Below are 144,179 nucleotides of genomic sequence, written 5' to 3'. Positions count from 1 at the left end.
GTTTTGCTGATGTCATGTTTTCCTGTGTTGTTCTGATTACGTTAGTTTTGTTCAAATCCTCGTCGTTTCTGAACCAGTCGCGGTTGTGTTCTATGTTTTCCGTAGTTTTCATTGTATTTCTAGTTAAGTCTTCTAATATTCCATCCACTATTTCTTGTGCAGCGTCATATTCTTCTCTCATCCAGTAGTCCGTTAATAGTTTCTCAAGGTCGTTGTTTAGCTTGCCTGCCTTATCCAAGGCTCTTTTTAATGTCTCTAGTTGTAGTTTCTTTTTCATCCCTACTGTCCTTATAGGGGAACCTCCATAAAAGTTTTATTGTGTTTATTTAAATATATATAATCGTACCTGAAAGTCTTCAGGTACCTTTTTATAATATGAAATAACTATCACAGTTATATATTGTGTTTTCTTCTTTTTATTTTTCCTTTATATATTCTTCTTCTTTTGTTGTTTTTTTCTTTTTTCCCAAAATATATTCTTCTTTTCCAAAATATGATGTATGAATCATATTTACAGTATCATATCAAAAATTTATTTTTTATATTTAATAAATTTTCATAAAACTGTTATTTACTTAACTTTATCTTTTTAGCCTTTGGAATTATACTTGTAAATTAAACTTATAGTTCATAATAAAAATGTTTCTATAAATTATGTTAACAGAACAAAAGGCTGTAAAAATGATTATATGAGTTATTTTTGACGATGAAAAATAAAAATTTATACAAGTCTTAAATTATTCATCTTCAAAATAAAAATGAATATATTATAGAAATTACTTAGATATAATATATAAGACTCTCTTATAATGACTAGACATAATTTTATACTGTTTTTTTTTATTTTTTTAAAAGTTACAAACGTTTTATTTCTTTTAAAAATAGTTACTTTTTTTAAAAATTATTTAAATTGTCATAAATTTTTTTTAAAATAATGATCTTTAATACAATTTGTTAATATTTACGAAATATTCTTATATTCCAAGTAATTATTAAATTTTATGAAGCATTTAAAACAATATTTCAAAACATAATACAATTACATTTTAAAAATATAATATTTATTTGATAAACATAAAATTGTTGTAATTAGACAAATTCTTTAATCAGGAAGAAAAATATTTTTTATTTTGATAACTTTGTTTTAAAAATATATCGTGAAATAACCTGTAATATAAACATTCATTTTTTAATTATTTTTTGATTTAAATTGCTAAGTTAATAATTAAAATTAACCATACATATAAAATAATTAATTATAATTTGGTTTTTTAAAAAATTTCAAATTTTTTGCATTAACTTTTTTAAAAATCTCTTTATATCAATTACCTAATTTATTATATTTTTTCATTAATTTAATATTTTTGTTGATTAAATGCATTAAAAATTTAATTTTTAATAAGTCATAAATTAACTAAATGTAATAAAATATATTTTTTTATATTATGTTAAATATAAATAAATTGGTAAATCATAAAAGTAAATAATTAATATTTATCGAAATCAAAAAACTTTTATTAATATTATCAGAATTTACATAACATATATTTGTCACTAAAAATAATTTTTTTGTTTTGAAAAAAATTTTGCTTAAAATATTATCTTCATGCAATTTTTTATAATAATTTGTATTATAGTTAAATATATGAGAATTATTTCATGCATAATATTAAAGATATAATTTTAGAAATAAATAAACATGTATAAAAATAAAAACTTAATTTTTTAAAACATACTTTTTCATTATGTTTCTAAAAAAGAATTATTCAAAATACCTGTTAGAAATATCTTTAAAACTTTTCTTTTGTTCAAAAAATTTGAAGATATGTATTATTAGAAGCACAACATTTAATAATATTTTAAAACATAATATTCTGTTTAAATTGATTTTTTAAAAGATGTTAAAAAATATAATAATATTGCAAGAATAATTTATATTTATTTTAAAAAATATGATTTTTCATAAAAAAAATTAGCAAAATATGGTTTATCTAAATATTAAAATTATATTTTTTTTTTCAAAAACGTTTACATATTTTTTGATATAGTTAAAAAATGATAAACATTTACTGATATCGTAATGTCACACTTTCGCTACCATTGAAAAGAAGGAAAATAGGAGAAAACGGAAACGTAGATCATGATTTGAAAAAAACAGATTTAAAAAAGATGGTCTTAAAATAAAAGCCGTCAACACTTTATATTATCTAAGAAAGTATTTATTATTAATTGTAATATTGAATTTCAAATAAATTTTTATTTGTGATATTTATTTGTATTATAATATGAATTTAAATCAGCAGAAAAGAAATAAGATAATAGAGCCCATATGTTAAGATAATTATTGGGAGTTATGAAACAATTTACGATACGAATGAAAATGAATAAATTACTAAAAATTTTAATTTTATACTAATATGAAATCAAAATATAATTTCAATTGTTTTATCAAATGAATTAAAAAAACACTATGATTAATTTTATTTTATTATTAGAAACCAATTTATTTTATAAGGTTATTTTGTATTTTCAAGAATCATATAAATTACAAATTTTTTAAAATAGCATAACTTTTAAAAATTATTTAAAGTATGATGATATAATTATTATTGATAATGTATACAACTAATTCATACTTAATTATATTTTAAAAAAGATTAATTAATTATGTTTTATGAAAAAAAAAAAATACTTGTTAGATGTCAACTAGAAAAATTATTTATAAAATATAATATTTGTTGAGAAAAATACTCTTTAACTTTATTTGAAGTTGATTAAAAACTATTACTTAAAAATAAAAAAAAAACCTATTAATAAAATTTTAATATGATTTTAATTTATCAAAAAGTTTAAAATTTTTTTTATTTTTATACTACAAATGTTTTCTTGTATAATATTAGTTGTTATATTGTATTTTAAATTAAAATAATTTTTTAAAAGAAATATATTTAAATAATGTTTAAAAAAAGTTTAAAAAAAATTTAATATTTACTATGTTTGAATATTAAAAAACATTCAAATATAAATTTATTATGTTGGCTATTAATATATAATACTTTTTATAATTGTTTTACTATAAAAAATTGTTATAAAAGTACTCTTATGTTTATTGTATCTGCTCTTTATATTTGTCTTTTAATAAATAATTGATTATTATTAAAGTTTTAAAAATTTGAAACAATGTAACTTTTTAAATCTTTAAAGTATAAATTTATAAAATTAAAAATCATATTTTTTTAATGTTTTTTTAGAAGCAATAAATACTATCGATGCTAAAGATTTCGACAAGAACGATCAAGCTAAATTTGTATAGATACTTACAATAAGAATTTATATGTTAATAAAAAAAATGTTAAAATATTTTGTATACAAACTAATTCAACTTATAATAAAATCTTAAATAGTACTGTAACGACAACCTATGTAAGGCATTAAAAGAAAGTACAAAAAAAAGAATTAAATAAATTTAAAATTTTCTTAAAATAAAAATTATTTTTTTATAATTAGAACAGAGCCTTTTGTTAATATTTGTTTCTATTTTGTTTTAAAACTATATTTAACAAATCTTTGTTAATAGAATATTGATGAATTATTGAAAATTTATATCTAATTTCATAAGTATGACATTTTTATTAATAATTTAATTTTAAAAATATTTCTGCTTATAATTGGTATAATATCATTTTATATAAATAAAATTTAATATAAAATTTCTTATCATTATTCTTTATTTTTTAAAATATTTTTTTACATTAATTAAACAACAGAATAATAGACATATAATAAGGTAATTGTCTAAAATAATTAATATTTTTTCCATTTGAATAAAGGTATTTTATAAAAATGGTCTTTAATATTTATGTTTTTTCCAAAATATGTTTTATAAACTACAACAAATGAAAAATTTTTTTTTCATTTAAAATTTTCAAAAAAAAAATTTTTGTAATTTTAGAAGAAATAATTCGTTTTTTAAATTTCAGCAATGTAAACTTCGTATTTTTTAACCAATTTTGATAAACTAATTTGGTATGTAAAAAAAATTCAAAATGCTTATTATTAAATTTACAATCAAAAATATTAATTAATTATTTGAACAAAAAAAATTTGTTTAATAAAAACTAAAAAAATATTTAATTAATTTTTTTTATTTAATTATTATCCATAATTATCAAATATACAAATGATTTTTTATTTTTATTAAACACTTTAAATTGAGTATAAAAGATATAGATGGAGTGAGTTTTATCAAAATTCAAAATGCGTTTTATATTATATTCTTTTCTTTTCTTTATCTTTGCTTTCAAATACTGCAATTCCCAATTTCGTAAGTTTATATTTTTAAAACTTTTTTATATTATCTAAAATAATAATAACTTTTTTTAGATGGACAAGCTGGTTCAATGAGACGTGGTTCAATGAGACGTGGTTCACTAAATGGTCCAAACCGTGGTTGGGGGTTTAATGGCTTTATCAGAGGTCATAATATGAAACTTCAAGCTCAAAGCATGGTATGTTATATCTTTAATTAATTTATAATCTTCAATTTAGCAAAGAAGGGGTAGTCTATTGAATCAACAAACTGCACAATTTAAACGAATGGGTAGACGTAAAAAGAGAGATGTATATGAAACTTTCGAGAAGGTGTAAGTAAATCTTTTATTTATTAACTTTATTTTGCAGTCCTGGAAGAGACTAATATTATAATTAAAATACGATGATGTCAAAAAAAGTATTAATATATATGAAACAGAAAAATAACAAAAAATTTAAATGCCTTAGTTTAATGAAATCTAAAATTGCTAATTTAAATTTATATCATTTTTTTTTTACAATAATATTTATATCAAAACGTTAATTAAAATAAGTTTTAAATATAAGAAAACATCATATCATTTAAATATAATATTATTGTGTTGATGTAAATTTTTATGTTATCATTTTTAAATAAAACAATAAAATTATTATTTTGTAAAATACAATATAAATTATTTTAATATAACAAAATATTGCTACATTTTTTATCTAATGTAAAACATCTAAAATAGCAAAAATGTAGAATGACCATTATTTTGAAAAATAATTACAATGCAATTTTGTAGCGTAATAAAACAATTTTTATTGTTTTTACTATTTAATTTACTTTGAAATAAATTAAACGATGTTATCAATAAGTCTCTGTAAAATATTAATGTTTAAAATTAAAAAAAAATTAATTTTTTTTAAAAAACTTCAACAAAAAGAATTTCTAACGAAGATAAAGAAAAAAACGTTGTAATACTAGCGTGAAATTTTTATTTTGCAACAAACAAACAATATTTTGCATAAATAATTAAAAAACATAGACTGACTGACTTCTCAGCAGTGTAAGAGGCTTTTTATATGCCTGGGGAAAGGCGGTGCTTTTACACTAGTAATAAATAATTATATCATAAAATTTCACTAATTTATTTTTAAAAAATAAAAAAGTGATAAAATAGATGTCAAAAAACTATTATTTTGATAATATAATCAGAGATGTTAGTTTACCTGTTAGTATATTTATTAAATTTTAAATACTTTTTTGTAAATTTATATTAAAAGTTAGGTTAGATTGAAATTTGTAATACTAATTTATAAGGGCATTAGTATGAAGTACAAAAAAAATAGATACAAATGAAGAAGCTAAATATTGCTATTTTATAATTAAGGCACACAATGAAAACTATAAAAGTACAACTTTTTATTATGTCAAATTATGTTTTATTAAAATTTTAATTTTCACTGATACAAAATATAATTTTAAAAAAAGATTTAATAAATTCAATAATTGTGGAAATTAATTATAATAGTTTATTATTTATATTGAATTAATCAAATTTAAATTTGTTTAAAAAAGTTATTTTATAATAAAATTTATATTTATCAGTAAAAAATAGAAATGATTAATTTTTCTTAAGTACATATGAAACTATTTATCGTTTTCTTTTTAATTAAAATAAAATTTTTTAATTTTTTCTTTTTCAAATTGTTCCTAATGGCGCCCATGGTTTTCATCTCTGTTGAGAGATGATGTAGCAGTTTTGGGCTTCAAAGGGGAATAAATAGAACAGATAGATTAATATATATATATATACGTTTATTAATGTAATAACAACAGAAAAATATAAATAATAAATAAATAAAGAATAAGCAGAGCTGAACTGGTACTTGAGCAGACCAACTTCCTGGACAACAACTAACTTTGTCTTCTATTTCTTCTCCTTTTTATACTCTCTGAATCCGCCTACATAATGCCGTCTACTGACTGGCATTACTTGTTAAAATGTTTTGTTCATCTTTAAAACTTTATTTTTAAATAAATTTTGTTATTCTATTTTTTTCATATGTTTTAAAAAAGAATAAATAGAAAATTTAATTGGTGAAAAAAAACATTAGAAAAGAAATTGAATATAATTTAGTAAACTTTTTATATGATTATACAGAAATTCATATTTTATAAGAAATTTAAGCATAACAAAACACTTTTATGCAAAAAACTATTTAAAACCGACTTAAGAATACAAAATAATTTATATTTATAATTCAAAATACAATACTAAAATTATAAAACAAGAAAACAATGTTTCTATCTAAAAATCTTGTACTTTATATTTCATCAAATACATATATTAAATAATAATTTTGTTTGAGTAATTAATTTTGACGAATTGATTAATATGATAAAAAAATGGTTATATAAAATGATATAATATATTTTTTAAATTACATTTGTTAAGAACATATATTTCTTAATTTTACAATTTAAAAAAATACAAATTAACATTTATAGCAATTAAAATACCTCTTTATTGATATTATGTTGTAAACGTAATATTTCACTGTTTATATTATGCATATTAAATAGTCTTATAAAAATAAACAATTGATTATAATGTAACTATAATTTGTTATATTTTATATAAATAATATTACTATAAAAATCTTCAAATTTATAATTTTTCTTTGACTTATATTATAATGTAAAAATTAATTGTAGTAGTCGTGGCTTAATTTATTTTTATTTAATAAATTTTTTTTTAATAAAAAATTTTTTAAAAAAAAAGTATATATATAAACTTTCTTGTTATTAATAAATAAAATTTTCTAATTTGATAAGATATTTTGTTATGCTATTGTCAAGAAATAACATTTATATGAAATTTTAATTAAAGTAGTCTATGTGGTTAATTTACATTTCAATTTAATTTATCTAATATTATTTACTTAAAAAGCAAAAAACACATTTTAATTTTATTAAGTAAAATAATTATATATTTTTTTTAATATAATTTATTAATAAAAGTTATAAAGTAATGTATGTTTTAAATATATTTATAATAAAAATAATTATTCTAAACGATTTTTTTAGTTGAAGTATTTTTTAAATTAGATTAATAATTTCTTCTAAGTATTTGTTTTAGATTACTTAAGATTTTTTATAACTTTTAATTATTAAAATTAAAAAAATTATATATAAAAAGTATTCAATAAATAAAAACATTAATTTATACTAATAAATAAAATGTAATAATTTTAATTAAATAGAAATTTATATTTTAATAAAGTATTAATAAAAAAATTATTTAACAATGATTAAATAAGTAAATCAAATTTTTTTAAATTTTTTATTACTATAATTAGTAAAATAATATTTGTGTAGCCAGTAGTCTTGATTTTGTTAAAAATCCTTTTCTATCTCCAACGATAATAAACAACTCCTTTTTAAGATATCTTCTTATTAAAAAAAATTACTTTTCAACAATAATATATATTTTCAATAATAAGAATTAAGGCCGTCTTTAGAATCCGTGATAAAAAAAATTCCTGTGCTAGAAAAACATACTGTTACTAATCAATATATATAACTTAGTTACTTGGACTAATATAAAATAAACTCTTAAATTGGTATTCAATTTTTACCTCTAAATATAAACAATAATTAAAATATTATAGTAAAACCTAGAAATAACGGATTAAAGACAATAATAATATTACAAACATAATAAAATGTTATCATTATACTTTCTCAAATTTTTTTAAGTTTATATACAAATTTAAGAAGGAAAAAAGTTCAAAAACTCTATTATTAGGTCATAGAAACTATTTATTTAACAGTGAAATATTGAGACGTTAATTTATAATATAACAATGCTATTTTACTATTTTAAAAAAAAAATATTTTCTCTATATTTAATACTTATTACTATTCAAAAAACTATAAAACTTAAATATTAAAATTATATACAAATATAACTATTTCTAATACTTAAATTTTTTAATAAACTAAAAAAAACAATAATCATAAATTATTAGCAAAAAAACCAATTTTTTGATATTTGGATAATCATAACATCTTTTGTATAATGTTAATCGAAAATTTTTTTTAAAAATATATACATATGATTTTTTATATTTTATTTTGTTTTAAAAAATATTATTTAATCTTAATATAAAGCATTACACTAACGTTTTATGTACAAAATAAATCAAGAAGTCAAAAAAAACAATAAAATATATAAATAAATATATTATTTTTTCCCTGAATGATATAAAAAATTAAATATTATAAAATATATTTATTAATATATATAAGCTGTTTACTATTGTAAAATACTTTAAACCATTATTTGTCCTAATTTATAGCTTAAATATATAATACTTCTGCATCAATTACTATTTATATCTTTTTTTTTAAATTTAGTTTAATTATTCTAATGAAATTGATATTTCACATAATTTTTTTATATCTTCATGTTTAAAAATTTTGTGCCTTCCAATAGAAAATGAAAAAAATGTGGTTTTTGCTACACAATTACATTGCTTTTTTTCTTTCTTTTGAGAACTTATATGAATAGAATCTTTTAGTATCTCTAAGAAAAAATTTTAAATTCAAACTATTATAACTTCTTTTTACTATTTTTTATCCATTGTTTCTTGATTTTAAAAAATTTCACTATTACAAGGTTAAGTAGAATTTAACCAAACTAAACTATTTTTTTTAAATTGTAACATTAGTATACTGTTATTTTTTATCTTTATATTAACATTATTTTTACCAACAAAACATCTATCAATATCTTCGTCATATAAATTTTCACTTTCTTCTGTATTTCAATTTTAAATAGAGAAAAAAATCTAATATGACAATAAGAGTCAAAAAAAATTTCTTTCATGTTGTATGTTAAAAATTTAAAATAAAATAATTTTAACTATTTTATAATTTAAAATATATGAAGTAAATTATGGAATCTTCCTTTTATAATTTTAAATTATTTATGATAATATAGTAAAATAAAATAATTTTAATTAATCATTGTTATATTAATCAATTTTTTTATAAATAAATATAACTTTTTTACAATATATAAACATTTTCAAACAATTAATATGGTAATGTTCTTAGTATAAGCAATTTATATGATATTGAATATTTAATTACAATAAATCTTATATACAAAGTAATAATTATTGATTTTTCAGATAGATAATTTAAAAAAAAATTGTTTTTTTACATATTAACTATATAAATAAAATAAAAAAAAGTGTCAATTAATTTTTGATCAAATTTAAAAAATTAAATAAAAAAAATTAATTAAAACGTATTGGGTAAACAACTTTAACAAAATACTTTAATAAGGCTTTTTTTTCTAAAAAAATTAATTTATTTGTTTTTATTTACTTTCCTTATTATTAAAAATACAATTTTTATGTTATTTTAATATTTTGATGCATTTAAAAATCATGTTTGTTTAGAAATTAAAAAAGAATAAACCTTATGATGTCAAACATTATAATTTTATGATATTTTTTAATTATATAGTTTGATTAAAATTATTGAACATATTTCACAGATAATATTAGTAGTTTAAAAATTAATATTTATAACAATTATTTAATTCAATATTAAGCAATATCTTACTCGTAACAATCATAATAAGATTGCCTATTAAAATAAATAAAAAATTACTAATAGTATGATAAATTTTAATTAGTCAAGAATATTTCAAAAATTTTTTTTTAACTTAATGTCTAAATAATTAACTAACTCTTTGGATTTAAACAATTTATACTATTTCTAACATTTAAAGTGTTAAAATATTACATATGTTAAAGATAATTTTTTTTTCTTTTTGAATAACAATTATTTACCATAACAAATTTTTTATTATGTATAGTTTTATTAAATTTATCATTTTTATCAAAACATTAAAAATAAAGTTTTAAATTGTTATACATATTATTTAACATTTTGAATTGAATTTTTTTTGGTATTTATATACTATTAATTTTTCCATTGTAAAATAATATTCCTTGAAAATTATCTATTTTATACTTATATAAAAGATAATTTAAAGGTAAGAATTAGTAATGCTATCAGAATTATTGCATTAGATAGAAAAGACGGATAGAATTATGGGTACTATTTGGTTATATCCTCTTTAAACTTAAAATCATAGAAAGTATTTGTTTTTTGATAAAAATTTTCCATATAAAATTTTTCCTACATAAACGAAATAGAATGAACTCAATATAAACTACAAAGCATAAAATAAACTTTGTTACATAGTAACTAATTAAAATGTGAAACATGATGGGAATTAATATTTGCGTCATTTTTTTTGATTTTATGATAAAAATTAACGACAAATTTTAATTTTTTGATAAAAATAATGATAAATTTAATTTTTTTATTTATCTTGTAGAAATAAAGAAGGTGAATCTGATAGGCTTATTTATTTTTCAAAAAAAAATTTTTAAGATACATTTCTATCACTTTAATTTTAAAGAGGATATAACTGAATAGTATCAAATAATGCAGTATAAATACAGAAGGAAAAGTAAGACAAGGCTGTCTTATTTCTATCTCTATTCTTAAGATGACAACTTAAAAACATATTAATTAACATACCAGGAAAAGCATAATTGTATTAAATATTGTATTATATGATTCTTGCACTAAAAAAAAAATTATTTATGTTATCAATGTTATTATAGTTATGGTAAGATGATGAAATTCTAAATACCGCTACATCATCATTTAACCAGAATGAAAACTATGAACACCATTAGGAATTTAACAACTTTAATAAAATAAATTATCTTTATTTACATTACTTCAATTTTTAACATTTTAAATTTTTTGTTAATTAGATTACAAATATATTTATTATTGTATCATATCAAAACTTATTTTTTTATATTTAATAAATTTATTCTAAAACTATTATTCACTTAACTTTATCTTTTTAGCCTTTGGAATTATTCTTGAAAAAAAAAACTTATAGTTTACAATAAAAAAATTTCTATAAATTATGTTAACAGAACAAAAAGGCTGTGAAAAGGATTATACGAGCTATTTTTGACGTTGAAAAATAGAAATTTATACAAGTCTAAAATTATTCATCTTCAAGATAAAAATGAATATATCATAAAAATTACTTAGATATCATATTTACAGTTCTCTTTGAATTATTAGATATAATTTTATACTCTCTTTTTTATTTTTTTTAAAGTCATCAACGTTTATTTCTTTTAAAAGAAAAAGTTACTTTTTAAAAATTATTAAAATTATTATAAAGTTTATTAAAATAATGATTTTTAATACAATTTGCTAATATTTACGCAATATCCGTATATTCCAAATAATTATTAAATTTTATGAAGCATTTAAAACAATATTTTAAAAAGTATAATATAAATTTGATATGCATAAAATAACTATATTTAGATAAATTCTATTATCAGCAAGAAATATATAATTTTTATTTTAATAACTTAGTTTTTAAAAATATGGTAAATTAATCTTTAATACAAAAATTTATTTTTCTAATTTTATTTAGATTAAAGTTTTTAAGCTATTAATTAAAGTTACTGTATATAATAAAAAAATAATTATTATTTGGTTTTTAAATTTTTTACATTTAATTTAATAAAAATCTTTTTATATCAATTACCTACTTTATTTAATTTTTCTACTAATTTAATGCTTTGTTGATTAAATGCATTAAAAATTTAACTTTTAATAAGTCATAAAGTAACTAAATGTAATTAAATAAATTTTTTAATATTATGTTAAATTTAAACAAAGTGGTTAATCATAAAACTGAACAATTAATATTAACCAAAATCAAAAAACTTTTTTTTACTAATATTATCAGAATTTACGTAACATATATTTGTCACTACAAATAATTGTCATGTTTTAAAAGAAAATTATGCTTAAAATATTATCTTCATGTAATTTCCTACTTTTTTTATAATAATTTGTATTATAATAAGAATTTGAGAATTGTTTCATATTTAATATTAATGATATGATTTTAGAAAAACATAAACATGTATAAAAATTAAAACTTAATTTTTTAAAAACATACTTTTTTTCTTTATATATCTAAAAAAGAGTTATTTAAAATACCCGTTAGAAATATTTTTAGAACTTTTCTTTTGTTCAAAAAATCTAAAGATAAGTATTTTTAGCAACACAAAATTTAATAATATTTCAAACATAATATTCTATTTAAATTGATTTTTAAAAAAATGTTAAAAAATAATATAATATTGCAAGAAAAATTTATATTTATTTTAAAATAATATGATTTTTCATAAAAAAACTAGCAAAATATAGTTTACTTATATATTAAAATTATATATTTTTTAATATAGTTTAAAAATGATAAACATTTACTCATATCGTAATGCCATACTTTTGCTAGAATTGAAAAGAAGAAGAATAGGAGAATACGGAAACGTAGATTATGATTGAAAAAAGCAGATTTGAAAAAGATGGTTTTAAAATAAGAGACTTCAACACTTTATATTAGGTTGTCCCACATAAAATGTTGTTTTTTTTGTTAAATGTTTAAATGCGCGTAGCTTAGTGGAAAATTAATATTTTTTCTTCTAATTACAATCATTAGATTCACCACATTGTCTTCTAATAGATAGTTGGCTTTTTAAACGTTTAGAATAAAAACTTGAAAAACTATAAGCAATAGAAGCTTCAAAAGCAGATTCTAAGTGTCTATCGTTTTTGAAGAATTTCCTCTTTAAGAATGATTCAAATTTTTAAAAAAAATAAGGGTATGTGAGGGCAAGGTTAGGGAATATTTTGGATAAAAGAGGAATTTTTATATTTTGAATCCTTCAGTTTTTGGAGCATGATTTCCGAAATTAATGAGTGAGAATTTTTTGTAAAAACTAATTAGCTGTTTATTTTTGCTAAAAAGATTTTTCCTGGATCTATTTTTTATTAAAAATTTAATAATTGTGCACAATTGGATTCATTTTTCAGAGTTTCAACAGGTTTTACTAGATTTCATAGATCTCCGAAGCACAATGTTTTTAAAAAACTACCAAAATACTATCATATTCTTGTTATGGGATTTATTGTAGTTTTTAAGACACAATTTTTATGAAACTTTTATGAAAAGTGGATAATATTGCTGCATAGAATTCATTTCTTATCATAGATTATGTTTCATTTAAAAAATGAATCATTTTTACCCTCAAAAGTTAAAAAAAAACAAACATCAATATGATGAATTGTTTGCTTTATGTTCAACTTTGGCGATAACCTTTGATCTTCTTTTTTTGAATATCTATTTAGCTACAAATGGTTAGAAACTTTAGATTTTAAAACATCTGAAGCTTCAGACGTCCTTCTGACAATTTGTAAAAAAATATGCTTTAAAATTGTTCTTCAAGACGCTTTTATCGAAGAATGAAATTTTTCTCCACGCTGCGCATTCTCAAGCTTCTCATTTTCGACCCTGAATTTTTAAAAAATTTTTTTTTCAGTAGAAGCATTGACAAGATTCACTTCAAAAATAATATTAAAAATTTTTTCTATTTTTTCTTCATTTGTCTTTTTTTTGATTTCAAAAAAGAAAATGTTGGGAAATCAAAGCTTAGAAGGCATTATAAAAAATTAAAAATAAAAGATAATTAAACTTTTTATTTTGGCAAAATTTTTATATCATTATGTAAGGAAAATTCATGAGAATCTAGCAAATATTTTAGAACTTTTTAAACATAGCTAGTTATTAATTAAAACTAGCTGCAAGCGTTGCGCATTAAAAAAGCAACATTTCATATTGGAAAACCTAATATTATTTAAGATAGTTATTAATTATTAATTTAATCTTGAATTTCAAATAATAAATTTTATTTGTGATAATTATTTACATTATAATATGAATTAAAAGCAGCAGAAAAGAAATAAGATAATAAAGCCCTTATGTTAAAATATTTATACGAGTTATAAAGCAATTAACAATACGAATGAAAATGGATAAATTACTAAAAATTTAAATTTTATACTAATAGGAAAGCAAAGTATAATTTTAATTGTTTTATCAAATGAATTAAAAAAACACTATGATTAATTTGATTTTATTGTATGGAACCAATTTATTTTATAAAGTTATTTTGTATTTCCAAGAATCATATAATTTACGAATATTTTGAAAATAGTATAACTTTTAAAAATAATTTAAACTATGATGATAAAATCACTATTAATATTGTATACAACTAATTCATATATAATAATTTTTAAAAAGATTAATTAATTATGCTTCATGAAATAAAAAAAAATACTTCTTAGCTGTCAAGTAGAAAAATGTTTTATAAAATATAACATTTGTTGAAAAAAATACTCTTTAACTTTATTTGAAGTTGATTAAAAACTATTACTTAAAAATATAAAAAAAATCTATTAATAAAATTTTAATATGATTATAATTTATCAAAAAGTTTAAAATTTTTTTTTTTATTTTTTTACTACAAATGTTTTATTGTATAATTTTAGTTGTTATATTGTATTTTAAATTAAAATAATTTTTTAAAAGAAATATATTTAAATAATGTTTAAAAAAAGTTTTAAAAAAATTTAATATTTACTATGTTTAAATATTAAAAAAACATTCAAATAGAAATTTACCATGTTGACAATTATTAATTAATACTTTTTTTATAATTGTACTACTATAAAAAATTGTTAAAATGGTACTCTTATGTTAATTGCATTTGCTTTCTATATTTTTTTTTTAAATAGTTGGTTATTATTAAAGTTTGAAAAGTTTGAAACAATATTACTTTTTAAATCTTTAAAGTATAAATATATAAAATTAAAAATCTTATTTATTTTATTTTTTTACTTGCAATAAGTACTATCAATGCCGATGTTTTCAACAAGAACGATCAAGCTAAATTTTATAGATACTTACAATAAAAAATTATATGTTTATAAAAAAAGTAAAAAGTATTTGTTTATTATTTAAATAATTATTTTTTTTTTGAAAAAGTACAAAATGTTATGGCAATATTTAAAAAACAAAAAAAATGTTAAAATATTTTGTATACAAACCAATTCAACTTATAATAAAATCTTAAATAGTACTGTAACGACAACCTATGTAAGGCATTAAAAGAAAGTACAAAAAAAAGAATTAAATAAATTTAAAATTTTCTTAAAATAAAAATTATTTTTTTATAATTAGAACAGAGCCTTTTGTTAATATTTGTTTCTATTTTGTTTTAAAACTATATTTAACAAATCTTTGTTAATAGAATATTGATGAATTATTGAAAATTTATATCTAATTTCATAAGTATGACATTTTTATTAATAATTTAATTTTAAAAATATTTCTGCTTATAATTGGTATAATATCATTTTATATAAATAAAATTTAATATAAAATTTCTTATCATTATTCTTTATTTTTTAAAATATTTTTTTACATTAATTAAACAACAGAATAATAGACATATAATAAGGTAATTGTCTAAAATAATTAATATTTTTTCCATTTGAATAAAGGTATTTTATAAAAATGGTCTTTAATATTTATGTTTTTTCCAAAATATGTTTTATAAACTACAACAAATGAAAAATTTTTTTTTCATTTAAAATTTTCAAAAAAAAAATTTTTGTAATTTTAGAAGAAATAATTCGTTTTTTAAATTTCAGCAATGTAAACTTCGTATTTTTTAACCAATTTTGATAAACTAATTTGGTATGTAAAAAAAATTCAAAATGCTTATTATTAAATTTACAATCAAAAATATTAATTAATTATTTGAACAAAAAAAATTTGTTTAATAAAAACTAAAAAAATATTTAATTAATTTTTTTTATTTAATTATTATCCATAATTATCAAATATACAAATGATTTTTTATTTTTATTAAACACTTTAAATTGAGTATAAAAGATATAGATGGAGTGAGTTTTATCAAAATTCAAAATGCGTTTTATATTATATTCTTTTCTTTTCTTTATCTTTGCTTTCAAATACTGCAATTCCCAATTTCGTAAGTTTATATTTTTAAAACTTTTTTATATTATCTAAAATAATAATAACTTTTTTTAGATGGACAAGCTGGTTCAATGAGACGTGGTTCAATGAGACGTGGTTCACTAAATGGTCCAAACCGTGGTTGGGGGTTTAATAGCTTTATCAGAGGTCATAATATGAAACTTCAAGCTCAAAGCATGGTATGTTATATCTTTAATTAATTTATAATCTTCAATTTAGCAAAGAAGGGGTAGTCTATTGAATCAACAAACTGCACAATTTAAACGAATGGGTAGACGTAAAAAGAGAGATGTATATGAAACTTTCGAGAAGGTGTAAGTAAATCTTTTATTTATTAACTTTATTTTGCAGTCCTGGAAGAGACTAATATTATAATTAAAATACGATGATGTCAAAAAAAGTATTAATATATATGAAACAGAAAAATAACAAAAAATTTAAATGCCTTAGTTTAATGAAATCTAAAATTGCTAATTTAAATTTATATCATTTTTTTTTTACAATAATATTTATATCAAAACGTTAATTAAAATAAGTTTTAAATATAAGAAAACATCATATCATTTAAATATAATATTATTGTGTTGATGTAAATTTTTATGTTATCATTTTTAAATAAAACAATAAAATTATTATTTTGTAAAATACAATATAAATTATTTTAATATAACAAAATATTGCTACATTTTTTATCTAATGTAAAACATCTAAAATAGCAAAAATGTAGAATGACCATTATTTTGAAAAATAATTACAATGCAATTTTGTAGCGTAATAAAACAATTTTTATTGTTTTTACTATTTAATTTACTTTGAAATAAATTAAACGATGTTATCAATAAGTCTCTGTAAAATATTAATGTTTAAAATTAAAAAAAAATTAATTTTTTTTAAAAAACTTCAACAAAAAGAATTTCTAACGAAGATAAAGAAAAAAACGTTGTAATACTATTAATAAATAATTATATCATAAAATTTTACTAATTTATTTTTAAAAAATAAAAAAGTGATAAAATAGACGTCAAAACATCAAATTATTTTGATAAAATAATCAGAGATGTTAGTTTACCTGAGTATATATTAGGTTGTCCCATTTTAAATGCAGTTTTTTTAATGCACGACGCTTGCAGCTAGTTTTAATTAATAACTAGCTATGTTTAAAAAATTCTAAATCATTTACTAGATTCATATGAATCTCCTCTACATAATTACATAAAAATTATGCCAAAATAGAAAGTTTAATTATTTTTTATTTTAATTTTTTGCAATGCCTTCTAAGCGTCGATTTTCCAACATTTTCCTTTTTGAAGTCAAAAATAAGACAAATGAAGCAAAAATAGAAAAAATTTTTGATAATATTTTTGAGGTGAATCTTATCAATTCTTCTACTAAAAAAAATTTTTTAAAAGATTCAGGGTGGGAAATGAGAAGCTTGAGAATGCGCAGCGTAAAGAAAAATTTCATTCTTATATACAAGTGTCTTGAAACACGATTTTAAAGCCTATTTTTTGCAAATGGTCAGAAAGACATCTAGAACTGAAGGAGTTTCAAAATCTAGAGTTTTTAACCATTTGTAGCTAAATAAATACTCAAAAAAGAAAGATCAAAGGATATCGCCAAAATTGAACATAAAGCAAACAATTCATCGTATTGATGTCTGTATTTTTTCAACTTTTGAAGGCAAAAATGACTAATTTTTTAAATGAAACATAACCTATGATAAGAATTGGATTCTAAGCAGCAATAGTATACACTTTTCATAATAGTTTCATAAAAATTATGCCTTGAAACTACAATAAATTTCAAAACAAGAATATGGTAGTATTTTGCTAGTTTATTGAGAAAATTGTGCACTAAGGATCTATGAAACCTAGTAAAACCTGTTGAAACTATGAATACTGAATCCAATTGTGCACAATTAAAAAAGTTTTAATAAAAAAAGCTTTAGGGAAAATCTTTTTAGCAAAAAAAACAGCTAATTGATTTTTACAAAAATTTCTCACTTATAGATTTTGGAAACCATACTCCAAAAACTGAAGGATTCAAAATAAAAAATTTCTCTTTTACTCAAAATATACCCCCAACCTTAATCTCACATGCCCTTATTTTTTTAAAAATTTGAATCATTCTTAAAGAAGAAATTCTTCAAAAACAATAGACCCTTAGAATCTGCCCTTGAAGCTTCTATCGCTTCTAGTTTTTCAAGTTTTTATTCTAAACGCTTGAAAAGGTAGTTATACGATAGAAAACAATTTGGTGAATCTAATGACTGTTATTAGAAGAAAAAATATTAATTTTCCACTGAGCTACACGCATTTAAAGATTTAACAAAAAAAACTGCATTTAAAATGGGACAACCTAATATATTAAATTTTAAATCGTTTTCTGTAAATTTATATTAAAAGTTAGGTTAGATTGTAATTTGTAATACCAATTTATAAGGCATTGGTATGAAGTACAAAAAAATAGATACAAGTGAAGAATCTAAATATTGCTATATCATTGAAAAAGACACACAATGAAAACCATAAAAGTACAACTTTTTATTATGTCAAATTATGTTTTATTAAAATTTTAATTTTCACTGATACAAAATAAAATTTTAAAAAAAGATTTAATAAATTCAATAATCGTGGAAATTAATGATAATATTAGGTCATTTAAAAAGTTTTGAGCCTAAGGCAATAGTCATTAAAAAATAAAACCAATATATAGCCTATCTTAAAGAGAAACTTTTTTTATCACTATGGAAAAAAACCCTAACTGATAAGACAATTTTTTTTATCAGTTATTAATATTTAAAACCATTCGATTTTTAAATATTTTTTACCATGGAAAAATTTGAAAAAAGTCCGTTAAAAAAAGCTTTGTAAAAAAGAGCTTAAAAGCCACAGAAATCTTCAAAAACATGCTAAACGTATCAGGAGAAGATTCTTTTTCTAATGGCACTATTAGGATATGGATATCTGAATTCAATCATGAAAAAACAAGCTTAGAAGATGATCCACGCAGTTTCGCCTTAAAAATGCAACGACCAAAGAAATCATTAAAAAAGTCTCCGAAATGGTAATGAATCATAAAAAATTATTAGTCAAGGAGATAGCTGAAAAGATGGAGATTTCTGTGGAATACAAATATTATATAAAAATTGAAGAATTAAGTATGAAAATAATGTCCGCAATATGAGTGCCGCATTCACTAAAAATCAATAAAAAAAGCACCAGAGTTCAAATTTCAAAGGAAATTTTGGAGCTTTTTTTGAAAGATAAAAGAGATTTCATTAAAAAATTTTTAATTAAAGATAAAATGTGGATTCTCTACAACAATCCTGAGACAAAAAAAATAGTCAAAAGAATGGAAAAACTCTAATTTTCCACCTTCGAAAGAGGTTAAGTCAACGTTTTGAAGCAAAAAAATTATGGCTTCAATTTTTGAGATTCTAAAGAGATTCTGCTAATGGATTTTTTTTCCAAATGGTCAAACTATAACTAGAGAATATTATTCTAATCTTTTAGACCAGTTGGATCAAAAGATTCGTGAAAAAAGACCTAGATTGAACAAAAAAAAATAATTTTCATCAGGACAATGCACATGCTCATACGTGCTTGACTTTTTTATCAAAAATTTCAAGTTTGAGATGTGAATTATTGCCAAATCCACCTAATTTTTAAAATTTAGCTCCATCTGCCTTTTATTTGTTCTCTAGATTAAAAAAATTTCTAAGTTGAAAGCGATTTCCATCACTTGAAGAGCTTCAAAAGACCGTAGATGACTATTTTGAAGGCTTTGAAGAAAATTGCTTCAAAAAGGGTAAAGAAGCTATGGAATCTAGATGGAAAAAAAGCATTAAGCTTAAGGGGGATAACGTCAAATAATGGCGGTATTATTAGGGAAAAATATTAACTCCATCATAGTGAGGCTCAAAACTTTTCAAATGACCTAATAGTTTATTATTTATATTAAATTAATCAAATTTTAATTTGTTTAAAAAAGTTATTTTATAATAAATATTTTATTTATCATTAAAAAATAAAAATGATTAATTTTTCTTAAATACTTATGAAACTATTTATTGTTTTTTTTTAATTAAAATAAAATTTTTTAATTTTTTATTTTTCAAATTGTTTTGTTTATCTTTAAAACTTTATTTTTAAATAAGTTTTGTTATTCTATTTTTTTTATATGTTTCATAAAAAAAATAAATAGAAAATTTAATTGGTGAATAAAAAAATTAGAAAAGAAATTGAATATAATTTAGTAAAATTTTTATATGATTATACAGAAGTTAATATTTTATCATAGATATAGTTGTAATACAAAAATATATTTACAGAGTTAAATTGGCATTGATTAAGAATTAAATAACACAAAAAATAAAACAAAAAACAATTAAAAAGTGATTTAAAAATACAAAAATATTTATATTTATAAATCAAAATATAATACTAAAATTACAAAATAAGACAACAATGTTTCTATCTAAAAATTTTATACTTTATATTTTTATAAATTTGTTTATCAAATAAAACTTTTGTTGGAATGATTAATTTTAATGAAAGAATTTATATAAAAAAAAAATATTTTTTTAAAATTATTAATACCATTAGAAGGACGGCATTAAATAGAGGTGACGGATAAGAGAAAATAGTATAAATACAGAAGAATAAGAAAGGCAAGCAGTTTTTTTTCATTTTGTTTTTTGAAGACCATACCAAAAAATATGCCATGGAAGACATAATTGTGCTAAATATTTACATATTGTATTGTATAATTGTACTAAATAAAAGTAATTATTTATGAATCAATTTTGTTATTACTATCTTCAAATGGTGAAATTCTAGTACCGCTACATCGGTTCTTAACCGGGATGAAAACCATAAACACCATTTGGAATTAATAACGACATATTTTTTAAAAAACATTTGTTAAGAACATTTATTTCTTAATTTTAAAATGCTAAAAAAATATACAAATTGACATTTATAGAAATTGGAATAACTCTTTATAGATATTATGTTGTAAATGTAATGTTCCAACTGTTTATATGATACATATTAAATAGTCTTTTAAAAATAAAACAATTGATTCTAATGTAACTAAAATTTGTTATCTTTTATACAAATAATATTACTATAAGAATCTTTAAATTTATAACTTTTTTTTGATTTATATTATAATGTAAAAACAAGCGCGTGCTTCGCACACGCTTGCCTGCAGGGCAGGTCTTTTGTGTAAGCTATAGATTTTTTCATTTTATAGGTGATTTAAAGCATGTATTTCAGACGCTCAAATTTTAAAAATTTTTTAAATAATGTGATCTATTGTATCATAAAAAAATATTTTTTGATTATTTCCTTATTTTTCAACATTTTTTTATTTTTTTAAAATTTTTCTATATGCAAATTGATAAAATAGTTATAAGAATAAATAATTAAATCTTTAAATTTATACATTGACATTTTTCCTTTACAGCTATAGCTATAAAAAACAATTAGTGTAAAAAATCATTTATTTTTTTAATTTATTATTATTATAAATATAAAATTATAAAATATATAAAAGTTAAAAAAAATTAACGTAAATTGTTACATTATCATTATAAATTGGTATATATCTTTTTTTTATGCTGATATTTGTGCTGAATAACACTTTTTAAAACTTTGATTATCCTAAGAGGAAAAAATTGTTAGAAATTTTTTACACGTTTTCGCGCATAACTCAAGAACGAAAAATGATAAAAATGTGATCTAGTGGCCAAAATGTAGAGAATAAAAATCCCCCGAGGTGTTTTTTTCATTTTTTTTTAAAAATTCATTTTTTCAAGAATTATAACGTTTTGAAAATTTTTAAAAATTTTTGAATTTTTTAAATGGAAGATGATTTTTAGTTAATATCTCAAGAACAAATGATTTGTTTGAGACCGTACTTATGCCATTCGAAAGAGCACAAATTAATAAATAATTTTTGTTACTATCACCATTTCTTAAAATTAAGTTTTTAAAAAGTTATGACTGAAAAAAGTTAAAAAAAAATTTTTGATTTGAAATTTTTTTTTTTTTAAACCGGCATAACTCAAGAACGAAAAATGATAAAAATATGATCTAGTAGCCAAAATGTAGAGAATAAAAATCCCCCGAGGTGTTTTTTTTCATTTTTTTCAAAAATTCATTTTTTCAAGAATTATAGCGTTTTGAAAATTTTTTAAAAATTTTGAATTTTTTACCTACCTTAAACCATCATATCTTACTTAAAAATTCATCTTTTCGAAAAAATAAGGTCGGATACGTTTTCTACGACCTTTTTTTACCTTTATGTCAAATTTTGCTAAAATAACTCTTGAAACTTAAGCGTTGCAGCAAATGAAACATTTGCAGCTTTTGCTGCAATATCTATATGAAGACGCAATTTTTTTTAAAAATTATTGAACTTTTTGTGATCAGCGCATTTTTTTACCCTAGGATAAATTAAAAAATATTAAAAATTCTAAAAAAATTTTTCCTACTTAATTCTCGCCTATATATATTTAGGATAGGATTACCTGTATAAACTGTAGCTTGATTTATTTTTATTCATTAAATTTTATTTTAATAAAAAATTTAAAAAAAAAGTATAAATATATAAACTTTCTTGTTAATAATTAATAAAATATTCTAATTTTATAAAATATTTAAATATGTTATTGTCAATAAATTACACTTCTATAAAATTTTAATTAAAGTCGTATTTATGGTATAATTTATCATATCAATTAATTTTATCTTATATTATTTACTCTAAAAATAAATAAAAACAACAACATTGTATAGCTAAAAAATAAAATAACTATTTATTAATTTTTTTAAACATGATTTATTTAAAAAAAACCATTAAATAATGTACCTTTCAAATATATTTATAGTAAAATTAATTAATGTAAACAATTTTATTAGCCTAAAATATTTTTTAAATTAGATTAATGATTTCTTTTAAGTACATGTTTTAAATTACACATGATTTGCTTTACTCATATTTTTTTATGCTTTTGGTTGTGAAAATTTAAAAAAATGTATGAAAAAGTAATTTATAAATAAAATCAATAATTCATACTAATTAATTGTATATCATAAACTTTTTTTTTAAAGTCTATTATGCTATGTAGCTTCCATGATTCAATTCTTGTTGTAAGTGTAATCATTTTTTAAATTTTTTTTTCTACTATTTATATTTATAATATGAATAATAAAATATCTTTTTTAAGAATTAACGTTTATAAAGTAAAGCAATATTATAGCTGATAATAAGAGCAATTTTCATTAAACAAATTACATTCAAAAGAAAAAGTTTGTGTTAAACAGACATTCTAAAATAACTGTTACTTTAATCGTATTTTTTTATTGTCTTTTTTTTATTAAGAAACCAAAAATAGTCACAATTTTAGTTTAACAGTATTCTAATTTTTTTGTGGAGTAATATAAATCAAAGTTTTTAATTTGACTTGTAATTTTATTTTTAATAATTTCTCCAAATAATTTACGTATATAAATAGACATCTCAGTAAATATAAATAATTAGAATGCATTTATTAATAAGAAATTATTCGAATACTGGTTTTTTTGCTCTACCTAAAAAAAACCTTTTACATTTTTACCTTTTTTTTTATTTACAATAATTTTTAAAATTAATTTTAATACATTTTTGTTGTTTATTTATTTCTTTGAACAATAAATAACTAATAACTATAAGAAAACATTCTTTAAAATAAAATTTAAAAAATAGAAAAAAATGTCATTATATAAATAAAAAGAATTAATTAATTAATTTTTATTTTTTACAAACAAATAATACAACAGTTGTAGTTATTTTTAATTTAGCTACTATTAATATACCTTAATGATTTCTTATATAATTGTAATGAAACTTCAATTAATTATGATAATTTAAAGTTATTATTTTTTACAAGCATAAATATTTTCATGTTATCTTAACCTTTTTATCTATACAAAAAAATGTTTTTTTTTATTTATAATCATATATTACTAAATCAAAAATTTATTAACTAAGTATCTTAATAACAAATATAATTTTTATGTTTTTGAAAATTTAAATTATAAAAGATTTAATAGAATAAAATAACATATTTTACTAAATTTAATTATCAAAAATTTATATAACTGTTATCACAAATATAATATTGGTAGTTTTAACACTTATAAACCAACCAGTTTTTTTTGTATATTATACTAGACAATTTTTGTAATCAAAATTATTCATTATTCTATATTGTTCTTTTATTAATTGATTTTTTCTTTATAAAATTATATACTTTATTTTTCGACCTATGTATAATTAAATTTAGTATAAATTAAATATATAAAAAATATCTTAAATTCTAAAATTTTTAAAATATTAATAAAAATAATGTTTTTAATAATTAAATATAAAATATAAATACTTGTTGTCATTAAGTAATATTAAAATTATAATAGAATATATTTAAACAATATATTACAGTAAGATATTGAGATCTAACATTTTTATTTTACTGACAATTATCTCCAGTACAGCTTTTAGGTTAAATTAAATCATTATTAGTTCGATGTTCTTAAATAATCTGTTGATCTAAATCATTTTTTAGGCTTTTTTTCAAATTAAGTTATACATTTTGTTTATTAATGATAAAGAAATATATTTTACTTTCTTTTTATTGTTATTTTTTGTCACTGTTATAATAAAATTGACAATTGTCCAAAAGATATGTTCTACAACCTTTAGAGAAATTTCTTAGTTTATAAAATATTATTACTTATTTAACATATTATTAGGCATTTTTCATTGTACTTCTATTTTCCCACATTCGTCACTGTTAGTTTAACTACTATTAAAGACATATTTAAATCAGTATAAGTATCTACTACTAATCTATAAAATGTAAAATCAACATCTTTTCATTGACTGTTATCACAAGTAACTTTATATTAATAGTAAATTATTTATCTTTTATTATTTACACATTTTACTTTTTTTTCAAAATTTAAAATAACAAAAAAAAGAAACTGTTATTAAACCACTTAAACATGACATCTTTTGCAAAGTATGTTAATATTTTAAAATAAAAAACAATTTTAATTTCTCTTGAGTTTAAAAATGTTTGATATATAATTTTTGATTGTTGCACTTTTTAAATCTATTATTATTTATTAAAATAAAAGTGCATATAAATAATTTAATTAACTATATGCTCTATTAACCAATATTATCAGAAAAAATCATATTTTTTGTTTAGCATATAAAAATTTCTGAAACAATTAAAAAAATAATGTTGGTGAAGTTAAACAATTATGGCAATATTAAGTCATTAATTTTAATAAAAATGATACAACAGTTAATATTAATATTTCTAGTTTTTTGATTTAACAAATTTAAAAAAATTGTCACTTTTATTATGCGTGCATAAAATAAGATCAAAAAATATTGACAAATTTAAAATTACATTAAAAAAAATTTGAGAAACAAAAATTAAAAATCAAAATGTTTTATGTGAAACATTATGAAAAGATACAAAATAATTTTATAAATTTTTTTTCCAAGAATATTAATTTAATTGATTCATTATATTTTTCTTTTAAAATAAATATTTATATAATTATTAAAATATATTAAATTTAAAACATTAGAAAAAGTATTACTTTTAACAATTATAAAAAAAAGAATTATTTGTAGTTTATAAAAAAATTATTTTTTTAAGAAGTTATATTAGCTTGTATAAAATATTTATATCAATTGTAACATATTCAAGTTTTATCTAGAGAATAAATAATAAAAAATTAATAAATTAATTTGAAATATAAAAAAAAGTAAAGAAAGAGTTTGTTTGAAATATTTATAACTTAGATTGTCAAATATATAGAAAAAATTATGCCAATAAAGATTAATTGATATTTTCTTACTAAAATTCTTTTTTAAATGTACATTAATTTACTATGTTAAATTGTTAAATATTATAAAACAAAGTCAAAAATAAATATTGTAATATTACCTTTCTGGTAGCATTAGAAAGGAGGAAAAAAAGACATTAAAGAAGATTTAGATTAAGAAAAATCAGTAAGAAAAATAGTTTCTGCATGAAAGCGATAACCTTGATATTTTCATACATTATTAATAATTATTTTTTGTTTATTATAATTTTTACTTGATAAATAAAATTTTAATTCAATTATATTAGTATCTAAATTGAAAGTAACAGAAAGGGAATAACTCAATTGCTTCAACCAAAACAAAAACCAAGAAAGTCATTAAGATGTCAATAAATTTGATAAACATTATATAATTAATGTAATAAAACAGATTAAAATATTTTTTTTTGTTTTTTTTAAAAAACTTAATAATTTATAAAAAAACTCACATTTATTTTCTTAGTTAAAAAATTACTATTATTATATTTTCAATGTATTTTTATATCAACAATTGTAATACATTAAATATGTAAAAAAAATTGTTTATTAGTTGTATTTCAAAAAATATATAACATTTTTTATCAATATACTAAACATCACTTTTTATCAATTTTCAACTTTATCTTTTTTTACTATAAATTTTATAATTTGGTTGATTTTATTTATTTAATAATTGCTATTTGCATTAATTAAAAACTTTAAAATCATATTTTAAATAATTTTAATTGTGTATTTTAGTAATTAAATTATTATTTTAACTATTTTGATGAAAAAATGATTTTTATTGTTATGAACGTTTTAAATTAAAGTAAGTAATACTAGAAACATAAGATTTGTTTATGTGATGAAAACTTAAAACACCTATTAACACTTTAAAATTAATTATAATACTTTTTAATATTATTAATGCTAGAAGTCAATTAAAACCTAATTTTAGAATTACGAAACTCAATGAAATACAATTCAAAATTCAATAAATACATCAAAATTAATTTTAAAGATAGATCTTATTTTTTTTATTTTTATTTATTTGTCAAGTTTTTACATGCTACTTTAAAATATTTAAAATACGCGTATGTTAAATGTTGTTTCCTAATCTCATTAACATGTAATTGAAGCGTATTAAGAAAATGAACAGAATGTTTAACAATAATGGGTACTTTTCAGTTTCGGTAGGGACAAATTTTGTTTAAAAAAAAGAGTACGAAAAAATTGAAAAATTAAAAATTTTATTTTTTTTTTGAGTAGAGGAGATTCTTTTGCATATATAATAATTAAAAAATTTTTAAATTTTGTTAATTTTCTCTTTTTTTTACGTGTTTTCTTTCGACGACCAGAAGGTTGCTATATCTCGCACAATTTAGATGAAAGGATTTTCTTGCTCATTTCTCTACTTCTACACGAATTCAGCGAAGTAACTGTCTGGCATATTTCTAAAAGTACCTCTCTGCTTCTTGTTTCTTCATTTGGCACTTTCCCACATTCTTTCAATAGTCTGGGTATGAGCTTCAGACTCAGGATTCACAAAAAAGGAGTACTTGTGATCAACCTTGAAGTGAGTGAATCTCTAGTTTCTTCTTACATAATTTGACCAAAACTAGTTCTTCGCTTTATAAAATAAACAACGGCTTTTTTTTTGGTCGCTAGTAAACTAAAATTTCTATTTCTGCAAAAAAACACTTAATTTGGAAAAAAAATTTTGTGAAAAAATGACTGTTAGAAAAAGTTAAATTTCTTGATGATTTTTTTATCAATTGATCTAATTCTTCCATTATTGTTTTCCTGACAAGTCAATTATCAAACACCAATTACCTTTGAATTAAATTTATCACTTTTTTTGATAAGAATTATCATTTAAAATTTGTACCTACCGAAACTGAAAAGTACCCAATAATGTTTTCCTTAGATAAATATACATACATATTTATCATATATTATTAGCCCTAATCTTATTTGTAGAAGTGTTATATAAATTATTAAACGGTTATTAATTTGAAAAAAATTAACCAGAATTTATTCATATGTTATAAAAACATTTTTTTTATCACTTAATCATTTAAAAATAGTACAGTGCATTGTATCATTTAAAAAATGAAAGCATTTTTTTTATGTTAATCAATTACCTTTATTTTAAAAGTTAATTATATATTCATTTTTTAAATTTTAATTTTTTTATCAACTTGATTTATGTAGCTAAGCATAATAAGTTAAAAATATCTTACTTTATTATTTACCAATAATTTCTAGCAATGGCACTTTTTTATACAATGGGTTAAAAAAGAAATACACCAATTTTTTTCAAACATTATTATCAATCAGAAGGTTTATTAATTTATATTAATTTTTAAAATTGAATAAATTTAGCTATAAATTTTAAATTAGCAGAAAAGTGAAGTTTTTTAAATATATAATACAACATCTAAGATTATATATTTCTTAAAAAGATAAAAATTAGCAAACCTTAACAAGATTCAATATTCTTTGTCTTGCTTCTTACAAATAATTATTGTATTTAAAAATACACTTTTTTTCAATTTTTTTATAGCACTAACCTTTCTTGATACATTAATTTTATATTGTTTTAATATACGAGTTTTAAATTTTAACATATTTAAACACAAATTATCTTTTCTAAAATACATAAATATGAAAAAAATTTGTATAAAGATAACTTTAAGGTAAAAAAAAATAATATGAATCTTTATTGTTCTAATTATGAAGGAAATATTGGAAAAATAGCAAATCTTATTAACTACAATATTATTCTTTATTATATCTTATTAATTTTCTTCACCTTCTTGACTTGTTGAATCTGAAGATAAATTATCCGATTGATGTGGAATTGAAAAACCTTCTTCATCATGTCTTTCATTAAGATTCTCCATTTCAGACGTCATTTGTGAAATCTTCTCATCCATATCCATCTTCTTATCAAAACTATTGACATGAGTAGTTGGTGTTGATGAAGCTACATCAGTTTTACCTTTTCCATCAGAAGTAACCTTTGATGAAACAGCATCAGAAGTACTACCATGAATTGGTGATTTTGATAAAACTGTATCATTCTTAAGTTCACCCTTCCCATTAGAAATAATATCATTAACCGATGATTTTGATAAAACCGTATCATTCTTAAATTCTCCTTTTCCATTAGAAGTAATCTTTGATGAAACAACATCAGAAGTACTACCATGAATTGGTGATTTTGGTAAAATCGTATCATTCTTTGACTCTACCTTTCCATCACAAGTAACCTTTGGTGAAACAGCGTCAGTAGTACTACCATGAATTGGTAATTTTGATAAAACTGTATCATTCTTAAGTTCACCTTTTCCATCAGAAGTAACTTTAGACGAAGCCACATCAATATTACTATCATGAATTGGTGATTTTAATAAAACCATATCATTCTTTGACTCTCCCTTTCCATCAGAAGTAACCTTTGATGAAACAGCATCAGTATTATTTTCTTTTTTACCATCAGTAAGTTTGATATCAGGAGAAGATTTTGATAAAATTACATCTGATTTTGTTTTTTCTTTTTCATTAGAAGCACTAGCCATGAGAGGTGTTGTAGATGTTTCTGGTTCTTCTAAAAATTTTTTACGTGCTTCATCAACTATTGCATGAAACGCACTTTTTAGCTCTTTTCGATTCAATTTATCTTGAATCTCTTTCTTCGTCATTGCTTTTCCATTTAGTTCATCATCATGAAGTTTACAATGTGCGTAACGTCTAACTTTCTCCTTACAATTTTCTATTTTTTCTCCACAATTTTCGTCTTCACTAAAGTAGCTGCTAACACTTTTTGAAGGATTATAATTTTTTCTACTTGTGTCATTTGATATATTTTCTTGAGAGTATGTAACGTTAGCAGTTATATTTTCTCCATCTTGTTTCATATCTAAATATTTAAATTTAATATAAAACATTTTACATACCTTTTTCAATTTTTGACATGTCACCTTTTTCTTTTACAATATTTTTATTGTTTTCACCATCTTTTTTTGGTACTTCTTTTCCTATATCAGATTTTTTTTCTAAATCGTTAGATTCCATATTGTCGTAATTAAATAATAACTTGATTGAATATATGTCTTGATTAGTATTATCAAGATAAAAAGTAATAACTTTTACAATATAATAATTAATTGGAAAAATTCTTTCTTATATATTAATTTTATATTAATATTTTGATAATGGAAATGTATCTTATATTCATAAAATGCTATCTAATTACATTTTCTTATTATTATGTAAAAGAATATAAAAAAAATGCCCTCTATTCAAATTTATAAGAACATTTTTGCATTATCATTTTTCTATTAATATTCAGTTTTTTCTAATGTTGAATTTTTACATTACTGATACCTGTATTGTCATTATTTCAATTTATTGGAAATATTTAAGACAATTGATACATCTTTTTTTTACTAATTGATGGTTACAATAAAAGTATAGTTATTATAAGTATATATTAAGCAATATTAATAAATTTTTTTTATAATAACTATATTTAATATCTTAATTTGTTATAATTGAATATTTTAAGCAACTTATTGCTTATATTTCTTTGTTAAAAATCATTTTTGTATAATATGTTTTTATATAAAATTTAATTATTATTGCTAATTTTTATCAATTAATTTAATCTAAAACTTTTGGTAAATAATAAATAAAAAGATTTAAAATTAATTATTAATGTAAAACAATAGTAAAAAAACTTGTAGTGAAATAAAAGCAATTTAAAATTAAATTCATCTTATTATATTTGTTTGTAGTATCATTTCAGTTATCAAAATGGCAAAATAATATTTTAATTCTTTTAAAAAAAAATAGTTTCTATCATAATATATTAAATATATCTTTAATTAATTTTCTAAAAAATAATTACATATTTATTAGGATATTAAGCATATTCCTAACTATGCTTAGAAAAAGATTTAGTTCAAAAAAATATTTTCTAATGATTTTATTAATTGAAAAGAATTAAAATATGATTTAATTTATCTACAGATTGAAAGTGATTTTAATCGATTTTTTAGTCAATAGTTTTTTGATATCTGATTATTAAGTACATTATCTTTTTTAAGCATACTTAATTTTATAAAGTTTTTGTAAATAGTTAAACATATTGCTACTCGTAAGATGTTTAAAAATAGGTAGAAACAAATTTTATTGCAAACTTACAAAATATAATTAAATTATTTAATATTTTATTATAATTTTTAACAAAATGGTTTTAACAATAAAGCAAACATTTTTTAAAAGATTTTGTTTTTTTAGAATTTTATTGTTTTAATATGCTACTTTTGTTTTTCATAAACTCAAAAAAAGTAAGATTTGAAAAAAGAATGTACATTTTGTTAAAAAAATTTTTAATATCTAATAACAATAATTTCAAATTACTTATGGTATTAAAAAAATATATTAAAATTTAACAAAAACATTTATGTATGTAGAAATTTCACTAATGGTTAATTAAATATTTATAAATATTTCAGGTAAAACGATATATTAGATAAAGAATTGAAATAATGTTTAAAAATTTATAAATAATATAGAGAATAAAATATTTTTTTAGTTATATAACTTCTTAATTATTTTATAATTAAAACAATATGTTAAAAATTTTAAAATGTTTAATTAAATTTTAAAAACTCGAGTACATTTTTTAAAATTAAAAATATTTGACTCAAAATAACCCTTGTTCTAGGTAACCATTTTAGCCATTTTTTTAAAGATAACCAACAAATTTACTTGAAACAATTTTTTATTTTTCTAAAAAAATTTAATTTAAAGATTTTTTTTTTTAAGTTAGAAATTTATGCTTTAAATCTTTCTTCAAAATAGTACTTTTTAGTTTCTATTATATATCTCGATAACAAATAATATGTTTGTGATAAAGTATGCTTCATTCGAGTTAACTACAAAAAACTACACAATTTTTTTCTTTATTATTAAGCAAAAAATATTTTTGCAAAAAATTTTGATCAATGAAAAGAATTTCAAGAATTGGAAAAATTTCGAAATGATTAAGCACACAAAAGAAAAGAAAAATATTGTCAAAGATAGTTTTTTTTTTAATTTTATTAAAAAACTAGTTTCTGAGAAACTTATAATTTTTTGAAAATTCATGTATTCATAAAAAATTTAATGTTTGAAAACATAAAATAAAACCTTTGTTTGTTTGAGCCAAATTTTATTTTAAAACGTTTTCAAATAATTATTTTGCATCATATACTATTTCACATACATTTTCATTATAAAAATTCAGTATTTTTTGAACGATTGATTGTAATTTTTGTTATCAGAGTATCATTTCAAACTAAGAAATTTAATTAAAAGTTAAAAAATTGACAAAAATATTTGAAGGCTAATTTACGATTTCATATTATAAGAAATGACATGCAATAGTTTTGATTAATAACCGTTTGTTTATATTACTAATTTTTGTTTATTTCAAGTAACTACAAATTGATTTACATTTTATTATTTTTTTTAATATATAAAGCCAGTAATCATATATTTAAATTTACTTATTTAAAATTTTTTAATGAAACAATTGGTTAAATTAAAATATATTATCATACCTCTTTTTTGATAAACAAAAAATATTATAAAAGCTGAAACAATTTAAAATTTACATTACATATTTATAATTTAATAATTACCATAATTTGTTTTTTTACATATTTTTTAGATAATTTTTTAAATTCTATTATTAGTAAAGGTGAATTTCTAAAAAATTTAACTAAATTTAGCAAAACTTTTTTTGAATTGTTATTTTATATGAAATCATATAGAAATCGTTTTAATTTTTATAAATTATCTACTATTAATCACGTTGTTTGTGATATTAATTAGTTAATTTTTTATTATTTCTACTATTTCTGTTAGAAATCTTAATTTTTTAGTTGATTCATTAAAATTATACTTAACATATTTTTTAAATAATTCTTATATTAAATTCCTATAAAAAATTTTTATTCTTTAATTATTTTTTAGGAAGTAATAAATTTACTAATAGAAATCTTTTTAACCCATTGTTATGAATATAGAAAACGTTCAAATCATTCTAAAGTGATTATTTCTCTATAGATTTTATGTAAATATTTATTATTCTTCTTAATTTCTTCTTATTTTTTTTAAATGTATCAACTTTTATATGTTAAATTATATTTATCTGTTAAAATAACAGTCAGGTTCATAGCTAAATGTAGCAATTTTACTAATTTTTTTGCTTTTCTATAATTTTCTCTTTTTTTTGTACAAAATGTCAAATTTCAAACAACATAAGAATCATTTTAAAGGATTAAAAGTATTAATTTTTTTAAAACATAGCAAATCATTTGGAATCGTTTAATATATTTAAAACTATTTAATTTCTTAGTGGTTAATCTAATAAAATATTCTTAGTAAAGGTTAAAATTCCATATTCTTATAGAAGTCCCGTGTTCAAGACGAAAAAGAGAGACCGCAGCATAGAAAAGAAATATCTTAGAAATAAAAATAAGAGTAAAAATTTAATTATATTTCTTAAAAATTACCTTTTATCAGTAGAAAATATTTTTTCTTTGAGTAAGTTTGGTAAATCAATTATTCTTTTATTTATAAATATTGCAGCTGATAATTGATTTCTTTATATAGTAAGCAGAATCATTCTAAAATATTTTATTATAAAATTATGTTAACAGTTGCTAGTTAAAATTACCTTACATTCTTATATAAAATATTTATATACCAAAACAATCCATGAATTCATCAAATGAGCATTCAGCGATTCGAAAATTATGCAAAATAAGGATTAATTATTTCATTGCTTATACTTACCTTCGATTCCTTCTAAAAACATTTTATTTAATTCCAAAGGTATCCAATAGTTTACCTTATTGAACCCATTAAACTTGTGAAAAGTTTTTAAAAAAATAATTTTTTTATTAATCTCTATTAACATCTATCTTACTAGTTATAAAATTATACCTTTTTTGAATTTATACACTTATTCTATCAGTTCAAACCCTTTCCATCCATTATTTTTTTTATAACACTACTATAAAAAAGTTTGCAAAAAATGGTGATAAAATATTTTTTCCCAAAAAGTTGACATTTTTATACCAGTGCAATTACTACATATTCTTAAAAAAATAGCATCTTAAGTAATAATCGTAAACCAACCTTTTTAATTATGACTTATTTACCCATTTTTTTAACAGTTTATTAACTTGTTAAAAAGTTAAAATAAAAATCAAGATCGACAAAGTTATTAGGTGATAAAAAGTTTTAACTTATATAGTCAAAGTATTAATAGTTAACACATTCCTACTATAAACATTAAAAGAGTGATTAATTATTACTTAAACAATGTAAATATCAATGAGCTTGTGATAAGTGTATCAGTAATACAACTATTGCTTATACTAAATTTACTTGTTATAAATGGGTTAGCAAACAAAATAACTCATTACATAGAATTATAAATGTTAATTAAATGCGCTATAATAACAATATTAAAAATATCGGCAAAAAAATTTTTAAAACATGTAAGATATTTTACTTTAATATTTACCTGATTTCTGAGTACATTCTTTTAAGATATAATGTTTCTATAAACCAAAATATAGATACATTTTTAGTTATTTATAACATGCTGATAAACCATAATTCTTCATACATCTAAAATGATTAATTATTCAAATAATAATCTTATCTATAGAAATTTAAACATATCAAAAATTTGATTTTAATATGCTCAAATGGCAATCGTGAAATTTCTCCAAATAACAAAAATAAAACATAGACTAAAATCCATTCTAATAAATTTAAACAATGGATTATATATGAATATTAAAAAAATTAACCTCAATAGACATATTTTATTAAGAAGTTGTAGTGTGATAACATAAAGTATTCCCAATATTCATTAAACATAACCATATACTAAACATTTATAAAAAGTAAACTTTGATTGTTTCAACCAACAATATCCAAAAAAAACAAAATTAGGCTATACAACTTATCCTATCTATCTCTAGTTTCAATCTTAATTATGCTACAACTTACTAGCCTATGTAAATTTTTCATTACTATTAGACCAAAAAACTTTGTTTCTTTAACATTTGATCAAACTTTATTTCTAAATAATAATAAATACATTCATTTTATTTTCTGTAAAAAATCCACTTTCAAAATATTTTTATATTTTTTATCAAATTTTGATATTTAAAACAATAAAGACAATAAATTAAGCATACAAAAATTCTAAAGATTAAATTTTAAGAAAAATTTATATGTAATAAGAAAATGGACAAAAAAATATGTTAAGTATTTATTATTAACTTATTTTTTTTAAATTTACAAACACGTTGTAAGTAATGAAATGCTTTTTGTAAAGGATGATCATTCTTACTTTCCGAGTCAACATGTTTTTTTAATATTTCCATTTAATTTTATGATGGAGCATTTAATACATATGAATTTTTTTTTCTATCTTTTATTACTTGCTGTTTAAAAAAATTTAGATTAGACTTTCTATTGAATTTGATTTTCAAGATTTAGTAACAAGTTTATTTTTTTATTCAATATTTTGTATACATATTTATTGGCGTACTTTTTCAAAAAAGGTTTCTCTGGCTTTATTAAAAAGATATGTTTCCAGAAAACTTAGTAATGAAAAGAAAAAGAAGAAACGAGAAATATGTTATAAATCAATCTTGCTGAATATATATAGAAACATGAGATAAACAATGAGGATTTATTTTTCGAACTTTTTTAAACATGTTGTAATTTCATGGTCCCCCTGAAACAAATGAATAACAAAAAAGAGAAAATCTTTTATTGTTTAACTTTTTTATTTTGCTTTCAAATAACAATTACTCCAATGAACTTAAATAGTTTAAAATTATTTAATATAAATGAAAATTCTAACTAGTGATAGTGATAAAATATAAATTGAATACAAATAAAAATAAATGATTGCACAATAATAAAGTTGTTACAGTAGTTTTAATAAATAAATAATAAATTCAATAAAACTGTTTATTATAAAATTCTCAAAATAATATTTTATTTTAAAAAAAAAATAATAATTTATACTAGAAAATATATTAAAAAAATATAAATTATAAAATAGTAATCATTATTAAAGTTGAATGTTAATTAAACTGTTAGTTATCTTTAAAAAAGCAAATTCTCAGTATACTTTTATTACTACAGTAATGATACTAAAGCATATATAAACAAAGTGATAAATTATTTAACATATTAATCTAATATTTATTTTATGAGAATCGTATAAGATTTACTTTTTTTTGACCCTACAGAATATATTAATATATAGCTGTTTATAATGTTAAGTATATTAAAATGAAAAATAACAAAAATATCATATTAATAAAAATTATAATACTTCTTCTAGAACATTTTTTTCAATTTATTTCATTATCTTAAAGTATAATTTAAAATAAAGAAAATAATACAAACATAAATTAATATTTTTAATTGATAAAATCGCATTTAAAATTAATTGTGGATAAATTATCATAGTTAAAACATTTAATTCTAATATTTCAAAAACAAAAGACTAAATGTTTAATAAATTTTTTTTTGGTATTATTTGATAAAATAACTATCCAGAAAATTGGTTTGACTAGTAAAAATATTACTATTTTTACGATACTTATAATTTATTATTTGTTATTTATTTAATCACTCTCTAATAACAGGAAAACAAATAATAAAAAAAAAAAGTTAAATATATTGATATGATAACATATATAAAACAATCTTTATAAAAAAAGTGCATTTTCGTAGAATAATAACACCTTGACGTTTTTCACAAAAAAAATGTTATTGTTTAATCATACTGTTAAAATTTGTAAATCTGAAAAATAACATAAAGTTTTTTTCTACATTTTTTTATATTGATACTGAAAAGTTCAAATGAAAATTATATTCTTAAGATAAAAATATTTCTAACAAATTTGCAATAAAAAGACTAAAGACAAATTATCAAGAATTTTTTTGATAATCGAAAAACAATATTAGGTATTATATTTCAAACAGCAAAATTCAGATGGCATAGTTTGAAAAAGTAAAAAATTTTAAAAATATATATGTTATAATTATTTTTTATTCACTGTTATAATTTTTACTTGTATCTTCTTTAACAATTCAGTTTCACAAGTTAAATTAAATGATCTAGTATTGTAAGAATTATTTTTCAACTTTTGTATATTGAAATTTTTAACTAGAAATTAATTTCAATAAAATTTGAATAAAGTGATTTTAAACTAAATTTTTTTTAATATTGATAGTAATTATTTTTATAATCGTAGCAAAGATAGTAATAGTATTATTATTCAATTCAAAAAAAATAGGTGATATTTGCCGTTATAATAAATGTTTAAAAATTTGATAAAATTTCACAATCAAATTCATTTTTTTTTATTTTTAATTGGTTTTAAGATTTGAAGTTTTTTTGCATTCAATCTATTTTTTTTCACTAATTCTTTAAACATATTAAGAAATTTTTGTCCTATAAAATAATTTTTTAATATAACATTTTTTTAAAACTATTTCAAAAAAAAGTAAGCAAACAATAATTTTTAAAATATAATTTTACACCTTAGTATTTGATGTAAAAAATTAATTTAATATTAATATGATGTAAACTTTAAAAGTTCAAAAACAAAATTTGAAACAACTTTAGATTTCTTAAAATTATTGCTTTTTTTTGATATGATAATAATAAAAAGTTAAAAATAAAATTATTCTATAAAAAATATTGAAAATATGACTAATATCAACGAATGAAAAAATTAATATGACTTTAAATTTTTATACAAATATTAGTTTGTTATAACTGAATCTATTAATAAATAATAAATAGAATATGATTTTAAAATCTTTTAAATTAATAAAAAACTTATTATTAAATTTTAATAAAATGATTATGTAAAGTTATCACTTCAAAATATTTTTTTAAGTGAAAAAATAAATTTTATCATGTGATATAAAAAGTTAATTTCAAATAAGTAAAAAAATAATAATTGCAAGAATTATTTAAAAATTTGGTGCATCTAATATTTGAACAAAATAAAATATCTAAATATTTATAGGTTAAAAATTAACTATCAAAATATTATATTTTTTTTTTATTAAATTTAACACAAAAACAAAAATGTTTTTACAGTAATGCAAATAAAGATATATTTAATCCACTTTGAAAAAAATTAAAGTAATTTTTTAAAGTACACTTTTATGGCTTTATTGTAAATTATAAAATACACAATCGAGAATGATATTATTAAAAAGAAATATAATGAAAGCTGAATTTATACTTTTTTTTGTATTATTAATTATTACAATCTACATAGTTTCTACAGAAGCTGATAAATCTTTAGAAACAATTGTTATTAGTCCTAATAAGACATTATTTATCAAATCAACAGATGGAGATGATAATAAATATTTAATATATAATTTTTTACTTTTAGAAAATGTTCTAAATAATCCTGATACGAATAAAATAGAAATTTCACCTAAATTGGATTTTTCAAATTCTACAAATAATACTTCGACTGATAAAACAGATTCATCGAAAAAACAAGAAGAAGAAATTGTACCAGCAATTGTTAATGTTACAAATATTCCAAATAATCAACCATTAATTTCAACAGCTGATGGAACAACAAATAATTTAACAAATGATTCTAACTTTACCCAAGAACCTATTAGTTCAAACGAAAAGCTTTCAGATAATGAAAATAATAATAATTTAAGTGAAGAAGTAGATTCTAAATCTACAATGATTAATTTATCAAAAAGTATAACTAATGAAATGGAGAATAAGGATAATGATGATGCAAAAAAAGCAGAAGAAAAAATTCCTGATTCTACAAATGAAGCATCTATAAGTGACAAAAAAGATGAAGATTCGAGTAATGATACTAATAATTCAAATGAAGAAGTAGATTCTAAATCTACAATAATTGATTCACCAACAAGTGTAACTAATGAAATAAAGAATAAGGATGATGATGATGCAAAAAAAGCAGAAGAAACAATTCCTGATTCTACAAATGATACATCTAAAAGTGAAAAAAAAGACGAAGAATCGAATAATGATACTAATAATTCAAATAAAGAAGTAGATTCTAATTCTACAATAATTGATTCACTAAAAAGTGTAACTAATGAAATGGAGAAAAAGGATGATGATGATGCAAAAAAAGCAGAAGAAACAATTCCTGATTCTACAAATGATACATCTAAAAGTGAAAAAAAAGACGAAGAATCGAATAATGATACTAATAATTCAAATAAAGAAGTAGATTCTAATTCTACAGTAATTGATTCACCAAAAAGTGTAACTAATGAAATAGAGAATAAGGATAATGATGATGCAAAAAAAGCAGAAGAAACAATTCCTGATTCTACAAATGATACATCTAAAAGTGAAAAAAAAGACGAAGATTCGAGTAGTGAAACTAATAATTCAAATAAAGAAGAAGATTCTAAATCTACAATAATTGATTCACCAAAAAGCGTAACTAATGAAATGGAGAGTAAGGATAATGATGATGCAAAAAAGGCAGAAAAAACAATTCCTGATTCCACAAATGATACATCTAAAAGTGAAAAAACAGACGAAGATTCGAATAATGATACTAAGGATTCAAATGAAGAAGTAGATTTTAATTCTGCAACATTAGAAACAATTATCACGACAACAAAAGATTCAAGTGATTTATTGAAGGATGTAACATCAACAAATTCGCCGTATGCATCTACTGATATTATGAATAACATATTCAATAATACTTTAGAATTAACTACAACCACAGTTCAATCACCATTAAGTGATAATGACAATAGAAATGATGAAAATAAATTAAGAACAATTATAACTCCTATTGAATTACATAAAAAAATATCAAATGAAAGTGAAGTAGACTTGACAGAATTAGATAAAGAAATTGAAAATGATGTTTTAAAAAAAAATTTAACAACAGAAGAACCTGATATTCCTACACCTCATCCATCATATTTATGTCATGATTTAATTGTTGGATGTGAATTTTATAAAGTATTCTGTACAGATAAGAATATTGGCACTCATATTAGTAATTTATGTCCATATACTTGTAATAAATGTGTGAAACCACGTACTTCAGTTTGCCATGATACTTTTAATAATTGTATTCTAGCTAAACATCTTGGTTATTGTAATTCAACTTTAATTCTAGAAAGTCATCGTAAACAATATTGTTCTAAGACTTGTGACTTATGTGATTAAATAATTAAATGTAATTAAGTATATAATTTTTTTTAACATATGTAAATTTAAAAATAAATATACTTGAATTTAATCAAATATAATTCTAAAATCATTTTGTTATTTTATAACATATTTTGCATTTATAATAAAATAACTATTTCTAATGATTAGTAAAAATATAAAAAAATTATTTATGTATACATAAAAAATATTGATCATTTTAATATATTTATTATTAAAATGAAATATTATTTTAATTATTATAATATGTAAAATTTTGAAAAACATAATTGACAATTTTTTATAAGGATTATGATGATGTTTGCTTTATTTTAAGCATACATTGTGAAGGTTTTTTTGCAATTTCACTACAACTGCTAACTTTATGTAATCCAAAAGTTAATGTTATTGCATCATCAAAAGAATTTGATGCAATTGATGTATCTTCATCATATCCAGAATCTTGATTAATATGATTTGTTGAATTTTCTTTTTTAATACCTGTATTAGCATTTTTTACTACTATTTTTGCGGTTTTATATTTTTTATCATTATTTTTTGGTTCACTACTAAATGAACGTGGTTTAATATTTTCTACTGTTAGATGTTTAACATTATGAGAATAAATTAATTCTTTTGGTGTTTTAATATCTTTAAAATCATATTTCATTTTTTTATCTTGTAGTGATAGTGATTCTTTACTTTTTAATATAACTGCTCCATATGAACTTGATCTACATATTGGTATTGGAAGACGTGATTGTTTAAATTCACTTGCAGATGCTTTTTCTTTTGCTATTTTATGATCAGTAACAGTTATAATACAACGACCTCTCTGTTTATTACTTTTAGTAATTTCTTTTGTATTCCAAGTTTTTTTAATTTTTTCGTTGTCATTTGATACTATAATAACTGAATCAACATTCATTTTATTACTCTCATAATTATTTTCTTCTTTCCATAGTAATTTTTCTCTCTCTAATTTTTCTTTTTCTTTAACATCCGATTCACAACTTTCAGCTCTAGACAACTTAAGTGCTAAATTCATAAAATCTTCTTTTAATTCATCTTTTATTTCACTTTCTAACATCTTTCTTTGCGCTCCTTCAATCGCTTGTAATACTAGTTCATGACTCGGAAGTGATAAGTACCTTTTCATTGACAAAAATGATTGTGCTAATAAATGTTTAATAATTTCAACATCATCTTTTGCTAATTCTAAATAATCTTTCAAAAAATATTTGTCAATAAATTGAATACTAAAATAATGTAAAATACATGGCAAAATATACATTGCTAAACGTCTTCTATAAAAATTTTTATGTGATATCAAATTTATTTTTAAAAATGATACAACATTATCTCTTTCTTCAATAGATCTTGTAACACCTAAAGTTTTTATTAATGTTTCACCAGCTTTTTGTTTTACAGGAAGACCATTACCATTTATAATCATATTTTTTAATGATTTTAATATAATACTAATATATTGTTCTTTGATATGTGGTGATATAATTTCATCTATATGTCTTAATAAATTTACTGGATTTCTATGTTGAAATGATTTACCAAATTCTTCCATTGTATATGAAATAGCATCCCAAAATTTTTTAATTTTTTCTTCATCATCAGCAATAGATTCTTCATATAATTTTCTCCACATATTATATGGTGGATTAAATAAATCAGCAACAACTGATGATTTGTAACGTTTTTGTAGTAATTGCATACATATTTTATAAATCAAATTTGTATTTGATTTATTATTATATAATAAAAATATAAATGATCCTATTATTTTAGCAGTAGATGAATCAGCAAGTCCAATAACTTTATCTAAATTATTTTCAATTGATACACCACCATCCATTTCATAACAATATGTAAAAAAATATGGATAATTTTTTATAACAAGTTGTAACATTTTTTGATCTTTTGGTAATTCTTCACCATCTTCTATTACTTTACCAGATGCCTTTTTCATTGCCATTGAAAATAAATTTTGAAAAGCATTATAAAACCATTTAGCTTCTTTTTCATTCATAACACTTTCAAACATTCCAAACCATACACCAATTTGATCAGCCACAACCATTAATGTATCATCTTTTGTTAATAATGATTCATTTACAGCTCTTTTTATTAATGGTTCATAACATGACATTAATTGATTCTTTTTTAATAATGGTTTTATAATATAAAATTGTCTTAATGCCGCACATTTAATATCAACAATTTCATCTTTAAATAATTTTAAAATTATTTCCCAATCATTTTCTTTAAACCCATCATGTGAATAGCATTCAGCTACTTGTTGTATATTAGCAGCCATTTCTTGTCTAACATTCTGATTACTATCTTGACACAATTGCAATATAACTGATTGAATTTTTTCACTTGGAAGATTACTAAAATATAAATATTTTTATAAAAATTAATAAGTAGTATAAATATATAAAAAAAGTTAAAAAAATGTATAAATAAAAAAAAATACTTACCTAGAACAACAGTGTTCAATTTTAATTTGATTAAATATTCTAGCACATATCATACGCCTAAAAATTTTTTCATTTGGTTTACTATACTTAAGAATAAATGGTAGAACCTAAAAAAAAATATTTTTATACAATAAACATTAGATTATAAAAGTTTTTTTTTCCTTTAAAGTTACTTTTAAATATCAATAAATCTTTGATATATTATTATTGTTATTTTTCATTTTAACAAAATTTATATATATTTTATTTTATAAAATGATAGTAAAAATATCAAAAAGTTGTATATTTATAAAATATATCTTTTTTAATTTTATTCAAAAAAGGCTATTTAAATGTATTTTTAAAATACAAAGATATAAATATATATAGATATTTTAAATGATGAATTGTCAAAATATATGTCTCTTGGGTTTTTAAAAGCAATTTTTTTTTGTTTAATATTTATAAATATTTATATATATATATATATATATAAACAGTGGTTTTTTTTTAAATTATATTTTTATATTAAATTAAACTTACATAATTATCGATAAAAATTTCATTAGTTTTAGGCATACATTTTAAAAATTCTTCAATCATTAATCTAACTTGTGCATTATCTCTTGATGGAATAGAATTGTCTAAAAGAAATTTACATATTGGTGATATTAAAATATCTGGTGAGATGGCAAATTCATCTTGTACTATTGAGGATAATGATAATGCTATACTTTCATGTATATCACGATTAAAATCTTTATCCAACAAATCCTGAAGAGCAGGTAGTAATATTGAAACAAATAACTCTGGATCCTCAGCAGAAAGATGTTTTAATTTTGATATAAATAATGTTTTTTGAACACTATTATCTGATCTAGAAACATTAACATATGTTATTTTTTTTTTAAATATTAATTTATTAAATATATATATATATATTTTTTTTTTTTAAAACATACCTAAAAGCTTTTGATGCTTTTTCAATTTCACTAGTGAGATCTTCATTTGGAGAATCATAGTCATCCCAATTAATACTATTTTCCAATTTTTGAATGGTTCTTTCAATACATACTAATTGAGGATTATTATAATATGAAGTTGAAACATCTTCATTTCCAGTATTTAATAGATCATCACACATTTTTTAAAAAAGATTAAAAAAAAAATTTTTTTTTCCTATGTAATTAATCTAAAATAATTAAGTAAACATATAATAGTTATATTAGAAAAATTATAATGAAAGAAAATAATTTTTGAAGGATAATATTTTTACTAACAGATTTTTATAATAATAGTACATATGTTAAAATATTTAATCTTTAAACAACAAGAATTTTGATATAAATATTTTTGACACTATGTTATATCACGACAAGTAATTAAGTATATATTTAATATGTGTATTTATAAATGAAATAATGTGATAAAAAATAATATATATATAATATAGTTAAAGAAAAATCGCTTTTAATAAATAAATATAAGTAATTTTACATATTTTTTTTTTCTTTTCATAATAATATTTATTGGACATTATAAATATATTATTGGACAAAATGAAATTGTATACTACTTTTATAATAATCTAAGAATAGGTAACCACAAAATGAGAATAGAAATAAAATAGTGATAAAAGATTTAGTCAAGAAGAGTAGTAAACTTTTATAACGTAATAAATTTATCTCCTCAATATATAAAAGCTAAAAAGTGAGGACTGAAGATTTGTTTAATATGAATTGATATAATGATCACTTTTGATAATGAAAAATTATATAGACTATGACAATGAGTGAAGATGATTATTTAAAGGATGTGAGAAGCGAGGGCGATAAGTTATAATATATATATATCATATGCCCTCTTAACCCAAATGCCAGTTTATTAATAAAGAAGAAAGGTATTGTCAACAATGATAAAAACATATTAATATTTAAAGTTCTGGAATGTAAAAATAATTAATTTATTTAATATTTTACTTCTTAATCAATTAATTAATAATGTATATAAAAAATTAAATGTTATTATTTAAATATATTAACATTGAATTATGATTTAATGTTTATAAAAAATTTAATTATTAGTAAAAAAAATAATAATAATCATGTATAATAGTAAAGATAAGTAAAAATGAAATGATTTAAAAAATTTAAAAAATTGCGATAGCAATTAAGTATAATTGCATTGAGAAATATTTAAGCATTACGATAGAAAAATAATGTAAATCTATATCTAATCATTTGTCAACAATATTCACTCAAATTTTTGTTAATTACTATATTAAAACAGTAATCTTTAATCATCTCTTATTTATATCATAATTTTTTTTAATAAAAATCGTTAAATAAAATTGTTTTAGTTAAAAATAAGAAATACAATTTTATTTGTTTTTAAATAGAAATGTTATTAAATATAAAAAAAAACAGATGATTAAATATTTTAATAAAAATTATATTTTACTTGTAAAGTTTACGCATATGAATAAAAAGTATTTAATGTGTAAATAAATAATCTTAAATTATACTTAAATACATTTATATGCACATTGACAATTGCAACTGCATTCGTTTGGCAAAAAATGTTTGTGTATAATCTTTACAGGTATCTTTCCTCCAGGACAATGTTGTATACCACAAAAACATTTACAAGGTGGACAACTTTCTATAAAAAAAAAAAAAGATAATATATATTTTTTTAATTTCATATTAATTTTTTTACCTAATTTCCAATTTCTTTTAGAATTAAAAGTACTTGATGTTATTGTACAAACTTCTAATTTTACTACAATATCTAATAAAGTATTATCAGAACTTTTATATTGATGCCAACATTGCATTCCACGATATGAAAAATCACTCGTTTCTAATTTATGTGAAAATGGTTTACCAACATTATTAATTCTTTCTGATGAACAGGAAAGTGAATCAATTTTAACATTAGATGATGAACAACAAATTGGATCAAGCCTAAAAACAAATATATATAAATATATAATTTTTTTTTAATAAATAAAAATAATAAGATATTTTTATAACATACAAAACAACATTTGAGTCATTGGTAAGAGAATAACCATGAAATCCTGTTAAAAACTGGTTACCTGAACAACCTTCTAATTGTCCATTACATTGAGGTGCTGTTGTTAATTTTTCACATGAAACTTTTTGAATTTCAGTATCTAAAAGTTGGCATTCAACTTGAAAACTACCAGGACCTTTATGATATAGTGATGCAACTCTTTTGATAGCTGTAATATGATATCCTTTTTTACATTGTAAAGAAAAATCACTAATAGTATATATTTGCAAGATTGTACTAATAATTATGATAAAAAATAAATAGACTTGATATGTTAAGTAGGCCATCAAAATTGTATGTCAAATCAAAAGAAAAATAAAATATTAAAAGTATAAATATATAAAATTAATCAGGATATATAATTTTATATTATGTATAAATTTTAAAAATTTATTTAAAGTGATTATACCTTTTAAGAAATTGATAATAACTGGAAATATCAATCATTCTTTTTAATTATTAAATGTATAAATTATTTCTTTAAATTAGTTCAAATTACCAATTAAAAAAGATAATGTCTATTGAAAATATTTGTTATAATAATAAATAATTCAACTAAAGTGGTACCATTATTTACAATAACTATAAATTCAAACATTGTTATTTATTTTATCATAAAAAGCTAACATTTTTTTTTTATTAAATTTTTTTTTATAATAATTATTCAAACAAGATTTTGACCTTATCAAAAATTTCATCAACATTTCCAACAGACTCTATTTTACGAATTAAATTTGCTCTTGTAAAATATTGAATAATATCCATTGTCTGATTGTTATATGTTTGAATGCGTTTCTTTAAACTTTCTTCATTATCATCACTACGACCTTGTCCACGACCAAGGCATCTTTGAAGACACATTTCTTCACTACAAGTTAAATAAAGAACAAATTTGAGATTTACGTGACCCGCCATTTCTTTATTCCATCCATCAAGATTATCCTGGTTTCTGGGAAATCCATCAACAAGAAATCCTTTTGCATTTGGATGTTGTAACATGGCGTTTTTAAGTAAGGCACATGTTATTTCAACAGGAACAATACTTCCATTTCTAATATGTGTTTCAATAAGTTCACCATATTTAGAACCTTCTCTATTTCTTTCTTCTCGAAGTAAATCACCAGCACTTAAGTGAACATATCCAAAAGTCTTAAAAAAAAAAAATAAATAAAAATAATAATATAATATTTAAATTAAATAAATATATTAAAGAAAAACATACTTCTTGTATTTTTGTACATTGTGTTCCTTTACCAGAACCAGGTGGTCCAAGAACAAAAACAACATTAAACATATTTATAAGATATCTAAAAAAAACAATAAAATAGTAGTATAAATAAACAAAAAAAGGTTATACATTTATATAATTATTAAACTATTGTATAATCAAAAATGAATTATCAAAATGATCAATAACTATATTTATATACCCTATAAAAATAATATACATGTTAAGTTTTAGATAATGACAACTATCTTAATCGTTACAGTCTTTAAATATTATCTTTTTTTTTTTCATTTTTGTATCAATATCATTATAAAAAAATTCACTTTCTTGTATAATACATTAGACATCACATTAATGTTTATTTTAATGAATTACAATTAGTATTAGAGAGACATTTTAACAAATATTCTTTTAATAATATTGGTAATATAAAAAATATTTAAAATATTTAAATAAAAGCTTTTAATAAATTTTTTTATTTTTTTCCATAAAATTTATTCATCACATTTTTTTTTATAAACATTGTACTTTTCAATTAACACTATACAATTGTTATTTTTTTTAGATTAAAGTAAATTAGAATACTCCATTACTGGTCAATGAACATTTATAAAGTTAATAACTAGAAATATTTCATTTTTTGACATATAAAAATGAAAAAATATTTATAAAATTGTTGCTAAGAAATATTAGAATAATAGAAAATGAAAATTAATAATTATATATATATATATGTATTTTTTATAAAATTATAAAATTTATATATATATATATATATGTTAACTAATTTTGTCGTGTAACTTAGTAAAAGTTATAAGTAGAATGAAAATATAAGAAATTTTTTTAATAAAAAGTATTTAAATTTTTACAAATAAAATATTATAAAAAAATAATAAATTTTTAACACTTTTTTTTTGTATAAATTTATTAATAACATCAATAACATACTTGTTGTATATTTCTAAAACAGAAGATGCGTATATATACATATATATATGTATATATAAATACACACATTTCTATTTTATATAATATAATGTTGCAACAAACTAATTGAGTGTGTCATTGATTCATTATTAGTTACGTTTGAAGTGCCAGTTTATAGAATAGACAACATCATACATATTATTATACGTGTAAAATCTTAGTAACAATGAATATTTAAATTATATTAATTAAGACTTTTCCAATTGTTTAATGATAATTTGTAATAATAAAGTATAAAAAGTCAGTTAAAAAAAAACCATTTTTTGCATGTTATTGTTTGAGTTTATATTAAAAGAACTATATATTAAAAAAATTATTAATAAAATATGTATTATTAATTGTAATTATTGAGAAAATACAGAAAAAAAAAACATTAATTATTTGTTTATGATAAAAAAAAAGTTAAAATATTTAATTTTAATAAAATGTAATGGTTAATAAATAAATTATTCTTTAGATAAAACAAAATTTATATCAAAAAATTTGTTCAAAATTGAAGACATTCTTTAAAATAAAAAAAAAAGAGAAGATACAAAGAAAATTTAAAAATAAAAAGTTTGCTTACATAAAATGTTTAATTTTTTTTTAAAGAGTCAGTTAATTTATTTCTATTAGCATAGTTTAATGTTTTAAATGATAAATTTTTTAAGAATGTTACTTTTGTATTATTATAATCAACCATTTTATTTCATATATTTACATATTATTCATATTTTTGAAGATTTTTTTTTTTTGATGTAGTTTACAATAAATGATATTCATTTAGTAATTTTCTTAAATAAAAATTTTTCACCAATATATAATAATTTTAAATTTATTTAAATGGATATTTGAAATGTTTATCTTTTAAAAAAATAATAAAAAATTTTATTTAAAAATATTCAAAACTGCATTTTTAATTCCTGTAAACACAGCATAATAGTATTAAACAAGAAAAACAAGAGAAATAAAATAATATAAATAAAGCAAAATTTAATTTAATAAATAAAATAACCTATTTTTAAAGTTTAACTCAGGTGAAATTTTAAAGAATTAATATATTTAAATTTAATGAAGCAGTATAATAAAGTTTATTGAAAAAACAAACTTTTACAAATTTTTGTTACTATTTTCAGGTTGTTGGGTTTATTAAAATATTTTTTTTGTTAATTAAGAAAATTACTTTAAAAAAAATACTTTTTTTCTTTATAAAATAAAAAAGGTTAAATTTATTATATTTAGTATATTTATACAATAGATCTTAAAAACAAACAAATTTAATTTGTATCAAAAGAATTAGATAACATAAATTTATCGTTAACTTTATTAAGTAAGATAAATAAATTTTACTTTTGTTCCGAATGTAAAAAAAAATGTATATTTTAATTATAGATATTTAATGGCATAAAATAATTTTCTAATTATCATTAGATCATTAAATAAAATTTAGTTTATATATAGCAATATATTTAATTTTATTTATCATAAAATTTTCTTTTGTTAATATGATGAGTCAGAATATATCCTACAAAATTATTTTATTAATATAATACTTTTATACAGACATTAAACTATTTCATTTATCTTTATTATTTTGAATAAATAACTTTGACTAAATTTAATTTGTTACCGGATATGTCTAAAATATTTTATGTGCATCATTACATTTATACTTTATTCTGATTTGTCACAATTGACTAATGCTTTTATATATATAAATTAATAAAATAATTGTTAAAATTAATGATATACTTGAATTTATATTTCTTGAACTTTTTATTGGATTAGATCATTAAAAAAAATTTTATACTCATAAAAATTTTTATCTTAAATGAATAATAAAATTTGAAAATTTTGTAGATATAAATAGTGTAACATTTATATATTTTAATCATTCCTTTTGTATACGTTTTTTTAAATATACCTATTTATTTTGTTGATTTAAATATTTACAAATATACATATAAAATGTTTTTTTTTTTCTATATTTTGTTAAAGACAAAATTTTATAAATAATTACTGTTATATATAATGAGTGTCACATTATAATATGTTAAGAACAGATTACTACCTAACAAAATATTTAAAAAAAAAATTTTTTTTTAATAATTTTGTATCGAATTCTGTTTATCCAAATCATGAATAAAAGAAAAAGGGAAAATATTATTATAAATAAGTTAGAGTAACAATAAACTAGTTAGTTTTGCCTTTTCAATCCATTTTCATTAATGCGTAAAATAATGATATTTGAAGTAAAACTTCTTGATTATGTATAAATACTTTAACTGAATATTTATTATAATAATATCAATAACAATGATGATTAATATATTATATAAAGTAAAAAAACTTTTTTTTTGACATACCATAGATTTTACTTTTAATCAAATCATTTGAGATAAACATAAACCAATGATATATATATTTATGATTAAAAATTGTATTTATAATTCTATAAAATTTTCAATGAAAGAAAAAGTTAAACTATTATTATGTTATAATAGTTATGTTTTTGTTTAATAAAATATAAGTATGTACTATATAATATTTCTTTTTTCATTTCATCTTTACAAACAATCCTTCTTTTTTTTTTTTATAAATGAAATAATTGTTAAATGAATTTAATCTTATTAATATTTTCGAAATTTAAAACATTATTTATAACATATTCTACACTTGTTCATTATTGTCATTTTATAAAATTTAACAAAAGATTTTATCTTACTTTTATAATATATGTTCCTTGTTAAATTACTTTGATTATTATATTAATGTTACTAGTAAAATTTTTACTTTTATACAAGAAATCTTAAACTTGTCATTACCATCATAACTCAGTTTATTATTTTTAAATTACAATAATAATCTTTCTCTTTTTTTTTCTTTTATTTTTTTAAAAAAAAATTCAAAATTTTTTCATTATACTTTTAAAAATATATAACATCTTAATGTCCATAAAAAAATCTAATTTATTATATATTTATTTTATTCTTATCTAGATTTTAAAAACAATATTTTGTTACTAAACATATAAATTACTTTTTTATATAATTTTTTGCTTGTAAATAAAATTTTTTTTAAATATATAAAATGATCGTATGCTTGTTATTAAATTTCTTTAATTATTTTTTATTAAAAAAAATTTTTTTATTACCATTTATTTTTAGTTATTTGTCAGATTTTGACAACAAAACAATATTTTATAATTGTATATCATCTTACATAAACAATAATCATATATTTATATTTCTGGATTAAAAAGACGATATGATTAAATTTTATATATCTTAAATAATTAATAAAAATGAACATTCTTTTACCTTTATTCATAGAAATATTATCATATATATAATTAATTCTTTAACAATCACTTTTATGATAATAAGATTTCTTTTTATCTTTAATCTATTTATCTTTTTATGATAACTTTCATAATTATTATAACAAATATATACATATATATTTACAAAATATTTGATTGACCAAAATTAAATATATATACAATAACTTTTCTAACTTCTTATGAGTTTCAATTAGATAGCCAAAAGAAAACTGTGATTCGTTTTTAAGTATCCACAAAATTTGACCTACATAATCACCTTAATAAAAATATATAGTGATCTGTTCACAGATCTTTGACAATCATACTATAAAAATTCCTCATTTACATACTTAATTATATATATAAATATATATATTAAAATATATTTGTTATCACCATGTCTAATTAGGTTTATATCTTTGTTTTATTCATTCTAATAATTATGGTTATGTGTGAAATTTATATTATAGAATATTTTATAATGAGATTTAAGGTGTTTTAAAAGGATGTGACTTCTTTTTAATTGTAAACTTGTTTCAAGATAAATTTTTCCCATTTGCAATTTGTTGATTATCCTTTCCAATTATTATGTAATTTAATTAACAATTTCAATTTGTAGGTGTTGATATTGTATATCTTAAATATAATTATAATCACTTTCATATATATTGTATTGTATAATATTATTATCTTCTTTTTTTTTTAGATAAAAAAATATGCAGCCATTATTATGGCTAGAGAATGCTATTAAAAATGGATTTTTCAAACTTGGTTTGTGGATTTATGATCACTGTTATTTTTGTTTTTATGGATCGTAAGTAAAAATTTTTTTTTTTAATTTTTATATAATTATTAACTTTTTTTTTTTAGAATTATTTTAACACTTATCTTAGGTATTGGGGCAAAAAATTTTAAAGAAGTTAATAATGTACGTGATCATTTCTCTGCAGAAGATTCTCCCTCTAGAAGAGAATTTGCCATTGCACGAGATTTTTTTAAAGATTATGGTAAACCATTTACATTGGTTGTTGCATTACAATCACAAGATGATGGTGATATTTTAAGACCTGGATATATTGATAGAGCAATGGAAATTGAAAATTTTTTACAATATCAACTTAATGTTACATATAATGGTAAAAAATATGCATATTCTGATTTTTGTGGAGCACAATGTGAGACGTCTGATGCTGTTAGTATATTTTTAACTATGTATAGAGATTCAAAACAAAGAAAAACAAATAATGTTAAATTAACTTACCCATCAATGGATGTTTTTGGGCATACAGTATATTTAGCTAATAATATTTTTAAAGTTGAGACATCTGAAAGATCAAAACTTATTAAAAGTGTTGGATTAATATCAATTAATTTTAATGCAATTTATTCTAATGAAACAATGGAAAAAGTTATGAGTCTTTGGGAACATGCTGTTCTTGATTTTTCATTGTCATCTGTTAATGATCCATATATTAAAGTATTTACAACATCAGAAGGTTTAGTTTCAGAAGAAATACGTAGAACTGGTGTTCAAGCAGCACCATTAATGTCTGTATCATTTATTGTTGTTTTGGTATTTACAATATTTTCATCATTAGATAAAGATGTTGTTAAATCAAGACCATGGGAAGCATTTTTTGGTGTTCTTTGTCCACCACTATCATTAATTGCATCATTTGGTACATTATTTTGGTTTAATTATGAATTTATTCCAATAGTTACAGTTGTACCATTTCTTATTATGGCTATTGGTGTTGATGATGTTTTTATATTTCTTCATTCCTATCGTCATACTGATGATAATTTACCGATTCGTGATAAAATTGCACATATGTTAGCTGATGCTGGACCATCTATAACAATAACATCATTAACAAATTTACTTTCATTTGGTATAGGAATATATACTCCAACACCAGCAATAAAAATATTTTGTGTTTTTGTTACAGTTTCTGTTATATATGATTATATTTATCAAATATTCTTTTTTACAGCAGTTCTTGTTTTTGGTGGACATAGAGAAGAAAGAAATGGTCATGGATATTATTGGTTTATTAATGTTAAAAATTATGACAAGAAAAAAAATACAATAAAAGAGAAAAGTACTTTAGAAAAGAAAGTGGAACAAATAATTAATAATTTTGTTGATTATTGGGTCACTTTTTCAATGAGCTTTTTTGCAAAATGTTTTATTTCAATAGTATTAATATTATATTGGGGTTTTAGTATATATGGTGTATTACAAATAAAAGTTGGTTTGACATCTGAAAAATTATTTTTAGATGATTCACCATTACTTCCATTAGTTAGAATTCAAAATAATATTATATTTAAAGAAGGTGGTCAAATGATTGTTTTTGTTAATAATCCAGGAAATCTTTCTAATCCTGATGCAATACCTGAAATAATGAAAATATTAAATAAATTTGAAACATCACTTAGAAGTGTTGGACCATCAAGTAGTCAAATGTGGTTAAATGCATATCTTCCATTTATTGGTTTACAAAATAGAGGATCAATTGATTTTAAGTATAAATATCTTCCAGAATTCTTTTCATTAACTGAATATCATAAATGGAGTCATTTTGTAAGTATTGGAAATGTTAGTGATTGTTATATTGAAAATCCAAATTGTATTCATAAATTTTTCTTTTCTACTGGTTTTGCAAATGCTATTGCATGGTCAGAAAGATTAGAATTATTACAACATTGGAGAGGACTTGCAGAAGAGTTTCCAAATTTTAATCTAACAATATATGAAGATTTTTCATTGTATGCTGATCAATTATTATCTATTCCTCCTGTAACACAGCAAACTGTATTTTATGCTTTATTATGTATGACAATTGTATTAGTATGTTTTACACCAAATATTTCAACTATTATATCTGGAGTCGCAAGTATTATGTCTATTAACCTTGGTGTATTTGGATTATTATATTTTTGGGACATTGATTTAGATCCAATTTCAATGGCGACAACCCTTATGGCTATTGGTTTTTCAGTAGACTTTATTGCACATATCAGTTTTCATTATTATAAAAGTGACCATGATGTAAGTTATAATTAAAATAATATTTAAAGAAAAAATAATAATTTTTATATATGTAAATTATAATTAATTTTTAAATTTTATTTTTTTTTCTTATAGGATCGCCGTGAAAGACTAACTCATGCTTTAAAATCTATTGCAATGCCAATGGTACAAGCTGGTTCATCAACAATACTTTCTATACTTGTTCTTGCACTTATTCATGCATATATGGTACAAGTATTTGTTAAAGTTGTTACACTTGTTGTTGGTTTAGGTATGATGCATGGACTTGTTGTTCTCCCTATTGTTTATACAGCTTTACCATTTAGTAAAATTGTGCCAGAAGAACAAAAGCATGATAAAAAAAAAAAAATTGTGCCGGTAACAGATAATATCTCAATTCATTCTATTAAAAAAACTCCTCCACTTGAAGATGGTCTTAATTATTCTTCAACAACTGAAGGATATCCCAATACAAAATAAAAATAAGAAGTTTGCAAGTATAAACTATTAAAATCGTTTTTTAAAAGTTATATATACATATATAATTATTTTTTTTAAATTATTAACCAATATTTAATTTAAAATTAGTTATGCTCAGGATCCTCATATATTATTTATTTTTCTTTAACATAACTAAATAATTTAATACATAAAAAAAAATAACGAAAAAAGATACTTATTTAATAGAAAATTTATTATTATATTAGAAATTAAAATAATAAAGTAAATAAAATATATATATATATTATTTTTTGTTGCTATTAGTAAAAAATGTTAAATATCATATAAAAGAAATCAATTAAGTGATAATCACTTCTACAAAAGCAATTTACAATATTTTTTGCAAAATGTTAAAATCGAAAAAATATCATATATAATTGCGAAAAATAAAACTTTTTTTTTTTTTAATTTTTTTTAAAAATTTGGTTTAACGTAATCAAATTCTTTTCCTTCGTTAGCAGCTTCAATTTGATCTTGAATTTCATTGTCATACTTCAAATAAACTAAGCCGCATGGAAAAAGACCATGAATCTTAAATACTTCAAGATTATTGTCCTCAGACTTAATTTTCTTTTTTAATGGTGAAACTGGGATCTCAAGAAAAAATGGGAGATCATAAGTAAGAATGTCTCTAAGATGACGGATCAAGTAGTTAAGCTTATCTTCTTTTCTCATACAAATATAAAGTGTAGTAAAATTTGGAAACAAAATTTTCAATAAAAGATAATCCATATCTTCAAAATGAGGATTGTGAGTGACATCTAATGTTCCAGCATCAGTTAATTCACTCAATTGATAATCGATAGCAGCAATACGGCGTAAATCTTCTTGGTGACACTCTTCAGGTGATCGACAATTATAGTTAAAATCTAAATCATACTCTCTTGTGTAGCTACCTATATCTAATCTACCAATTATAAATTTATATAATTGTTTTTGCATAAGAAAGTTAACTGATTTAACTTTTGATTCCAAAACAAATGAATTATCAGTCATACTTACATCTCTGTCATCAGTTTCTCCGATACTTCCATTTGACCCATCACCACTACCATTGTCACGTGGAAAATTTCTATTTATATTACCATGGCCATAACTATTATTAAGACTAAGTTCCTCACCTTCCATTTGTTCATCTGCACTCTCACCTTCTTGTGGTCCAATAACTTCATCATGTCTTGGTGGAATAATTTCAATATTTTGTTCCTCATGACGTTGAACAGCGATCTGTCGATCAATAATACCTCCTCTTTGGGGACGATTACGTTGTCTTTGTGCTTCAATTCTAGCTAAAGCAGCTTCTCTTGCTCTAGCAGCTGCTTCACTTAATCCACCATGTCTAGTTGGTACTGCTGCAACTCCTTGTTGTTGAGGATTTCTCATTCCACCAGGAAGAGCTGCCTCATTTGAACGATCTTCATTTAAAGATTGTCCCGGACCCCAATCATGTTTTGTTAATTTACCAACAATCTTATTTAAAAAATTAACCATTTTAAACTAAAAATATATAAAAAATAAATGTTAAAAATTACTTAATAATATATTGATAATGCGTTACATGAAAAATTGAAAGAATAAGATATTTTTAAAAAATATATATATTTAATATGTTCAATATATAGAAAATAGAATAAAAATTACAATATATAATTTATTAGTATTAAGTCACGCAAATAAAATAACTATCATATAAAAAAAAAAGGTTCACTGAAAATGTTAACATATGTATGAAATATTGGATATAAAAAAAAATATATAGTCATATATTTATTTTTTTTTATTTTTATTTTATTTTATTTTTTTTGTAACGCGATATATAAATGGTAGAGAAATGTATGTAGAGAAAAAACATTACAATGATTGTTTATAAAAACAACTCTTATATAGATATTGGAAAATAGTTTATGTATGTCTTTCTATATATATTATGATAAAAATTAACAATATGTTAGAGAAATAAAAAAGATTAATAAATATTACAATTTGATAGGAAAGTCATATTTAAAAAAGTTATGAGAGATAAAATTAATGTTCCGTTCATTTATTTTAAAGGTGTGAAAAAATTATTTGTTCAAATAGAAACATATGCAAATGTTTATATAAAAATTGTTTGTTATCAAACAGTCAGAGAAATAATCGATTAAATTAAAACAGTCTTTTCAATAATTCTTTAAAATAAAACGTATATATTGTTAAAAATAAAAAATTTTTTATTATATATTTGCTAAATATATTTTATTTAAATTGAGCTGTAAATATTATATATTGCATGTAAGTTATCATTATAAAAATTAAAAAGAAACAATAAAAATATAATTATTAGTAATTGTTAAGTTAAAATATATAAATTATCATAAGACAAAAAAAAATCTATTTTATTATAAAGTTTTTAATTATTTTTTAAAAGTAACTAAAAAAAAAGGTTACCATAAAATTTAAAGTATAAAATATTTTATAGGAAAAAAGATATTATAAATTTAGTGTAAATTTTATGGATGTATATATTTTTATCAATATTTATTTTTTTCTAAAATCTTAAAAAGTATAAAGATGAATTAGTAATCTATAGTCAAATTTATAATTAAACAAAGTAAGATGAAAATAAACTGTAATACATTTTAAAGATAAAAATACTTTTAAATAAAATTTTTTACTAACTGGGCTTAAATTAACAAAAAAGAAGTGGCATTAAAGAACTTAATAAATAGATAATAGATATAATAGTTAATAAAATATTACAAGAATAACACATGTATATAAAATACTATTTATAATTAACTGTCCACCAAAAATTCAATTTAATATGGTATGTTATCATGAATTTATTTAATATTAACATGAAATAGTTTTTATGAAATTACAAATTATTTTATTAATTTATTACTAATGAAAATATAATTATTTTTATTAAAGTTTAAAGTACCATATTTATATATAATATTATATTTACTTTTTTTATTTACTTAAAATTTAAAATATTTAAAATTAACAAAGGTATTAAACTTTAATATAAAGTCATAAAATTATCAAAAGCATATAAAATTTAAAATTTAATATAAATAATTATACCATATGTATATTAAAATATATATATTAAAAAATAATAATTTCCTCAAATTTAATTAGATAAAAATTTGATAATATTAAAAAAAAATAAATAAATTGGTTATTATTAATCTTATAAAAATGATTTAAAAGACTATTAATAATAAGATTAATATTAATTTTAATGCTTATAATAAAAAAATAAACCTTTATCAATATTATATATTAAAAGATAAGCAATTTTTTACCATCAATGTCATACAACAAGACATAATTAACTATTTATAATTTCATCAATTGTCCCATTAACAGCCTGATTTTTATCACAAAGAGGGTTGAAGTGGGAGTGGCAATGGATGATGTTAGTTTATACATAAGTTAAAATAAGGATACTTAATTTTCAGTTCACTTTAGTTTTCTCAGTTTGTATCGAAATATTTTATTTTCATAGGCAAAAAAATTTTTATACTATGTGAAAAATAAAGATTCTTATTTTAAAGGTGTGGTCGTCGCCATTATATCGACTGAAGTGATATATGGCACGTACACCATCTTCAAAATTTTTATCTTAAATTTTCATACAGTTACAAAAAATTTATAAGTAAGTTATTTTTGTTAATGATAAAATTATGATATTTATTTTTTAAAAAAAAATTTTTTTTTTAAGTTATTTTATTTCAAAACTCTTGTATAATTTTCAATGTCTTTTAAATCAAAATATTTAAATTTTGATAAATTTAATGAATAACAAAAAGTTAATTATTTTATGTAATAAAATTTCTTCTTTTTTTAAATGTTAAAAAATTTTTTTATTGATAAGATTATTAGGAAGTTAAAATATTTGAAACATTATAATGTTAATAAAATGATAAAGCTATGAAAATTCATAAAAATGTTATAGTACATTTAAAGATAATAGATAAAAAAACATTTGTTCAATAATTTAAAAATAAAAAAAAAATTCAAAATAAAGATTATTTTTTTTAAAAATGAATACAAAAAAAATATTTTAGTATAAATATTTTGACTGTTAATTGTAATGTGAGTTCAAATTAAAATAAATGTCCCTTTGATAAGATCTTTTTGATTTCTTCACAGTATAGCATTATAAATAAAACATCTATTATATTAATACTTGTAACATTTGAAATTCTAAGCAATTATCTAACATAACAAAAGATAAATAATAAAATTTTTTATTCATGTACTTTTTGTGAATATAAAAAAAAATATAAACAAATTATAAATTTTATAAAATATAAGTATAACTTAAATATTTTTTATAATGAGTATTACTTTTTAAAATGAAATATTTCTTATTTTATAACTTTTTAGAGTTTATAAATTTTTTTAAACTGTACAATAAATCTTATTTATATGTTGTTAAATAAATATATCAAATACCATTTATCAATTTAAAAAAACATATTTGGCAGTTTTAAGATTAAAAATATATATTGAAAATGGATATAAAAAAAAATTTGTAATTTATAAAAACTAAATTTTACTATAAATTTTTATATTATATAAATACTTTTTAAAGTATTCTTATTTTGTCTATAAATTAAAATAAATAAAAACTCTGTATTAAAATTAAAAGTTATATTTTCCATTTATATGTATATATATATATCCATCTTTTTTAAAATTACAAAAATAAGTTTTAGACATATATTATTTCTTCATCTCTTTTCTGTGCAAAAATTGAATGAAAATTATTTAAATAATTTGAAGCTTAATAAGTTGCAGCTTATTATTATAATATAATAACTAAAATTATAATAATTTAAAATTTTCTGTTAAATTAATGAAAAAGAAAACAACATAGCAATGTATTTCATACTATTTAAATTGTTTAGTTATTTTCATCACAATTTATTAATAAAATTTGCACAGAAAAAATATCATAACAAAGTATAAATCATTTTTGAAGTAATAAAAATACGTCATAAAAATTTGACTTTTACAGGCATATTAATTAAAATTTAAAAACTTTTAATAATTTAAATTTTATATATATTATAATTTTTAATAAACCAATAAAAATTTTGTGATATCTCAAAAATAATTATGCTATATTACTGTATAAAACATAGTTATCTTCTATTTAAAATATTTTTGTTATTAAAATTAATTACATAAATAGATTAACCAAAATATTTTTTTATATTATTGAATATAATTAACTGTTGTTTATATTCTTTCAACCATAGTATTTTTAATAAAATTTACATAATATTTTACAAAAGGTAATAATTTATCAATCATTTTTCTAAAATACTTCAATACTTCATATTTTTTTATTTGTTATTTGATAATAATTTATACTTAAGTAAAAAAATGTAATTTAAAATATGTTTCTATTAATAATATGATGATATAAAGAATCAGTTAACCTTAATTTATTGAATTATTAAAAATTTGAACTTTTGATAAAAAAAATAATTAAAAATTTACTCATTTTTTCTGTTTAACAAAAATAATAACAATTAAAGAAAAAGATTAGAAGAATTATTATATATTTAAAAATATGTATACTTTTTGAATTTTTATATTTACAAAAGCATTGTTAATATTAGTATGAAATAATATGTTATATATCAAAGTTCAAATTCATTCATTTTTGAACACTAATTTTATCATACAAAAAATAAAAAATTATCTTGCAAATATTAATAACAATTGTCTATTTATATTGTTGATGATTTAAAGAGTTTATAGTAAATTTTTATGATATATTTTAAGCCAATACTTACTGTTATTGATATAATTATTTCAAATTTTAAATAAATATATTAATAAATTTTCTTTTTATATCAAAATTATTATAAAACATTAATATATTTCAATAAAACATTGGAGTCCAATAAAAATATGCTTTATCCATGTTTCTTTTTGTTTGTAAAAATATTAATTAAAACTTACATTTTATTAAAATAATATAATTTTATATAAAAATTTTAATAATCTTTTATTTAAAAAATAGTACTTATTTTAATTATAGTTATTTAATGTTTATCACTTGAACTTGTTTTATATATTTTATGTACATTTTATATATTAATTTTTTATTACAGTATATAATAAAAGTTTTTTTTTTATGAAACCATGGATTTTTAATTTGTAAAATTACAAAAATATAAATTATGAGTTGGAAAAAAAAAAATTTTGACGTATAGCTTTTTTTCTAATTGCTATTTAATTAAAATTCCATTTCAAAAACTTGATTATTTTATTAATCACATTTAACCCATAAGGAACATCATAAACAAATTTTTTCATTGTATAAACAAAAAAAATAATTTATTTAAAAATTAGTTATCATTAACATATATTTTTGTAATAAAACTATTTTTGTTTAAAAAATTTGTTTGATAATGAAAATAAACTTTTAAAATAAATTTTAAAAAATTTTTTATTGTGTAATTATCTTAAAAATAAGGTAATTTGCATATAATTTACTAAAAATATATTTAGAAAAAAAAAAAAATTGTTATCAATTGTAGTATGATGTAAATAAAAAAAAGGTGTAATCAGAAGTTTGATAATTCATAAAAATAGCAAATCTTTTTTATATTTTTTATTTATAACTTATATAAAAATTAAAAAAAAAAAACATGTTTTACTGAAACAAACAATCAATTTGTATATTAAATTGTATTGAATATAAAAATTTTTTCGTTAACAATCATTACCCTTTTAAGTACTAATTTTGTTATTTTAATTCACAAGAATTACAAAAGAGAACGGAATATATAATATTGAAATTGCAAAAGTAAACTTCAAAATTGAAATGCAAATAAAAAATTATTTTTACTAAGTGAAATTTTTATTCTTAGAATTGTATCTCACATAAAAGATGATTTGGGGATCTAAAAGTAAATTATTTTTTTTAATTATAATTTTTATTTTATAAATAATATACTATATAATTTTATCTTCTTTTCTAGAACATAAATTTAATCTGTAATTATTCTACAAATAAAGTGCAAAATAATTAACAATTTAATAATATTTTTTGGTTTATACATATATACAAAAATTAAATAATTTTTTATTTTTAAATTATATTTATAAAAAAAGGTAATATTATTGTTGAAGTAATTATTACTAATATTATATAAAAAAAAATGTTTAAACAATAAAATTTTGTTGATAAAAATAATTTCCTTTTTTGAAGATTAATCTATTTTCTATACAATAGAAAATAAATATTAAAAGTTATTTTATTTAATTTTAATTATCTTTATCTATTATTTGTGAAAACTATCTTTTCAAAATAAACTTTAATCTTTAAATTATCCCTTGATATTATGCAAAATAATATAATGAAGTATTAAAAATCCAATGTCATATAATTTATAAGATTACATATGATAATACAGATAATAAAAGTAAAAAATTTTAAAGTTATTTCTTTTTTAAATATAACATTCTTTTTTCAATATTATTGAGGGATTGTAGAATATTCTTATTACTGTGAAAAAAAAAATTTAAGTTTTTATAGTTTTAAAAAATTTAATAAATTTAATTCTGTAATGTTTTTTGTTGAATTATTAAAATAAAATCATAGAATAATTATTAAATATTTCTCTGAATTAATAAAAGTAGTTTTATGTTTGAATGAATTTAATATTTGTTGAAAAAATAATTAAAACATGATTATTTAAGTATTAAACATAATATTATAATTAGATTAATAAATGTTTTTTAATTTAAATTAATTAAATTAAGATACTCAAAAAAATTTTCTTTTTTTTCAACTCATAGAGAAAATATTGAATAATGTCACTTTAGCATTAAATTTTAACTTTGCGGGTTGTTAACATTTAGAAAAGTTAAACTTTTTCACATTGATATATATATATAAATATATATATATATATGACTTTTCTTTATAAAATTTTATAATTTCTTTTAGATAAAAATTTTCAATGTTAAAGTGTATTTAACTTTTCTTTATTTTACATTTTAAGTTTAACAATTTAACTTATTATAAATTCCTCCAAAAACATTAAATTACGGTAAATATTTTTATACTATCTTTAAAAGTATAAAATGGAAAATTTAATTAAGTTAAAATATCTCTTAAACATTATTTTTGTTTAAAAAGTGTATGCTAGAAGGTATTTTTAATTAGTTTTATACATGTTTATACTATAATGTTAATTAAAATTATTTGAAAAATAAAAAAAATATGTAATATTGATAAATTGTATGAAAATTTAAAACAAGACAACTTTAACTATGTTACTTTTGATAAAAAAAAAAGTTGTTTAATTACAAACTTTTTTAATGTATTTTAAACAATAATTAATAAATAATCCATTTAACATATTTTATTTTATCTTTAATTAAAGCACATAAAAGCAATTTTTTCTTTAAATTATTTTGTTTGTTTATCAATGACTTTTTAGTTTCTTTTTTATCAATGATAAATACTAATCAAAATAAAAATTTTTTTTTTGATTATTTTCATGGATACATTTTACTACAAAAAAATTATTAATTAATTTTATGTAACAGAAATTTATTCATATCTTTATAAAAAACATGTTATAATTAAAAAAAAATTAAAGACACTTTTAAAGTGTTGACAAATATAAATTTTAAAAAGTTAACATATATTTCATTATATGATAAAAAAAAATAAATTGTTTTTTTTGCGTTATTTAATAAAAAAATTACAAACGCATAAGAAGGGTATAAAGTATAAAAACAACTACTTAAGAATATAGTAAAATTATAACTTTTTTTTTATATCAATTAATAATTGTACTATTTCATTTAACATATTGATATATTGATATAAAATCAACAAAAAAATATTCGTAAATGTAAAGAAATCTGCAGAATATGATAAAATGTATTGTAGTTGCGAGGTTCAAAAGAATTCTATTTAAAATAAAATTGAAAATGACACTAAGAGTATATTGAATCAGCAGATGTATAATCGTTCTGCACCAATTTTCATCCTTCAATAACAATGTTTTTCATTTCATATCACAAGAAAAAACTATAAGCTACTACTTTTTTTTTGTTTTTTATTTGAAACAATTTAAATAAAAAAAAAAATTGAATTGTTATAATAAAACAATGTTTTTTAACATGATAAAATTTCATCAATTGATTTACCTTCACTTTTTCCTTTTTGCCATTGTTCATAAAATGGACTTTCTTTAAAAATACGTATTTTACGTTTGATACCAGATGGTGTATCCATATAAACATTATCTTCTGACTTTGACATTGATTCAAAATCATCTCCATATTTTTCTAACATTGTAACACAAAATTTAACATCCCTTGGTAAAAGTTTATGAGTTCTTTGACGGCCTGAACCACTATGATTTAATTGTAATTTTGAGTATGATTTATTTTCAGCTGATCCTAAAGCAGTTTGTACAATTTTTGAAACACTTTCAAAAAATGAATTTCCAGATGGAGTGGCGCGAGATGGAGAACCTGATTTGTCTGCTTGAGGGCTTGTTGATCCAGTACTTTGATTGGCATTATTAAAATCAATACCACTATCAACAGATGCCTTCTAAAATAAAAAAATATTAAAGTTATAATTTATAATTATATATAATTTAATTTAATAGTAATTATTTTTTTTTTTATAAAATAATTACATAAAACCTAAAATTTTATTATTTTTCCTACCATTCCTTTATCATCAACTTTTGTACTAACATCAACAGTAAGTGGACTTTCAACAATTTCTTTTTTTGATTCATCAACCTTTTTAGTTGTTTCAGGTATATTACTTTCAACTTTATTAACTTTTTTCTTTACTTCAATATTTTCAACAACTTTTTTTTCAACCTTTTTTTCAACTTTTTTTTCATTTTTCTTTCCCTTTTCTACATTTACTTCAGTTTTTTGTTCTGGTTTAGCTTTTACTTTAAGATCTGATTTTTTAACAACTTGTTCTTTTTTTTGTTCATTATTAATTTTCTTATTTTGTTGTACTTTAACATGTTCTTCTTTTTTTTCTGGAACCTAAAAAAAAAGGATATATATAAAAGTAATACACAACCAGATAATATATATATGTTACCTTTTCAATATCTTTATTAACTTCTTTTGGTACATTATAAAAAGTATTTTGTTTAGCAACCTAAAAAAAATAAAACATATATTATAAAATACCAAAAAAAAAATTAACTTACCGCAGCAAAATCAATTACAATTCCAGTATTTTTTGAACTATAAGTTGTTTTTTTCCATTCCTTACAATAAAACATGGCTTTTTTAGCAGATTTTTTCTTATGACTTTTATTTTGATAAGCATGTTTTGTAATATGATTTCTTTTAACACTTTTAGCTGAACGCATTTTGTTAGTTTTTTTATGAGTAAAATCTATAAAAAGGATAAAGATATATTTAATAATAATGTCAATATTGAAAATAAAGTAGTAATCGGGAAATATATGTCTACTATTTCAACTTATATGTTATTGCCTTAAAATTTCTCTTAAAATATAAGAAAAATTTTTAAAACTTTATAAATAATATAATGTTTTTTTTAAAGTATATAGACAAAAATAAAATTATATATAAACAATTATAACAAATAGTATTATTATAATTATAAGAAAAAAAAAGAAATTCAAATAGGAATATGATATTTTTATTAAAAAAAAAAAGTATTTCAATATACTGATATAAACATGTATGGCAGAGTAAGAAGGAAATGAAAAAAAAAACTTAATTTATCTTTAATTCATTAGTTTCAACATACGCATAGATATAAACATGAAACAAATATAAATAACACGAAATTCCAATAACAAAAGATTTAATCTTTTTTTTTTCTTCAAACTACTTACAAACAAAACATATTTTTCATTCCCATGTGATATTTTGTCACTAGTATATAAATAAACGACATACATGATTTGTTTGAAACGACCTTTATATCTATTGAATAAAAGTGAGTATATATTTAAATATTTAAATATTAATAGTATATGAAATAGTAAAAAAATTTTAATTTATTAAAATGAATATAACGAAATAATTTTTTATGCTTCTTTAAACACTCAGTAGTCTTTTTAATTCTAAATATAATGAAAAAAAAGTTCAAAAAAGTTATTGTATGAAAAAAAAAAAAATCTTTTTTTTATATCAAATATTTAAAATTACTACTATTTTTTGAAAATAAAACAATGAGTAATGTTTGTATTATCAAAATATATATTATATACTCCTGGCAATATTTAGTTATATAGATAGATTAAATTTTATTTTGTTAATATTACAATTTATGGATTGAAATAGCATCTATATCATTTTTTTTATTACAAACAAAATATATTAACAATGAAAATATTATTAATCACTAGAAGTAAAATATTTGAAAATTTTAAGTTTTTTTAATTTATAAGAAAAATCATAAATTTGAATAAATATTAGAATTTACTTAAATTCTCAAAATTATATAATCTATTTAACCTTCTACATTTGTATATTTTCATTCAACACATTTTCAAAAGACCTTATAGAACAAAAGAAATATTATTTTGGCGAAAAAAAAAACGAGTTTTTATTTATCTTTTACAATATATGCTTAATATAACAATGTTATCGTGTTATAATATTTAAAATTTAACATTTATTATTGAATGAAAATTTTTTTATATCTTTATTCTATTTATGTATATATCATTGAATAAAATATAATAACTTTAGTATATTTTAAAAAAAAAATAAATATGGTATTTTACTATTTATAAATTGAATCAAATAAAATCATATTTTTAGAAACATGAAATAAAAAAATTTATAGTAAATAATAAAAATGTTTTATATCTAAAAAAAATAGTAACAAAAACAAAAAAAATAAAATAAAATAGATGAATAGGAATAGGGAATAAAGAAATATTTATATATTTATTATACAAATGCCTAATTATTAAGAATTTAAACATCAAGTATGTTTTAAAGAAAACGTACTTTTAACATTATATATTTTTTTACATTAAAATATATGGCAGAAAAATAAATGTTAAGGATATTTTACTCTTTTTAAATATATTATTTTAAAATTTAACTAAATACATGTAGTGAATTTTTACTATTACATATACAAAAAAAAACCTTATAAAATAAAAATATTTTAAAATATGTTTTATAATATGATAGAGTAAACACACAGACACACATATATATATAATTATAAATATAACAAGGAAATATTTTTTTTTACAATATTTTAAGGTAATAAGAAGTAAAATTATGTATTTATTTTTTTGTTAATCAAAAGTAACCTTTCATCTTTAAATAATAAATATATAATTTTATACCTTTTTATTTACAAATAATAGTAATGATAAAGAAGAATTTAAAATGAAGGCAAATAAATGTTCAAAAATTATATGAAGATAATAAAAATCGTAATGGTTATTAATTATTTTTAAATAAACATAATTTTTTTTTATGTTGCAGTGATAAATATGTTTAGATATAACTAATGTTTCAAACATCAATGGCAGTTTTAGGAAAATAAATAGTTGATAAATATACAAATAAAGTAATATATATTAAAATAAAAAAAAAATATTTTGATATAAAAATTAAATAATAAATATATAATACATTACTTTTAAATTACTAATCGTAGTAATAATTTTTTAGTTTGTCATTTTTTTTAAATTTTTTCATTTAGAAATATATAGTTACATAAAATACTTATATAAAAAAATCAAAGATTAAAAGAATTTTAATAAACGTCCAGATCATATATATATATATTTGTTACATGCGCATCAAAAAATAAAAGTGATGAAATATGCTCTTCTAATATCAATAGATAATAATGTTAAGAAATATAAAGATTGTTAAAAATTAACAATGAAATAGAAATAAAAGTAATTTTATTTAAACGATATTCTCTTAAAATTGAAGAACAAAGATAAGTAAGCTCTTTATTCTTTTTCGACAATAATACATATTAAAAAGTTAGGAAATAAAAATATATTAGAAATAAAAAACCTTTGGATAATGATCCCTAAAAATTTATTTCATTTTCTTATCTTTTATTTTCAGTTTAAAAAATTTTTTAACTTATGATATAAATTAAAAACAATCCCACGCAGAAAAATCTTTAATTTTAACAAGTATTATAAAAGTATTGTTATATATAAAAATAATCGTTCCTTAATATATATTTACATTTTACCACATAATATTGCTTTTCACAAATGACACTAAGTTATTATTTAAATATATAAATATAAACACATTATAGGAAATATGCAAAGCTAAAAAAATATATGAAAAAAAAATAATATATATATATATATACGTAAAATTTGACACAAAAATATATTAATATTCACATGCGTCTTACCAAGATCTATTGAAGCTTTAAAATTGTTATGTTACTTTCTATTTTTCCCATATGACACATTTTTTATCATTTGAATATGAAAACAAAATTACTAATGTTATATTATAAAGAGGTAATATATTAGTAAAAAATATAATTTTTTATCAAAATATTTAACCTTTTTTCATTAATATTTTTTTAAATACGATAATTTATGAGAGAAAAATAATAATATAGGATGCTTTAAACAATTTGATATGCATAAAATCAATTTTGAAGAATATAATTATACATATTATTAATAATATATCTTAATAATAATAATAAGAATAAATAACTATTTATTTAAGTATATATAACGGTAAAAATTATAAAAAAAAAATCATATCAAATGTTTTAAAAATTATAAAATAAAAAAAATTATTAAGAGAATAAATTAAATTTATATATGATTAGAAAATGAATAAATAAAATATTAACTGTGTCATTTTTAATTATTAAAAGAAAAATGAAATTAATTGTTAATTTTTACCTATTTAACTACACAAAGTACAAATTTTTATGTAACTTAAATTTTAATTTTTATGTCAATTCTTTTTAAATAATTGTATTATCACAAATAAAGTTTTTTTTTTAAATTTTTCTATATGTATGTATAGAGAATTTATTAAACAAATTTTGCGCATCACTTACTTAATATTTTTAGAAGATTTAAAACAAATTATGCTACCTCTTTTTTTAATCTTAAAAATTATTATGTTCTTTTAAAAAATTTTTATCACAATGTTTTATGTAAATTTAAAGTCATATTGAATTAAAATTGTAAAGTTTTTATAACAAAACTAGAAATATATAGAATCAATTTTATAATATTAAATGTAAAAATTTTACACCTGTAACTTTTTGTCTTAATCAAATATTGTACCACTTGTAATAATATTTACTTTTTTTTTTTTAATTTTTGGCAAATATATATTAGATTTAATCATATATTAGATATTTACTTGATATCTTAATATTAATTTTTCTTTTATTTAATGATTATTCTTTAAATTTTTTATTTTTAGATTACCCTTTTCTATAAATTATCCATCTTTAACAAACCCTCAAAATTTTTATCATCTCTTTCTTTGGAAACATTAATATTATTACTTAACATATTTTAAATTAATTTTATACTTCTTTATTTTATAAGATCTTTTAAAAATTCTTTACATATACTGATAAATATTCTACATATATGTATATTTAAGAGAAAATATGTAATAAAGACAAAATAATATATGAATCATTTTACATTGATATACCAAGCAATTGTAAGAAAAGAATATCAGAAGAATACCTAATAGTTTTATATACAAGTCATTTTTAATATTAATGTAAATAAAATTAATTTATGTTAATTATTTTCTTTAATAAAATTATATATATTGGATAAAATTAATTTAATTGAAGGAGGACATTTTTGCAAAAAAAAAAAAATAATTAATAATGATTTTCTTTATATATCACTTTTTAAAAAAAAATTTATTTTTTGATATTACAAAATTTTTTTTTTCACCATTGTTTTATCAATACACTTAAAAAAATATATTTTTTTAACTAATATTTAATGAAAAAAGGCAGAATTTTAAAGATTGATTTTTAATCTTTTTTTTAAAAAAGAAATTTAATGTATATGGTAAATTAAAAAATAACATTAAATATATAAATGATCAAAAATGTTTCTTTTTAAAAAAAATATTAATATTAAATTATCTATATAAAAAAATATTTATATTTAAACAACAATAAAATAATGATGGTTAAACATGATATTATTAAGGAAATAGATTTTTTTTTTTTGTAATTTAAATATAAAAAAATTTTTGTACATTCGTATTCCTGTATAATAAATTATTCATGATTGCAAGAAAGAATAAACAAACAAAAAATGACAAATTTTTTGAACAAAATTACTATTTAAATCATTTTAAAAATTTTTTTTATATCTTAAAAAATTCTAATTTTAATTAGAAGTAAAATTACAAAAACGAAAATATTACATAAAATATTACATTATGTATATTCATAAAAAAATATTATATGGAAATAAAAATTTTTTTTGATCTTCAAATAAAATCATTATAATGTCCATTCTAAAACATCTTAAAATTCATCTTAATTTAAAAATAAAATTATATCATGTTATCCTTTTAATTATATTATATTAACTAACACAAATTTAAATATATTAAATTGTCAAAATTTGCTTAAAAAGAATAAATTAAATTTAAACATAAGATAAAAATATATATTTTATTAATATTTATTCATGTTGTCTTGGATGATTTTTAAAAAAAAAAAAAAGATTATCACTTTCTAATGTTTTGTTTCAAAATAGGGCAAAAAAAAATTTATGGTTTAGTTAAACTTATTCAAAACATCAAATAATATATTCTATTTTATATTACTTTATTTTTTTTTATAGATTTTTTAATTTATTAATTAGTAATGACTTCCATAATAATGTGCCTAAACTGATGTGTTATTAAATTGTAACTTTAAAAAGGGTGGTGCCAACTTTTTGTATGGTAATTGTTACTTTATTATAAATAGAATTTTTACATTTTCTCATGAACTTCATATTATATCTTATATTTTCTTTTTACAAAATATTTTAAATATTTTATTTTTAGATTTACTACATTTCATTAAAGCAATGTTTTGTAAGAAGGCTAATAATATGAATATTTTAATTATTTCTATTTTTATTATATTATCATCTTCCATAATGGCATATTCTTATGGACAAAGAAATGATGTTAATTATTTTTATCGTGAACCAAAATGGTCAAATTTACATCCATCTGGTGGATCATTAGTTTCTGGAAGAGGACACTTTAAACCTGGATTTAGAAGTACTTTATCAGATTACAAATCTTATCTGGATGATCCTTTTTTAATTACAAAGGTAAATTTATATAAGATATTAATAAAAATGTGTAACCATTTTTTTTTTTAGAAAAGCGGCTTTGAAAATTATCCATATATGTATTAAATTTATATAATTATACAATAATTAGTAAAAAGAAAAAAAAAACCAAATTTAAAGTCAAATTTATTTCACAAGTTGGTCAGCAAAAGCCATTTGAAGTATTTTCATAAATAACATTATTTTAAAATTTTTGTCACTGGGATATTTTTATGAGTATATAATGTAGTAATGTTTTCTCAATAAAAGTTGATTTAATATTATTTTAAGTGAAACTCTCATTGATATTTTCATGTTTACACTTTTATATCAAGAAATTATTTGATATTTTTATTTCTCTTTTTTTATAAGCAATTTTAAATGACGAATAATTTTAAAAATTATTAATTAATATAGCTTAAATGAATCAATATAAAAACTTTTTTTTTTTATAATTTACATATAATAAAATATTTATTCTTAATATTTTTATAAAGTTATTTTATTATTTAGTTAACAAATATTATATACTTAATTTAGCAACAAACTACATTTGATATTTTACCATATCATTATATAATTAAAAAATGTCTTTATGCAAAACAAAATGTAATAATGCTTAAGGTTATTGGTTATTATTTTATCATATAAAAAGTTTAATATGATATATGTTGTATCATATTAAAGATGACCTTTAAAAAGCAAGAAAAAAAAGTAGTAAAACGAAACAGCTATATCAAGGACATGATATATATTTAATAGGTGTATTATAATTTGTCTAGTCAATACTTTTGCTACTTTAATTTTACCTCTTGGCATAAAATAAAGTTAAACTATAAACTATAAGTTCAAATAAATAATAATCAAATATTTATAAAAATATATATGGTGATTTTTTAATTGACAATATAAAAAAAATTTACATTGTAATTAACTTAATTAATAGTTTGACGTCATATTTTTTTTTTTAATATAAGTGACATTCTAAGATAGAAATAAGTATGGAAGTAATAAAAACAGGAATTACAATAAATAATTATCATATCTCGCTCATTCGTGAACCTTTGCCATCTTACCACTGCACCCACGTCAACAACTTTAAAATTTTTGTGTAACACGTTTTATAGATATATTATTTTTGTGACGTATAAATAACCACATTCAAATATTAATATAAGATTATTTGTAAAAATTTTTTTTTGTTTATTAATGAATATAATATATTCTTCCTCCGGAAACATCAACTTATTTTTATGTAATAGTTAACTCACTCCCCTATAAAAAGACAAGTATTTTTTTTTTCAATCATTTTTGTATGTGGCAAGTTTCCTGATCTATTTTATATTTTAAATTTTAGTATTAACTAAAATATATAATATATAACAAAAGAAATAGATATTTAAAAGTTATTTTCCTTCTTTTAATATTACTGCTTAAATTTACCAAATAATACTATACTCTATCTTAATATATAAGGTAACAATTATAAATTATTTTTTTTTTTTTTTGATAATATATACTTTAATAAACTATTATTTGATATTTTTATTATTATTAAAAAAAAATATTTTATTTTGCAAATAAATTTTTTAATTTTATTTATAGAAATTTTTCATAATACTATGGAAAATTTGCAATATTTAAAAGCGTTATCAATATCTAAAGAAAATGAAAATTGTATTGATAGTACCTCATCAAATACATCAATAGAATGTCAAACTTCTGCAGATAGTAAATCATCTAATTCAGATATTACATTTGTTCCATCATCCTATGAAGGATCAATCAATTCATCTCAAGAATCTATTAAAAATTATATTATTACTGCAACATGGTTTGATAAATTTTTAAACAAAACAAATTATAAGATAGGTCTTTTGGTAGCTGATTATCCTAAAACAATATTATTTGTAAGTTTTAATGAAACAATTAAAAAAAATTATTTTTTTTTAAATATTATTTAAAAATATTAAATCTTTTTTATGACTTTTAATTATATTTATTGCAATTATAATAAAAAATCATTTTATTTGACCTAAATATTTATATATTAATAAATAATGATAAAATTTTATATATAAAAATTTTAACTGTAAAACTATTTTATTAAAACTTTTCTTATAGATAACATTATTTTTTACATTTATATGTTCTGTTAAAATTATATTTACACCACAAAAAGATGATCTCAGAACAGGATATACTCCACTTGATTCAAAATCTTTAATAGAAATGACAAGATATACAGAATTTTACCATACTTCTGGAGAACCACTTAATTTAGGTGTATTTTTAATTGCTAAAGATGGTATGTCAATGCATAGGATGGCACAATTAAATGAAAGTATTGAACTTATTGATAATATTGGTAATGATTTTTATATAACAACAAATAATAATATTTCAAAAAATTTTTTTCAATTTTGTTCTGATTTTTGTTTATTTAATGAACCAATTAGACAATTTAGAAATGGTCTTATAATGAAAAATATATCTAGTAAAATTTTTGATACAAGAATTAATTTAACATTTCCATTTATAACAATGATGGGTGCTACACTTGATTTAAGTCCAAATTTTTTTGGTGTAACAATAAATAATAATAATGATCATGATAGTATAACAAATATTAAAAATTTAAGTTTAATTATTTTACAATTTCGTGCTGATCAATCATCTGAAATGACAAGAGATGATATTATGAAATGGGAAAGAAATGTATGTAAATATATTAATACTCAATATCAAGGTAATTATGTTGAAGCAAAATGTTTAGCATTAACACTAGTTGGTGATGAAGTTGTCAAAACAGGAATGACATTGTTTCCGTTTATATCAGTTGGATTTGTAATAATGTCAATTTTTTCAATTATAACAGTTTTTATGTCTGGATATTATTTTAATCAATGGAGTAAACATAAATTATCAATGGCATTAATGGCATGTATATGTCCACTTCTTGCAACATCAACTGCATTAGGTATTTTATTTTGGTTTGGTTTTAGATTTGGTTCAATATTATGTGTTACACCATTTTTAGTAATGGCTATTGGTAATATTATAAATATATATATATTTATAAATAATAATTAATTAATTAATTATAGGTGTTGATGATGCATATTTAATGATTCATTCATGGCAACGTATATGTATTCAAAGAAATAAAGCATATATAACTAAAAAAACTCAATATACAAAAGAATATTTTTCATTACGTAATCGTATTGGTGAAGTATTAGTTGATGTTGGTCCATCTATAACAATAACATCATTAACAAATATCTTAGCATTTGCTGTTGGTGCATACTCTCCAACACCTGAAATACAACTTTTTTGTATTGCAAATGTTGTCGCAATATTTTTTGATTATTTTTATCAAATAACAATGTTTTTAAGTATTATTGTTATAGGAGGACAATATGAAATAAAAATAGAGGAAAAAAAAAAAAACTTAATGTTTAAAGAAAATATTTGGCTAAAAGATAGATTAAAAAATTTTATGAAGTCTTATTGTAAATGGTTGTCTAATCCATTCACATCATTTTTAATCTTTCTAGTTATGATTTTTTATCTTTCATGGTCTTTTCAATCAGCAATGACAATAAAAGTTCAATTAACACCAGATAAGCTTTTTCTTAAAGATTCAATTATTCATGATATTAATAAATTACGTGATGATATAGTTGTACCAAATTATTTAGTTATGAAAGTTTTTATAAATAATGCATCAAATCTTGATGATTCAGTAAAATTAAATCATTTAAATGAAATGGTTACAGAATTAGAAACAATGAAAGGATGTTTAGGATCAATGTATTCTAAATATTGGATAAGATCATATGATGAATTTTTAAACACAATGAAAGAAGAAGAAAATGAAATAGATGAAGAAATAGTTGAAAAAAATATGACAACAGAATCATTAAATATATCAATTTATAGTAAAGAAAAAATAAGTAAATTTCTTAATTGGCCAGAATACAATTATTGGGGTGGATTTTTAAGATTTAATGAAACAACAAAATTATTAGATAGATTTTTTATAACAATAGCATTTCATGGTAAAGAATTTACTGAATGGGATTATAAATTAGAAATATTAAGAAAATGGAGAAATATTGTTGAGAAGTATAGTGATCTTGATGGATCAGTATATTTTGAAGATGCACCATTTTTAGATCAAATAGATACAATTGTACCTGCAATGGTATCATCTTCATTTTTTACATTATTATGTATGGCTATTGTATGTATAATATTTATGAAAAATTTTTTTACAATGATTGTTGCAACAATATCAATATTATCAATATGTATAGGAGTTTTTGGTTTTCTAGCAATATGGGGAATTGATTTGGATCCTATTTCAATGGCAACAACAATTATGTCAATTGGTTTTAGTGTTGATTTTCCAGCACATATAAGTTATCATTATTATCGTGCTGGTGTTGAAAGTAATTATAAATTATCTGTTGAACATAGAATATTAGAATCATTAGTAGCAATTGGTTTTCCATTATTACAATGTGGTATATCAACAATATTATTTGTTACATGCCTTCTTTTTATTGATACATATATGTCACAAGTTTTTGTTAAAACAATGATTTTAGTTGTTACATTAGGGTTATTACATGGATTAATAATTGTACCATCATTTTTATGTTTATTATCAAATATAAATGATTTCCTTTTCTCTAATTTTAGTACAATACAGGTAATTTTAAAATAATAATTTATATAAAAATAATTTAAAAATAAAAATATATTGATATTATCATTATAATTTATAATTTAAATAACTAATGACTTTAAAAAATTATAATTTTAGGTATCTAATGTAAAGGACAAAACTACAATAAATAATTTTTTTAGAAATTTGTTATTAAACAAACGTTTTTTACAAAAAAAAAATAATGATACATTTTCTAATGTAGAAACATTAAGTAAAAATGATATAATGCCTTCAATTAATGGTAACGGGAAAATATATGATAACAATGGAAAAATTTCAGTTTTAATTAGTAACTATCAGTAGAATTAAAATTTCAATTATCTGCAAATATACTTCAATTTAGAATAATTTTTTTTTCTAATTTATGTTCCTTTTTTTTGTAAATCTTTGTTTTCAATTTCATGGATATTAAACAAATTTCAATGAAATAATTGATATATTTGTAATTATATAATATTGTATTTCATTTTATGAAACATTTTTGAAATAAAAATTATTGTTATAATATATATTTTATATCATGTGACAATGCTTATTTTAAATCTTTTCTTTTATTTACAATATAATTGCAAATAAAAGAATATTTTTAATTTCTATTATTTGACTATTACGCTAACGTTTTATAAATTTAAATTTAAAAAAAAAAAAATTCAACCTTTGTATTATATTTTAATAGAAATAAAAAAAGCCATCTTAAATAGATAAAATGTGAATTTATATAAGTATTTTCTTGGTTAAAAAAGAAGAACATGTTTACATTGTGTCAAATGTAATTATCATTTAAAAATAATCATAAAACATAAAATATAACTTTTAAAATGTGTTTAAAATTAAATTTATATTAATTGTAAATAAAATGAATAAAAAAAATTTATTTAACAAAGCACAAAAATATTTTACCACTATAATTTTATGAAATAATTTTAAAAAGCAATAAAATGTTTATATAATAAGAATATTTCATACATTTAAAAAAAAAAATTTACATGTAACAATATACAATACAACATTTATAATATAAAAAAAAATCTTATTTTAACAATAATATCAATATGCCAAGGAATATATAATAAATATATTAAAATAATAAGTAGAATTTTAAAAATTTATACTCATATTGATATAATTATATCATATGAGTATAAAAAAAATAAAGATAAAAAGTTTGGCAAATTGTATTATAATATTAAAGTTTATAAAATGATGTCCATAAATTGCAAGTACCAATATTTTTAACTGATGAACATTCGTATGTTGCTTGGTATGGAATAAAACCTACTAAAGAATTTGCTACAAAATCACGCAAATATTCATTTGGGATATGACAATAAAGAGATAATATTTCATCGAAGAATTTTTTATTTTGTTTTTGTTTAATTGTTTTATTAATATTTTTTTGATATCCACTATTTGTTAACATATCATTTTCTTCATTTTGAATTGTTTTATATGATACATAGGCAATTTGAATAGCAGCAACATATCTAATAGATTCTTCAATTTCTATATCAGTAATATGTTGAATATAAGTTAAATCAATAAGACGATCTTTCATACATTTTGTAACTATAATAATAAATATATTTATATATAAATAAATATAAACTAACCTGGACCATAATGTTTTCCTATTTTTGGTATTAATTTATTACTTGTATATAATTGATTATCAACGTGTGTAAATAACTTACTTAATTCAAAAGCTATTTTTGCATTAAAAAGATTATTTTTAGCATACATATTATCATATTCATCTTTTAATAATAATAATGCTGATGTTGGAATCATTAATGTATTCGTAATTGGACAATAATAAATTCTATTTGCCGAAATTTTTTGATGAACATACATATACTCATCAACAGATTGTTTTTTATATAATGATTCTTGTTTTTTAAATAATGAAAATTCATGAAGTTTATAAATAATATTATTAAATTCATCATCATCATTAATTATTAACATTTCATGATATTTATTAAGATGATCATCATTAAATACCCATCTTGGTGCACCCATTAATATACGAATATTTTGTATTTTATGAACAATTAATTTTTTATCATCTAATGTAAAATTATTTATTGATGATGCAACAATTTCTAATGCTTCTGTTGTATATTCAACATGATCTTCGGCAATTTCTTCTAATATTTCTAATTCATAATTAGTCAATTCGTTATTATATATTTTTAATGTCAAAAGTGGTAAAGTATTAGCAATTAATCTTGTACAATCTATTTCTGTTGTAAAACCAGGCATTTCCATCCTTTTAACAATAAATTTATATAAAATGTAATTTCCAAATGTCACTTGATTGATAGAATTTGTTGAAAAAAGGATTTCTAATCGATCAAAAAAGTCAACATCTTTTACAATAAAGTGAAATGAATTATTTTTAACATGAGCCATACTATCTAAATTTCCGGATGTAATTCTTAAAAAGTAATCTTCAAAATTAATAAAATTCCATCTTTTTTTTGCTGTATTAATATCTATTAAAATATTTTTATTTGTAATAGAATTTGATGGTTTATATAATAATTGATCAATATTTAAAATTTCATTAGCTGCTACATTAATAAATGTTTTATTACCAACACCAAATGTTTCTAATAATTCAATTATTTTTTTTAAATTTTCTTCTTTTTGTGATTGATCAAAATATTCATAAACAGGTGAAATTTTATATAAAGTTTTGATTGATGTTATCATTTCATCATTATTATTAATATTATCAGCATATACCAATTTACTGCTAAATAATATATTAACATCAAAAATTCTTTCTAAAATTCCAATAGTATCAGTAATAACATTTCTTTTATAAACATGGTTTTTTAAAATTGGTTCATCACTAAGATAAAAAGAAATATCTGTTGCACGGTGAATAGAGTTAAGACTTTGCTTGATATGTTTAACTTTATTATCAGGTATCAATGTTTGTTTAAGACATCTATCAAAGATTAAACGAACTGTCTTCTTTAATGGTATATCTTTACTTTTATTTTCATGCAAATATTTCTTAAGCATATTTGTTGTATTCCTCCAAAATCCATCATCACCATATATTTTACATTTAAAATCAGAAATAGGATGACATATATTATCATATTGTGGTGTTTTAAAATTATTAGATAAAAAAAATTTTTCATTATCATCATATGATGTTTTTATTTTTGTTAGATGATTTTTTATATGAAATTGAAATGGATGAAGAACGTATATTGTAAAATATGCAATAATTATTGAAAAAATTAATAATGCAACAAAAATTTGAATACCAAAAATAAAATAAGATGATTTTTGTTTATTTTTGGTTAGAAATTTTTGAAATTCTTTCTTCTTTTCATCTTCAATTTTTTCATGTAATTTTGAGTATGGAATATTACTTGAAATATCAATGACAAGGTTATTGCGCCCCATCACATATAAAATATTATAGATTGAAAGCTATAATAAAGTAAAAATGATTTAAAAATAAAGAAATAAAAATAATATTATATATTTATATAAGAGTAAATAAAAAAGTGATAACAAATATATATGTATATATAAAAATATATATATATATATATTATTAAAGATATTTATAGAAAAAATACTTTGACCGCAAAATGGTCATTATAAAATGATAAGTAAATGATTATGCGTTTTTAATAGAAGGAAATTAAAAGGTGCTGTATATTTTATGTATGATAAATATCAAATATGCTTATTGCATTACTACATTCTTATCAATTCTTAATCCTAAAATATTGATAAAAATAATATGACTAAGAACATTTACATATACATATATTTACAAAAAAAAAATTACTATTTTATTAATTTATTTGAGGAAAAAATCATGGAACAACATAATTATTACATGTTACTTTATAGTACATACAAATGAAATAAAATGTAAGTAGTAAAAATTAATTAACATTTTGATTTAATAGTAAATATTAAGACATGCATTTATTATAATATATTTTATTACAAAATAATAATATTAAAGATATGGTAAGAGATAAGATATTATAATATTATTAGACATCAATAGGGATAGCTGATAATATGCCAGACTATCTTTGATTTTAAAATATTTTAATCTAATAAATGTATGATAATCAATTTATTTATATTTCATTAATTTAAAAAAAAATTATTTATTAAAATTATCAGCTTTTTAAGTTATTTAATACATTTTTTTTCAATCTATCAATATATTTTATAAAACAAAGAAAAAAAAATAGTAAAATATGTAATAAATGATTTTATATAAATATATAATTATTGTATAGTTTTTTGTAACGAAAAAAAATTTTTTATAACTACTACAGTAAAATATTTTTTTAATGAATAAAAATAAAAAAAAAAAAAGATATTTAACATAAAAATGATTTTAGATTAAGATAAAATCATTATGTAAACAATAAATTGCGTACATTATATTTTACAAAAAGAGCACTCCCAATTATGCAATACTTATAAATACATAAAATATTTTAAACATTATTTTTTATATAGTTGTTATTTTTTTCCTCACTTACCAATATCATGAATCATATGTTAGGATAAAAGAATATGACATTTAATGATTATTAAATGTAATAAAAAGTTTTATTTAAATTTATATTATTGCCATCAATAATCATAATTTTTTTTTTTTTAATTTTGGATATTAAAAAAATAAAAATATATTTATCATATATTAAAATAACAATAAGTTCATTAACTATACATATGATTAAGTTATACTAAAAAATTTTTAAAATAAATATATACATATATTTATATATATTTAAATTTTATATTTTAAAGGTGTGAGTGAATTTTGCTAAAAATTTTTGCTTATCCAACAGTCATATTAAAATTGAAATGTATGAGAAATTGAAATGAAGGAAAATTATTTTAATTTCAAATTTTATTTTACTTTCCATCATTATAATTATCATATTTATTCTTTGTAATAGTACAATACCACTTCTAACATTTATTTTTTCAAATTAAATATTTTACTTTTTCTAAAAAAAAGGCACTTAAAATAAAATAATTAATGTATAAATTAAAATGATTACTTTATTTGTTGTTAAATTGTACCTGTTAAATATATTATAAATATATTTTATTTCTATTATTTGTATGTAAAAAAAAAAAAAATTTTATTAAACATTATAAATTATCCATCTTTTACAAACATTTTAGCTTATCATTAAGGAAATAAGAAAGAAATTTTTTACCAAATCAAGAATATTATTGTCTGTTGAAAATTAAATAATCTTTTAAGGCAATATTTTGTTGTTTTTTTTTTTCTAAATGACACAAATCATAAATGTACATATTTAAATATGTTGTATGTTTAAGCATAAGCACATAGAATTTTTATGCAAAATTAAAATTGTGATAATAAATATATATATTTATATATGTGTAAAAAACTATAATATTGTATAGCAAGCATTTAACCATATAAAGTATAATGCAATATTTTTGTTGTATAAAGTTATAATTAACTTTAAAAAGAATATTAAATTTTTCTTATTTAACTATGTATTGAATAAGTAAAAATATCCTTGATTATTGTCTTTATTTTAATTTTCTTTTATTTTAAATATGCTATTAGAATAGAGTATATTTTAATAAACTTGATAGCAACCTTCTTATTTCCTTTATATATATATATATTTTATTTAGATTTATACACAAAATTGTTTAGCATTTTTAACAATAAAAAATGAATCAACTTTTACCATAAATTTTAAAAAATCTTAATTTTTGTATGATAATTTTTAATATTTTAATCTTATCTTATAATTTTTTTTTATTATCTTTTTATTTATAATATATAAAAATTATATAAAACAAAACAAAATTAAATGAATAAATATTTCTTATTGTTTTAAACGAATAAAATATTTATAATATAATATTAATTACTACCATTAAATTACTGATAAATTACATTAAATCATACTAACATTAGAGTCAGTTACTTGTTATCAATTTTCCTACATACAACTAAAATTTATATTTTATATTGAAATGACAATCAATATAATGATACGAGAATGTTAGCTACACAAATACATTTTTCAATTTAATTTACTTTCTCAGTAAATAATATTCTTTTTTTTTGAATTACTTAGCATAAATTATATATTAAAAAAACAGCTTTTTTATGTATATTTTTTAATTTTAAGTTTTATTGCTTTAAGTATTTAGACAAAAATATTTATTTATTTAATATATTTCAAAAACTTTAATATATGTGATATATCAAAATATAAATTTTATTTAAAGTGTCTAATAACAAAAAGTAACAATTATTTTTAAAAGTGCAATAGTTAAAATTAAAGATCTTAAAAATATATTTCTAGTATGAAAAAATTTTATTTTTATTATTTTTTTATTGCATAAAACTTTTTAATTAAAATAAATAAATTACTAATTATTATATATTTAATATAATTAATATATTTTCTTATATATAATATTAAAATGTTTCTAATGTTTAATAATGCATTATTGGTAAAAAAAAAATATGTTGTGCAATGTCGCGTCTCTCTTTCTTATTCAATCATTTTAAAAATTTTAATATTTATTCTTAATATATTTTTTAGGTAATATTTGAAAATGTTTACTTACTTTTAGTATTAATAATTTTGCTATTTCTTTTTTACTTTTAAAAGAAAAAGAAAAGAAATTTAGAAAAAAAAAAAAGTTGTCATAAAATTATTTCTAATAATTTTTAATATCTTATTTTAAATTATCATTGACATTTATTTTTATCTTAGAGTATTTCATTATTATGTTCTTGTAATAATAATAAAAAATAATTATCATTAAAAAATTTATAGTAGTTTATATTATCATATAATTTTATATTGTTAAGATAAAATTATGTTTTACTATTAACCTTTTATCTCTTTTATGGAGTATTTTTAAGATATTATTGTAATAAATGTCATCTATTTCTACCCTTTATTATTTAGTTATCAAACATTTAATATTATGATAGCATTATAACAAAATTAAATCTGTCAGAAAATACCATTTCAATGACATTTATTTCAATTTTTTTTTTCTAAATATATCATTTTTTAATATTTTTGTAAAAAAAATCTTTGTATCTATATATAGTATCTATTAATTGATTAAAAATAATAAAATATATATATATATATATACATTCTCATAACATAATTATAATTTTTTTTCACTATCTTACTATAATTTTATTTATCAAAAAAAAAAAAAGAAATTTGTTTTTATCTTATTGTTTATTTTTAGTTTATAAAAATTACAATAATAACAAAAAAGTCTCAAATTTTTGTTTTTTTAATATATATAAATATATATTAACATTTATATGTATTTTAAAAAACTTTTATTTAATATTTTTATTAGTTGACGGTTAAAAAAATTATTACATAAATTACTGGTTTCAATTATTATTTTTTTTATTATATAAAATTTTATTCTACTTACAAATCAACTGAAAATTTTGATATGGCACCATCAAAATGTGCACATGAGATATCATCAAAAAAAAAAGTTCTTCGAATTGAGAAGTTGATGGAATTTTGCAAAAATGCATGTAAAAATGAGGTAAATTTTAAATATGTTTATTATTATTATTATTATTTTTAGCTTACATCGAAATTGTACGAGGTTTGGAGTGATACGCAAGCTTCTATTACAGATGTTCGATTATTATTTGCTCTTGGAGCTGATCCTGAAACACTTTTTGTTGATGATTATGGTGTCAATATATTAAATGAACGCAAAACAAATGGTAGTGTATGTCGTTTATGTGCTAGCAAATATGAAAGTTTCTTGGAAAATTCTCAATCAATTTATGATGCTCAGTTTAAATCGGTATGTTTATAATATTTTATTTTAAAAAACAAATTTTTATTTTTAATTTATATATGATTCAATATAACAAATTAAAGTATTACTAAGTACCATATGTTATTTTATTTTTTTTTTAATGAAAAAAAAATTTTTAGATTCCTATTAAACTAAACACCAAAGATAATACATCTTCTTCCTCTTCCTTTTCAACAGACTCAGCTATTGTCAGTTCAAATAATACATTTGATATTAAAAATGATAAAAGATATATTGCTTTGTCATTAGATGGTGGTGGAATGAGAGGACTTGTTTCTGTTATCTGTCTCCTTTTTGCATCACGTAGAATTTTTGGTAATGAATCATTAATTGATCTTGTAAATTGGACTATTGGAACATCAACTGGTTCACTTTTAGCATTATCATTAGCCAAAGGTCACACATTAACAGAAGCATTCTTTAATTATTGGGATGTTAAAAATGAAATCTTTCTTGATAAATCAACAATGGCAAGATTATTTGGAAATGTTGTTGATAAGCAAACAGCAAATGTAGAAAGTGTTTTAGAAAGAACATTTCCTTCAGATGTTTATACATTTAAAAAATATCCTAAAAGATTAACAGTACCAGCTCTTGATATATCAATGACTCCTGCTAAATTACATATATTTCGTAATTATTCTTACGGGGATGAGGAAGATTTTGAAGATGTGACATTTAAGGATGCCGCAAGAGCTTCTGGTGCTGCACCAACATATTTTCATCCTCATATAATGGGTGATAAAAAATTTGTTGATGGAAGTTTAGCTGCTAACTGTCCGTTAAATATTTTATTTAAGGTAATTAAAATCTTTAATATTTTATTTTATGTTATATTACTATTTTTATTACTTTATTTTTTTTTTTTCTAGGAATATGATAGATGTCTACAAAATAAACAAGAATGTACACTTGCATGTATTATATCAATAGGAACTGGTGAACCAGAAGAAACTAATCGTCGTTATAAAACAGGAAATAGTATCAAAAAACGTACACAGCATTTAGGGCATGTTACTGAACTACTTCTTGAACAAGTTGTTGGATATGAAAAGTCAATTCTTGAATGTTGTGAAGAAAGATGTCGTGCTAATGATATTCCTTTTGTTAGAATTAATCCAACAGGAATATCTGATAGAATAGATCAAATTGATAATGGAAAATTAACTGATATGATATGGAAAACATTATTGTGGTTAAATAATTCAAGAGATCTTATTGATAAACTTGGAATGATTCTTAAAGAAGTTCATCAAAATAAAATAACGAATTCACTTTTACCACAAGTATTTTACAATGAAAATAATATATTAGGATGTAATTCATCATCCTTATCAAATAAACTTGAGGGAAGAAAAAGAAGTAATACAATATTATAGGAAAAATAAAATAAATTACTCTTTTATAAAGTATTTTAGTTAAAATTAAATAGATAATAAAAGAAACAATAAATATTGTTTAAAAAAAGAAGAAAAAATTTATAGTATGAAATTTAACGTTGCGAGAATTTTCTAAATCCATCATTATTATTATGAAATACGTGTTTCTTCATACCTTTTAAATACCATGGTATTTTTTTACCATCAATAACACTTTTAATTGTTGGTTTTGGTGATAGATTTAATTTTGGAATGGTCAATTTTGTTGTTGTTATAGGAATAGTGGTTGTCATTATAGTTGCTGGTGGTGTTTGATAATCAATAGAAGTATCATAATCATCTGAACTTTCTTCATTGTAAATATTTTTTTCATTACTATCAATATTTTCATTAGATAACTTGGTTGGTAAATCAATTAAATTACCATCATTTTGATTATCTAATAAGAATAATGAATTTTCCTCATTTGAATTATATTTTAAAGTAGTTGTTTGTAATTGTTTTGAATTAACATTGTTATCATTTATTGATTTTCGTATAAGATAAGTATTATTAATAGGTAAACTTGATATAATTGAAGCTAAAATTTCTATCTCATTTAATTTTACTCCATTATTTATAATATTGTTGTTATTTTTTTCATTACTACTGAAAGATGATTCTAATAAAAAGTTTTCATTTTCTTTTTGATAATTACTTGTTATTAATGGTTTTTGTGTTGTTGTAGTACTAATATCTGAGAAAATAAGTCTAGATTTATTATTATAAAATAAATTTTTATTGATAGGAGTAATAAATGTAGTTGTTAAAACTTTTTCATAATTTTTTGTTATCATATCAGGAAATATTTTTTCTAAAATTTCTTCTGTTTGTCTTAAATTTTTAGTATTATTAATAATTTTTCCATTAATTGAATTTGATAATATACCATTAATATTATGATCATTATATTTTGTTAATGGAACAACTTCTTTAACAATATTTTTAAAAAGATTCTTATTTTTTATTATAAATGGGACAATATTGTTAACTTTATTGTTATTTGATTGTTTAACATTAAATTTAAAAAAATTTTTAACATCAACAATACTTTCAATTGATGCTTCACAAACAATTGGAAATGTTGGTTCAAATGCAACAGATTGAAAATCACTATAAAATGATGCTGCATCAGTACCACAATTTTTGTAAATTTCAAGCGTTGTACATAAATTTTGTTTACTTATCCAAGTTCTCATATGACAAAAAACATTTCCTTTTTGATGTTCACAATTTTTTCTAAATATTATATTTAGATTTTTTTTATTTATATTATTAATAACTTACGCACAAGATAAAATTGAATTATACAATTCAGGTTCTTCAATTTCACATTTATTTGATATTGGTTTATTAATTATATAATTAATACATGAACCTTTACTTAATAATATTCTTTGATTTGGTAATGAAAAAGGTGAACATAAAAATTCAATTGTTTTTCCAACACCATTTAACATTCTTCTTTGTTTTTGACTTCCACATTGTGAAATTTTTTCTCTAAAACATGGTAATGTATTTGTATATGCTTTACATGTTTTTAATAATTTGCTTTCACTATCAATAGAATATATAATATTTGCTATATTTCTATCAAATACTACTCCACTTAATTTTAGTTTAATAATACAACCAATAAAGGCACTTTTAGGGCATTCTTTATCATTATATTTATCATAAATAGCAATTACTTTAAAAAAAAGTAAAAATAATGAAAATAAAATATAAAAGAATTTTAAAATAGTTACCATAATATTTTTAAAGGTAAAAGTACAATATAAAAGTTTATATATTAAATATAATTGAAATAGTTTATTAGAAATTCTACCATCTTTTGAATAATAATGGCAATTGTTGAGTGACAGTAATATTAAAACAAATATGGATGATACATTTTAAATATATCATTGACAGTCTTCTCATCTATCAATTCTCTTTATTAAGACTTTGAAATCACAATTTTATTTAACAAAAAGTAAAATATTTGTTTTGATTAGTAAAAGAAAATTTTAATTCAATTCTATATCTTTGAAACTTATATTTACAAATAAGTATTCAAAAATAAATTGATAAAATATATTAATATAAAAATGTTATCTTTAACTATATATACTAAATTAAATACTTTAAGTAAATTAATCTACATTTAATCATTAAAATTTTAATATTTTACATGATATTATAATAAAATTTACCACATTATATATAACATCTTGGAATATTATCAGGTATTAATTAAAATTAATCTTAACTAAATATATTATAAATGTAAAAAGGTAAACTTTAGCCGTTCCTACAAAAATGATAAGACTAAACGTTGATTTTATTTTCTATATAAATATTTATTAATTTTTAACAAATAAATAGAAAATTTTTCTTATTAAATTACTAATAATGTTTATGAATAAAACAATTTTTATTCATATATTTACAGTTTTAATATTTTGTAATAAAGTACTTTCAAATGATAACTACTTTGCAATGTTTTTTTTTGACAATTCAATTTATGGTAAAAATTCTTTTTCTAAACAAATTAAAATTGTTAATGAATTTGTACTTAATTCTCCAAATGAAGATGATTCAATATCAATTGTTTTATTATCAAAAGGTGAAACATCATATAATAGTTCATTTTATCCAATACCTACATATGATTATGGAGAGTTTTATACGAGTTTAGCTGCTATATCTAATCAACCACCAGCAAAAGACAACATTTCATATTTTGTATTAACATCAGATGTTGCTTCAAAAAATAATTTAAGTGATGTTAATTTATATACAAAAAATCCAATTTTAGTTTACTTTATTGACTCATATATTAATCGAATTGAAGATACAAGAAATATATTAAATATGATATCAGAATTTTCTAATACCACAGTTAAGGTTGTTTCAATTATTTTTGATACAATGAAATTTTCAACTGCAACATTTCTTACCAAAGATTTTAGTTCTGTACATTTAAGTACAGATCATAAAGAAACTTCTCAATGGTTATATAAACAGTATCAAATTTCACAATAGGGATTTTAATAAATTTTATTAAGATACTTTTTTAGTGTTACATATAATTAATAAAAAAAAACAACTTTATTATATTCCATTTATTAGTATGATAACAAAATAAAATTTTATTTGTAAAATTAATTATCACTACTATGCTCTTTTTTATGTAAGGAAACATTTCCTGAACAATCGCTTTTTTCAATGACTAATAATTCTTCACATTCTGAATCATTGTATAATTTATCTTGAAGTAATATTCTAAAAAATATTTTAACATTAAAACATTAGAAAAAAACTAACCTATCATTAAGTGAAAATTTTTTAACTTCCTCATTATTTTTATTTATATCCTTTTTAATATCACTACTATAAAATAGCTCATAAAACCAGATGACAAATGCTCCAACTAAAACTAGAGCCAAAATACCAAAAGATATTACAACAAACATATATAATTTTATAATATTTTTAAGAAAAATTGATAAGTTGAAATATCGCTTATCAGCAATAGCGTATTATTTTTTTTTTATAAGAAATAAATGAAAGCAACTAAATGATTACAATTACTGATATGAGGGTTGAGTTTTATTTTAAAAAATTCTACTTATTTTTTTAATTAAGAAGATAAAATATATTGTGGTTGCCAAAAATAACTATATTTAAAAATATCATCCTTTAAGCTATTATTTAATTTATAATTTTATTTTTAAAAAACGCTTCTTGAAATATTTGAATAAAATTAATAGATGGCAGAGTAAGTAAAACTTTATTATCCAACTTTGTGTCATAACATATGTAAATAAATGACATAATACGGTATGTAAAGTATTAATTTTATATCTTTATTCTGAATGACTGTAAAGTTTTTTAAAAAAAAATTGTGTTTTATAACTAAATTGTATATTTTAAAAATAATTATATGAAAATGTAACAATATTTATATCATTTTACAGTGTTATTAACAGTATTATCAAATGATGTACAAACAATAAAAAGTCTTTTTATAAGAATTTTTTTGTGATTAGAAACTCATATAAGATAAAAAAAATGTACGCCCTCATTTTACAAGATTTATATATGATTTCTTAAAAACATGTACAAACATATTTTTTTACCATTAAATTTCTTTTGTAAAAAATAGTGAAGTATAAAATATTTTGACATAAAATTATTTTTGTATATCAAAAATTTAAAAAAAATATTTATATTTAATATATTTATGTTTAAAGATGTTAAACATTAATAAAATATTGTTTTGTTGACTTGATTATTTAAATAAATAAATAATCAATTTTTGTAAGAAATGAAAAAAAAAATTAAAAACTGAATTACTTATGAGATTAAATATTTATTACTCTGTTAACAACTTTTTTTTTTTATAAATTTTACAAGAATGCAATGTTTATAAATATCAAGAAGATAAACTTTTATCTTTGAAGAATAAAAATATTTTTGAGTGTATTCTATGGATACTAGATAAAAATTAAAAAAAAAAAGCTAATTCACATGAATATATAATAGTCATTTATGAAAAAAATAAACAATAGAACGTTAACATTATTAAGATAAGTTTTTTTTAAGATAAATTTTTTTTTAAAAACAAGAACAATTCTAATTTTTTTTATTGTAAGACAATCTTTTAAAAATATAAATATTTAAATGTGAATAAAAATAAAAAGATAAAAATACTTGTTTATTTTTTATTATTTATAGATAATAGATGATAATAAATATTATCATTAGTAATAATAAATATATATATAAACTTAACTATTGGCATAAAAAAATCACTATAGACACAAGAGTGATGAAAAATAATGTTTTAAACAATGAAACACAAATATAGATGATAAAAAAAGATATATTCAAATGTATTTATTTAAAGCTTATATTTTTTGAAAATATGCTAAGATAAATAAAAAATAACTATAAAAATATTTGATATATATATATTTTTTTTTCAGAAAAAAAAATCCAGTAAGAAAGTGTGTATTTGGGTTTTCAGACAACTGAATCTAAATTTTATTTTTTTTTTTGAATGAGAATTATTATTTTATATAAGAATATGATATAAACAACTGTTGAAAATAAGATTTTTATTAGATGTTTATTAATATCTTAAACAATGATAAAAAAAAAATTATATATATTAATGTTATAATTTCATATGTTATTTTTTTAAGCATACAATGAAAATATGGAGGTTAAATATTTTATTCAAAGTAATATATTACATATTTTTATATATTATGTATATATGTTGAAATAATTAAATTTCAATTTTTTTTCTCAAAATTTTTCATATTCTTTTGAAAATTGTTTTAAAAAAAAATTTTTTTTTAAATAGCTAATAACTTACATTTATTAAAAAGAAAATTTTCAAAATCTTGACATTTGTATAAAAATTGATTCAATTAAAGTACCAAACTACAATCTTTATCATAAATATTTATTTGTACTTTATATTGAAAAATACAAAGAAATGATATTTGTGAAAAAAAAGTTCTGGCAACATATAGCATAACTGAATAATTTTCGACTATCAGCTATGCCAACATCTTGCCTGAGCTTCAAATTCTATATCTATATGTCTTTGTATAACATATTTTAAAATAATATATTTTCTTTTATTAAGTATAAAAATTTTCATGAAAAATAAATATAAAAGAGGAGGTTTATCAATTTTATATTAATGATATAAAATATTTTAAAAAAAAAGAAAAAAAAAATTTAATGTTTGATACATGACTAATTATTTATCTATAATTTTAATTATAATTGCTTATAAATGATGAATGATAAGAAATAGTATACATATTATATAAAAATAAAATAATCAAAATATATAAAATTGTTATTATAATAATTTCTAAGTACATTGTTAAAATAATATATGTATTTTAAAAATTAAATATATACAAAGTCTAAAAAGAATTATTTTAACACAACAACTAAAAATTAGTTGTTTTTTTTTTTAAAAATTAACTATTTTAAAATTTTTTAGAAAAAAATAAAGATTAATGATAAATATTATACTTAATAAATAAAAAAAAAAATTATAGAAACAATATTTATTGAAATAATATGTAAAGTAAATTTATAATATTAAATATTGAAGATTCATATAATGGATGGAAAAAGAATAATTTACCACGTTTCTAATGACATTTTTAGTTTTTATAAAGTGTAATGCTTTTAAGACTAAAAATTTAATGAAATGCTCACAAACAAATACTACTCTCTTTATAATTGAATTGGTTAGGAAGTTAACTTTTTAAAATGAATATATATATATATATATATATATGAATATGAATATGTATACTAAGTAGTTTCTCGTAATAACTTATGCAAATATAAGAAACAAGTCTTGGAAGGTATAATTGTATAAGAATTCATCAAATATATTTGTATATATAATATTTGCATATTATATACATAAATATTTTTATAAAAAGAATGTTTTTAACAATAATATAATATTATTTTATATAAATTATCAATATAAGATAAATATTATTTTATATATTTAAATAATTATAATAGAAAAAAAAACTAATTGTAAAATATAAATTTTATATATATATATGCATTTTAAAGAAGATTATTTTTAATGACTTTTTTTTATGTTAATTCACATTATCATATGAGTAAACGATAAAAATGAATATAAATTTTATAAGGTTTATCTTTATTAAATTTTTAAATGAATCAAGATATTTATAAAAAAAAAAAATTTTTTTTTTTTAGAAATTAAATAATTTTAACAAAATTATATTTTAAAAGAAAAGAGAATATCTAACTTTTAGGGGATACTTTAAGTATTATAAAATAAAAATGATAGTAATATTAAAAAGGTGGAGTAGACAAAAATTTTTGTAAACACTTTAAAACAATTTATATATATATATATAGGTGTAAGTTGATGAAATATAAAATGAGAACGAAATATAAACAGTTTGAGTGTGTTTTATATCATTATTGTTTGAAGAAAGGTTGAAATTTTAGCACTACCGTGTATATTGTCATAGCATTAAGTTATATATATATATATAGTTTTGTGTATTTAAAGAATGTTTAAATTTATAAATAAATTCAGGTATTTTGTACAACTTGTTATATGGCCAAGTCTTTCAAATTATTTCTAACAATCTTTATAAAATAAATAATATATTTATATACATAGGAAATAATATATACTATTATAATAAAAAGTAAAATTGAGAAATAGGTATATTGTAAAAATGATGTATAATGAAGAAAGATGAATATTATTTAATGTACTCCCTATAGGGGAGGGTATCAAACATAAAGCATTAAAAAGATTTTTATATGTATGTTTATAAAAGTTTATTTTAATAAAATATTATAAAAAGCACTAAAAGTTGGGATCAATGATGTATTAAATTACAGATTACTTGATATTTTAAACTGTAACAAACAAAAGAATAAAAAGAAATTTTAAAATATATATAATATTTATGTTTTTAAACTATTAAGTACGTCTATTAAATATTGTTAAAAATAAAATTTACCATAAACTAAAGTATATTTATATAATTGAAAGATACTTTCTTTTAAGAAATATTCTTATCTTATAAATATATATCTAAAATTATTAAAATATCAAAAGTTTTAAATTTTAAAATATTTTGTCTCTTTTAAAAAAAATTTTTTTTTTTTATAACTATTTAAAATAAAAGTTTGAATATGTATTTGTTATTACAACTATAATAATACAATAAAATTATAAAAATATTTTTGTATTTAATAAAATTACAAGTATCAACAAATACTATTATTAATACACAAATAATAAATATATATATATAAATAAAATTTAACTTTATATATTATAATTAAAATATATATAACAAAATATATAATTAACTAATGTTAAATTGATTTTATAAAATATTTTTAGAATTATAATTTTATTTTTAGATTAAATACATTATATTTAAAATTGTCACCCATAATTTCTTTTTATATATGCAAATTAAAAAAAAAATTTTAATTTATTTCATTAAAATAATAAAAGGTACTTTTGATGATGACATACATATTTATTTTATTTTAAAATTCAAACTTTGTATTAATAGAAAAAGTTTATCAATAAATATATGAAAATATATATATATATATATATATAAATAAAAATGTATAGATGAGGAGTATATATAGGATATTTTAATATATACTTTAATATAAAAGAAATTACAAAAGGTTGTCGCTAAGCAATATATCAATATCAAGATATTTCTAGATTAGGTATAAATTAAAATAAATTTTAAATAATAATAATGATTAATGTTTTTAAATTTACAATAAAGATAAATCTATAATTATATTAATTTATAATTATCTTCTACTTATATAATATAAAAATAATTTATTAGGTTATTTAAAATACAATTAATAAAATATGATATTAAAAAAAAATTATAAATAGTATAACTTTTTTTTTTTTAATATATATATTTTTTTGTCTAAAAATAGGTGTTTAATAATATTATAAATATTAGTCAGGTATTAAAACATTATTTCTATACATATAATACCATATTAATAAATAATTTTAAGTCAAATAGTAAAAGATGAATCAGTTTGTGATTCATTTAAATATATATATATATATATATATATATATACAATATATAAATTCATATAAAAATCATCAATACATAAAAATACACATAAAATTTTTTTATTAATTCTAAGTAAATATGAGTTATATATATATATACTAATTAGTCATTTAAAAAATTATATCGATAAAAAAATTTTACAATATTTAAAAAAGCAAATATTTTATTTTCTAATCATTAAATTGACATTTATTGAATTGAGGATTCCTTTTTTTTAAGCGTATGATTATTGTAAGCGTATATCAAAGCAGCAATTGAATGATATTTATTTCCAACGGCAATTGATAATGCTGTTTGTTCATCCTAAAAAAAAGTACAAATTTTTTATTATATTTATTCCATAAATATATTTTATTAAATTAAATAAAAAATGTGACATCATTTTTTTTCAGTAATTTTATACTAATTGTATATAATATCATTCTTTACATTTTATTATATATATTTTTTTTTATCATAAGCTTAAAACTAAAGTGTACTTTATGTAAACATTAACATAACTTATTAGACAGAAAAAAAAAGAATCATTCTTAATCACTATTTAAAATTCTTAAGTAAATATTAATATAAGATATAATGCTAAAGTAATAATTATGGCACACTCTTTTGTACATTTACGTAACTTTTTTTAATTCATATTTAATTTTAATATTTTATAAATTAAATAAATAACTGTTATCATAAATTATAGTTTCTTTATTATATATTTTATTATATCTTAAATATATATCTTTTTACAAATATTAAGATTATATTTAAATACATATTTAAAATTAAAATGACAGGTTATTGGTAAAGATTAAATTAATTCACTATTTGGTAATATCGTATATTTACAATTAATTGTTAATACTCATAAAATTTTATTATTTACTTAAGTATATTATCTTTTATATATAAGAATTATCTTAATTTGATTTTATAAAATTTAATTAAAAAAAATTTTTTTTTTAACTTTATATTAATAGACTATAAAAAATTAAATTATATTAAATGTCTAAGTTAAGGGACTTTCTTAATATTTTAATTTAAAAAAAAAAAATTATTATAAATAAATTTTTTTGTAATTTTAAATGAATACTTACACAATCTGTAATAGATGTATCAATATCTGGATGATCAAGAAGTAATTTGGCTAATTCAACATGACCATGTTCAGCAATAACCATTAATGCTGTTGAACCCTCAAAATCTTGTATATTTACATCAGCACCTAAATCAAGAAGACCTTTTACAGCTGATTCATTATTACATGAGGCAGCTAACATTAAAGCTGTTTGACCATGTGACAATGAACGAGCATTTACATTCCCTGATCTAAATAATCTATCAATAATAGATGCATGTGCTTCATCTTTTGTTGGTGTTGTTGCACCAATCATTATAGCACTATAACCAGCTTTATTAGGTTTATCCATTTCACAAACATGAGAATCTAATAAAACACTAACAACGTCAAATTTAGAATTTGCTATAGCAAAATGTAATGCTGTATTATCATTTTGATCACATAAATTAACAACAGCTTTTAATAAATCAACAGATACATCACGAATATATTCTAATAATGTTGCTATTGCATCAATATCAGTATCCTCTTTTGTAGTTAATCTCATCCACTCATGTTTAACATATTTAATTGCCCAATCAGCAACACTTGGTGTAATATTTCCAGGATTTTCAACAAATTTTAACATTAATCTTAATGCTTCTTGTAATGGAACTTTAACTTCATATTTAATTTTTTCTACTTGTGCAGAATCTGGTGTTTCATCAGGGCTTGAATCTTCTGAAGTGTCAGAAGATTGTGAACCATCATCTTCATCTTCCATTCCTTTTTGTTGATTTTTTTTAGATGATAAATAACGATATCTTCTATCATTATATACATTGCGATCTTTGAAATATCCAAATTTTCTCATTTCTGATGGTAAAGGCATAACACGATCTGTTGCCTCTTCCTCCTCTTCTTTATTTTCAGCTTTATCTGGATTTAAATTTATTTTATTTATTTTAGGTCTTGGTATTAATTTAGGAAAATTTATTGGTATTGGTGTTAAACCATTAATATATGAATTGACACCTAAACTTGCATCTTTTTTAAGATCAACTTTACCAGCTAATACAGCTCTTGGATCATGAACAGCACTTGTTGGAGGTACAGCATCACCAGATTCATTTGTATGTTTCTCAGCAATAATAGATAAATCATTAGCATTAGATTTTGTTAAACGAAAACTACGATGTGTATCACCACGATGAAATGAATTAACAGATGTATCAGTTAATAATTTTTTTAATGATTCAGTTTTTTCAGGACTTAATAATTTTGGTAAAGGTTTTTCCATTTTTTTATCATCATCATCCTCATCTAATGTATTAACTGTTAAATTATTATTTTCTTCTCTTTTATTATCACTATTATTTTCTTCCATCATTGCATTAAATTCTTCCTTTTCAAATTCAATTAATTCAACATCTTTAATATCACTGTCATTGCTTTTATCATAAAAATATTCATCATTTTTACAATTTTTTTTAAATGTTATTGATTCTGAATCAGAATCATTATCACTAGAATCACTTGAAAGACCATTAATACTGATACTATAATCAGGAGTTGGATTAATATATGATAAATCTCCATCATCATCATCATCATGTGTTAATGAAACAATTTCAACATCTTCTTCTTCATTTTCCATATATTCATCAACTGTTTTCATAACCTCTGTAACATCTTTCATTTTGATTGCTTCAATAGCATTTTTCATAGCTATTTCAGCTTCCTCTCTTGCTGCCATCTCAATAATTTTCATTTTAGCATCTTCAGCATCCTGTTTAGCTTCTAATTCAGCTTTTCTCATTGTTGCTTCAGCAATTTCTTTTTCTAAATTTTCTAATCTAGAACTTCTAGATTCAAGAATATCTAATTGTGATTTTTTAATAATAATATATCCTTCATCTTCTACATTAATACCACAACTAACATCATTTGTCTTTTTTTTTATATCTTCTGTCTGTATTTGTACATCAACTTTTTCATTTTCAGTTTCTGTTTCTGTCTGAATTTGAATTTCTTTGAATTTAGATTTATTTAAAGTATTATATTCATTAATTATTTCATTTTTAATATTTAATAAAATTTCATTAATTGGGGAAGTGCCTATTTCTTTACTTTCAATAGTACTTTTTTCATTGTCAAATAAATGATCCTCAACCATAATTGCAACATCTTTTTTATCAATAACCTTATTTCTACTATTTTGTATTAATTTATCAATGTTTTCCTCATTTCTTATCTCCCTATAAATATTTTTCTTTTTGTCATTATAAAATAAATCTTCCTCAATATAACCAGTATTTTCAATATTTTTACTATAATCATATTCATAACTTTTTTCAATTGGCAAGAAATCATTATATATTTGATCATTGTCATTTATAATTTTTGTTCTAACATTATAATATTTATTTTCAATATTTTTTTCCATAATTTTTTGATCATTATTTTTATATGTTTTAAATGTTGGTGAAAGGATTGTTGGTGATATTACATTATTGTTCAAATTATTTTTTTTTAATGATATATAATTATCATGAAAATTATCTGTTAATTGAGATGAAGTATTTCTCAATACTGTTGATGGAATAGTTTTTTTTTCTCTTCTTAAAGAAGCAAAGACATCATCATCAATAAGTGATGTGCCTGTAAATGATTTGGAGCCAACATAAGATTGTAATTGAGTGGGAGTAGATATGAGTGAATGATTTGTCTGTATTTGCGAACCATTATTTGATGTATAGCTCCGAATGTTTGAATTAACATCTTTTTCTGTTGTTAAATGAGATGACGCAGGAAAATAATGATCATTCTCAAAAACAGTTGATGATGCTTTTTGAAGAGGTGTTATAATAACTTCATTTCTATATGGGTATTGATTATTTGGTGTTGTTGATCTACTTGGAACTCTTTTTGATACATTTGTATCAAAAAATAATGATGTTAATGGTGTTCTTCCCGTTGATGGTGGTAATGGTGGTTTTGAAGCATAAACTTTTTTCATATCATATGTATTTAAATTTTTTTTAACATTTCTATTTGTACCTGGATTTGATTTTGATCTTATTTGAGACATTGTTTGAGCGACAGCAGTAAAATATTCTATAATATTAATAATAATAACAATAATGATATTAAAATATTTTTACCTGGTTTTGAGGTTGATGATGATAATTCTTTTGTTGACTCATAACCTGAAGTATTAAATCTGCTAGGGCTTCTTATTGTAGATCTATGATGATTTGAAATATCATTTTTTGTTGTCATTGAATAGTTATATCTTTCACCATAATCACTATGATAACCATTTCCATTAATAGTATTATTATAATAATGTTTTGTTGGTGTTGTTGTAGCTGATCTAAAACCATATCCAGGTGATAAATATGTATTTGATGATCCATTTCTTGTAAGAGTATTACATTTTGAATTTAATGTTGGTGAATATACATATTCATTAATTTTTAATGTTGGTGATATTAAAATATGATTTCTTGTTGAATATGTTATAAATGAAGAATTTTTACTTATATCTTCTAATGATCTACTATAAATTATATTTCATGAGTATTATTATATATTGAATAAATTTTATATGTTAATCAACTTTTTACGTTAATTTATCACGCAATTAAGAATATTTTATGTTTAAGTAAAGTTAACAAACCTGTTTGGTGAAATACTTAAATTATTTGGCCGAGGCATTGAATTATAGTTATTTCTATTAACATATGGAGTTGCATAAACTTGATCATTATTAGTATATTTTGAAGAAACATCTGAATAAACTTTTTCTGAATCATCTTCTATTATTTTATCAGAATGTTGTTTTTCAAAATTAATATTATCATTTTCCTAAAATAAATAATAATATATTTTATAAATAAAAAAATATACATATATAATATATAAAAAAAAATAATAAAACATACCTTTGATTTGATTCCTTTATTAACACATTCAATAAAATCTACAAAATCCAGATCAATATGATACCCATAGGGACAACAACTACAGCCATTTTTATTTTCAGGCATGACAATAAACCCACAAAAATAAGTTAATAATTAATATAACACTAAAAATGTTACTCGATAAATCATTTAATACTTGTTAAAAATATACATAATTAATAAACATAATGCATCAATTAAAATTTTTCTAATATTATTAATTAAATAAAATTAATTATAGAGAAAAAAAAAATAAATCAAGGTAACTAATTTAGAAATATAAATTTTTTAACATTGAAATAATAATTTAATTAGGTAAAAATATATAATAATAAATTAAAAAAAAAAAAGAAAAAAAAAACGGAAAATAAAAATGAATTATATCTTAAGGTATTATAAATTAAATAATCATATATGTGGTGAATTATGTTTAAAACAAATAAATTAAAATAAAATAATTTACACCATCTAAATCATAATATATTTAAAACTATAGCTTTAATAAGGCAATTAATGATTTGGAAATGTTATATATATATATATATATATATATATATTTATATAAATGTTTATAATAATATATACATTTTAAATTTAAATTCGTAGGTGTATTAATTACCTTATATTAATTTCATTATAAAAAATTTTAAATTAAAAATTCAATATCGCTGACATGTTAAGTTGATATTTGATTGATCACAATTGTATAAACTTTTTTTCCCTTTTTTTTTTATTAAAAATGTTAATATATTTTGCATATATATATATAATCAGATATACTGTTTTATACATGTTAATTACAATATATAAGATCATTAGAAACTTTTAAGAATGTCAAAAGAAATAGTAGTATATCTTTATAATTAATTTTATTGTAGATATAAATGAATGGGAAAATGACAAAAATGATGGTACAGTTATATAAGTTAGAAAATTAATTTAAAAATTCAAGAATACTTAGCTTTTAGTTATATAAAAAGATATATATTTATTTGTTGATAAGGATGTTTATACATATATATATACATATTAATACTAGTAAATGATAATAAGCATGGAATACTTAAAATAAAACAATCTATTTTGATAATATAAAACTATTTAACTGTTGTAATGACTTGTATTACGGATATAAGAATGTATAAATATAATTTTTATCGTTTCAAATTTTCTATTTAGTTATATGTCTTTCATATTTAATATATTTTATAAAACATAACATTTAGAAAAAAAAACAAATTGATTTGAACAATCTAATTTAGTGGTATATATATATAATTACATAAATAAATAAATGAATATTAAATTTTTAACATATACAGTATTAATATTTTGCAGTATCATTAAAATATTATTTTATCAAAAAAATCTTAAGAAACAATGATAATTTTTAAATAAATTCTTGATTAACATATTTTAATAATAGAATATATTTAAAAGTACTTAGATAATTAATCTACTTTTTTTTAATATAATAATATTATTTTATTTAGTTAAAAATGATAAGTTTATAAAATATAGTAATATATAAAAATATGTTAAAAAAAAAAAGAAATACATAACTATATACAATGATAATATTTTTATTATATATCTGATATTAAATATTACTATATTTATTAAAATGGCATAACTATTAGTTAAAAGAAAACAGTTACCTTCATTAACATCGTTTACAGTCAAAGGTTATTGTTATAAAGATAATCATCAAACAAAAAGGCGATAAATCTAAGAGTAGAAATATCTTAATCATTCTAAACTATTAACAATATAATAATAAAACGTTAACTGTATATATAATTATTATATATAGTAAAATAAATAAATATTCATATATAACCATGTATCATCATCTTAACAATAAACTGCCATAATTAAAAAGACAATATAAAAATAAATGAATATATAACAGACCAGCTGTTATTATTAAATTTATACATTAAAAATATAGAAGTAAATGAATATTAAAAAAAAATACATATATATATAAATATTTCTATCAATCTTTATTTAATATAATATAAATAAATTGTAAAATACCTTATTGAATATTTTGATTTTACATTTTTTTTTTCTTAAAAGGTAGAAAAATAAATCACAATAACAGAAATAGTATGTATAAAAGTAAAAATCATTTGAAGTAGACACCTTTTGTTATATTTATAAAGAACATGTCACTTCTATTCGTACCATGTCTTTTTTATCAGGAACAATGGATGAATCTTTTTTTTGTGTTTGTAGTATAAATATTATGTAAAGATTGAGAGTAGATTTTTTTATTTTTCTTCAAATTGTTAAAACATGTTAAATTGATATTAATGAAATGTTAAACTATTTTAATTTTGCATGAAAGTGAAATCATTCTTCTTTTATATTATATGCGGAAAAATTTTTCTTTTTATAAATATCATTAGCAAGTATCAGATATAACTAATAAAAATTAATGTTATTGGTCAGTTTTGGTGTAAAATTTATAATATCATATAAATTATTCACAATTACTTTTAATTAGTTAAATGTCAATTTTATTTCTTTGATATTATTTCTATAAATGATCGTAAAATTTTATTATAATTGTTATATAATGTTTATAATATCCGAAAAAGATTTTGTTTTTACAAAAATTATACATATATATTATTGTTGTTTTTTTTTTTAAATATTAATAATAAACATATTTCAATTAAACCTTTTCATTTTAAAATGTTGTTTGTTGATATTATATATGTAAAACATTTAAGAATTTTTTTGTGTACTATTAAATATTGTTCCCAATCATTGATCATTTATATATATATATCTATATATTTAATAACAAGTTATTGTCATTATTTCCGTTTAAAAAAAAATAAATTAAGATGTATTAAAAATGCAAAGAAATTTATTTTTAATAAAAATTTATCTATTATTTAAATAGGTTTTTATATTTAAATTTCTAATAAAAACCCTTTTAAATAATAATAATCCCATTAAACTTTTCAATAAAAATTATATTACTTATCTTATTAAAATGTTTCATAAAAAAATATATTGTATTTAATGAAAACTAGGAATCATTGTGTTATAAAAGTCTTTTACAATGTAAAAATGGTGTAACAAAAATTTTTATTTACTTTTTAAAAATATTAAATTGTTTATTTTAGTTTTTATTTATTGGCAGAATAAATTAAATACGGCATACTTTATACTTTAATATAAATTAAAATTAATTTTTTTTTATGATAAATTAAGGCAGTAAAATAAATTAAATTTTGTGATTTAAATATAAAATTATATTATTTTTAATAATTAATGGTACCAATTTGTCTATTTTACACTTTTTTTTTTATAATTTTTGATTCATTTTAAAATGTGGTAAATTTTTTATTGAAGATATGATGATGGTGTTGAATTAGCAGACCTTTCATTGTGATATTGCGAGTTATTAGAAGAGTCTTGTTGTGGGAATATTCTATCAAGACGTTCCAGTCGTCTTTGTGCAGGACCTCTATTATTACCATGTTCATTATCTTGAAGATGTGATACTAAATTTCTTTCTTGTCGTTTATCTAATGTTCCAAATAATGAATCTCTTCTCTGTTCTAAAGCTCTAATAGTTCCTTTTCTCATTGTTAAACGTTTCTCTCTTCCACTAAATCCTAATGGTTCATCGTGTGCTGCATCACTTGATAAAGCAAAAAATCTTTTTTTAAATGCTGCATCTAGTGTTTCTGTTTTACGTTTCATTACAGATTTTCGAGATGATTCCAAATTTTGAACAACTCTCCTTCGACTAATACCTTTTTCTTCTGAAATAGGTTGTTGTTCAACTTCATCTACACCTCTTATTGCTTGTAACTCTCTAGCTATCTCAACAGCATTTTGAACAACTAAATCTTCTTCACTTAATTTGTCTAATGGTTTCCTAAAACAGAATAATTCTGTTGAAGCAATAATATGTGCTAATGTACCAAAACGATGCATTAACATTGCAAAAAATTGTATCACTAAAATTGACATGAAAAATACAAGAAAAACAAGTCCTATAGGTTCTAATTGAAGTCTTGTTACAACCCATATCTCTTTTCTTGTATCTGTATTACATGGAGTAATAGTATGATTATATTTAGGACCAAATGGCCATTCAATATGAAGGCAATCCTTTTGAAGTTGAAGAACAAGAACAATAATGATAAAGACAACATTTAACATAAAAAATCCTGAAACTGATCTGTTTCTTAAATCAATTAAACCCTTATTAACACGTTCTTGTTCCTTTGGATCAACAGCTAATGGATAAAGATATTTATTAATAACATCATGCCAAAATGATTCTTCTTCTGTCTCTAATGATTCTCTTTCTGCTCTTCTTAATGATTGTGCTGTAAGCCATGTATCATCATTTGTCTGTTTCCATTTTTTATTTCTCATTGCAGCTTGTGATTGACGTTGAAGATCTTTGTCATCTTCTTCTTCAGCTGGTTCATCTTCTTCATTATCATTATATTTAGAAATATCTTTTCTACTTGAAAAATTATTATTATTTCCAACAGATTTTTTTTCTATATCATCTAATTTTCTAGTAATTTCTTGAAGTGTTTCATTTATTTTCCATAAATGAGGATTATTTTCACTTTTATTTGGATCATAACAACACATCATTTGACAAATATTTGTACATGCACCTTTTAAACCAGATTCTTTTTCTTCTTTTTCTTTATTAACAGGATCTTCTCTGGTACCCCAAGTAACACAATTAACATTACATATTGAATATATTGGTAATAAAAGATACATACATGGAATTGATAAGAAATATAAAACACCTGGTATAACACAATCAAATTCAAGTGGATGAAGAATTGCTGCTGTTGCAATTGATCCTATAACAAAAAATAAGAAAATAGAATGTGGTGACATAATTCCATCTTTTTGTATTTGAAGTGATGTACCAACTATTACAGCTGTCATTAACATTGCAAAAAGACAACCTATAATTTCCGCTAATAATAATTGTTTTTCTTGAGGTAATGTTAAACATGCTATTGAAAATAATCCAACAGGTATAGCAACAACTATTAATGCTAATGTCATATCAATATTAAATGAAATTGATATAGCACCAACTACCATCAAAAAAATTGATCCAGGTCCAAGAATTGATGAAACAAGCATAATACATTGATAAATAATATACCATATTGATATTGATTCATTAACAGAAACAACATTTTTATAATCTTTTACTAAATCAAAACTATTAGCAATTGTTGATGGAATCCAACGACGTCTTTGATTAAAAAATTCAGCAAAACCTTCTGGAGCAAATGTTAAAGCATCTGATGCAGCACAATATTCAACACGATATCCTCTTTGTAATAATAATGTACATAACCAACGATCTTCACCTTGATCATATTGTATATAATCTAAAGGATTTTCTGATTTTAAAGCATATTTTCTAGTTACATTATCATCCATTAAAGCATATGAACGAAATAATGAAAAACATCCTGGTGAACATAATACACAACCAATCATATGTTCAGTAGCTTTTTGTAACCAATGACCTACAGCATATTCAAACTTTTGATACCATATCATTAAACCAGAACCACGAGGATGAATACGACCACATGCAGCACCAAGACGTCTATTTTTACGCATAAGATCAACAAGAAGATGTACACATTGTGGAGTAAAATCAACATCACCATCTAAAGTTAAAATAAATGTATTTTCTGATATAACTTCTTTTCTAGCTTGATCTTCAACTTTCATCATTAATCTATATCCTAAAAGATAATAAAGATACATAACTTGACTCCAACGTTTACGATGTCTTATTTTATTTTTATCTTTTAAATGAACTAATAATCTATTTTTTCCAGGTAATGTATAAGTAATTCTTCCACCATATGGTGTTGATGTTTTTTTTGGTACACGTAATCTCATTTGTGTTTGATGTACAGCACTTGCTGCTTCATCCATTTTTTCAATTAATTGATTAACATATTTATTTAATACAGGTTCACCATAATCATTTTCATCAAATGCATTATCAAAAAATATATGTGCTTCAAATTCATAATAATCAGGATCAATAACTTTTAAATATTTTTGTGCATTTCTTCTAGCACTTTGATCTTCATCTAAACGAAAGATTGATTTTAACATACATGTCATTTCTAATGGACTTTCATGCCACATTGTAGCACAAGCATAAATTTTTGTAATAGCATCTGCTGCACTTGCTGTCTCTCTTATTAATCCTGATTCTAATTTTGAGGATGATGTACTATATACACTAGGTGGTGGTTTAGGTGGACCAAAACCAGTAATTGTTTCATATGTTTGATTATTATCTTCACCATCTAATTCAAGATCCTAAAATATATTATTATATATATATACTTTTATATATGTAGTATGTAATATAATATTTAAGAAAAATATTTCTTTTCATTATTCATAAGTGGCTTAAAAATGTACTATTTTTAACACTTTAATAATAAAAATATATATCTTATTTAAATATATTACTTGTATTTTAAAACTTCTTAATAATAGGCTTTTAAAAATTGTCATTATTCTAAACAATTAACATTTATACAAAAATATGTATAACCCTAATTAAATATTCACTTATTTTTCTATTAATAAATATTAAAAGTATCACAAAATTGTTAATATCAATATATAATTCTTTTCAAATACTTCATTTAAAAGTAATTATTTAAAATTTGTTAAGTAAATACTAATATGGAGAAAATGTTACTAATCTCTATTATAATAATAGTTTTGAAGAATAAAATAAATATCAATAATTGTTAATAATTCTTATAAAGTTATAAATAAGTAAATCTTTATATATACTTTATTTATAACCAATTACTATTCTATTCAACATAAAAAAAAAGTAAAATTTAACTTTTTAATTATTATTAATAATAAAGTATAGTTAAATATCTTTAAAAACATTTTACTATATAAAGATATTTAATCTATACATTATAATTAAATTTATTAAAATTTTAAAAGTAATAGTATAGTTTTTTGATTATAAATAATTAAGATTAATATGATATGAATATATACTTATTAAGTATATAAATATAAATATGTTTAATCTTACCTCTGTTCTAATTTTAGCTTTATCATCACTACGACGATTTAATGCTAATGTTTGATCAAAAAAGGCAGCTGATAAATGTGAATTGATAAATAATTTTTCTGTTTTTGCAAGTCTTTCATGTTTAGGATTCCATAAATGTATAGTAACCCATATTTGTGAACCTAACCAACAAAGCCATATCCATGTTTGTGGTTGAAGCCAAAAATCAATGTCAAATGCAGAGACTGGTTCATCTTGACATTTCCAAAATAATTCTTTAGCAATAATATTTGACATATGACATGAATTTTCATATCTTTTTTTACATGTTGTAGATAATAATAAAACTGTGGCTGGAACAGATAATGCTGTTGGTAAGGCAAATCCCATACGTTGCATCATTACTTTACAGGCAAATTTAGAACTATGATAAAATATTACAACAGATGATATTTGTATTAATGCAACCCATAAAGCATCATATTGACTTGTATAAAGATTTAATTGAACAAAATTATCATAAATTAAATATGGTGTAAATTCCTCTTCTTCTTCTGGTTCTGGTTTTAATTTATCATTTATATGAACACGACGTTTAAATCTTTTAATACTTTCTTTTAAATCATCATCACCATCATCAGAAATTATATTAATATTATTCTTTTTTTCTTCATCTTTTTTTGATGTTGTTGTTACTTTAATTGTTGTTACTTCTTCTTGATCAAAATTATCTATTTCATCATTTTCATCTTCAATGTTATTATTATTATTATTATTATCAGAATTTGTTGAAAAAGCATCAAAATTATCCATATCTCTAATTAAATTTTCCATACGATGATGAAATTTTTGTATTTGTGTTTCATTCATATTATATGCTGTTATAGTAATAATTTTTTCACCAAAAGGATCTTTTTGCATTATATCTTTTGTTTCCATTTTAGATTGTAAAAACATAAACATACATAATGTATATATACCACATTTCCATAATGAAACAAAAACATAAGTTTTTGATTTTTTTTCAGTTAATTTTGATGCAAATTGTGCTAGTGATCTCATTGGAGGTAGCATTGAATTTACATGAACAAAATTTTGCCACCATCCTAATGATATCATTGTAAGTGTAACAGATATAAGAAGTGCTTTACTACCAACTTCAGGAACTAAAACTGGCCATGCCCAAAATCCAGAACTTTGTATTGCAATAGCACAACCATCAATTATAACAAGTACCATTGTTAATTTATATGCTTTTCTTGATAAAACTGCTAAAATTGATGGTACAAGACATAAGGCATTTGAAAGCATAACACCAATCTCAACAGGAAATTCAGGAAAAATATAAAAGACCAATATTCCCATACCAACAGCATGAATAGATTCAATAAAAAGTACTACAAAAAATTGAAGCATTGTTGGTCTTTTAACATTTCTAAATAATGTTCTATGAAATGATCGTATAAAACACAATAATTCAGGAGCACAGAGTGATAATAATACAGCCCATATCCATTTTGAAACATGTTTAGGTGAAATAAAAACTGATGTTTGCGATCCTTCTATAAAATTATTATTTATGAATTAATAGAAAAAAAAGTTTAATATACCTGGTATAATATCACTACATATACTCATATTTTTACCAGCAAATCCTATAGCAGATGTCATAAGAAGAAAACTACTTTTTGCTACAACAGCACTTCCAAGTGTTAAAAAAAATAATATAAAAAATGTTGCAATTTTTAATCCTTGTAAACTCATTTCATGCCAAAATCCTTTTCCTTTTTTATCTGCTGGTGGTGGTAATAATCGAAAGATATCCCATGCCTTATTTTCACTAGCTATAGAAATATTTTCTTCACCAGCTAAATGTCCTTCATATGATGATTTACGAAATTGATATTTATTGAAATACTGATCACCATTATTATAATCAGTAGGATGAATTTGTGGTACACCATATACATGTTCTGAAACATTTTCTCCCCGTCTATCAATATCTACATATCCTGATTCACCACGATTGTAAGCTGCCATTAAATTTTCATATAAATTATTCTTCTAACATACGTATTAATATTATTATAATTATTGAAGATAATATAAATATTTTTTTAAAAATATATCTTAAAATAATTTAAATATATAAATGTTTATAAATTTAAAAATATTATAATAATTAATGAAAAATAATAATAATAATTTAAAAAGGTGAATATTAAGTAATTATAATTGTGAATATGTACAATTATTTGTAAAGACGATAAGTAAATTTTGTCATAAAAAATAGACAATAATATTATTAAATATAATAACATAAAAGAATAATATTCACCACGATTAATAAAAATGTAGTAAAAAAAAAAGAATAATTATCTTAAGATTTAAAAAGAAACATTATAATTGTTATTACAAAAGTTATATACACATATATAAATTTATGCTTTCATAAACAAAATTCTTTTCTTCATTTCGTGTTCATCAGCTTCACACAATAAAATTTTTAAAAATACCTATATAGTTAAAGTTTTAAATCAGTATAATATTATATATATTAAGGTAATCACTTCTAATAATCTTACTTAACTTTTTGTGGACCTTTATCTGGGTGGAGGAAAAAAATTAAGAAAATATATATTATTGGATAATATAATGATATATATTTTAAGTTAGTTATATAACAATTAAAAAAGTTTTTGACATTTAAACTCTTAAGCAATATTTGATTATTCACAGGAGCACAAACAAAAGGTTGATTAGAGAATGTCAAAACTTCAAAAATATGACATTTTATAAAATATTAAAAGAACATTTGACCTGTCCAAGATGATAGCGGTCAGTTAAATATATGGGGTCTAAAATACAAGTACCTAGTAGCTTCTTAATACTTAACCTAAGTTTTTTTTTTCTACCATTATCATTCTATCAATACATAATCTTATTGTTAAAGGTACTACAATATATCATAAAGATTAAAACTAAATCGCATACTATATGAAAAATATTAATGTTATGAAGACTTGGATCAAATAAATAATAGGTATATGATCAAATAGTTATTAATAATAATAATAAAGTAGTTAAAGAAAGTAAAAAGGTTTGAAGAAATATTTTTGAATTGTTACAAGTAATATAATAACATATATTAAACTCGTCACCCTCTACAATTAATAATTGAAAAGATTTTTAATTTGTAGAACTTAAAACTAATTTAATAATACCTAAAAGTAATATTTCACAATCAACGATGATGTAAGTATTATTTATAATTCTTCTTTTAATATTATAATATTTAACTACTAATTATTATATATTTTATGAAATAAAAAAAATAAAATAAATAAGTTATGTTAAAAAGATATATTTTAAAAATATTATTTAAAAAAATTATTAAGATAAGTTACTATTTAAATAATTAAATCTTAAATAAATGCAATTAATATTTAATATACAAAAATTATTATATGAATAACTACAATGATATATAGAGGAAAATATACTATTTTGTTAACTCACTTTTAAAGAGTAACTATACTTAATATAAAAAAAGATATACCAATGATTTGTTTAGTCAAAAAGAAAAATGATAAATTTTTAATTATCCACTCTTTAGAATCTGACATCTTTAAAGATAGGTACTTTTTTTTTATAATGATAATATAAAAAAAAATATTTGCTTATATTTGTTGAATAATTTTAATAGACAATTGACAGATATCAAATAATTAAAAAAAATGAAATATAGTATATAAGATTTTTGCATCTTTCAAGTATTTAATGGACAATAAAAAGTAATAAAAAAAAAGTTTCTTCAATTTAAAAGTATCATTAAAATCTTATTATTTTAATTGAATTATTATCTAAAAAAAAATTGGTTCAAATTTCTGCATGAAATGATAAATTCTTGAAAAATATTTTATAAAGTATATATATATATAAGAAAATAATATATATATATATATATTTAAGAAGATGAAACTTGTTTATTTTAAATAAAAAGTTACACTTTAACCAACTACAGGCTACTTTTGTTTACATCATTCTTTCGATTTTTATATCTTGATACAAAGTATATTATGTTTGGAGAAAATGCTTACAATAAACTAATTGGACAATAAATATCGGAAAATCGGTACTGATTATTAACGAAGAAACAAGATGTTTGACAACATTATCCTGTTATTATGTTATTTTATTTATATTAAATATAGTTAAGAAAACTGAAATTGCATAAAAATATACATTGTTTCGTTTTATTCTTCAGTAATATTAAACAATTGTTATGGAAGTATTATAAATGATCACTTAAATGTCTATTTAACAAAAGTATTTACCATAAATAAAGAAAAAATATTAATAATAATAACCATTTGGGAAATTGTGTTATAATCTTTTGTAAATATCTTCTAGATTTCAAGTTTTAAAAAAAATAATCAACTATTTAACAGTCATTTTTTTGTAATTTCTCCACTCATTTTTTCATTTGAAGTTATTGGCTATAAATAACTAATATTATATGTCTTATTTTGTTAGAAAATTACCTTAAAAAAGGAAGAATAAAATTTCATCATATTATTAATTTGACGGACACTTAAACCATTAAAATCAAGATTATCTTGAGCATTCAAATCAAATGCCATTCTTACAGGTTGTTGACAATTTCCATTTTCAAGTAAAAATAATGTTATCAATAAAAAGATAGTCAAAGTTTTACAAATATAATTAATTGAATTCATCTTTGAAATAAATCTAAAATAAAAAGTAATTTTTGAAAGTTTAAAGAAATGAAGAAGTATAGATATAAAATACTTTTAATATATACTTAATGAGTAGTGTAAACCAATGAAATAAAATATAATAATTATTAAAAATTTACTTTTACTTTGGACAACGTAAAAACTAATAAAAATAATGAGATTTCCATAAAATAAGATTTCTTTAAGTTATTTAGATTATTATAAAGTGTTATAAAGAATGAAAAAAATTTAAAATAATATTTTAATTAATTAAAATTAAATTTTTTTTTATCGTCTTTTTAAATTTAAATTACCAAATATACATATTATTTCAATGGTATTTATATTTCATGAAATAATGATGCATAATATTTGTTTATATACAATTTTAAAAACTTAAAAGCTTGGTTTAGGCATAAAAAAACTATATACTTTAATTAATATTTTAAGGATAAATGATATAGCTAATTACTAAAAATAAAATTAATTAGTATAGCATTAAAATGATAAAACAAAGTATAACAATTTTTTTCTAAGTACATATTAATTAATATTGCACTCTTTTATTGAACTTTCATAATTTCTAAAACAATAAAAAATATAAAATTTTTTTTATATTTAATGTTAAAATTTTAAAATAAAATTTACAAATTATGTTTCTTGCATTATTTATTTAAATTGTAAAAATTTACAATTGAAAAGTTTAAATTTAATAATCAAAGTTATAAATAAATTTTTAGCTTACATTTGACTGCTTTTTACTTTGATAAAATAATATTAATAAAAATGTGTACTTCATAATTTTTTTTTAAAAATAAATTTTATGTGCATTCATGTTGATATTTTTTATGATATGTTATTACAGCATAATAAGTGTAAATGCTTACAATAGGTAAACATTTAAAAGGAAAATAATATTATTTTATAAATAGTAACTAAATATTTTTAGTTGAGGTATAATATTAAAAAATATATACATATTTGTTTATCCAAATAAGAAATAAATAAGTATTTTTATACTAAAAATAACAATTCAAATTTATTTTTGTATAAATTAACATTTCTTTATATTTAGAAATGCTTTTTATAATAAAAGTATGAAAACTACTCACAAATAGTATTTTTTCACATAAGTTAATATTTTAAAATTTGTAATTGAAAGTGTTGTCAATGACTATGTATTTTTAAATAATATTTCTTATTATATTAATATTTTGTTTATCATAAAGTTTATAATTCATTTACATAAATAAAAATATTTTTGTACTTTTGAATGATATATATGAAAAATGAAATTTTTTTTTATATTTAACAACGATAAAATGAAAAACAATTAGTATTTTCAATTAAAAAAATTATGTTAAACTAGTTTATACATAAAATTATAAAAAAAAATATTATATTTGATGTACTAAATTTAGAAATATTTTTATATAAATATTTTGTTTGTACTTATTAATACTGTAGATGAACAGAGTAAAAACAAATTCTAAGTTTTACTATCATATTATCTTTTTTATAATTTTTTTAAATATTAACATCCTGCAAACTTAAAATATCTTTTATATTAGTAAGTGCTATGAAATGTACATACTTATTAGTGTGGATAAAACTTCTAATATTAAACAATTCTTTTATCTTTTTTGTCCACATAATTTTTTAAATACTACTTCTAGTAATGTTTAAAGAAATGGAAAATTTATTAATTTATTAAATGTTACAATAATAAAAATTACAATAAATTTATTATTTTACATAAAATATTAAGCAAAATGATAATATCACAACTTAAAAAAATTTTTATAACTTATATACAATAGCAAATGATATAACATAAAACAAATATTTTTACATTCAAATTACAAAAAAGATTTTTTTTTATATATTATAAAATAACAAATCAAACCATTTTACCAATTTTTTTAAGTGAAAGTATACTTAGTTTAAAAAAATTTAATAACAAGATTTTTCGTTTTATTACACAATATTATATTAATAACTAATGTTATCTATGTTAGCATATAAGTAAAAATAAATATATTGATAAGATTGTTTTCCTTATTTTATATTCATTAGAAAAAATTAATATTATAGTTTATATATAAAAATAACTAAAAAAAATATTTATCTTTTTTTTTAAGAATCACAAAAAAAAAATCTCTAAATGTTAGCTTTTCTTTTAACAAATTTTTATTTTATTGCTTATTAAATAAAAGAACTTTTTTTTATTTGTTCATGATTAAGATTTTCAACAATTATCTATTACGTATATATTTTTATTATTTTAATCATAGTATAAGATATAAAATTAAATTATATACAGCTTTATTTGATAAAAAATATTTAGTTTTTACTTTATGAAGAATTCTCAAGATAAATATAATTATAAAAATTTTAAAACTATTAAAGAATGGACAAATTTTTATTTTTACGATAATTTTAAACTTTATGCAATTTAGTAAATAAAACAAGTTTTTTTTTTTAAATTTTAATTTTAATACTCTTTGAAGACCTTTCTATGTCAATAAATAAAATTTAAAATACAATCTTTTGATAAAACAATTTGTTTTCAATTTATTTCCATCTTAAGAAAAGACCTTATTAGAGTAAAAACTTTTTAAATATGTTACATTATTTAGTTATTCAAATTGCAATTTATATATAAACATATAATAATGTACCAAACGAATATTTTTAAACTTTTATAAAAATCAAGGATTAATCTTTTGGTAAAATTTAACTTATAGTCCATTAGTTTATTGTTCATTTTAAAAATTTTATTATTTAGATTATAAAGAATTTAAAGATTTTAAAAAATAAAAATAAATATTAATCAATTTCCATTAAATATAAAAATTAAATATTTTAAATTATTTTTATACAAAATTTTTCTTAAAACAATTATTTAAAATGAATTTCATATATTTATGTTATTTCTTTTAAATATGTATTTTAAACAATTTTCATTATATTTCTATCAATTAATATTAAAATATATTCTTTATTTTATTTTAATCTTAAATAAAAATTGAAATTGTCATTTAACAGAGCAGTAACTTTTTGTTTTATCATTCATGATCTGATAAAAAATTAATGTCATTATATTCTTGTGTATATAACTAATTTACAACTAATTATTTAGCATAAAAAAATGTAATATATAATTAAATTTTATTACCAATTAGATAAAGTTTCATAGCTTAAATTTTAGTACAAAGAATTAATGATTAAACAATTAGAAAATTGGCATAAAAAAACAATGGAAATTTTCTAACAGATTAAAATAATATTTTGTTTTGAAAATGATTTGTTTAAAATTTAAAACAATATTAAAATAATTTTTTAAAATAATCATTATGATTTTTAAAATATTTTTGTTTAATAACATTTTAATGTTTTTTCAAATTATTAAATGTAAATTTTTAATACATTTTATATTAAATATGCTTAATAAATTTTTGCAACATTTTATCAAAATTTTTATTTTTATTTAACTTTAAAAAAAATTAATTTTCATCATAATATGATGAAGCAAAGAATGATACATTTGATAAACACATTATTTTTGTATTTATTACCTGATAACAAAGAATGCTGTCAATGCCAAATTGAAAAATAGACAATAAAAAAGTTAAAATATAAAAAAAAGTCATATATAATTGTATATGATAATAAATAATGAATGAAAAATAATAGACTGGTTTTAATTTTATATGATTAAAAAATATGTTAATACAAGCAATTTTACAATTTTAAAAATGCACATAGACAAAAAAAAAAGTTTTCTACAAAAATCTCTATTTTTATAAATATAATAATATATATATATATATGAAGTTATAAATTTATAATATATTAAAAATCTCTATAAAATCTCCCGTGACTCATTCTTTGATTAATATGTCTGGCTGGCATGTCAATAATGCTATTAAATGTTACTTTTGTAATACCGTTATTATCATTATAACTCATTTTAACATGAGAAAAATATGACTTGTTTGAACTTATTTGTTTATTATAATTTATTAAATTACTTTTAATACATTCATTTGAAAATTCTTCTATCCATGTGTCATCACAATTTTCAATAACAATATTAAATGGTGCTGGACAAGAAATACTTAACCATGTTTCAATAAATAAAACTATATCTTTTGGATTAATCATTTCTATATGAGCATAAAGTGTTTCCATTTTAGCTGGTGATGAATGTCTTACGTAAAATGTAAAATTTTTCATTATTATTTCACCACATTTAATCTTCTCTTCAACCTCACTATCTTTAACAACCCATTTTACATTTGTTATTTTTTTACATTCATTAAATATATGATGATCAAAAAGATTTGATAAAATAACATTGTCAATTATTATTGTTTTACAATTCTTATTTAAAATGTAATAAAAAAAATGTCTCCATGTATCAATATCATTACTTGAAATATTAATATCAATTAAAGACAATGAAATAATATTATGTTGGCGAGATTTAATCATTTCAGGAAAAACATCATTTACTAAATTTATCATATTCTTAAGTCCATTTATTTTGCGCAATTTAAATACTTCTAATGAACAATTTTTAATAGTATTTATCAATTCCTCTTTAGACTATAATAAGGACTTATAATTATATTGTTCAATATATTAAACTTACTGTTATATGAAAAATATTTGATGTATTCATAGGATTAAACTGGTACCTTAAACCAGATTCATCACAATTAATTTCAAAATTTATTGGTTTTCTAGGTAAAAAAATTTTATAATTATTTATTACATATTTTAATTGTTCAAATTTTTCTAAATGTTGAATATCATTATAACTTAAATATTGAAATATTTGACGTAATGTCTCAGGTGGTAAGCAGTCTAGCATGTTAACCTGCAAAAATGAATGATAATAATTTGAAAGAATATTATAAACACTTACAACCAAATCAGAAGCTTTTATATCACTAGGTAAAGAGTATCTTTCTGTTATATAAGCCATGATTGTTATACCTTTAATAAATATATATCTAAGATTGTCTCTATATTACTTTTAAAACAGTATGTTTACTTTTTCTTTTTTTTTATATATATAAATATATTCTTCTTCACAACAATCTTTTAGAATAATTTGAAAATGTTTTAATAATACAATACCAATATAAAATTTTAAAAATATGATAATATAAATGATAATAATCATTCAATTTATAGGAACTATTTTTATTAAGAGGCTGGTAAGAAGATATTATAAAAATGACCAAAGTTGCCATCTCAGGTGTTTCTTTATCAACATTTTTTTTATTGTCTGTATATTAATATTATATTATCATTAATGTAACATTTTATAAAGAATTGTCGTTGATTTATTTCTATCAATTTTTTGAAACATATTTGTATAGTATAGGGTCAAGAATAACCTTTTTTTTGATAAATACTGATAACATAATAATTTTTATCATAAATTCTATGAAAATCAGGTGCACTTCATTTTTATATGGTTACAAAGGTTATAAAAGAACCAACAAAAACGAGAAATATTCTTATCTTAAAGTTTTTTTTTTAAAGCTTACCAAGTTTACAAGTTTAGTTGAATATAGTGTTAACAAGGAAATTTTTATCTATCATTTTTAATTAACACATTAATTTAGTATCTAAATAATATAAAACAATGAGACAATTAATGATACTGTTATATAGTATCATTTATGTTAAAAATAATTTAATACCGTTCTAGATATAATATTTATTAAAGAAAAAAAATATATATATTTTTTTCACATGATGCTAACGTGATTTGTTTTAAAAATAGCTTTATATTCTTATGGTAATTACAATAAAATAAAAATATTCTTTCACCAACGCATGGTAAAATTTTCTTAAAATACATAAAACCTTATTTCTTATCAAATTTAAAATTTATAAGTATATTAATAATAATTTCCATGAAAATGATACATTAAATAAAAATATTTTAGTTATTAAATTTCATTGAAATGTATTTTATATCATTTTAACATATATAATATTTTGTATTACAGTGATTGCAAATTTATTTTTTATTTTTATTAATTATATGATGAAATTTTTGTTTTTTTTTTCTGTTTTATAAACTAAAAATTTGTATTTTTTTAATAATCAAAATAGAATGAATGAATGTTTATATGTATTACCTAAATTTTTAAAAATCAAATTCTACATGAAAAAATAGTTTTCAAGAAATTATGTATTATAAAAATAATTGCGGCATACAGTATACATAATGATGAATGAAAAAAATTTTTTTTGTCTATAAAAAGATAAAAAATTGAAATAATTTTTTGTGTAATTATGTTATACAATAAATGTGTATGTGTTAAAAAAAATATATGCGTATCATTCCAGGATTGAATAGAAAAAAAAAATTATATTATCTAATTTTAAATCAGAAATTTATATTATATTATTAATATAACATCAGGCTCCAGTTGATGAAAAGAAATAATATAATAACAATAAACTTGTTTAAATTGTTGATATTCTTTTTTTTTATTAATTGAAATATTCTGTTTATTTATTTTTGTACTTTTTCTATTCATCGCGAGAATTTGATATTTTCTTTTCGCTTTTACTAACACCTACTCGAATCATTGTCTTCATGCGAAGGAGACTATTCTCAGCTTCATCAGCTCTTTCTTCAGCATGATCTAAAGCAATTTGAAGTTGTCTATATTTCTGAAGATTAATAGTAGCTAATTCTTCCTAAAAATATTTTGATTAATATTTATATATCATTAATTAAAAACTTACAGCTTCTTCAGCTTGTCTCTTTTGTACTTTAATCTTTCCTTGCAATTTTTCAATTAATTCTTGCATTTTTTGAGCAGACTTCTTTTGTTCATCTAAATCAAATTGTCTTTCACGAACTTCTCTTTCATGTCTACTAACTAATTTAATAGTTTCTTTATGTCTTCTAGTTTCACTTTCTAATTCTTGTTCTCTCTTCTTGACTAAGCTTTCAAGTTTTTCAATATTTCTTTGACCATTACGATGAGCATTGACTTCAGCTTCTTCGAGTTTAATTTGAAGTTCTTTGATTTGTTGTTCAAATCCTTTACGAATACGATCAACATGTTCATAATGTTGTTGCTCTTGATGTAATTCTTCTGAAAGTCTTCCAATATCAGATAAAATCTTTTTGTAGTTTTCTTCAAGTGTTTTTAATTCAGATAATGATTTATCCATATTATCCTAAAAAAATAATAATAATTAAATAATTTTGTTTAAAACAAATATTATACTTACTCTAACAAGAACAATATCATTTTCAATATTTCTCTTTAATGTACTAACAGAAGAATTTTCATTAGCTAATTCATTGTTAGATGTTCTAATATTATGAAGTTCAGCATCTAAAGTAGATTTCAATTTTTCAATTTGTCCCTTTTGTATAACAAGTTCTTCAACTTCAGCTTGTACAATTCCATATTTCTTTTCTGAATTGAGGTAGTTTTCTCTATATTCTTCACGAATCTTTTGTTCTTCATCTAATTGTGATTGAAGTTCTTGTACATGAGCAATACATTTTTTAATATTCTTTTGAGCATCAACATTTGTTTTGTTGGCATGATCTAATGCAAGTTCTAACTCATTAATATCTCCTTCAAGTTTCTTCTTACTTTGAAGTAATACATTCTTTGCTTTAGTTTCAGTTTCAAGTGATGTTTGCATTGATTCAATAGCACGTTGGTGAGTTTTAAGTGTATTTTCAAAGTCTTCTTCTTTTTCTTGAATTCTTCTATCAATTTCAGATCTAATTTGTGAAACCTCTGTTTGTACACGAATAACTTTTGATTCTTCTGCTTCAAGTGCAGCTTCTGCTTCATCAAGACCATGTTGAAGTTCTTCTTTTTCGAGTTCTAACATGCGAACTTTTTTGTGTACTTCTTGGCTTGTTCTATTTCCTGAATCTACTTGTTCAGACAAATCACGAATATTATTGGCTAATGTTTTATTATCACGACGTAATTCATCAATTTGTTCTGAAAGTTGGGATGATGTTGATTGGAGTGAATATGCTTCAGCAGTGGCAGAACGTGACTCATTATTTGCTTTTTCAATATCCATTGAAAGATCATCAACTTGACGTTTCCATTCGTCAATAATTTTGTCAAATCCTCCATGTTTCTTTTCCAATTGACTAATTTGACTGGCATATCTTTCAGCATCAACACGAGCATCTTCAACTTCAACAATAAGTCTGTTGTTTGCTTTTTCATAAGTAAAGCATTTATTATTAGCCTCATTGATTGATTCTTGAAGTTCCAATATTTTAGCTTGTCTTCTTCTTTTTTCTTCCTCCATTTCATCAGCAGCTGTAAGACCTTCACTTTCAAATTTAGCTTTCCATTGTTGTATTTCAGCTTTAGCCTTAGAAAGTTGTTTCAAAATTTCTTCTTTAAGATTGATTTCTTCTTCAATTTGTTCATGAATTACATCAATTTCATGTTGAAGATTTTTGGTTGTTGCAGAAAGTTCTTGTTTTTCACGATGTTCCTCATCAACATTTCTCTTTGCTTCATCTAATTGTGACAAAATTTGAGCTTTTTTCTTAGAAACAGAAGTAAGTTGTGCTTCTAATTCTTCAACTTGAGCCTCTAAATCACCATTTTCTCCAGCAACACGACTTCTAAAGGCTAATAATTCTTGAATTGTTTTATGTTGTTGTTCAGTTCTGGCTTGTAATTCAGAAACTTGGTTTTCAACATTCTTAACAAGTCTTTCGTTATCAAATTTGCCTTTTGTTTCTTCACCTAATTGAATTGTTACTTCATCAACTTGTCTTCTAAGGGTCTCTTTATCCTTATCAGTTTTAGCTTTGCTTTTTTGTAAGTGTTCAAGTTTCTCGTTAAGTTCACTAATATTTTCATTATTCTTCTTTCTAAGAGATGCTAATTGAGTGTCGTTGTTAATGTTAGCTTCTTCAAGTTCTTGTCTTAATTTCATCAATTCAAGATCTTTCTTTTTAGAAAGTTCTTGTTGAGCAGCAATTTTTCCGGCTTCCTCATCAAGGGCATCATTAATTTCATCTAAAAGAAGTTGAACACTTCCTTTAGCCTTATCAACTTTAGCTCTTGCTTGGCGCTCTGTTTCAAGTTCTTCTTCAAGTTCAGCTATTCTGTTAGTTTGGTCCTTAATAGTTCTTTGTAATTTGTAAACAGTTCTTTGTTTTTCTTCAAGTGCTAGTGCAAAACTATTAATTTCTTCGTCAATTTTAAGTAATTTGTCTTCAATTTCACTTTTTCTTTTTCCTAATTCTTCTAAAGCTTCTTGTGAAATTCCGAGTTCATTTTCAATTTTTTTCTTTGCCTTTTCAATATCTGAACGTATTCTGCGTTCTCTATCAAGATTATCTTCAATTTCCTCAATAGCCTTTTCAAGCTTAACTCTAAGACGCATAGCTTGTGCATGTTTTTCTTCTTCTGCTTGAAGATTTTCTCCAAGTCTTCTATTTTCTTCCTCATTTCGTTTTTTTTCTTTGTTCAAATTAGCAATAGCCTCATCTTGACGTGTCATTTCATCTTGAAGATTTTTAATTCTTTCAGCTTTTTCTTCCTTTTCATTTTCTATTTTTTTCAAATTATCATTTAATGTCTCAATTTGATTAGTAAATTGTTCTCTGTCCTTATTTCCTTTACGTACAGCACGCTCCAATTCTTCTCTTCTTGTCTCTTGGTCAGATAATCTGTCTTTAGCGTCTGATACATTACGTTCCAATGAAGCTTTTTGGTTTGCAAGATTCACTAATGTTTCTTGAATCTTACCACCTGAATCTCTAAGAAGTTCTAAATCAGCAAGATATTTATCTCGTTCTTCTTCAATTGCTTTTAATTCTTTCTCATGTTGAGAACGAACAGCTTCAGCTTTCTTTGATTCAACTTCAAGTTTTTCTATTTCAGCATTCAATTTAGCCATTTCTTCTTCATATTTTCCAGATTTAAGATGTGGTTTCAATAATCCATAAAGTTTGAACCAATCCCAAGTTCTCAAAATTGACCATTGACGAATATTTTTTTGAATAGTATAATATCCATTCCATTGGGCACGTCTTTGTTTACATTCAACTTGTTGAATGTTATATCTAATAACAGCTTGGAATTTAGAAAGAATATCATTAATTCTGTCATCACGATATTCTTCAATCTGAGCAACAGTACCAGCTTTGAAGAAAACTTTAGTATGACCAACACGATATAATTCTTCTTTGAGTTTTTTTTGTTTAAGAAGTTTTTCAAGAATAGCTGCACAACATGCTTTTGGATCTTCAGATGAACGTGCTTCAGTAGCTGCAAGTATAGCATAACGTTCAACAAAATCTGGATGCATCATTCTATTGGGGAAACCTTTACGGCAAATTCTAATTCCTTCAAGTACACCATTACATGTAAGTTGATTAAGAACAAGACCAGCATCAATGTATCCAGAAAGTTTCTTTTCATTTGGAATAATACAACGAATGAAATGTGGATGAGTACGGTGAAGCATATCCATAAGTTTGTTAAGTGACTCTCTGTATAACATAGAGACAGTCATAAATGATCCGGATTTACCTTTTTTCTTTCCACCACCACCACCACTTTTAGCTTTTTCAGCAGCTTCTTCTTGAGTTGCGTAATTAGACCATATTTCAAGAAGAAGAGCATTTTCTTTACTGGCTTTCATGACAGATACAACGGTATCATTAAGTGGATCTTTGTTCTTTTCCAACCAGTTAGTAACATTATAACGTACAGTACCAGCGTAGTGACGCATAGCAAAATGAGCTTCAGCTTGTTTTCCCTTTGGTGGTTTTGGTTTTTCAAAGTTTGGATGTTTACCTAAATGTTGTTCGATAAGTTTTTGAGCTAATGTCATATCAGTAGCTTTTGGAACAATACATTCTTCATCAAGCATAGAAATGATACCAAGTGGCTTTTCAATAAGTTCAATACAAGCAGCAAGATCAAGACCAAAATCAATGAATGTCCATTGAATTCCTTCACGAGCATATTCTTCTTGCTCTAAAACGAACATGTGATGATTGAAGAATTGTTGAAGTTTTTCATTTACAAAGTTAATCCACAATTGTTCGAAAGAGTTAAAGTCGAAAATTTCAAAACCAGCAATATCAAGAACACCAATAAAGTAATCACGTGAAAGGCCCTTTTGATCAAGAGTAAGATTACATTTTTTAACAAGCCAATCAAAGACACGGGCGTAGAGAGCTTTAGCCATAGCTCCAATAGCCCAATTAACTTGTTCAACATTTTGTCCTCTAGAAACCCATTCAGTACCAACTTTTACTCTTGGTTTCATAAGTGCATTTAAAAATTGATCTGAATCTATACCATACATTTTTGATGCTTTTTTAGCTTCATCTTCACCATCAGCTTCGGCTTGTTCTTCACGAGGACGTTGTTTGAATTTCATATTACCCATGTGCATAATAGCAGACATAAGTTTGTAACAGTCATTTTTTTCAGCTTCAGAGAAATTAAGAATAGTAAAAGCTTCATCAGTAAGTTGGAATTCTTCAGTATCATTAACACCATCAATTGACAATTCAGCTTGAGCAACAAACCAATAATCTTTCAATGGTAAATCAAGAAGAAGTTCTTTTTTAAGGTTTGGTTTGAAGTCAGAAAATATTTGGTAGAAAATATGGTAACATCTTTCACCAGGAGCTTGACGAATTACACGAGATTTTTCAAGAAGGTAATGTTCAATATCACAAGAAGCTAATTTTCCTTGGCGATTGAAGTGAATACGAATAAATTTACCAAAACGAGAAGAATTATTGTTACGAACAGTTTTAGCATTACCAAATGCTTCAAGAACTGGATTAGTTTGAACAATTTGATCTTCAAGAGTAACTTTTTTCTCTCCTTCTTTTGGTGCATTTTGTTGAGAAGCACCGACACTAGCAAAGTATGCAATAACTTTTTTAGTATTTTCAGTTTTTCCTGCTCCTGACTCTCCAGTAATTAACATAGATTGATTTTCCTTATTTTGGAGCATATTACGGTAAGCTTCATCAGATACAGCAAACAAATGAGGTGGCATTTCATTACGGCGTTTTCCCATAAACATACGAGCAACAGAATCAGTATAAATTGGAAGCCTTTTATAAGGATTAATTACGACACAGAAAAGACCAGAATATGTGTAAATAAGCATAGATGAATAACGTGAACGAAGGTTATAAAGAACAGATGCATCATTAAGATGGGATAAATTAGACATGTCTTCAGTTTTTTCAAATTTAGGTGGATTCATTTCTTGTAAAAGATCTTTCTTAAATTTTTTTTCTCCTCCACTAGTTTTAAAAGTAGAAATATCACCTTTTGTTGATACTAATTCTCCAAAAACATATCCTTCTTCTGGATCTGGTACCCACCAATGTTTTTTTGAATCAAAAGGTTTTGAATGTTCCTATATTATATAATAATTATTAAAAATTTTATTATAAAAAAAAAAATATAAAATATAAACATACTTTTGCCATTTCTTCACGGGAAAGGCGAAGATATTGCCAACCTGGATCTTTTTCGTTTGGATTTTCCATTATGACAAATTTTTAGTAAATGTCAAAAAAGTAATTGATAAACAAGGTATCGATAACGTTTGAATAAAATTGATTATTAATAATTTGGAGCCTAATAACCACTTTTTACCAATCTTTTGAAAATATGAATACCTTTAAGGATTCACAAGATTAAAGATTGGAAAAATAAAACTAAAAATAAATTAATTTTAATTGTTTTATAATATTGGATGAAAGAGTTGTTAACAAAAATTTATCCGTGTCTATTTAACAATACTCAGAAAAGTAAGCTAATGTTTTATATATTTCAAAAAGCATAAAAATAATTTTAAGTAGGAGAATGAAACTTTTTAATGATAATGAAATGGTAGAGATAACTGTTAAAATACCTTAAGACAGTGAGATATTGCGCAAGGTTGTTCTGAAGAAGTAGTTACTTATGAAGTGAATTTATTGAAGACTATTGTAAGGTGTGCTACCTCTCTTCTTAAAATTTCAATCCTGTTCTACGAATTTTGATATATCTATCCAAACAATATAGACACTTTTTCATAATTTAAAAGCCGTTCATATATACTTAATAGAATATACCATACTATATCTTTTACCTGCAGAGACTTTTGTTGATCTTCATATCTGTTATTGTAACAAGAGATATGTAATTTTGTGCGCAACTCAATATTATTAAGCTTTACTTTACTATTAATCTTTATTTCTTGTCAAAGTATATATACAAAAAGCTCCAACAATGTAACAAACTATCTGAATATATAAATTTTTCATAAACTTAAGATTTTTTGTCTTTGAGCATATATCAGCAATTATTACTAAAATATATGGTTGATTGTGGTATAATTTTAACTAAAGACGTGTGGGATAAGCACATTTATCATTTCCTGAGTACTATTGGTATCTAAATTTTTCTTCAAATATATTTAAGCAATATAAAAAGATTTTTTATCTCAAGTACATTATCATCAACATTTTTAGAAATTATTTATACACATTTTGAATTATAAAATAAAGTAAGGTTAATTATTGTAAAGGATTTCCATCCGCTTTTTCACTTTTATTTATATACAAAAATTTAAATTTAACTTTAAACAACAGGATAAAATATATTTTCAATTAATTGAAATAAAACATATTTATTTTTTTCACATCAATTACAATAAAAAAAAAAGAAATATAAATTAAAATTATATTAAAAACTTTGGAATTACATTTGAAACTGTTAAATATTATCATTGACATAATTTTTTATATTTGTAGCCTATATATAAAAATATAATTTAATACCAATAAAAACATCAAATAAATGAACGGTTATGTTATGATAAATAAATTAAAATACGCTTAATTATACCTCATTTATAATGTATATGGAATATATTTTATGTTTTATATGAAATAAACATTAACTATAATATACTTTTTAAATAAAGAATCTTAAAATATTTAACCTGACATTGACATAAAACTTAAATGGTACTACATGATATAGTACAATACCTTAAAGAGTATTTATCACAATTTAACTTTTAAAATATGAAAAATTATTTAATTTATTTTATAATATATTTTCATATAATAATTCTTAACAATAATTTGTAAAAATTTATTTATTATTATTTTATTAATTATTATAAATATATATTTATTATATTATATAATAATTTTTTTTACTAGAAAAAAAATAAAATTTTTTTTAAGTATATTTTTTACTATAGAAATAACAATCATTTTAATTAATTACCCTTTTCCTTTTAATTGCCTTAGGTTGTATTATTTTCTTTATTACGCATCTTATATAGAAAAAAAGTTATTTTTGAATAAACAACTTTTTGTCAACCATAAATTATAGTTGAGAATAAGTAAGATATTTAAAAAAATTCATTTTAATTATTTGTCTCGAAAATGTATCATTGAAATTAGGTTACATCAGTTAATGAAAATCAGCTGGTGGACACTCCTACTCATAGTCTCTTTTTTGGGTAGTTATTATTGTTATATAAAATTAGTGATTTTGTCGAGGTATGTAAAATATTCAAATTAATTGATGTATATTATATATATAAAAAAAAAAAAAGTATATTAGGATGTGGATATAAAATAATGTACATTTTATTTTTATTTAATATACTATTTTAGAAATTATTTTATTTATTTGAAACGAATAACCTTTAGTAAAATGCCTAAGGGGTCAAGACGTTAAAATTTTTTACATAGGCGTCATTAAAATTATCCCAAATTAGGATAAGAAATAGACATGAAAGTTTTCTTAACATTATTGAAATATCTTTTCATCATCATTAATCAGAACAATTCTTTGAAACTTTCAATTTTTTTGATAATTATTGTCTATAAAAGTTTATATATCATTCATTTTTATTTTATTTTATAATTTTCATTTCAATTTTATATATATATATACATATATAAATATATATATTTTTTTCAGTGCCAATGAAAATGCGTTGGCGTAATATGTTCTCAAATTTACTAATTGTATTAATATTACCAATAATATTTATTACTCAAACATATGGATTGTCCTATCGTTGTGAAAATGATCAAATTCTTATTGTTCAATCTTTTGGCAATGATACCATTCGTATGCATTGTCAAAAACTTCAATTATGTGGATATTCCGACTTGGTAAATATTTATCTTCTCACTTTCATTTAATTTTTTTTTTATTATTTTCTTTTAAATTTTATAGAAATGTACTTATGATAGAGAACAATCAGCTTGTGGAGGTAAAACAAATTTTGTTGCTTATGTTAATCAATTAACACCTACCGGAAAGTATGTTTTATAAAAAAAAAATTAGGATAGTAATTAATTTAATTTAAGAGTTTTACATACATGCTGTGATATGACCTTCAAAGATAATAAAAACAAGCATATAATAGAACATGATGGTAATGATTGTTTTGTATATGAATTACCAGATGGTACCTCTGATATAACACCAGGTTCAGAAGCATCAGATATTATTAAAAAAAATATTGAAGTTGTTAAAAATGGATTTACTGTACTTAAAGATGCAAGTCAAATACCAGAAGATTTTGGAGGATATACAGGATATAGATTAAGATTATTTATGCTTCGTAACAAATCACCACCACTTCTTATTGTTAAAGCAATTGAAAGGACTAGGTAAGTTAATAAATATATATTATTATATAACTTTTATTATTTTTTTTTTCTTTTTCTTTAAATTTTAATTATTTAAGTGGGGGTTATCGAGTAACAATTTGTCGTCCAAGATGTGGTAAATTTAATAGAGAAGGTCTTATATCACATGGTGAATCAATATCAACATTTGATAAAGATATAACTATACCAAAAAATCATATAAAAAATAATGGTGAAAATAATTTTGAAAAATATAAAGAAGAAGAGAGTCATTCTACAAGAAATGAAAATCATAGTAGACAAGGATCATCATATGAAGAGAGTGGAACAAAATCAAGTGAATATGAGAGTAAAATTTCATCAAAAATTGATACATCAAAATCTAGTTCAGAAAGTATCATATCAACAAAATTATCAAAAGAAAAAGAAGATGCCAAAAATAGTGGTAGTTATTCAGAAGGATCATCAAAAACTGAACCAAAATCAGGTCATATTACATCTGTTGGAAAGAATGGTGAATGGACAGCAGCAAGTTGGACATCATGGACATCAAATACATGGACTACTTGGAGTACTCAAACATGGAATTCATGGAAGGAACATGAAAAAGAATTACAGAAAAATTTAAATACCAGAGTTAGAGGTCAAGTAAGAGGTGATCGTGTTACAACATCAGAATTAGATAAAAAAATTATTGAAGAAGTAAGAAAAGATATCAAAAATAAAGGTGTTGGTAAGTAAAAGAAACGAATCATATATTTTTTTATTAATATATTTTATATATTATTTTAGACATTAATGATTACGATAACCTAAATTCCCATGAAACACATGAAATGGAAAGTCGAGAGAAAGGTTTTATTGATAATAGAAAAGTTGTTATTATTAACCATAATAATACTACATACAACAATTATATTCATAATGGAGAAAAAAGTACTACTAAAGAAAAACAAGATACTCCTGTACAAATTAATAATAGTAATACTTTTGGAAATGTTGGTTCATCAAGTAATAATAATGCAAAAAATAAATTACCAAATGATATTTCACAAGTAAATAATATTAATAATTCAAAGAAATCAGATGAAACAGATAAAGATATAACTAAAGAATCTGAGGAAGATAAAAATAGTACATCTAATTTAACAAAAAATAAGATTGATCGTACATCTTCTAATAAACATTGGAAAAACAAAGACAAAAACGATGATGATGATGATGACAATAATCCATTAAGAAATAATAATAGTAAAATTGATAATGAAGAATCAGACAGTAAAAATAGGGTAGGTTAATTATATATATATATTTTTTTCACTTAAATGATTTATAATTTTTATTTTTAGTCTCCTAATAAGAAACCTAACAAAAGTGGGTCAAATAAAAAAGTAAGTTGGTTTATAGAAATATTTTCTAATGTCATATTTTAAAATAAATTTTAGGATGAAAATGGAGATAATAGTAATAATTTAAGTGCAGAAAAAAGTAATGGTGATAATGGAAGTGGCATTAGTAATGAAGAAAATGATGGTGGTGATTATAAGAAAAATCATAATAAACCAAAAAATAATAAAAATAAAGATAATAAGGATGATGGTAAAAAGAAAAACAATAGTAATGAAAAAGATTTAACTGATGACAACGATAACGATAATGATAATGATAATAATAAAACTAATAGTAATAATAAGAAAGAAAATGGTAAAAATAAAAATAATGGTACTGGAAATAAAACTGACGATAATAAAAAAGATAAAACAAATTCAAACAAAAATAAAAATACTGTTGATGGTCCAAAATATCCTGAATCTGAAGGTGATGAAACACCAACAGATGATAAAGATGGAAAAAAACAAATTTCTACAAAATTACCAAAAGATGAAAATTTAAAATCAACAAAATCAATTGATGGAGATAAGAAAACTTCTTCTTCTACTGAGAATAAAAAATCTTTAGAAAATGATTCAGGTGAAAAATCTGATAAAAATGAATCAAGTAAAAAACCAAATAATAAAAGTTTAACAAAAAGTATGGAAAAAGATGGTTTGGAAAATAGTGGTGAAAATGATAAAAAAGATGATTTAGATAAAACTGATAAATCTTTGAACAATTCTAGTAAAACAACAGATGAAAAAGATAACAACAAAACATCAACTCCTATTTCCAATTTATCTGGTGGATTTATTAATAAATCTCCCGATAGTAAAGAAGACAGTAAAGAAGAATTCCAATTACCAGAAAATGAAGGAGATAACAATAAAAACAGTGGTGAAAATACTGAAAGTAAAGAAGTTGAGGAAGAATCTAGTGAAGTTGATGGAAATAACTTGACTAATACCACATCTGTTATTGATATTGATAATGGTAATGAAAGTATAAAAAATGAAAAAGATATTTTTGGTAATAAAAATGAAAATGGTCCAGATAATAATAAACGAACAGATCCTTTAAGTGGTTCAGGAATCTTAATAAATGAAGGAGATAATATTGGTACACCTACAAAAACAACTGACCAAAACAGAAATAATACTGATATTATATACGGTGAAGTAACAAATGCACCAGGTCAGCCTGGAGGCGGTAATGGACCAGATTTAACTGATGGGGACAATAATACACCAGATTTATCTGAAGGTGGTAATACACCATTTAATTTAAGAGGTTCTGGTGAAAATAATAATAAATTAAGAGCTCGCCCAGATGATAATGGAAGTGTAGGCGGTGGTCATGGTAATTCTAATACTCCAAAAAGTGCTAAAAAAGGAAATAATAATCATAAAGGAAGTGATGAAAATGATAGTGGTGAAAATGATGGATCTTCAAGAAAAGTTAGTGAACCACATAAATTACATTCAAATATATTTAGACAAGGTCCCAAAGCATCTGGTACGCCTACACAAAAAGCTGCTGGAACACCAAATACAGGAGGAAGTAATTCTGATCCACCAGGTGCATTTAATGCTATAGCTAAACGTAACTGTTTTGCAGCAGATACTATAATTAAAACACCAGGTGGTTCTAAACGTATGGATGAATTACAAGTTGGTGATTTAGTATTAGTACCATCACCAGAAGGAATTCAAAAATATGAGAAAGTTGAAATGTTTTATCATAGAAAACCAGACTATGAACAAAAATTCTTAATTATTCAAACAGAATCAGGAAAGAAACTTTCATTAACAGAACTTCATTTAATACCATTTGGTAAATGTAACGAAGCTATTAATGCTATTCATGATAATGAGAAATTACAACAATGGATGCTTGGTTCAAAATATGCATATAAAGTTAAAGAAGGAGAATGTGTAGTATCATATGATAATAATAATAATCCTATTGCAGATAAAATTATAAAAGTTGGAAGAAAAGTTTCAAAAGGAATATATTCTCCAATAACAACAGAAGGAGCCATTGTAACTGATGGAATATTTACATCATGTTTCTCACAAATAGAAAGTCAAGCTACACAGAAATTAGCATATGATATTATTACAATGTTCTATAGAGCATTTGGGTATCTTACAGAAAATACGCAACAATTAATTCAAGAAATTCCATCATCAGTAGATATGCTTCATCAACTTAGTTGGTATATTATTCCATTTGCAAAATATTAATAATATAGACAGATATTTATTATTTATCAAAATGTTTTAATTTATTTATAATATATTTATGTTTAATAGTTAATTAATATAAAATAATAATTTATAATAATTTATTTTACCTTTTTTTTTTTCTTACATATTAGATAATTAAAATGAAATAATTTTAAAAGAAATGTAACATTATTTTTTTAGTATATATATATATATATAAGTATATTATATATACATATATTTAATTTTTGACAATTGTTCCAATGACATAATATTTTATCCGTTCTTCATATAATGTTTTCACATTATTTAACTATTATCCTGAATAAAAAGAACTCAACTTTTACTATTTATCATCTCCCACTCATAAATAAATGTATTATATGACTATGATAATCTTTTAGATTTTAAGCAATTTCTAAAGTAACTGATTGTAAAGTTTTTCAATCACTTATAATATTTTTATTGAATAAGAATATTATTCTTTTAATTTTAAATAAAAATAATAACTTTATCAATATTTATTTATTATTTTACATCTGTATTCAGTAAAATGACAATGGCATACATCCAGACAACAAAAGTATATATATATAAAATTCTATTATTATTATACTTCTAATTTCACTAAAATTTTTAGCTGCCAATTAATAATAGATAAATAGATTCTTTAAAATATTATCTTTCTTATATTACGTATGATTTTATACTTTATCAAGATCATTTTAAATAATCACTTATTCACTTTATAAAATATTTATATATTTTATTTTAACAAAAGATATTCTCATATATTTTTATAAAATTAATATTAATTATACAAACGAAAATTATGTTTTTACTTTTTTTTTTATTATTTTATTATTAGTACAATCATGTATTTATATAATATATCTTTTTATATATATTATACTTATTAATAATTAAAATTATTAAAAAATTAATGTATTTTAATATTTAAGATATGGCTATTGATGGATTTTGGTTATTTGAAGGATTAGCTGATGAACCTTATGGTTTATTACCTTTACATAATTTAAGTACAAAAAATGGACCAACATCAACAAAACAATATGATAGAATAGGTTCCTATCAATGGTACTTGGAAGATGAAACCCCAACAATAATTGTAAATATTGATTAAAAAATATGTATAATAACTTGTTATATTTTTTTAGATTCCTGGTATGCCATTACAATCAAATTTTTGGCCAGGAGGTAAACTTGCTCAAGATGCTGGTGTTGTAATTTATGATGTTAATCATCTTAAATGTCCTAATGGTACAATGGATCCTGCTATTCTTGCAGCAAAACATTTTGGTGAAAAAAAGAAAAAACCAATTAATTTTAATGACTATGATTTTATCACAGATGCTATTAATCTTCAAAAATTATTTGCTTTTGCTCAGGAAGCTGGTGATGGTTTATTTAGAATTGATTGTGAAAGAGTTGGTAAAACTGTTATTTTATCAAGAATGGAGGCATCTGATTTAATGGAAATTGGTCACTTAACATATGATCAACATTTGAAAGCTAAAATGAATAAACCAAGATCTAAATTTACTACAGGACCATTTTATCAACTTGTTCATTATCAATTTGGTGACTTTAAAATGCTTGTTAGATATGAAGTTGACTCTGCTGATTATCTTGCTGGAAAAGAAATTGAAAATAAATTTGAAAATGATAAGGAATTACCATCAAAAAAAACATTTGAAGAAAATAAAGATATTGAATATGTTGATTATGGTTTCACCTCAAAATTAGTTCCATTACAATTATTGACAACATATCCAGAAGGAGCTGGATTTCCATTCTTCACCTGGGCCCAATTATTTTTTACTGGTGTTGATCAAACATTTGTTGGATGGTTTAGAGGAAATGGTGATTTTAAAAAACCTGCTGCTTATACTCTTCCAGATATTTCAAAATTAATGAAACCTTTACCATATGTTGTTTTATGTAAAGTTCATGATTGTCTTAAAAAAATTCATTTATTTTTAACAAAAAATGATCCAGAATTTAGATGTGGATTAATTTGGAAAGGAAAACCACATTTGGAGATATTTGAAAAATTTCCAGAAGCTAATGGTGCTATAAGTGAAGGAGTCAGAAAATTACTGCAAACACAATGCAAAGATATTTATGATCAAGATGAAGAAGAAGAAAAACAATAAAATGAAAAATTAAATGAGATACAACTTTAATTAACAAGTATAATATATTGTAATCAATTTTTTTTATTATCATGATTCTTAATATTCATAAAGTTTATAAAAAAAAGATAATATTATTATTAGAAAAATTATGTAAAACATGTTAAGAATATTAATTAAAGTATTCTAAATTGTTAATAATTTTTTAGTTAAACAAAATATTTTATTAATTAATATATTCAACTAAAAAAGAAAAATAACATTATTTTAAATTTACATTTTCAAATTACAAAAATAACAATATTACATTATCATAATGTGTTCATACATAAATATCTCTTTTCTTATTTTAAATAATTTTCTTTACTCACCCACACAAAAAAATTTTTCATATATTTTAAATATCTAAAAATAGTTAAAAATAATTCTTTAGGTAAGTAAAATTTTTGGCATGACTAAATTTAAAAATTATATAATATATTTTTATGATCATAATAAAATAATATTTTGGTAAAATAAATCATCTATAAAAACTTTTTCAATTATCTATTTATTAAAAGAAAAATAAAGTAATGTTAAAAATTGGATATATAGTAGTTTATCATGGAAAATAATAATTTTTTTTTGGATAACATTTATCTTTAGAATTTAATTGTAGTTTCAATTTATTTCAATAAACATTTTATTTATTAATTTAAGAAATCCATTAAAATTATAAATTATCATAGTGCTTTTAAACTTATAAAATTAATTTTTTTTACTATTAACTTAAAAAATAAAGTTTCTAAATAGAAAGTCATTATAAATGTTTTTAAATGACATTTATTTCATTTATTTATTTTTATAAATTTAATTTATTTAATTTTTAAATGATTATTGAAACACTCTTATATAAAAGATTTTTTTTTTCTACTTTTGTAAATACAATGTTTCTAGTACATTTAAAAAAAAAATATTAATTTAATTTTCAGAATTTTTTTTACCACTTCTATATAATAAATTTAAAACGATTTATGTAAATAGTATGCAAATATTATTTATTTTATATATAAGAAATATTCTTTTTACTTAGTATATTTATGTTTCTTTAAAAATGTCTCAATTTTTTAATTTATACGTAATTAAATATGTTTTATTGTATAACAAAAAAAATAGTAATATATATTTCTTTTTTAAACTTACTGTATTATAATATTTCAAAAAATTATGTTGAATTAAATTTTCAGTTAATACTCCTCCTTTTTTTTTACCTTATAAAATTTTTATATATATTTCTCTAGTCACAACATTTGTACATTTAAAATTATTTTAATGGTCAAAAATATTTTGTTATATAAAAAAAAATAATAAAAACTAAAAATTTGCAAATATTTGTTCCACCTTAAAAAAAATTATGTCATTCTTATATTTTATAAACTTTTTATATTTTTCAGATAAATAAAAAGAAGGATATAATGTTGTTTAAAACTTTTTATACACAAACTTTAGTACTAATTTCATTTTGTTTATTTTTAACTTTTACAAGTAATTTTGTTAATGTAAGTTTATCATATTATATTACTTATTTATTAATATTATTAATAAAAAATTATTTAAAGGCTTATCAAGAATCAGTAATAAGACCAAATAGAGAATTTTTTATAAATCAACCAAAATTTAGTGATAATTATTATCCAAATAATAGATATGATGTCTTAAATAAAAGAGCTTATTGGATGCCTGAAAAACGTGAAAGAATTGTAATGGATGCACTAGGTGGAAATGACTATTTGTTTTAATTATTATAACATTTAAAAAGGAGAAAAAAAAAAACATTTTTTTTACACACAAAAATCTCTTCTTGGTGATGGTAGAATAAAATAAATTTTTTAATAAAGAAACTAATTGGCACAAATTAATTTTAAAATACATTTTTATCATAGATAACAAGATACAATACAAGATGTAACAATTTAAAAACATTTTATAATTAATTTTTAATGTCATTTTTTATTTTTTAAAATATGATTATTGTGATACATTATAATTCAAAAAATAAACGTTTTACTGATTACAAAATAAAAATTTTAATGACAATATACTTTTGCGTAATTATAATGAAAAAAAAAATTTTTATCTATTTATTTAAACTTCACTTTCTGATATTACACCAGGGAAAAAGTATAATTTTTTTTTTAACCTGGAACAAAAATCTGGCATTTGGACATTTTTTGTATTAGTACTAACAAATTTTTCTGCAACCATCTGATTAACCATTGTTAACATTGATAAAATATCATGAGTTGCTGCATATTCATGAAATATTTTAAAAATTGATTGAATAAACCAACTGCCATTAACTGAATTTCTCCATGATACATAACCAGATGGTGTGGCATATGCTACTAATATATCAGCTTCAATAGGTATTTTAATATCACTATAATTTTTATTTCTTCCTCCATAATCTACATGTTTTGGGAAGTTTTCTTTATATGAATTATTTTTTTTTCTAAATAATGCACTCCAATTGCTGTCAACTTCATCATTAGGTAATAATGTATTTGGTATTACACCCTCATCATATTTTGCTATAATAAAAATAAAATATTTAAAAAAATTTTTTCAAATTAAACTTACAACCACGGCATGCTTGAATAAAAAATAATTTTGGCTTGTTAAGTAAACCTGGACAATTTTTAGCGTTAAGAAATGATATAAAATCTTGTACTAATATTTGATTATCATCGACTCCATACAAACAATCTGTTTCACCATGAGTAAGTACACAAACAACAGCACTATCGTGTGAATAATGTTCCGGAAGTCTAGAAAATTTTTTCATTTTTTCAAGCATTTCCTAAAATATTTTTTAAATATAAAAAAAATAGTAATATAAAAAAATAAATAAATAATAAAAACATATAAAAAAAAAATTTACCATTGCTTTTAAATCACGAAATGTTGGTAAACATTTATATCCTAATTTAGAAAAAAGGGATATTAAATATTCTTCATCTTTTTCTGTTCCAAAACGTTCATTCATAGTTTGAAAATGTTGATTATTAATAATTAATGCTAAACCTTTAGGATTTGAAAACATTTTATATATATGTTCTTTATTATTAATATAATAATCAAGATTTGATGCATAATTTGATGATGTTTGTATCATATATGTATTTAAAGGTGGACTATCATCTTCCTCAATACCATTAATTATTTTATCAATATTAACTAATTTTTTTTTATTAAATATATTTAAATCATAATTAATATAATTTTCCATACATTTAGCTATATTATATTGATGTGTTTCAAGAAGACTTTCATAAAAAATATCAAATGCTATATTACCTCTTGTTTTAAGAATTCTAATTAATTGACTACATTGTTCTTTTCTTCCAAACTCTTTTAATAATATTTCAATATCATTACTATTTAAAATATTATTATTTTTTAATATAGGAATAACAGATTCAATATTAAGATATTTAGTAAATTCAATTAAATTTGTTGTTAAAACATTTCTTCTTTGAATTGTCATTGAAGATGTTGTTGATCCACCTGATCTTAAAATCATTTTTTTTTTTTGAATAATAAATATGACAAAATAAATAATATATTATCTATAAATAAATAAAAATATAAAAGATTATATTAAAAAGAAAAATTTTTATTATAAAAAGCAATAAATTTTACTTTCAATAAGAATAATTTTATAAACAAGTATCAATAAAATTATCTAATAAATCTTTGTATTAGTAAAAATCTTTATTTAATATAATAGTACAATCATGCCTTTATGTGTCATAGTTAGTAAAAGATACTTACAATAAACTGAATGACCATTTGTTTAATGATCCTTCATTTATAATTTTATATACAAAAACTATTTTTATATAACTGAAACAATAAAAATATATTTATAAATTTTGTATGTTATTGTATATATTTTATTTTAAATAAATTACATATTTTATATATGGTCAAAAATAATACATCAAAAGAATAAAAGATAATTATTTTAAATGATATTGTTATCTTTATAAATAATACTTTTTATGTATTTATAATTATTTAAAAAAAAAAAGATGCTATATATATATATATATAAACATACATATAAAAAAGATACAATGACATTGGCATATGCTATTAATATAAATTTGTGCGGGAGTGTTCATCTTTAAATTGAAAGTTCTCTCTTTATAATAGGGCATTGGCAATAATATAACCAGATCGAAAAGTAGTATATAATTGTTCAAAGCTAGACATATTAAATTGAGTCTTAACTTTTTAATCCTTATTCTTTTAATTATGTTTATTTATATCCAATAACATTTAACCATGAAATCTTACAAAACTATTATAAAATAATAATGTATTTATTTAATGTTATAGTCAACACAAAACTTATCAAATAATGATACCTTTAATTTTTTTTATTATCATAAAAAAATTTTTAAAAACATTTAAAAAACTATTTATTTTATTAACTAACCATGTCTTAAAACTATTTTAAATAGTAAAAACAAAAAATAGTTAAAAATAAAAAAAAAATTTTTATCTAGTTATTAATAAATAATAAAAAAAAAAACTTAAAACATTATTATACAACATATTTTTTATTTATTGTTTTAAATGTTTGTTTGTTTTATGTAGTTAAAGCTGTTTGATTTTTTCATATTTAAAAAAAATTATTTATTGATTTAAAAATTTTTTATTTAAAAAATAATACAATCTTAAAATGTCTTTAATATTTCTACTACATTTAAAATAATTTTTCTTCATTGTTTTATGAAATATTTACTAATCTTCTTTATAAATAAAATATCCTTGATCATTATAAAAATAAAAAGTTTTTCTAATTACTTATTTAAATATAATTATAAAAGTTATGTAATAAAATATATTAATTTTCTAAATTTAGAAAAACTTTATTAAATATGTGATTTATTATATTTAGATAAATATTAACGTTATTGCAGCACGTTATAATAAATATAAAGAATGATTATTATAGCTAGCACAAATGTTTGACTCTAATTTTTTTTATTATATATTTTTATTTAAATTATAATATTTTTTATTTTAGTTTTGTAGATTCTTTAAAAATAAACTGATAACTGAATCAATTGTTTGATATAATTAAAATTTTTATGATTAATTTTTAGTGTTATTATAATTTAAATATTTAATTTTATAAAATTTTTAGAAGAATTTATTTTAACCTTTTTATTATCATTAAAATAATGAAATTCTTTATTAGTATTTATTCATGATAAAAATATTTTCTTATCATCATCAATAAGTACATCTTTATATTAAAAAATTTTTAGTTTTTAACTATATAAATACTTTTTTTTTTTTTATCATTTATAGTGTAATAAGAAATAATGTGTTATTTATTACACTTTATTCATAAAATTTTCCATTTTAATTAAAAAATCATCTTAAATTTTTGTGTAATATTTTAATGACTTATCAATTTTTTTTTAATACATTTTAAAATGACACTTTTTTTTTTCAATAAATTTTATACATTCATTCTTAGATAAGAATATATTTATGATATAAAATATTTTATTAAAAACCATTTTAATTTAATTTTATACTATTAATTATTCTTACATATTTATATATATATATATATTTATATATACCACTATAAAAATTGTAATATGAAGTGACACTTTTAATTGTTAAGAAGATATTAAAGAAAAAACTTGCCTTAAGACATTTTTATAATAATTATAGTATTTAAAAATTATTATTAAACTTTTTTTTTAATATTTATATATATATATATAATTTAAAATTTTGTTCATTTTTAGATAAATTAAATATCATATTAAATGGATAACAGTGAAATTAAAAATGAATTAAATGAATATAAAGAGAGTAAATTAAAATGTAGTGATAATGTAGAAAACAAGCAATTATTTAATAAAATAGTGACTAAAAAAGGTCGTGTTTGGTGTGATGGATGGTATGAATAAAATTATTAATATATTTGTTTATTTTTAATTTTTTTTAATTTATAGTTATGATATGATACACTTTGGGCATGCTAACCAATTAAGACAGGCAAAAAAAATGGGAAAATATCTTGTTGTTGGGGTTCATACTGATAATGAAATTTTAAGAAATAAAGGACCACCTGTTTTTAATGAAAATGAAAGATATAAAATGGTTAAAGGTATCAAATGGGTAGATGAAGTTGTTGAGGGTGCACCATATTCAACAACAATTGAAACATTAGATAAATATAATTGTGAATTTTGTGTACATGGAAGTATGATTTTATTATTAATTATATATTTATTTAAAACAATTTTTTTTTATAGATGATATAACATTAACTGCAGAAGGTGTTGATACATATGCTGAAGTTAAAAATGCTGGAAGATATAAAGAATGTGAAAGAACTGCCGGTGTTTCAACAACTGATCTTGTTGGAAGGATGCTTAAACTTACAAAAAATCACCATGAAACATCTGATTCATTTGATGATGAGAAAGGAAAAAGAGCCAGAACATTAAGTACAGGAAGCTGTGGTAATTCACCATGGACACGTGTATCAAAATTTATTCCATCAACACAGACATTACTTCAATTTGCTGATGGTCTTCCACCTAAACCAACTGATAAAATTGTATATGTTTGTGGAGCTTTTGATCTTTTTCACATTGGACATTTATCATTTTTAGAAAAGGCTCGTAAATTAGGTGATTATTTAATTGTAGGATTATTTGAAGATAGTGTTGTTAATGCATATAAAGGTACAAATCATCCAATAATGTCATTACATGAAAGAACATTAAGTGTACTAGCTTATAAACCTGTATCAGAAGTAATCATTGGTGCACCATATATAATAACAAAAGATTTAATAAAAAATTTTAATGTATCAATTGTAGCTGATGGTAGTAGAGTACCACATCATAATACTCTTGATGATGTTGATATTTATAAAATTCCTAAAGAAATGGGAATATATGAATTGATAGATTCAGAAAATGACATGACAACAGATATGATTATTAAACGTGTCGTTGAAAATGAAAAAGCTTTTAAAAAAAGAAATAATGAAAAGGAACAAAAAGAAATTGCTGCTTTTGAGGCATTAAAACAAATGGAATTAAAAAATAAAGATAGTTCTTTAACTAAAAATGTTGTTAATTTAAGTAATCATTAACTATAAAATAATTATACTTTAAATAAGTATATTATAAAAATGGAAGCAAAAAATAATTTCTTGTATTTTGCAAATTACAATTTTATTAAAATGGTAGTTTTTTTTTGATTATTTTAAATACCATAGTTAAATAATTTTGTTTTGTCTACAAGTTTTTTTTTAAATATAGAAATTTTTTTTAATAATCAATTTATTTTATTCTTAATTAAATAATTTATTTTAAATGAAGCAGATAAATAAATGCACTTTTGTGATATAAAAAAAATAGTAGATAATATTTATACATTATGAAATGGATTATAAAATGTACTTTAATATTTTAAACAACAATTTTATGTTAGAATAAAAGATCATATTTAATTATACTACTATTATATTATTTCTTTGAAAAATTTTCTTCTTCTTTTTAAGAAGATATTTAAATAGATTAAAAAAAAAAATTAAGTATTGATAAGATATATATTCACAATTTTTATAAAATTATTTTTTAAAACATTAACTTCTTATTCATTTATTTACATTAAAGTTAAATAGATTTTTATATAAATAACTTTAATTTTTACATAAATTAAATTTAATAATGTTTAAGAAGTAAATGATGTACATATTATACCTTTTAATATATAAAGTATGAATGATGTAAATTAGTATTACATTTATTCTTATCAATATTTTATTATTTTTCTATGTCATTATATAATAAAATAAAAAAAAAATGAAGTTATTTTTTTTATTTATTTATAAAGTAAATAATAAAGTTTAGTATTTTGTGACCGTTGTAACGGCTATTCAATATTAGTATAAAAGAATGTCGGATACAATGAGCACAAAATTCTTCTTTGTTAGTAAAAATATTATTATTTAAAAAAAAAAATCTTATATACTTAAAACTACTAAATATTTATCAAATTGTTAAAAAATATTTCATTTTGTAATTGGGAATAAATATCAAATTTGCTTTGCTTTTCCAGTTAATCTAGTTTCATCTTCTGCCTTCAAACATGGTGGTACTAAGACACTTGGAAGAATAATATTACCATAGGATTTTTTTTCATCATCATTGTATATTGATAAAAAGTCAACATCAAAAGTTTTTAAATCTAAAGGTAATGTTACATATATATCTTCATGATTATAAAAACGTAATGGTATATCAGGATTTTGATTATTAACATGTGCTCTATATTGTGATAAAATTTTTTCAGGAAAAGAACCCATACCAACATACATGAATGTATTTTTGGAAAATGCACTATTAGCATCAAATGTAAAACCAGGAATTAAAATTGTATTACAATTTAATACTTGTACTCTATAAGATGTAATATTATGTTCCCATCCACTTAATGGAGCAATTTTTTCTGCTTTTGGTGGTTCAATATCTTTAAGTGTAAGTAAAGGTATTGTTTTTTGAACACATTTATCATATAAACCAATCCATTTATAATCAGTTATATTTGTATTACTAGGTAGATAAAATTTTTTAATAGTATATGAATCTCTTGTTATAGGTAATTCATAAATATAATTAAAACTATTTATTGTTTTTGTTGAAAATGCTTTATTTTTTTTAGATGGATAATTTCCTAAACCTCTTAATTTATTAGCTTTTTCTTTAGCATTTTTTCTAGCAGCTCTAGGATCATCAATAACCCAATATTTTGGTTTTATTGTTGTAATAGGTATTGATATATTATTATTATTATTATTATATTCATTTATATTATCATTTCTTATATTTGGATGATAACGATATTCAGCATTAGGATTTTTTTTAAATATTAATTTATCTGGAGAATTAAAATTACTATTATCATTAGTAATTTTTTCCTTATTATTATAATTTAAATTTGTTTCTATTACATTTTTCCATCCTCTTTTATTTCTTTTAACAATTGAAATATCATTTGTATTTATATCAGTATAATTTTTTTTTGATAAAAGTATACCATAATTTCCTATAGAATAACTTTTATAAATATCATTTTCTGTTGCTGGTCCAACCATTAATGCAAAACATCCTTTTTCTTTAGGATTATGATGATATCTATTAATATAAATTGTATTATAATCACCAGCATATATTTCACCACTCATTTTTCCAATACCATAATATATAGCTCCAACAGGCATACCAAAATATTCTTGAACATTATTAGATGAATTTAAAAAACTAATATTATAAAATAAATAAATAATAATATTAAATAATGCTCTTAATTTAAAAATTGACATTATATAAAAATATTCCATCATAAATGATGTTAATATTTATATATTTATGTGATAATATATTTATTAAAATAAAAATCAAGAATACAAAAAAAATATATATATATAAAGAGTCCTCCTTTATGAGTTTAGTTAACATTCATCATAAAAAGATAATAATTTTTTAAACCTGATAGATAAACACCATTCAACAAGTAATAACATCCTTAACTTTTAAAAAATTAGTGTATTTATTAAAAAATATATATATATAAAGAACAATTCATTTGACAATTCATGCATCCGTAAAATTATTTAAAGGCCATCTTAATCTTCCTTTCTTTATTTTTCAATGACTTAAAAAAAATATTTATATATATAAATATAATTGGTTAACTAGATAATATTGTAAAGATATATCAAACAGGTCAAATGAAAGATTAAAGAGGAAAATAAGATGTTCTATTTTTTATTATTATAAAAAAAAAAAATTTTTTTTTAATAAAAAAATGAGCCATTTATATTATATTTTATAATATACAATTGTACTTAAAAAAAAATTTTATAAAAAAAAATATATATAACATTTTTTTTACTTTAATATTTTTTTTAAAACACATTATAACTTTTTTTATAATAAAATTATTGTCTATTTAATTTGATGTTATAATTAGAGATGAAAACAAGTAATTTTATTCACGGCAATGTAATATGATAATTAATTAAAAAGTCAAAAACATTAATAACAATATTTACACTTTGAAAAATGTTTTAAACTATTACAAAAATGTTAATGAAGCCAAAATTTGATAAAAAATTAAAAAATTTTACATTATCATCATTGTATACAATTTTATTATTTTTGTATACTATCTTTTAATTATGAACATCTATCGACAACTTCATTTAAATATACTTCAATATTCACTTATATTTTTTATTATACCATATTTTTATTCATATGTCAATGATAAAACCAAAATTAAAGATACATCGATAGAACATATAATGTCTATGAGTTTTGATAGAGTTATATCTAATCCAACATTAATGTTTAGAAAAGTTGTTGTTGGTATTAATTGTAATGTTGATTTAATTGTTAAAGGGACTGATTTAATAAAGCAATTAGGTACATTACCAAATCAACCTGATTTAAATGATGAATGTGTTACATTAAAAACACTTACTGATTTACAAAAATCATTTCTTCATTTTTTTACAAATGGTATACCAGGTGAAAAATATATGGATAATGAAGAATTATTTAAAAAAATAGTATCAATATCTGAAAAAAATGATATGAATTCTGATGTATATATTGGTGGTAATGCTGCATTAATGGCACAAAAAATTGCTTCAACATTTTCAAGAGTTACACCACATTTAGTTGGTCCTATTGGTCCTAGAATTCAAAAACTTCTTCATCCATTAATTGTAAGAGATAATTCAACAAGAATTGTTAAAGATGAATTACATGTTATTATGGAATATAAACAAGGTGAAATGCTTGAAAATTATATGTCACCAGCATCATCAAGATTTATAACATCACAAGATCAATTATCTGGTAGTAGAATTGTAATAGAAATGTTTTTTAAAGCTATTCAACAATATAAACCTGATCTTGTTATTATTGCTGGTTTACATGTTTTAGAACCACAATCTAATGATATAAGGCGTGAAAAAATGTTATTAATTAAACAAGGTTTATATCAATTACCTCCAGAATTACCATTACATCTTGAATTAAGTACAATATCAGATTTAGAATTTGCCAGACATATTCTTAAAGATATTATACCAAGAGTTGATTCATTAACATTATCAGAAAGATGTTTAAATATATTAGCAAAAGCTGTTAAAGGACCATCTGTTGATTATCCTAGTTCAGCTAGAATACTTCATGTTCATAAAGCTGTTGAAATGTTACATTGGTTAATGCTTAATTATGGTCATCGTAAAGATAAAGGTGGAAAAAGTATGAAAAATAGATTGACAAGAATTCATTTTCATTGTTCAACTTATCATATGATTGTCTCAACAGGAACTGATTGGTCAAATTTAGTAAGTGGTTTGGCTGCTGGCGCTAGAGTTGCTGGAAGATATACATGTGGTATGAGAAAAAGAGATACAAATTATGATTTATTAGAAGTACGATTTTCTTCAAGTTATTTATTAGATGAAAAATATGATAAAGTTTATACATTTGATCCTGCAAAGTTAGTTTAATTAAATTAACATTTATATATTAATTTTTTTTTTCCAGCCCTATTGCTTCATGGATGAGAGATGACGTTA

General features: G+C 20.1%; 29 protein-coding genes across 29 annotated transcripts in view; 13 read left to right on the top strand and 16 right to left on the bottom strand.

Annotated features, from left to right (window-relative positions):
- Positions 1-181, bottom strand: part of SRAE_X000037800 (Hypothetical protein) — a gene marked incomplete at both ends in the record, with an annotated part of 405 nt that extends 224 nt beyond the window's left edge. Inside the window, one exon of the mRNA XM_024644716.1 lies at positions 1-181. This exon is cut by the window's left edge and continues 224 nt beyond it. Coding sequence (XP_024510247.1) covers positions 1-181 — 181 coding nt within the window.
- A 4,076-nt stretch (positions 182-4,257) lies between these two features.
- Positions 4,258-4,696, top strand: SRAE_X000037700 (Hypothetical protein; the record flags this gene model as incomplete). Its single annotated transcript, XM_024644715.1, has 4 exons — positions 4,258-4,324; positions 4,384-4,508; positions 4,549-4,643; positions 4,681-4,696. The coding sequence occupies 4 exons, from the start codon at positions 4,258-4,260 to the stop codon at positions 4,694-4,696; spliced, it is 303 nt and encodes a 100-aa protein (XP_024510246.1).
- Positions 4,697-16,268: 11,572 nt separating this feature from the next.
- Positions 16,269-16,707, top strand: SRAE_X000037600 (Hypothetical protein; the record flags this gene model as incomplete). Its single annotated transcript, XM_024644714.1, has 4 exons — positions 16,269-16,335; positions 16,395-16,519; positions 16,560-16,654; positions 16,692-16,707. The coding sequence occupies 4 exons, from the start codon at positions 16,269-16,271 to the stop codon at positions 16,705-16,707; spliced, it is 303 nt and encodes a 100-aa protein (XP_024510245.1).
- A 12,345-nt stretch (positions 16,708-29,052) lies between these two features.
- Positions 29,053-30,331, bottom strand: SRAE_X000037500 (Hypothetical protein; the record flags this gene model as incomplete). The annotated part of the gene is made up of 2 exons (XM_024644713.1): positions 29,053-30,176; positions 30,214-30,331. 2 exons carry the CDS (start codon positions 30,329-30,331, stop codon positions 29,053-29,055), a joined length of 1,242 nt encoding a protein of 413 aa, XP_024510244.1.
- Positions 30,332-38,594: 8,263 nt separating this feature from the next.
- On the top strand, positions 38,595-40,571 carry SRAE_X000037400 (ShKT domain-containing protein; the record flags this gene model as incomplete). Its single annotated transcript, XM_024644712.1, has 1 exon — positions 38,595-40,571. The coding sequence occupies one exon, from the start codon at positions 38,595-38,597 to the stop codon at positions 40,569-40,571; it is 1,977 nt and encodes a 658-aa protein (XP_024510243.1).
- A 292-nt stretch (positions 40,572-40,863) lies between these two features.
- Positions 40,864-44,174, bottom strand: SRAE_X000037300 (Serine/threonine-protein phosphatase 4 regulatory subunit 4; the record flags this gene model as incomplete). Its single annotated transcript, XM_024644711.1, has 4 exons — positions 40,864-42,961; positions 43,052-43,158; positions 43,574-43,907; positions 43,993-44,174. 4 exons carry the CDS (start codon positions 44,172-44,174, stop codon positions 40,864-40,866), a joined length of 2,721 nt encoding a protein of 906 aa, XP_024510242.1.
- Positions 44,175-45,554: 1,380 nt separating this feature from the next.
- Positions 45,555-46,395, bottom strand: SRAE_X000037200 (Hypothetical protein; the record flags this gene model as incomplete). The annotated part of the gene is made up of 3 exons (XM_024644710.1): positions 45,555-45,691; positions 45,749-45,996; positions 46,070-46,395. The coding sequence occupies 3 exons, from the start codon at positions 46,393-46,395 to the stop codon at positions 45,555-45,557; spliced, it is 711 nt and encodes a 236-aa protein (XP_024510241.1).
- A 373-nt stretch (positions 46,396-46,768) lies between these two features.
- Positions 46,769-47,402, bottom strand: SRAE_X000037100 (UMP-CMP kinase; the record flags this gene model as incomplete). Its single annotated transcript, XM_024644709.1, has 2 exons — positions 46,769-47,257; positions 47,331-47,402. 2 exons carry the CDS (start codon positions 47,400-47,402, stop codon positions 46,769-46,771), a joined length of 561 nt encoding a protein of 186 aa, XP_024510240.1.
- A 4,938-nt stretch (positions 47,403-52,340) lies between these two features.
- On the top strand, positions 52,341-55,141 carry SRAE_X000037000 (Sterol-sensing domain and Patched family-containing protein; the record flags this gene model as incomplete). Its single annotated transcript, XM_024644708.1, has 3 exons — positions 52,341-52,438; positions 52,495-54,679; positions 54,776-55,141. 3 exons carry the CDS (start codon positions 52,341-52,343, stop codon positions 55,139-55,141), a joined length of 2,649 nt encoding a protein of 882 aa, XP_024510239.1.
- Positions 55,142-55,576: 435 nt separating this feature from the next.
- On the bottom strand, positions 55,577-56,653 carry SRAE_X000036900 (Hypothetical protein; the record flags this gene model as incomplete). Its single annotated transcript, XM_024644706.1, has 1 exon — positions 55,577-56,653. One exon carries the CDS (start codon positions 56,651-56,653, stop codon positions 55,577-55,579), a length of 1,077 nt encoding a protein of 358 aa, XP_024510238.1.
- Positions 56,654-64,310: 7,657 nt separating this feature from the next.
- Positions 64,311-65,547, bottom strand: SRAE_X000036800 (Hypothetical protein; the record flags this gene model as incomplete). The annotated part of the gene is made up of 4 exons (XM_024644705.1): positions 64,311-64,754; positions 64,874-65,212; positions 65,271-65,330; positions 65,383-65,547. The coding sequence occupies 4 exons, from the start codon at positions 65,545-65,547 to the stop codon at positions 64,311-64,313; spliced, it is 1,008 nt and encodes a 335-aa protein (XP_024510237.1).
- A 5,769-nt stretch (positions 65,548-71,316) lies between these two features.
- Positions 71,317-71,583, top strand: SRAE_X000036700 (Hypothetical protein; the record flags this gene model as incomplete). The annotated part of the gene is made up of 2 exons (XM_024644704.1): positions 71,317-71,496; positions 71,548-71,583. 2 exons carry the CDS (start codon positions 71,317-71,319, stop codon positions 71,581-71,583), a joined length of 216 nt encoding a protein of 71 aa, XP_024510236.1.
- A 1,535-nt stretch (positions 71,584-73,118) lies between these two features.
- Positions 73,119-76,537, top strand: SRAE_X000036600 (Sterol-sensing domain and Patched family-containing protein; the record flags this gene model as incomplete). The annotated part of the gene is made up of 5 exons (XM_024644703.1): positions 73,119-73,406; positions 73,621-74,548; positions 74,604-75,011; positions 75,057-76,216; positions 76,331-76,537. 5 exons carry the CDS (start codon positions 73,119-73,121, stop codon positions 76,535-76,537), a joined length of 2,991 nt encoding a protein of 996 aa, XP_024510235.1.
- Positions 76,538-77,420: 883 nt separating this feature from the next.
- SRAE_X000036500 (Hypothetical protein) lies at positions 77,421-80,781 on the bottom strand (the record flags this gene model as incomplete). Its single annotated transcript, XM_024644702.1, has 3 exons — positions 77,421-77,800; positions 77,845-79,687; positions 80,773-80,781. The coding sequence occupies 3 exons, from the start codon at positions 80,779-80,781 to the stop codon at positions 77,421-77,423; spliced, it is 2,232 nt and encodes a 743-aa protein (XP_024510234.1).
- A 2,950-nt stretch (positions 80,782-83,731) lies between these two features.
- Positions 83,732-85,547, top strand: SRAE_X000036400 (85/88 kDa calcium-independent phospholipase A2; the record flags this gene model as incomplete). Its single annotated transcript, XM_024644701.1, has 5 exons — positions 83,732-83,830; positions 83,873-84,100; positions 84,235-84,915; positions 84,988-85,477; positions 85,534-85,547. 5 exons carry the CDS (start codon positions 83,732-83,734, stop codon positions 85,545-85,547), a joined length of 1,512 nt encoding a protein of 503 aa, XP_024510233.1.
- Positions 85,548-85,607: 60 nt separating this feature from the next.
- SRAE_X000036300 (Hypothetical protein) lies at positions 85,608-87,284 on the bottom strand (the record flags this gene model as incomplete). The annotated part of the gene is made up of 2 exons (XM_024644700.1): positions 85,608-86,772; positions 86,821-87,284. The coding sequence occupies 2 exons, from the start codon at positions 87,282-87,284 to the stop codon at positions 85,608-85,610; spliced, it is 1,629 nt and encodes a 542-aa protein (XP_024510232.1).
- A 730-nt stretch (positions 87,285-88,014) lies between these two features.
- Positions 88,015-88,560, top strand: SRAE_X000036200 (Hypothetical protein; the record flags this gene model as incomplete). Its single annotated transcript, XM_024644699.1, has 1 exon — positions 88,015-88,560. The coding sequence occupies one exon, from the start codon at positions 88,015-88,017 to the stop codon at positions 88,558-88,560; it is 546 nt and encodes a 181-aa protein (XP_024510231.1).
- Positions 88,561-88,679: 119 nt separating this feature from the next.
- Positions 88,680-88,991, bottom strand: SRAE_X000036100 (Hypothetical protein; the record flags this gene model as incomplete). Its single annotated transcript, XM_024644698.1, has 2 exons — positions 88,680-88,800; positions 88,843-88,991. The coding sequence occupies 2 exons, from the start codon at positions 88,989-88,991 to the stop codon at positions 88,680-88,682; spliced, it is 270 nt and encodes an 89-aa protein (XP_024510230.1).
- Positions 88,992-94,379: 5,388 nt separating this feature from the next.
- Positions 94,380-99,290, bottom strand: SRAE_X000036000 (Ankyrin repeat and Ankyrin repeat-containing domain-containing protein; the record flags this gene model as incomplete). Its single annotated transcript, XM_024644697.1, has 5 exons — positions 94,380-94,493; positions 95,276-98,355; positions 98,403-98,800; positions 98,921-99,108; positions 99,186-99,290. The coding sequence occupies 5 exons, from the start codon at positions 99,288-99,290 to the stop codon at positions 94,380-94,382; spliced, it is 3,885 nt and encodes a 1,294-aa protein (XP_024510229.1).
- Positions 99,291-102,569: 3,279 nt separating this feature from the next.
- SRAE_X000035900 (Chitin synthase family-containing protein) lies at positions 102,570-108,339 on the bottom strand (the record flags this gene model as incomplete). Its single annotated transcript, XM_024644694.1, has 3 exons — positions 102,570-105,572; positions 106,321-107,861; positions 107,910-108,339. 3 exons carry the CDS (start codon positions 108,337-108,339, stop codon positions 102,570-102,572), a joined length of 4,974 nt encoding a protein of 1,657 aa, XP_024510228.1.
- Positions 108,340-114,893: 6,554 nt separating this feature from the next.
- Positions 114,894-116,031, bottom strand: SRAE_X000035800 (Hypothetical protein; the record flags this gene model as incomplete). Its single annotated transcript, XM_024644693.1, has 3 exons — positions 114,894-115,649; positions 115,696-115,923; positions 115,972-116,031. The coding sequence occupies 3 exons, from the start codon at positions 116,029-116,031 to the stop codon at positions 114,894-114,896; spliced, it is 1,044 nt and encodes a 347-aa protein (XP_024510227.1).
- Positions 116,032-117,599: 1,568 nt separating this feature from the next.
- On the bottom strand, positions 117,600-123,612 carry SRAE_X000035700 (Myosin heavy chain; the record flags this gene model as incomplete). The annotated part of the gene is made up of 4 exons (XM_024644692.1): positions 117,600-117,770; positions 117,819-118,259; positions 118,314-123,479; positions 123,544-123,612. 4 exons carry the CDS (start codon positions 123,610-123,612, stop codon positions 117,600-117,602), a joined length of 5,847 nt encoding a protein of 1,948 aa, XP_024510226.1.
- A 2,451-nt stretch (positions 123,613-126,063) lies between these two features.
- On the top strand, positions 126,064-130,352 carry SRAE_X000035600 (Hedgehog protein, Hint domain and Hint domain N-terminal-containing protein; the record flags this gene model as incomplete). The annotated part of the gene is made up of 7 exons (XM_024644691.1): positions 126,064-126,249; positions 126,314-126,399; positions 126,448-126,753; positions 126,831-127,465; positions 127,525-128,021; positions 128,082-128,123; positions 128,178-130,352. The coding sequence occupies 7 exons, from the start codon at positions 126,064-126,066 to the stop codon at positions 130,350-130,352; spliced, it is 3,927 nt and encodes a 1,308-aa protein (XP_024510225.1).
- A 946-nt stretch (positions 130,353-131,298) lies between these two features.
- SRAE_X000035500 (Hypothetical protein) lies at positions 131,299-132,511 on the top strand (the record flags this gene model as incomplete). The annotated part of the gene is made up of 2 exons (XM_024644690.1): positions 131,299-131,463; positions 131,513-132,511. 2 exons carry the CDS (start codon positions 131,299-131,301, stop codon positions 132,509-132,511), a joined length of 1,164 nt encoding a protein of 387 aa, XP_024510224.1.
- Positions 132,512-133,944: 1,433 nt separating this feature from the next.
- SRAE_X000035400 (Hypothetical protein) lies at positions 133,945-134,268 on the top strand (the record flags this gene model as incomplete). The annotated part of the gene is made up of 2 exons (XM_024644689.1): positions 133,945-134,028; positions 134,089-134,268. 2 exons carry the CDS (start codon positions 133,945-133,947, stop codon positions 134,266-134,268), a joined length of 264 nt encoding a protein of 87 aa, XP_024510223.1.
- Positions 134,269-134,614: 346 nt separating this feature from the next.
- On the bottom strand, positions 134,615-136,052 carry SRAE_X000035300 (Caspase-2; the record flags this gene model as incomplete). Its single annotated transcript, XM_024644688.1, has 4 exons — positions 134,615-135,060; positions 135,110-135,329; positions 135,411-135,706; positions 135,761-136,052. 4 exons carry the CDS (start codon positions 136,050-136,052, stop codon positions 134,615-134,617), a joined length of 1,254 nt encoding a protein of 417 aa, XP_024510222.1.
- A 2,275-nt stretch (positions 136,053-138,327) lies between these two features.
- SRAE_X000035200 (Ethanolamine-phosphate cytidylyltransferase) lies at positions 138,328-139,670 on the top strand (the record flags this gene model as incomplete). The annotated part of the gene is made up of 3 exons (XM_024644687.1): positions 138,328-138,461; positions 138,517-138,767; positions 138,820-139,670. 3 exons carry the CDS (start codon positions 138,328-138,330, stop codon positions 139,668-139,670), a joined length of 1,236 nt encoding a protein of 411 aa, XP_024510221.1.
- Positions 139,671-140,618: 948 nt separating this feature from the next.
- SRAE_X000035100 (DM13 domain-containing protein) lies at positions 140,619-141,905 on the bottom strand (the record flags this gene model as incomplete). The annotated part of the gene is made up of 1 exon (XM_024644686.1): positions 140,619-141,905. The coding sequence occupies one exon, from the start codon at positions 141,903-141,905 to the stop codon at positions 140,619-140,621; it is 1,287 nt and encodes a 428-aa protein (XP_024510220.1).
- A 984-nt stretch (positions 141,906-142,889) lies between these two features.
- SRAE_X000035000 (ADP-dependent glucokinase) overlaps positions 142,890-144,179 on the top strand; it is a gene marked incomplete at both ends in the record, with an annotated part of 1,406 nt that continues 116 nt past the window's right edge. The window contains 2 exons of the mRNA XM_024644685.1: positions 142,890-144,100; positions 144,148-144,179. The exon at positions 144,148-144,179 is cut by the window's right edge and continues 116 nt beyond it. Coding sequence (XP_024510219.1) covers positions 142,890-144,100; positions 144,148-144,179 — 1,243 coding nt within the window. The remainder of the gene's footprint in view (positions 144,101-144,147) is intronic.

The sequence above is a fragment of the Strongyloides ratti genome (genome assembly GCF_001040885.1).
Source record: "Strongyloides ratti genome assembly S_ratti_ED321, chromosome : X".
Taxonomy (NCBI): domain Eukaryota; kingdom Metazoa; phylum Nematoda; class Chromadorea; order Rhabditida; family Strongyloididae; genus Strongyloides; species Strongyloides ratti.
The sequence above is the reverse complement of the archived record's forward strand: the minus strand, read 5'-3'. Positions and strand labels throughout refer to the sequence as shown.